This window comes from Equus caballus, chromosome 28 (assembly GCF_041296265.1).
Source record: "Equus caballus isolate H_3958 breed thoroughbred chromosome 28, TB-T2T, whole genome shotgun sequence".
NCBI lineage: Eukaryota > Metazoa > Chordata > Mammalia > Perissodactyla > Equidae > Equus > Equus caballus.
In genome coordinates, this window is record NC_091711.1 from 24,297,290 (window position 1) to 24,441,468 (window position 144,179).

General features: G+C 41.0%; 3 protein-coding genes and 1 long non-coding RNA gene across 10 annotated transcripts in view; 3 read left to right on the plus strand and 1 right to left on the minus strand.

Moving 5' to 3' along the window:
* Nucleotides 1-4,764: 4,764 nt before the first annotated feature.
* Nucleotides 4,765-39,993, minus strand: UBE2N (ubiquitin conjugating enzyme E2 N). The gene is given in 4 exon segments (NM_001309314.1): nucleotides 4,765-6,500; nucleotides 7,232-7,372; nucleotides 7,560-7,806; nucleotides 39,924-39,993. Coding segments are annotated over 4 exon segments (459 nt in total). The 5' UTR covers nucleotides 39,954-39,993; the 3' UTR covers nucleotides 4,765-6,459.
* Nucleotides 39,994-52,393: 12,400 nt separating this feature from the next.
* MRPL42 (mitochondrial ribosomal protein L42) lies at nucleotides 52,394-78,758 on the plus strand. Of its 2 annotated transcripts, none has more exons than XM_070254483.1 (6): nucleotides 52,394-52,505; nucleotides 54,437-54,528; nucleotides 57,431-57,494; nucleotides 59,423-59,507; nucleotides 65,628-65,791; nucleotides 78,581-78,758. In XM_070254483.1, the coding sequence occupies exons 2-6, from the start codon at nucleotides 54,459-54,461 to the stop codon at nucleotides 78,624-78,626; spliced, it is 429 nt and encodes a 142-aa protein (XP_070110584.1). In that variant the 5' UTR covers nucleotides 52,394-52,505; nucleotides 54,437-54,458; the 3' UTR covers nucleotides 78,627-78,758. The 2 variants fall into 2 exon arrangements, with proteins under 2 accessions (XP_070110584.1, XP_014592233.1); XM_014736747.3 differs by having other exon boundaries at nucleotides 52,417-52,505; nucleotides 54,365-54,528.
* A 24,799-nt stretch (nucleotides 78,759-103,557) lies between these two features.
* LOC138921286 (uncharacterized) lies at nucleotides 103,558-108,397 on the plus strand. The gene is made up of 2 exons (XR_011433745.1): nucleotides 103,558-106,009; nucleotides 106,097-108,397. It is a non-coding gene; the product is annotated as an uncharacterized lncRNA (long non-coding RNA).
* Nucleotides 108,398-138,829: 30,432 nt separating this feature from the next.
* Nucleotides 138,830-144,179, plus strand: part of SOCS2 (suppressor of cytokine signaling 2) — a 5,902-nt gene continuing 552 nt past the window's right edge. Inside the window, exons 1-3 of one of the 6 annotated variants that reach the window (XM_070254485.1) lie at nucleotides 138,830-139,191; nucleotides 141,205-141,559; nucleotides 143,247-144,179. The exon at nucleotides 143,247-144,179 is cut by the window's right edge and continues 552 nt beyond it. In XM_070254485.1, coding sequence (XP_070110586.1) covers nucleotides 141,421-141,559; nucleotides 143,247-143,704 — 597 coding nt within the window. In that variant the 5' untranslated portion in view covers nucleotides 138,830-139,191; nucleotides 141,205-141,420 and the 3' untranslated portion in view covers nucleotides 143,705-144,179. Of the gene's footprint in view, nucleotides 139,769-139,803; nucleotides 140,407-140,573; nucleotides 140,745-140,982; nucleotides 141,129-141,204; nucleotides 141,560-143,246 lie in introns of those variants that run through there. The other 5 variants (XM_023631167.2, XM_023631168.2, XM_023631171.2 and 2 more) reach the window with 5 other exon arrangements.

Consider the following 144,179-nt stretch of genomic DNA (forward strand, 5'->3'; position numbering starts at 1 on the left):
CTAGTGCCATTGGCTAAATTCCAGCAGCAGGCCCATCATAGCAAAGATCCAGATTTACTCAAAGGCTCCGTGTCTTTTTGCCAGAAACTAGCATTAAATTCCTTTACTTTGATATGATTTCAGCTAATTCTGATCCTAAAAGTTACTGTTCCCAATATGTGGAATATTGCCCTCTGGATATCACATTATCTGATTATTAAACACCAGTGCCAGACTTTTTAACTTTTACTCAAATTCACTCCTTAGTGAAATAAAAATATTTGGTCATTTGGGGTGAGCCTGGTGGCGTGGTGGTTGAGTTTGCGTGCTCCACTTTGGTGGCCTGGGAATTGCAGGTTCGGATCGCGGGTGTGGACCTGCACACCGCTCATCAAGCCATGCTGAGGTGGTATCCCAAATACAAAATAGAAGATGGGCACAGATGTCAGCTCAGGGACAATCCTCCTCACAAAAAACTCCCAAAGTTTGGCCATGAATGTATATCAAGAACCTTAAAAATAAACATCTTTTGATCAAGTAATTACGCTAGGAATCCAACTAACCTCCAGGAATGTGAACACGATTTATGTAGCAACATAAGGCAACTGAAATGGTGATACAAGGAAAATGCCAGGCCCACAAGGGTATATCCATATAATGGAGCATTATACAGACATAAAAAATAACAGTCAGGTAAGGATCTGTGCATGTAAACTGGCAAAGCCTTTTGGAGAGCAACTAGTAGTACCTACCAAAACTTACTGCAGGGGCCAGCCCCGTGGCCGAGTGGTTAAGTTCGTGCGCTCTGCTTCAGCAGCCCAGGGTTTCACCGGTTCAGATCCTGGGCTCGGACATGGCACCAGTCATTAGGCCACGTTGAGGTGGCGTCGCACATGCCACAACTAGAATGTGCAACCATGTACTGGGTGGATTTGGGGAGAAAAAGTAGAAAAAAGACTGGCAACAGTTGTTGGCTCAGGTGCCAATCTTTAAAACAACAAAACAAAACAGTGCATATAACCCTTTCACCCAACAATTCCACTGCTGGGAATCTAGTCAACAAATACTTTGACAAGCTGCACAATCGAAATATGGTCAGAGATGTGTACTGTAGAATTTATAAAACTGGCATCAATTTAAATGTACAAATAAGGGAGATATCATCTATTCAACATAATATATGGCTACTAAAGACAGGTGCTGCCACAGGTGGGGGTCCTTTCAATAATGCTGACTGGAAAAAGTAGCCGACTATGTAACATTATCTGTTACAAGTCACTTTTTAAAGAGCCTGTACAGATTTTAGATTTTTTAAAACGTATAATTTTAATTTTAAAATGAACATTCTGAGAAATTTTCAATGTGAAAATGTTCAGTAATCTTTTACATGAAAAAATTGGGCTTGATAAATGCTCGATCTGCACCTACCTCTTATTAGAATACGCATATAAACATCAAAGCAGAGAAAGGGAACCTGCACCACAAATCTTTGCTGTAATTATTACTGGGGTAACAGCAACGTATCAGTCCTTAAGTGGGGCAGGAGGAGAGGCATAGCATTTGGTTCTAACCTAAGAGCAGTGAGCGAGCAATCACTGCGGTGGGGAGGGTGGGGGGCACTCAGGCGACATGCCAAAGCTAGCCCCCAGCCTGTTTCTGCACAGCCCACAAGCTTAGGATGTTTTTCACATTTTTAGTGGTTGGAAAAAAACACTTTGTGACATGTGAAAATTAAAGTTTTATCAGAGCACAGCATGCTCATTCATTTAAAATTGTCTGGATGCTTTCTCATTACAATGGCAGAGTTGAGTGAGACAAATCCATGGCCTGCAAAGCCCCAAATATTTAATGTTTTAGAAGGAAAAAACAGATTGCAAGAATTTAGCCCTACTCCCTTCGATACTCAGTCCTAATGCTTCCTGCCAAAACAAAGGAAACAGCACCAAGGTCAAATCTAGTGGAACTGCCCTATCACGTCTAAGCTGCTTTTGACAGGTCTGAGTAAGTCTTGAGTAGTCTGCTCTTGAACTTAAGGCAGAATACTCTGTAAACTTGCTAGGTTATACTGAAACTGAAGGATTACTGGGATTTATTAATCTAGATCAGAGAACTATTTCAAAAGGCGTCACGTAGTGGGTGAGAACGGATCAGGAGTATGTAAAAAGGAAAGACACTAGTTACTGTACATGGTAGCACCATGAGATTATCAATCTTTTTCTAATTTCTAAAACACTTGTCACAGATACAAATGATTAGCAGAGGAGAAATGTTAAAGCTCCTTAAGAGCACTATAAAATGTATTTTTACAAGATAATGGGATTTCAGTTGTTGCTCTGCTACAAGAGACAATAAACAAAGTCTAAATATGCAGGCAACTACTATATGCTTCTATAATCAACCAGAATCTGAAACAATTACATCAAGTCAGAAGAGGCTCGGCTCGGAAGCAAGTCCACTTCACACACTTGAAACGCCACATGGACGCACGTATGGAATGAGGTTAGCTGAACGGTGGCAAAGATGAGCCTGGCTCGAAGACGGAGGACCCAAACTCTTCACGCTGAGTTTTACATCTACCGGGAAAAACTTTAGTGCAACTCCCAGTTTTGCAGCCAATGGAAACTAGCCCAATTTGTAACATAAAGCCGCAGCAAAGCCAACCCTTGGAACAAATCCTCCCAATTTTCAACCTCAATGATAAAATGGAAATAATTGCAGGGGATATAGTTAAGGAAAGAGACAAAGTATCACCAGTTTGGGTGGTGGATTATAGATTTTTATTCTTTATATTTCTTTCAAGTTATTACATTCAACAGGTTTTGCTTTTGTGATCAAGTCATTTAAAAAATAAACCCCTGATATAATTCCTTAAACTAAGCAGCATGCTAAATAGCTAAATGAAATGTTGCCCCGGCCCCAAAATACATTATTCCAATGAAATATTACATTTTTCTTAAATAAACTGATGAATTAGCTACCCTATAATCATGGCATTTTCTTTTTTTTTCTTTTGGCCCGTTTTTCTAGATAAGGCTATATTTTTAAACGTTTGCTACTGCAACTAACAAAAACTGAAGTGGCCAGAGTAGCCAGAAGATTCCTGAACCATCAAATAGAAAAATAAAGCCAATTCCTATCATTCCCATGACACCATTTAGTTCCATTTAACTGAAATTGTGTTTGTCTTGTAGGATCCCAGATTTCCTTCCCCACACTCAGAGTAACAGTGCTAAACCATAGCACCTGTGGCTTTTATATACTGATTTGTATTTAACTTTATTTTAAAATGCTTCTGAAATTTTGTATGAAAAGTATGTTCTTGGTCTAGAGCAGGGTTTAAGTTCTACATACTTCGGATCTAAGATTAAGATCTTATTAGGCAGCTTCTGAGAGGACCAAGAATAACCAATGCGGAAGCAAATCACAGCAAAGTCGACTACAACAAAATTAAAAAATCAAATTTAAAACATAAAGCTCCTATCAATGCGTCAGGATTTCAGAAAAGCTCCCAGAGGGGCAGAGTTTTCAGGAAGCCACTTATCAATATATTCAGATTCTTTTCCTCTGGCCCACGGCTTTGCACATGCTGTTCCCCCTGCCTGGAGGTGTTCCTCTGGCTTGAAACCAGAAGAGCAGCCTCTCCCAAGTACTTCCTTCCCTTCTCCAACACCAAGGTGCAACTGCTGTTTGTCCATGCCCCCTCCCCTCATTAGAGTAGAAGGTCCACAAGGGAAAGCCCCAAGGGTTTCATTTACCTAATCATCGCCAACTGGTAGGGTGTTGGGCACATATTAAACACTTTTATTTGTCAACTAAATTAACTGTTTCCTTAAGCATAGGAGTTACAAAGTCAAAGGCTTACAAGGGAACAGGATAGGACTACACAAAGGAGCTGGGACGGGACTCTAGGCACCTGGAGAGTCACTGGATAAGAGGAGAGCAACCAGCTCCAGTCTGAGTGGCTGCTCCTCAGCTCCTCCCAGCAGGGGCCATGCACTGAGGTGGGTCATATCCACTGTTGCTAGATCTTCAGATCATTCATGTGACCAGAATTCTGGATTTTCATGTGAATCTCCCAATTTTTAAAAACACTGGCATTGAATTCAAAATGTTTTGACCAACCACACTGTGTGGGCCAAGGAAAACAGGCCCAGAAGCTAGATGTAGCTGCCAGTTTTCAAACTCTACCTTGGCCTCTCCTAGAGCCCCTTAAATCCTAAGAGGCTCAGTCAACACACTGGCTCTTGATTCATCTCATTGGTTGAGAAAGCAAGTCTCATTAGAACAATGGGGACTCTTATCAAAGATACAAAGAAAAAAAAATGATGCCATGAAATTAGGAATCCATACATTTGAAATGAAAACAGTGAGTTATTCCAGTTCAGTACTCCATAACTCACAGACTTAGCGGACATCAGAGTCCTATTTTATACAGAGTTTTATAGTGCAACAGATATAAATCTGGAATTTTATAACTTATAAATCACTATGTGATACCAGCTAGCATCATGAGCAGTGCTGCCTGCAATAAATAAAGTTGATCTCTACTTAACTGCTTGAGTGTTCATTCATTCTGGCCCCAGAATGAAACTCAGTTTCCATATTTGCAAAATGCCCTCTAAACAGCCCAAGAATTGTTATAAATGACAACTGCTGTTAATAGTTTTAAAATTTACAATATTAGGGTTATGAACAATTTTATTCTGAATTAAACTAACATTTGTTTCCAAGCAATGCATTAATCTGTATATCAGGATACCAGTTACCAGTCATCAAAAACTTTTGTATGTTGAAAATGTAATTTTAATAGATAATTCTTCATCTTACATAGGAGCACAATAAAATACACCACATTCTGAAGAAACTCCAGAAGTTACGAGAGGAAGAGTGGGGATGATTCAGATGGGCTACAATATCCATTACCTTAAACTGCAAGAGACAAAGGTTCCAACCCACAGGTTAACATTTACATACTTATGACTGGCTACATTGATGACTTAAAAATAACAAGAATCAGGAATTAGATATGGCGAGGGTTGGGAAAGAACAGTTTTGTGGGGGGAGGAACTCTGTCAATGCAAAAAAATTACTGAATATCAAATTAAAGAATAAAAGGAGCTCCCACAGCAAACACTAGAGTGATGAAAGGAAGAGTCATTAACTGAGGACCTGATGCTCTCCAAGAAGAAACCTTTCTGATGACACTTATGCAAGCTGGTTGCCTGAGATTTGCTCATCAGGTCTGTAAGGAAGATTCATAAATGCCTCAGCAAACCCCAAATGATCATCAGATTGGTGTTTCCTAATAACACACGTCACGGTCACACATGAAGTTTTCAGACAAAAACTAAGGAGAAGGTCAAAACCCAAATGCCAGACAAAAATGTGGCACAACACGTGAAAGTCCTACACAAAGTCAGTCACAACTGCTGCTTTGCTGTGACTCTCCTGTACAGTAATTTTCAAATATTGTGGCAAGACATCAATGACAGTCTAATCAGACAACACAAACACATTTATTTCAAATTTCTAGGAGGTAAAAAAATGTGAGACACTGATGCTTTATGCATGCTCAGGGCCAGCTTATAAATACTCCATTCAGTGATATCTTCACACAAATTTGCATCAGTGAAAAGAAACTGGCAAAATCCACCTCTTGCCATTCAATTTGTCAGATGGTGAAGACCAAAACAGAATGTTCTATCAGTATTAATTTTTAAATACGATTGTCACATTGGGAAAATGAAATAAACACAGTAAAATAAACTGTACAAAGGCAAAGTAGAATAACAAAAAATATTTTACTAAAACATAAGATTTACAGAAGTTTCCAGACAAGCCATACAAAATGGTCACAAGCTTTTTCTTGAAGGGAGGATTCTACACTTGACAGCAAAGTCACAATATTATTAGTGAGGGCTGTGATGTTTGTTTAATGTTCCCATTTTGGTTCAAACAATCAAGCTTGTCCATCTACAGCGTCTAAATAAAGTTAGACTTGGCTAGAGAGCATACTCTAAAGAACTGGTTAGCTGCTTTTAACCAATGCAATTAGATCACCATAAAAAGGGGGAAAGGAGCCCATTAAATTAAAATAAAACTACCTCCCCCCCTCCAAAAAAATAATAATAAAATAAAGAAAACCACCCACACCCCTGCAGCTAACCCTGACAACTACGTCATTCACAGTGCTTTATACTTAAACCATGATGGGGAAAATGAATAAAAGCAGAGATGGGCCACTGCTTTTAAACGTTTCGCAACAATCCAGATGATACTTCTAGCCTCTGCTCATGCTTTGCAACAGTGAATCAGGACAAGACATAGATTTGCTAATGTGCATTTAATCACCAAAGGACTGAAGATGTCTGGGCTTTTATTCTGTAATGTTTCTAAGACTGTGTCCATTAAATGCAAACAAAAAAGGAAGAAGTCTTGGCAGAACAGGAGAAGTGATGCACACTTGATGATCAGATCGATTTAAATATTATTCATGGCATATAGCCTAGTCCATGCTCTAGCTGTAGACAAAAACAAACAGGAATCATTATTTTACTTAGTTCAATATGTTACTTTCCAAACTCCATAAAAAAGTAAACAAACACTATTAGTTAATTATTGAAATGTCATGCTGTAATCTCTTAATGCCATTTTCCATAATCTGTATCAGGGCAGAAAGACTGTCTGTCTATACCATGTCTAATTACCAAAACACTACAATGGAATTCAGAAGTTCTATAAAATCCAACAAGATGAAGAGCTGTCTTTTTTGTCTGCTTCATTTCTAGATATATAATGCTCCCTACTAATTGTGTTAAAATCTGTAGCAGGAAGAAGTTTACTGATTTCAAACTCCCTAGCCATACACTGATACACAGTTAAATTTAATCAAACTGCAAAAACAGCCTAAAAGAGTTCAAAAGTTTCCCATTATCATTACATACTGCTAGATGAATAACAGACACTCAGTATTTGTTAAATCAGATGTAGTTAAACAAGAGTTCAAGATCTCCCAATTACAGGAGCTCTATAATTGTCTTTAAATTTGGGGGTCAGGTAGCAAGCCGTAAGATGAAGCTTGAATATGTTTTGTTAAGAGGTATGTACATACTTTATAAGCAGGATCTGATTTATTCTTTTTAATATTTTTTAATTTTTCTTGTTAAGACCCTAAAAAATTTTTTAAAGGTAATACAAATGTTTTAAAAAGTGGGAGCGCTGTAAGGAAGAAGGAATATTAAATATTAAATACCTGTTTCTATGGCTTGGGCTTCGTTGGTCTTCCACTGCTCCGCTACATCATTTGCTAACGGGTCATCTGGATTGGGAGCACTTAACAAAGCCTGGATCGATAGCAGAACCGTGCGGATCTGCAGTGCTGGGGACCACTTATCTACGAAGGCAACAGGCCCAGAACGATCAAGCATGAAGAAACAGTGCCAGAACTGCTGCATCTCCCTCCCACAGACCTCTGTGGTCTTTATACAAGGCAAGATTACAATGTTCAGATTCTCAACATGGAATGCATAAGAGAAAAAGGAGAAATCTCAATAGCATATAATGATTAAGATAACACTTACCTTTCAAAATATCTAAACATATTCTTCCCAACTTGTCTACATTAGGATGATAAATTTTGGTCATGAAACGTACTTTAGGGGCTGCCATCGGGTATTCTTCTGGAAGGAATAGTTCAAGTTTAAAAGTCCCTCCCTCAAAGGGGGAATCCTGGGGGCCAGCAATGACCACATGAAAATAACGGGCGTTGCTCTCATCTGGTTCTGCTTTAATCCCGGGAACTGGTTCTGCCAGCAAACGCTGGGTTTCCTACAACAGAAAAACATAATGCATTTGTTAGACAAATGTCATTTTGCTAAACACTAAAATAAAAATTAGAAAGTTCATCTCGGAATTGGACATAAAAGAACCTTTCTAAGCCCCCAATGGGTTTTTATTTAATAGTTTATAAAATGCAAAGTTCAGAGAAAAGACCCCTTAAATAATCACAATCAACTGAATGAAACTGCAAGTAAATACTGATGACCCATCATAAACATTACAGTGACAAATGTCTACAAATATGTTGATAATAAAATTAGGTTCACGAAACTGATTTTATACTCAAGGAAACGAAAACGAAAGCACGAGGATTACTACGTAGGTAAGGCAACTTGCCCTGTTTAAACTCTACCAAAACTCAGCTGTTTAAAAAAGTAAAGTTAGTTTTCAAAGCCAGTAAAAATCTCCCCTCTGAAAAATATAACAGAAGGAAGGACGAATGCCTAGGCACCTAAACAGGGCTAGAGAAATACATACAGGCATGCTGTTTAATCTCTAAAATTGACAATAAACTTCAAAGAGACCCTTACTGCCCTTCAACAATCATATCATCAGTTATCTCTTCCATCTTTTTCCCTCTCTCCTAAATAACTGTAACATTCTTCCTCCTCTCTCTTCAAACCTCCAACATCTCCATTCTCATCCTCACTTTTGGCTGATGACTCTGCTTTCTATTTCATGAGAAAACAGAAACTTCCTTAAGTTCCCACTGTAGCATTTGTACACCTATCTGCATCTGTGCGCCCACATGTTCCATCACTATGAAGGAATGACTGTCACTCTAGGCTAATGCCGACCTCTCCTTTTGAGCGCTAGGCCTTATCTCCTCCTCACCTACTCAAGGACATTGCTCTAGCATCTCTCTCCTCTCCTGAATCATCAGTTTTCCCGTCTTTATTGGATCTTTCCCCAAACTGTATACACTTGCTATAATTTCTCCCAATAAGAGAAGAAAATGACCTTGACCCGACTCTTTCCTGCCAGCTACTGCCCCATTGCTTTGCTCCTCTATGAAAGTTATCTGTACATGCTTGTCTCCAATTTCTCTCCTCCCCTCCTATCTTGAACACAACTCTCCAATCAGGCTCTAGCTACTAACCTGCTTGTTGATGTCACCAGTGGTTCCTACACAGTTAAATCAAATGGCCAATGCTTAATCTTCATCTTACTTGATCTAAATGCAACATCCTACCCCGCTGGTCTGCCCTCCGCCTTGCAAGGCTTCATCCCTATCTCCCCAACACTGAAGTCTGCCAGGGCTCTGTCCTAGGACTTCTTTCTGTCTACATACTTGCAGAGTGATCTCATCTAGTCCACTGAATTTAAATACTAACTATACTCTGTATATGCTGAAGCCTCCCCAGATTCATATCTAGCACAGATCTCTCCCCTGTCTATAACTGCTTGTTCAACAGCTCCTCTTGAACGTCTAATAAGCACCCCAAACTTAGCAGGACCTTCCCTACCCTCAACCTGCTCTTCCCCCAAAGCCTTCCTCATGTGAGTTAACCATAAATCCATCCTTCCAGTTCACCATCTTTTCCTTCTTACCTGACACATTTAACCTGATGAGCAAATTTTGTTGGCTTGAACTCGAAATCTACCCACGACTGGACTGCGTCTGCTTCTCACCACCCCACTGCTACACTTCTCATCCAAGCCATCCTTAGCTCTCACTTGGCACACTGCAATAGCCCCCTAACTTGTTCTCCCGTCTTCTGACCTTGCTTTCCTCTCCCTCCTGGAGCTATTTTCCACTGACCTTTTAAAAGTCAAAGTCTTTATAACGTCTCCCCAGAAAGAGGCTTTATATGATCCCCTCACTCCGCCTACCTCTTCCTCATCTTCAGCTATGCTTGCTCCAGCCAGACTAGCTTCTTTGTAGTTCTTTAACCTGCCAGGCACGCTCCTCCCTCAGGGGCTCTGCACTTGCTCTTCTTCTCCCAAACTCCTTTATGGCTGGTCCCTCAGCTCCTAAGATCATCATTCAAATGTGTCTTCTCAGTGAAGCCTCCATAATTGAAACTGCAAACCCCATTCCACCCTCTCCCATGCCCTCCCTATCTGTGCTCCCCTACTGTACCTCCACAGCAGTACTAACATATTACAGGTTTCACTTATTTTGTTCAGAATGGAAGCCCATAAAAGGAGAGATTTGAGTATGTTTCATTTACTACTATATCCTCAGCACCTGGAACAGTGTCTGGCACGATAGATGGTCAATAAACACTTGAGGAATTATGACTCTATTTGATGTTACAAAGAATAAACTATGAGAATTTCGTCTTTACCATTAAAGCAGTGTTATTCAAAGCAGGATGTGCACATCAGAGGAAGAAAACAGAAGGATCCATTCAGGCGTGGGAAGAAATAATCTAACTTCTATTTATAAATAATTTCTTTTTAGCGAGAAAAATGTTAATATTCAATATACAAACTGACAATAGTATGTGTAATTTTATAATAATACATTTTCAACATTTTGAATAGACATGTATGGTCAAAAATGTTCAGAATACTGCTATATCTAAGATTTTATGTATGAAAAACAAAGAATGAGAGTATTATATTTATGCTGCCTTCACTTAAGAAAAAGTATACACCTCACACCATTTCATTCTACTAGAGCCTACAGTGCCTCTACTAAAAAAGGATTTCTCTGTCAGCACAGACACTGAAAGAGTCATAAGATGCAGACACTAAATCAAACCCTTCCCCCAAATGTGTTAAATCATTTTAAGCCATTTAAAGTAATGCCTATAAGACTTTAAATCAAGACTAGTTTTTTTGGTTTTGTTTTAATTGTGACAATGCAAGGGCAAATGAGAAACTGAAATGCTCTAAGGGACTTTCAGCAAAACGTTCTTCAGGTTCAAAGGAAACCATTTTCAGAGCATTAAACGTCTCGAGAGGCAACAATGAAGTCTCCCATCCTGAGAAGTCCTCCAACAGGCAACTAGAACGAAGAGGCTGCTCTTCATTTTTATGAAAAAAGTAAATATATTAAGACTGAAAAGTAGTTGTAAAGGAATGAGAAAAGAATTGGATGGCAAAATTCTTGAATTCTGACATTTCCTCACCTTTATCCCCCTTTTGTTTTGCCCTAGGTCTTCATATTTTCAGAAAGTCATCAAGAGGGAGACTGGAAAAAAGAGAAAGCTGGGGTCCAAGAGCCCCCCAAACACCTCTCCCTGGTTACACAAAATAGTAGCAGCTCTATTCAAAGCTATAAAAAGCGACCAGAAGGGCCTCCAAGATCATATCCCAAAATAGCTTCAAAATCACTCTCAGTACACACTGTGAGAGAGAGAGAGCATTCTCATCCTCATCTTCAGCTCACCCTCAGGACCAGACAGTCTTTCTAAAGAATGTACATATTAAACATATCACGTGGCCTGGTCAATTCTAAGATTTAATTGGAAGACATTCTAAAATAAGCGTTTAGGTGTGGAAACCTTCTTGAAAAAGTTTTTATGTGCTCTCAAGTTCTAACAAATTTTGTTCAGTTCTAATGATACAATGAACAGATGCCTAATTATCTGACTACATGGCACTGATTTCCCAAACAACCCACAGCATAAATTATGAGAGGAAAAAAATAAAATCCAAACCAAGTGGAACAAGTCTCATCCACAGAGTTTTGTGTCAATTTTTTTCCCTAAAAAGGCAAAAACTGGGTAGGAAATAAAATCCTTCCTGCTACTACTCACACATGGTTCACTGTTAAACACCTTCTAGTTTTATACTATTCTTTGGTAGAAGGACAGTATGATTTCTTCAAGCCTAAATAAGAGGTCCAAATTCTTACCGTACTGCTCACTTAACTATACTTTTGAGCTAGTAATTTACATTGCTCTGAGTCCCAGCTTCCTCATCTATATAGTTAACATTACCTCTCATGCAGAGTTGCTATGAAGATCACATGAGATAACATTCTAAAAGGACTTGACAAATGAGATCACACAAGAAAGCCACAGTCATATATAACCAACTCAGAAAAGAATGTAGGGTAACAACAAAGCACAATAACAAATCTCAAGATTGATTAAATAAGTATTTTTAAAGAAAACAGAATAAGCTTTAGTTGCATTTTGTGATCCTACTTGTTTAAAAGCGATCCTAGGACTGAATCGCAGGTAGAACTGAGCTTAGGCCATGCTGAACAGAAAGTACTGTAAACTACATTTAGGAAATTAGTTACTAAAAAGAAGTACTTAAAAGTAGAGTGTGGACTTAAGTGGCAATAAGACATTCTCAAGGAAATTATCTCACCTTACAGAATGTGTACAACAGTTCATGCTACAAATACTTTTTTAAAGGAACTAAATAACACATTAAATTAATCTGATTATCAAAAGACCTCTTGGGACTCAAAGAGCAAATCCCAGAATTATACCATAGTAAACTACAACACTTGACATTCTGTCAACTAAACTCCATTAATTAGGACTGTTCCAGTTTTTTTTCTTTTCTAAAGACTGGCACTTGCGCTAACAACTATTGCCAATCTTTCTGTTTTTTTTCCTGCTTTTTCTCCCCAAATCCCCCCAGTTCATAGTTGTATATTTTAGTTGTGAGTCCTAGTTGTGGCATGTGGGACGCCGCCTCAGGGTGGCCTGATGAGTGGTGCCATGTCTGCACCCAGGATCCGAACCAGCGAAACCCTGGGCCACCGCAGCGGAGCACACGAACTTAACCACTCGGCCATGGGGCCGGCCCCAAGACTTTTCCTATTTTTTTTTTTTTTTTTAAGATTTTATTTTTTCCTTTTTCTCCCCAAAGCCCCCCGGTACATAGTTGTGTATTCTTCGTTGTGGGTTCTTCTAGTTGTGGCATGTGGGACGCTGCCTCAGCATGGTTTGACGAGCAGTGCCATGTCCGCGCCCAGGATTCGAACCAATGAAACACTGGGCCGCCTGCAGCGGAGCGCGCGAACTTAACCACTCGGCCACGGGGCCAGCCCCAAGACTTTTCCTATTTTTAAGTTCAACAATAAGTTGTGCTCACTATGAAGCAATGTAAAGTCTTATTATACATTTTGTGAAGCAATGACTGAACTGTGTATAGTAAAATTTTAAAGAAATTAAACAGTATTCTTAGAAAAATACTGGCAATTTGCATGTGAGAAAAGTTGGTCAGTTAGTAACTATCTACATATACTCCCAACACATCATATCTACAGCAATTAGGTTTCTCCCCATTAAGAATATTCTCTGGGGGCCAGCCCGGTGGTGCAGCGGTTAAGTTCGCACATTCCGCTTTGTCGGCCCGCGGTTCCCCAGTTCAGATCTCGCGTGCGGACAAGGCACTGCTTGGCAAGCCCTGCTGTGGTAGGCGTCCCACATAGATAGTGGAGGAAGATGGGCACGGATGTTAGCTTAGAGCTAATCTTCCTCAAAAAAAAAAAAAAAAGAAAAAGAATATTCTCTGAAACACAAAAATGCAATCTATGACTAATAATGCCAACTGTAGATCTTTTAGCTCATTTCACCCAAGAGCTATCTGACTATACTCAATAACTCTATCAATTTTGTCATCACAAAAATAAGTCTTAAAAGAATAAGAGATGCCTCAATGATACCTACTCTGTCCTACTCCAACCCCTGTCATTACATCTTTAAGTGATTCTAAAATATTAACAAACAGGGGCTCCTTTTGGGGATTACTAATAAAGCAAAAGTCAATTTTTCATTATATACACAACTACTTGAGGGCATCTACAAGTTCACCCCTGTAAGTGGGCATTTTTTAAATGTTATCAATGATGTTTCTGAGCGTCAAATCCCTAACATTTTATCCATGAGCCCTGTGGTTTTCGCTGCACGATTTTGTTTGTTAACACAGAATAGGAATGCATACATCTCCTTACAGTAGAACAGCTTGTATGTATTCTAGCTGGGACTAGAAACAAAACCGAAGTTGTGCTCAATCTCTTCACTGTACTACCTCCTTACAAATCAAAGTCCAGCTAGAGGTCTGCCATGATAAAAATGGTTGAATGCTTTTCTCTGCAGCAGTACTGTCTAACAGAAATATAACGTAGGCCACATATGCAATTGTAAATTTTTTTGTAGTCACATTAAAAAGTAAGAACAGGTAAAATTAATTTTACTATTTTATTTAACCCAATATATTCAAAATAGTATTATTTCAACATGTAATCAACATAAAATCAATGATATATTTTAGAATCTTTTTTAATACTAAGTCTTCAAAATCCAATGTGTGACATATATATTTACAGCACATATCAACTCAAACTAGCCACATTTCAACCGCTCAATAGCCACATGGGGCTAGTAACTACCATAGAGGACAGTGAAACACAAGATAATCATGTTATAAGGATGTTACTTTCAGATGATTAGGAATAATTTAACTTATATTTCATATAGTGATTAAGACATCATAAAAACTTTAAAGCACCACTATTTTCCCCTCAAAAATTCTATACAAAACGTACTATGGGAACATCTGAATCACTACTAACAGGAATGTATATAAGTATTATTGTTTGTTACAGTCACAAGATTGTGTTTGAAAACGATTTGTAGCAATTTCAAAAAAATATTGCATAGACAAAAATTAATTCAAACAAGCCAACTGCATGAAGAAATAAGAATAATTTTAAATTTTACAGTCCACACTACCCCCTAGTGGACGGAAAACATCACCTACTTATCTCAATCCCTTTTCCTTTGCAAATAAAAAAACTGATACTCATAAAAGTTAACTATTTCACCCTCATTCGTGAAGTTTTTTAGATGGCTTATCCTAAAGTGAGATGAGAATAATGATTCTCAAAGCACATCCTCCTCCTTGCTCTTCTTCTCCCTCTACTCCCACACACTTAAACCTCATGGTTTCTTAGGTGGCAGATTCAGAGAAGGAAAAATGGAGGTAGCTCTTTCAAAGGCTCTGGGTACCAAGGACTAAATCTTAAAAGAGTTTAGACCAAGGTCTCCCTTTGCTGAAAAGCTTTATTTCCAGTCGATTGAGCAACAGTTAGGAAAGTACTCTCTATTCCCACTTGGAGTAATAGCCAAGAGATGGGGTGGGACGACTTGGGCTAGAAATCTCTACATTCTAATTTTTCCCCTCAACCCAAGATCAGATCAACACTTCTGTGAGGTTCAGTGAAAAGGAAAGACTTGGGAGACAGAAAGAAACTTCTAAAAGGCTAAGTATAAGTATATCCGACCACTTTGTTTCTCAGTTCTGAGTCAGCCTGGAAGTATCTCCCCTGTACTCCCCATTTCCTGTGCATTACCACCACTCCTCTTACTATAACGAGCACATGACTGTTGGTTGACTTGTCAGACCCTAAACTATTTGAAGATGGGAACTCCAGCTAGCAAATGGTGGTGGTGAAGTGCTAAATAAATGCTTGTTCAACGATGCGTGCATGCTTAGGTACCACACTGAGCTGATGACAATTACTATACCTGCTGTGTTAGCTGGTAACTTCTACCCCAGGAACAGCATTTAAGATCATTCCAATCAGGGACAACGGATGAAAACTACTAATAAGGGGCCAGCCCGGTGGCGCAGCGGTTAAGTGCGCACATTCCACTTTGGCAGCCCGGGGTTCACTGGTTCGGATCCCGGGTGTGGACACGGCACTGCCTAGCAAGTCATGCTGTGGCAGGTGTCTCACATATAAAGTAGAGGAAGATGGGCACGATGTTAGCTCAGGGCCAGTCTTCCTCAGCAAAAGGAGGAGGATTAGCAGCAGATGTTAGCTCAGGGCTAAGCATCCTCAAAAGAAAAAAAAAAAAGAAAAGAAAACTACTAACAAACTGTGCCTCCAAGAAGAAAAATCGTTAGACCGAATTCCTTGATTTCCTTGTGTACCATCTTCCAATTCTTCTGCCCCACTAAACACATCAGGTTATATTGTAGTCTGTGTTTCTTTTCCTCCCCTCACAACTACTCCATAAATTCTATACGGGACTCTATGCGATTATCAAGCATTGTTCCCAGATATGCAAAGAATCAACAAAGGTTGAAGTAATAATAAAAATTAACTGCCAAATACTGATTTGAGTGCTCTACATGCATTAACTCATTTAATCCACATACCCATTGTACAGATGAGAATCTAAGAGTGACCACTTACAATATAACCAAAGCTATCAAGTGGCAGAGCCAAGAGTAAAATCCCAACTTTTGGGCTCTACTCAGTCTGGCGTCAGAGCCTGTTTTCTTAATCTCAGTGGTATACAGAAAGACAATTAACAACATGAACAGTAAATGTCAAATGTTTGGCAGGACAGTAAATAGCAGAAAAGTTAAAGAAGGGCTATTTTCAGTCCTTCATAATCATGAAGAAGTGCTTCATGAAAGAGGTAAATTAATTTAAGCCATAAAGTCATTTTTCTTTTCTTTTTTCTTTCGGGACTGGCAACCGAAGAAGTATACAATCTTATTAAGATAAATGAAGTAGAAATGAAGTAAATGAAGATAAATTAAGATAAATGAATTATCTATTACATGGTAAGCCTTTTTGCCTATCTTTGATGTGGCAAGAAATCTATATGCTCTGAAATGTTCTTGTGACTTTGAAATATGAATTTACTAACAAATGTTTATTAACTGCTTATTTTGTACATGACATAGTGGTATCAACTCACTCAAAGGAAGAGTAAAACAGAGTCCCTTGCCCCTCAGGAATTTATTTCATTGTGAGTATACAGTAGTCAGTTTTTGAACGATGCATTTTAGAATGGGTATGTCAAGCTCTCGGAGAAGGTACAGGTGTGGGTTATGGATACTATATGAACAAGGGGACTAAGGGGGGCATATATGCTCCTCTTTATTTTTAAAAACATCTTAAGTTTTCTGGAAAGATAAGAACTTTCCACCTCTTTGTTTTTTGAAAGATTCCTTTGACTACCCAGCACTGTAATTAGTAGACTCATAGAAGCTAAGCTTCTCCATTTTCTCTTGGTTTCTGATTTGATGGATGATGTAACACTTCATTGCCTGGACTTTCTTTAGCACTAGCTCAAAAAATAAAAATAAGCCTTTAGTGATTTGAATAATGTAACTTTCTGCCTGTCTTAATGAATTCTGTGTCTTAGGAATAATATCTTAGAACTCTGAACGAAGAGAGGATCCAGCTTAGGAACACTTTATTGAGATTGCTGTTGTGCCAAGGTCCTTAAAGCACTGTTAACAAACCCATCAAAAAGCATTAAAAAAAAACCACTTGCAGATTTTAGATTCTCGGAGGGAGTCCGTAACTGAGTAGATGGGAGAGGAAAGGTCTTCCGTATTCATCCTGAACGAAAACTAGGGGAATTTTTAATGCCTGTTTCTGAACAGTGAACACTAAAATTATGAGTGATGAAATTAGCAAAAACCAATAAACGTGTACTTCTATAAAATTCAGATTTTAAATCAGAAATGATCTAGATCGTGTGTTTCTTTCTTTCTTAAAATTTTAACTGGTTATTTGAAGTTGATAACTCATTTTAAGGCCTTTATGTGTAATTTTAGCCATTTATCTATAAATTTATCTACTATTAAGACATGGTAAAAACTCCCCCATTTGTTCATATCTTCCTTCCCCTTCCTTAGTGTAATGTTGGGGTTGAGAGCTTAAGAAGAATGTGAAATTTTGAAATAACTGTTGTAGAAAAATAGAAAAACTTATCTATGGTCACACAAAATGACTACCTGGCAGTATATGGCAAAAAGAGGTTCATGGTAGACACCTGTCATTCCTTTTGCCCCACCCAACAGCTACAATACCCTTGTTTGGGAATAATACCCCCTCAACCTTTATGGGTCCTCAACTCCCTTAATAGAAGCTTTAATTGTACTTCCTCTCTTGCAACTAAGCATGTGAGACCTAGGCTCAGTCAAAACCTGTGCACGAGAAGTTAAGACATGAAAGGATTCATTCTGGAGGGAACAGCAGTAGTCACCTCTAGACAGCAATGGAAGAGGTTCTCGTGTAGCATCCTGCACTTGGCATCAGCAATCACACTGCACAGTGTGTTACACACAATCCTGGCAGTGAAGTTTCCACTGTGATGTGATTCTGAGCCTTGTTCCCAGCTGCCTTTTTCTTTAGCACTCCCGAAGATTGCATTAGGTACCTAATAACTCAACAAATACTATTTCTACTTAAACTAGCCAAAGTTGACTTCTGTTGCTTGCTAAAAATACAGAGTCTAAACTAGACAGAGAAAAAGTGAACAAAAGGTAAGAGTTAATAGACTGGAGGGAAAATGAACAGGTTAAGAAGCTAAATATCTCTTTGGGATCAAATAGGGTGGAACGAGGAGAGCACTGAAGTCAGTTAACCTCTTTATCAAGGAAATTCTAACTAGTTTAAGAGTCTCTAAAGAGGGAGTGAATTTCACATTAAAGAGCTGACTTCAACTAGGCAGCGTGGTATACCTAGTGGGGAAAAAACACAGCTAGGACATCGGAATTTAATCCCAGTTCTAATTGTACCACCTTGTTATGCAACTATACACAATGCATTTAACCTCCCTAGCCTTCTAAAATTTAGTCCCTTGAACATTTCAAAGGTTCTCCCTAACACTAACGTTGATTATTTTATTATTGGAATGGTTAAATCTTACTGCTACCTGCTTCCTTCTACTAGAAGGTCCCCTTTTGTAATACTCTTTAATCTTGTAATTTTGTTGTTAGAGCCATGGAGTCGATTCTGACTCCTAGCAACCCTGTACACAGCACAACTGAGCACAGCCCTGCCTAGGCTTTTTGCATCATCCTCTCACCTTCTGGCACTATATCAGACAATGCTCTGCTGCTATTCATAGGGTTTCCATGGCCCATTTTTTCGGAAGTGAGTGGCCAGGTCTTCCTAGTCTTAGCCTGGAAGGTCTGCTGAAACCTGTCCACCATGTGTGACTCTGCTGGTATTTGAAATACCCGTGGCATAGCTTTCAGCATTAAAGTAACATGCAGCTGCCACAGTATGACAACCTGATGGAGAAACAAACCCAGGTGGCGGCGGTGAGAGCGCTGAATCTTAACCACTAGACCTTTTCATCTTCCCTGCTGAGGGGAGGAATATTATGGACTGTATCCCCAGCATCTATGCCAATGCTCATTATCTAAATAATGAAGAAATTTGTTGCTAACAGTACCTGCTTTTTTCCCCATTTTTTTCACCTGCTGATTAATGAAAAATATGAAATCAACTTAAAATTAGCCATACACCTAATTACCAAAGTCTGGTTAACATTCTAGTATGTTTATATTTTGTTCTGATAAAGACAACAGCCCTTAAAAACACTTTAATCTGTTCTTTAATAAGTTTACATTTTTTTATTTACAGTGTCACTGCATCTTGCTTTTTTGGTTGCTTTATAGGCAAATCAATCAATACTCTTTGCAATAAACAGGCAATTCTCCTGGCCTACAAGCTAGTGGCTACACTTCTACAGCTACCATACACTACTCACTCAACCCTTTTCATCGGTTACCAGTTACTTCAGGATTTTCAAATGCAGTAATCACAACAAAATTTAAGTGCCAAACGCCTGAGGACTCCACTAATAGGAAAGGTCTAGGCTTATATTAACAGACAAGACAGATGGAAGCAGAGGGGTTCAAATGTTTGGTATTTGGCAAATAAAAACAAGTTACAGTTGGTTCAGATTTGCAGTCTCAATCCAACTGTGCCACTGACAGAATTTTGTCCAAAATCCAAACCACTAGGAAGGAAAAATTAGTTTTTTCACACTCTGCATACTAACTCTGAGATATATTAAAAGCGTCAGATATTAGGGTTTCTGTCTCCCCCAAAACAAGCATCCTTTAACAATTCTGCCACGCTGCACAGCTCCAGGAGAAGACCATTCACATCATATTCTGCACAAATGGCACCCCCGAAGGTGTGCAGTGCAAGATCCTAAATACTTTGAATTAAAGAATAAAGCTTCACTTTAGCAGCTGTAAAAACATTATTATTGTCTAACTCATGGAAAATTGATTATACGATAATTCTAATAAAATCAAAATATATTATGTACCCCAGATATCCCATTTTCCTACCTACTGTTGATAGTGTGCTTTAAAAATCCATACCACACTTCAGAGAGTTATGTTTAATGTTACCTATTTTGTGAGACTAATACATAAATGACAAACAGTTTTCCCACACTGGGAAGACGTCCATTCTTTTAGATTTATGGTGAAGCAGCATCTCTGCAAAATCAGAAAACAGTAATAACCAACATTAAATAAGGCTCACTACTATGTTAGGCTCTGTTCTCTGCACTCTAATCCTCCCAGCCTCCCTAGAGCTACAGTAGAACATTAAGCAGATAAAGCAGCAGAGAGGTCAAGTGAAGATGTCCAAGATAGTATTTGGCAGAGCTAGAAGTCAAGCCCAGAGAGCCTGGCTCCAGATGCTGTGCTCCGACCACACACAATGACACATCTCTGCATACCCCAAATCCTTTTGCATTTGAGAATTACTAAGTAGACCTAAGCCATTTAAGCCATAAGTCATTATTTTGTCCACAAAACAGTATTTCTACCATTGGGAAAGTCATCTGTCAGTTAAGAGGTAAGCAACTGACTAAATGCTCCTGAGTATTTTTGGAAAGTAGATGTGTGCCTTCTGTAGAAAGCCACCTTTCTGCCTGTCTCCCCCTCTACACCAGTTCCTATAGGTCAAGGCCAGGTCTGATGTTTGCAGTCCCAATGCTGAGAGCCAGAGTGTGTATCACATTCCACACCAGTTGAATGAACAGATCTAACTACTACTGAGATCAACCCCACAGAGGAAAGAAAAATAATGACTGGGTAAAAAAGGGGATTCAAGAACTCCCAAAAACTGTAGGCCTAAGGCTCTAAGGAGCCAGAGATGGCTGTAAATGGCAGGAGTATGCAGGAAAAAAGGACTTTTTAAAATTCCAAACCCAATATTCACAAACTATTTCATACTTCTGTTCAAAAGCCTTAGCCTTGATACCTTCCTACAAGTTGTACACTTCAAGGACCAAACACTAAGCCCCAGACATATCAGGCTTAAGTTTCTTCTGCCCCTTTAGCGGCTTTCCTGATCTAATAGTAATTTTCCTCAACTTTAATAACGATCATTTGCTCATTACTGACCAGCTGACATACTGAAGAGTCTCCTCTGCCTCAAGGTTTTTGGAAGAATTTGAAATGAAATTGAGCAAGAAACCAAATTAACATGAGGTTACAGACTTTAATATTTCAGAAATTATTAGTTTGGTTTGAAACTTCAATAATTTTAAGAGAGCCAGGTGGAGTATGTAACTCAGTAGTTTTTTTTTTTATTCTTCTGTGATTTCATATGATTAGCTTGTCCTGTGCTACTGAGCCAGAGGAGGAGATGACCCAGACAACTCAGATTTTAATGTAACTGAAATAAGCATAGATTCACATACTGAGGCAGACATAGTATATGATAGAACACCTGTGTACAATAATGGGTCAAACTCATCCACTTCATGTGGATACCCTGAGTCTCTGAAATATGCAACACATTCAAGGAATGTGATTTTTGGACTTAACGCTTGCTAACAATGTGGGCTCATATAATATTGTGTAAAAATGCATCTAAATGAAAATAACAGGCTACAAAATCATAAAATAACTGATTTAAATGGTCCAAGTAAGCAGTGGCTTCCTTGAGGAAAGGAATGAGCTGACTGGGAAACAGAGGTAGGAGACATTTTTCAATGAGTACCCTTTTGGTGAATTTTGTAACATGTGCAAGTATCACTTACCCAAAAAAACAAGAAAAAATGTTTTTAAATAAAATCACCTCGGGAAACTGAATAAGCATTTTGAGTAACCCTATTCTGAAAGTGACAATGTCCCACTATCAAGACAATCTTCAAAGCTCAGAACAGATAAAAGATTAAAAAAAACCAATGGTCTTTAGTGTGGAGAAAACTGGCTCTCACCAACGTGGCTGGTGGACTACAGCTGACCCAACAGTCAACAATTCCACCTCTTGGTATTTATCCCAAGGAAAAACTGTGAATGTGCCAAAAGTACACCTCCAGAAATAATGATCACACCAAAACCTATAGGAATAAGATGTCATAAAGGTAATCTGCAACATCATAGAAAAATATTCCTTCTAAAAAAGTGAAAACGGACTTCAAAACAGTATAACCTTTTAATTAAGTGCTGTGCTGGGGTGATGGAATGTTCCACATCTTAACTGAGCTGGTGGTTTCACAGCTGTACACGTTTGCCAAAACGTAAATTGTACACCTAAAATGGGTGCATTTAATTGTATGTAAATTACACCTTAATAAAGTTGATTTAAAAGGAAAAAAGTGTACTGTATGTTCATCTTGAGGTTATTGAGGGCAGAAACTAGGTCTTAATTTGGGGTGACAGGGCTCTTTATTCACCTGAATGCTTGCTGAGATTTGGGGGCAGCAGCTGCATTGTCTGACCAGGCATTTAAGAATCTGAGCAATGGAGTAATGCAGGAGGAAAGACAGAAGAAGAAAGAGGGAAAACACCAAGAGCAAATGAGGTGGCTTCTGGCCACTGACGCCTAACTCTTCAATAAAAATCACTAAACCTGCAAAATGCTTGCAATTAGTGGATTCTTCTGTGGAAACTGTTAAAAGGGGTGAGCTGCGTGTCAAGGTCAACAACATGCACAATCCCCGAACCACAGACAAAAGGAAACTTCAAGCCCTTAAACTACTTGATAAATGGCCAAACCGTGGGCAGGACATTGGACTTTCAGAGGCTAAAGAATTGGAAGCTAGAGAAATTTAGTTAGAATTCCAAAGTGTAGGGACTGACACCTGAATTCATCCTTAAAACTGACTTAGATGTTCACATACATTATTTCTTTTGAGCCTCAGAACCACCTCTGAAAACATTTTATACAAGTGTGCACAGAAACCTATCAAGCAGCAGAGCATGGAAGAGAAGCCCACTCTAGTGTCAAGGGCTCTTTTCACATTTCACAGCTAGAACTTGGAACCCTCAGCATCCAGCAGAGCTTTACACCTATGCATTGATGTTAGGTGAATGACGAAGAGTTATAACTAAAAGGTGTATCAGAGCTAAAAACAGAAAATACGTTTCTTAATTTGTTCTGATAGTATATGAAAAAGTGTCCTTAGAGCTGATTCAGAGAAAGTCACCAAGGATAGGGAAAGGGTAAACTCTTGAGGCACCATTTGCCTGTCTCCTTGGCATTTTCTCTCTCTAATCCTACTTTCTTTTCTAACAATCCTAGCTTGAAGGCATACAGTTAGTCTTTCCCGAGATTTGAGGGTTGACCCAATAAAGTGGAGGAAAGATTCAACTGATTTGGAACAAAGGCATTTCCCTATAGCATATAATGCTTACTTAAAAAAAGCCCAAAACTCTGACAGTCAAACAAGGCGGGGAGGGGGAACACTCCTACCTCTAAGCTTAATCAAAACAAAACCGAACTTATTTAAAAAGCCCTTATAAAATCCCTAATTCTGCAGGGCTGAAGTCAAGCCAAGTATTAGCACATCTCAAGGGCTTCTTGTCCTTCCCTATCTATCATGGGCTGGACCAGAAGGTCAGGTAGCTTTCCATCTTTAAAACCTCTACACTAGGAAATTTCTATCTGAGCCACATATAAAGTAATCGTCTCTCACTTGCCCTTCTACACTTTGTGATTCTGAAGGTGAGACTCTACAAACCACATTTCTGCTCTTCCAGGGATTCCCTGTTAAACCCTGCAGATGGCCATACTAGAGGGTACTTGCCTCTTCCTGGCTTCTTGTCTACGTGAGGTGCCCGTGAGCATCACCCAACATCTCTGCACCACATTCATCCAATTTGCCGTTTATCCCATACTAAGAACCAGCTTAATCATCACCCCTCCCTCGAGAGGAGCAGACTCTCTTCAGAGGTCTGGATCCCAGCTGGGCCTCTTTCTCCCAAATTTCTAAATTTTAATATTTTCTATCTTTTCGCTTTGTTTTTCCCCCAGACTGAGTAGTAACAGTTGCTTCCTATAGTTGCTACCTCCACTACACCTTAAAGTTCTCTTTTCACCCTTTCAGTCACCTAAGTAACGACTTCATACAGTCATGTGCAGCATTAATGACGTTTCCGTCAACAATGGCCCACACGTATGACGGTGGTGCCATAAGATTAGTACCATGTAGCCTAGGTGTGTAGTAGGTTATACCATCTAGGTTTGTCTAAGTACACTCTATGATGTTCACACAACGATGAAATCGCCTAATAACGCGTTTCTCAGTACATATTCCTGTCATTAAGTAATGCATGACTGTGTATGTGATGATTTCCACGTGTTCACAGAAATGCCAGAGTAAGGATTAGCCCATCTGCCTGCACACCACCTAGTATTACCCTACCCCTGTTGCCCTCCGCTCAGCAAAGGACACAAAGGCTAGCTGGGAAGTAGAAGGGCAGTGACGTCAGTTAAGGAAATGCCAACCCTAAAGGGTGCCCACACAAGCACCTCAGGTCCCCAGATGTCTGGGAGCCCTTAGACTTGACATGGGCAGAAGCCACAATGTCCATACCCAACAATTAGAAAATAATCAAATTCAGGATTTAAAAGATGGTTTACTGGTATCAATACGTGAGTTTCATAAAGTCAGAATCAACACTATACCAACAGCATGCACAATCCCCGAACCTTCCTCTCCCTTCAAAGCAGCAAACCTCAGCTACATGCTCTTCAAAGAACAATCTGATAATACGCTCAAACTAAGCCATACTCAAGTGTGAATGACCCAAACAGAATTTAACAATCTGGGAAACTTCCAACCACCATGCAACCAACTTCTCTCCAACCATGCTTCTCAAGTACACTTAAAAGAAGAGGTACGGTTCGGCAATTTTGCACACAACTTAGGTAACACTTTGAGGTAACACCTTCACATATACGGGAGTCAAATGAATCTAAAGGAAAAGGTAAGCTGTAAAAATTAAGATTAAGGAAGGAGACAATCTATGAGCTCTTCCTGTCAGAGGATATAAATATCTTTTCTTAATCTTTCTCATTTCCTTTATAAAGCTTTCTCAGTAGAGATGTGATAACAATAAGACTCTTGAGCAAAATGGGCAACATTTCTGTTGTTCGCTATTAATCACACTTTCAAGACACTTTGGTTTTCCAACAGTTATATGATTAACTCTATGATACAAAGAGAATAAACAGCATGATGATGTAAAACACCTAGGATTTTATAATTATAAAATGAATCTTTGGGTTTAGAATGCAACATTTGTTTGGGGCTTTAAAAAAACTACAATCTTCCTTTTTTTTTTTTTTTTTTTTTTTAGATTTTATTTTTTTCTTTTTCTCCCCAAAGCCCTCCGGTACATAGTTGTGTATTCTTCGTTGTGGGTTCTTCTAGTTGTGGCATGTGGGACGCTGCCTCAGCGTGGTCTGATGAGCAGTGCCATGTCCGCGCCCAGGATTCGAACCAACGAAACACTGGGCCGCCTGGAGCAGAGCGCGCGAACTTAACCACTCGGCCACGGGGCCAGCCCCAATCTTCTTTTTTCTTAAATGAATGTGTGTTTCTACACTATCCCACCCCTCCTGGTCCAGTCATACATTTGCTTTCATTTTACTAAAATCAAATGTTGGAATTAAATCATTCTCTGACTACATCTGTCAGCTAATAGCAAAATGAAGTGCCTGACATACATCAAGCAGGAAGAATTAACTTGAATATTGTTTTCAGTCTGCCATAAACAATAAAGGGAACTGTCTACAATAAGTATAAGGAACACAGCAGATATCCAACATACTCATTAATACTCATAATGTTTAAAAGATTAACACATAGGGGGAGGCTCGGGGTTCACCGGTTTGGATCCTGGGTGCGGACACGGCACTGCATGGCAAGCCATGCTGTGGTAGGCATCCCACATATAAAGTAGAGGAAGAGGGGCACGGATGTTAGCTCAGGGCCAGTCTTCCTCAGCAAAAAGAGGAGGATTGGCAGCAGATGTTAGCTCAGGGCTAATCTTCCGCAAAAAATAAATAAATAAATAAATAAATAAAAAGATTAACACACTGATCATAATTTACATCAGAAACACATAACCATGACTGGCCCTATGATCCAACTCAAGAAATAAAGTAGCACTTTGGAGTAAAGAAGTGTGTCTGTGCACGCTCAGAATATTAAAACTGCTCTAACTTCTTTACTCATAAGAACACTAGTTTTACTTTCTTTTCCACTGATAGACCTAAATAGCTGCATTTTTAAATACACACCTGTGGGGCATAAGGAGCACAGGCCAGCTCACTGATTAGGACTGGGTTCCTGGCCATCAGGGTCTCCTTGCATCCTAATACAGGAAAACCTGCTCAGGTAATCTCTACGATGAAGGGGGATGACACTGGAATTCTCCAATGCCTTTCTTTATGGCCCTGCTGTGATCAATCCACTATTATCAATTAAGCAGTTGAAAACAAAAGGCTAGTCTGCTTGTGTGTGAACCCTGAGGGCAAGGGTCTACAGGCTTTTAAAAGAGTATATACAGTGCTTAAAATCTTAACCCAGGGATCATCAAATATTCTATTTTTCCAATAGTTACAAAGAGCAAATTAAAATATTTTTTCATCAGCTTTAAAAAAGAAATCCTGCCAGTTGCAACAACATGGGTGAAGCTGGAAGAAATTATGCTAAGTGAAATAAGCCAGACACAGAAAGACAAATATGCATGATCTCACTTATGTGAAGAATCTAAAAAAAAAGTCAAATTCAAAGTAACAGAGAGTAGAATGGTGGTTACCAGACGCTGAGAGATGGGAGAAAAGGAAAGATACTGATCAAAGGGTACAAACTTTCAGTTATAAGATGAATAAGTTCTGGAGACCTAACGTACAGCATGGTGACTACAGTTAACAATAATGTAGGGTATAACTGAAATTTGCTAAATTTGCTAAGAGTAGATCTCAAGTGTTCTGACCACCACCACAACAAAAAGGGTAACTATGGAAAGTGAAAGATATGTTAGTTTGTGCCAATCACTTTACAGTGTAGATATACATCAAACCATGACCTTGTAGAGCTTAAATGTAGAAAACTTTTGTCAGAAATAAATTTTCTTAAAAAAAGATTTTTTTTCACTGTAATTAATGAGCCAATTAGCAATAGGACCAACATTTGTTTCCCAGAGTGGCTGAAGAGGAAGGCAGAAAATAAAGCCAGTGACTTAAATTTCATCCTTGATTTTTTCATGGCACCTATAGAAATAACAGAAAATAGTATTTTGAAAAAAATATAGCATTTCTAGTTAACCACAATCTACTCGATAGAAGGGATATAAACAAGATGACTACAGTCAAGTTCTCCCAGAAGAGCAGAGGAAACAAACCCAACCAACAGAGTGCTGGACAGCCTCATTTCATGAGGGATGTTCCCCTGCAAACATGGCATAATTCGAAAGTTGGAAAAAACATTATTTTAACTGGTAAACAGTACCAGTATCAGAGGTTGTAGAGGAGGGGAAACAAAGAAGAAGATGTCAATGAAATAACTAAGATGAAAAGACCAGGTTGTGAAAAAGCCTTTTATGGCAAGTGAAGGAGTTTGGATTTGATTCTATACACAGTGGAGAGGAACATGATCACATCTGTGTTTTGGAATAATGTGGCAGGAAAATGGAGAGGGAGGGAGGAAAGGAGGGAGAGAGACAGTGTCTGTGTGTCTAAGTGAAGACAGGAAGATGAGTTCTGAGATTATTGCAAAAAAATCTAGGCAAGGATAAGAGTCCACATACAAAGATAACTGGGAGGGGGAGAGACAGGAATGTGTTAGCAGAAGCAGAGGCATTTCCGAGGTTGAATCAATTGGGCTTAACAACAAACTGAATGGGGGGGGGGGGGCGGCGAGGAGAAGAGAGGGAGCAAATCTCAGGCAACCAGGTTGATGTTGAGATGATAAACAGAAGAAACACTAGAAGTGCTGATGCACACGAGGGGAGACAGCAAAATGAATACATTCCATTGTAAATAAAAGTTGATTTTAAAATGCCTGCAAGAGGTCTAAGTGGAGATAAAAAGTAGGCAATTGGAGAGACTCGAAACTCAGTGCTGGATTTTGGAATCATTGATCAATGTGGACTGAAGCCAAGGGAAGTGAATAAATGTGTTCAGGAGAATATATAATGCAAAAAGGTCGAAAGTCTGAATCCCAAGAGAATACAAACATTTAAAGGCTTTAAAACTATCACAGCAGATGGGCTACAGGCCTTCATATTAGTTAGGAAAGCTATACATTTATTTCAGAATACTAATACTCAGTATCTGTGCAATTTTTTGGAACTGCCTAAGAGCCCGTTTAAAAATCAAAAGGGAAAATCAGTTCCAGGATTATATGATCACAGCTTCTTGTCATTGTTTTAAATTCCGCCCAAAGGGATCACATAATCATCAAGTTTTAAAATAGAAATTGGAAATAACTGAGGTCCCGGGAAAGTGACTTGGTCAAGGTCAGAAAGTTTTTTAATGCTTGAGATAAGAATAAAAGACAATGCTGATTCCTAACCATTATTCACCAGAATTCGCTAAAATTTCTCAGTGTCCAGCAATCAAATCTAATCTTTAAAGACAGAGATTTACTACTGCTGACAATTTTTTTTAAATAATGGCTCACAAGGCTGAAGGATATTTCTTAAATGTTCTAAAGCAACGCAGGTTTCAAATGTGACTACTTTCACGGAACCAACAGATTCTCTGCCTGACAAAGCTTCTGCTTTGCCTCACTGCATCGCCATTTCTCAAAAACAGTTACAATCGTCCCTCTGTCATCGTCAGGGGATTGGCTCCAGGAACCCCCAAGATACCAAAATCTGTGGATGCTCAAGTCCCTTTTATAAAACTGTGTATGTAGTACAATGAACACAGTTGGTCCTCTGTATCCTTGGCTTTTGCTGTCCATGGATAGAGTAGGCCAATAGCACTTAGAAAACTTCGCCTAAAAAATTTAAAAGGAAATGAAGTAGTGATACATGCTACAATATGGATGAACATTGAAAACATGCTAGGTAAAAGAAGTCAGACACAAAAAGCCATACATTATGTGATTTCATTTATGTGAAATGTCCAGAATAGGCACACGCATAGAGACAGAAAGTAGGTAAGTGACTGCCAGGAGTAGGGGTGGAGAGTGGTTGAGGGAATAGGGGTGGAGAGCGACTGCTAATGGGTATAGGGTTTCTTTTTGGGATAATGAAATGTTCTGGAATTAGATAATGGTGATGGTTGCACAACTTTGTGAATATGTTAAAACACTGAACTATACATTTTAAAAGGGTGTATTTTATGATATGTGAATTTTATCTCAAAAAAAATAAATGAAGCATTTAGGTTTTCCTTTCACATTCAGTAAGATTTTAGCATTTTATCCTATGAACTGAAGATTGGAAAAGCAAAAGAAAGTGAAGGGGAAATAATTATCTGTATTGCTTATTTTTAGTATATAACATTTAGCCTATTAATTGAATTTTTAGTAATGAATATATATTCATGAACTACACTTCTGAAGAAAAAAAACTTTTTCAAATTACAAGACTGCATTTAAAGCGTCTGTGATCCAAGCAAAGAAGTGCTGACTCATGTTACAATTTTAGCACTGCTCAAATATCTTCCTAGAGTTTGATATGTCTGACCTGGAAGGACATTCTACTCCCCCACCCCACTTTTCTACTTATCTTTCAAAACTCAGCTCAAATGTCACTCCGCTAATAATCTCTTTCTCTAAACCAACCTTGAGGGTTTCCCCACCCAGACTGTCACCTCCTTGGTGTTCCCATTGATGCCTCTGTTTTCTATATACGAGAAGGTACTTGGCTGTATGATTTTACTTGCATCTCCCACATTCTACCCACTTTTGCATTGAAGCCAAGCACACACAAGGCCATTGTTTCTGCGGGTGCCCACTAAAATCATCTGGGGATCTTAAAACAAAACATGACCAAAAAACATGCTGGGGCTGGCAACTGTTAAATTTATAAACACCTCGGATAAGTCTAATGCACAACCGTGAACTAAGTACTCAGATTATTAAAAAAGTGTTCCCAGAAAATGTCTTCTAGTTCCCACCTCTCAATATATCAGCAGCCCACCCAATTAAACTGGGAGAAGATTCTGCTAAGAAATAGGCAAGGTTTGGCCAAGTATTCACTCATCTCTAATCACAGTCAGTGGCAGGAACCTGAGGGGAGCATGCAGCACTTTTAGTTTGACCCTTATCTGAACCACAACAATAAAGACAGGGTGGACAGAGTGCTTTACTTGGAAAAAAAAAAAGTTACTTAATGGGAATAGCTCTTTTATGGCTAAAGGCAAGAAGCTTCAAGCTTTACAGCTGTGAATCACTGTGCCTCCAACTGTGAAAAGAAATCACTTTTTTAAAAAGCCAAAGCAAGAATTATAATATGTGCAGGTATAGGGGGAGTTGTATCAGAAAAGCACTTTTCCTTATTCTCTCCAAATGGGAGCAAGGAAATCAAGTAGGTACAAATACCACCCTGAGTGGAAAACCCAAGATTCAACATAATATATAAACAAGTGTAAGGTAATTCCTTTTTTTTTTTTTTTTGATGAGGAAGATTGGCCCTGAGTTAACATCTGTAGCCAATCTTCCTTTTTTTTTAATCTCCCCAAAGCCCCAGTACATAGTTGTATATCCTGGTTGTAAGCCATTCCAGGTCTTCTACGTGGGATGCCGCTTCAGCATGACTTGACAAGCGGTACGTAGGTCCACGTCCAGGATCCAAATGGGCCACCAAAGCAGAGCGCATGACCTTAACCACTACACCACAGGGCCAGCCCCTCCTTTTTGTTTTCTTATCATCATGTTTGGCTTGACCAACCTGAGTCACCCACTGAGGCTAGGGATGGAGCCAGCCTTCTCTGAAGGACTGAAGCACCACATGGAGGAGCCATGCAGTCCTGTACTGTTCGAAGGAAAGAAGGAGGTAAGCCTCCGCAACCCTAACTGGATACTACAGTCACCTACTTGTAAAACACCAGTGGTATAAACAGTTCACACGCACACAGCATTGCCACGTAACATAGTTCTGAACTTGGGTACCACGGTTACTCACTGCCAGAGAAGAGGAGACTATTCCAGGATGACTAGGGGACACGAGAGAGTATTTGGTTCTGGGAGAAGCAGGAGAGAGAAAGTGATGAAATAAACAAAAGATTCTAAGAGAAAATGCAACAGGAAGCAAGGATAGAGAGAGGCATGACGTAAGAAACGAGTGTAAGATAATTCTAACCTATTTTTAGGGTTAGTGAACAAAAAAAATTTTGTTTAAAATTAACATTAGAGTGGTTATGGTCTGATGCAGTGATACCTCAAATGTATTTTGCTGGTAAGAAATAGTAGGAAAGAGAGGAACAGCTGCTCTTTAGCTCCTTCTCAGTAGGCTCCCAAACTTCCCGAAATCCAGGGATCCAGAAGGGCAGGAGAGGAATATGCCACCCCAGATCAGAGGCATTCCATCTTAAGGCAAACTATATTACAAACTATATGACTATGCAGGAACTCACTTGTGCAAAAGCCTCTAATTATGCTACAATAAGGAGACTTTTGATAAAAAACAAGAACTTAGACTCTGTACATGAACATGTCTCCAGTTCACTTGTCCAAATGATAAAATATAAAAATACACGCACTGCCAGTTATTATGTAGGGGCAGATATGTTCTGGCACATTCCATCTACAGTCCCCACAGTCTACAGAATCAGAGTGCCCGAGTTCATCCCACAGCTTCACCAACTACTTAACCCCTCTGTGCAGGTTTCCATTTCTGCAATATAGGGATAATACTAATATCCATATCACAGGATTGCTGTTAGAATTTAATAAATCAATGCAAGCAACATGCTTAGAACAGTGCCTAGTACACAGTAAATACTCAATAGAAGATGTCTATTATTTACATAATATAAACTGTATGACAATCTCACTTCAAGAACAGTTGACACACCACACTCTGGTGCATATGATTCACACGCTAAGTCTGAATTTAATAATTCAAAAACTAGCGGGGAGACGGTGTAGCCTAATGGATAAGGCATCTGACTTCAGATTAGAAGATTGAGGGTTCGAGTTCCTTCGTGGTTGAAACATTTGGGGTCAGCTGGTGGCTCAGCGGTTAAATGCGCACGTTCTGCTTCGGCGGCCAGGGGTTCGCCGGTTCGGATCCCGGGTGGGGACATGGCACCACTTGGCAAGCCATGCTGTGGTAGGCATCCCACATATAAAGCAGAGGAAGATGAGCACGGATGTTAGCTCAGGGCCGGTCTTCCTCAGCAAAAAGAGGAGGATTGGCAGCAGATGTTAGCTCAGGGCTAATCGCCCTCAAAAAAATAAATAAATAAAATATTCAAAAACTCAACAATGCTTTGTTTGCCCAACAGTTCTTGACGCCAACCCTCTGAACTTCGTAGTTAAACAGTAGTAGTTCTCGATGGGACCTCTAATAATTATGTAAGACACTATGTACCACACACACTGGATGTCTGGAATATGCTATGCATTCTCTCCTTCCAGCTTTGATACCTGCCATTCCATTTGCCCAAAACTCCCTCTCCCTCCTCTTTGGGTTTAAAAACACTTCCTCAACAGGTCCCTTCCCTCACGCTCAGACTCCGGTAAATCCCATGCGTTTCTTCTTTCATAACACACCTCATGGTAGTTTCTTATTTCGTGACTGTGCTTTACACTAGACAGGGATGCCTATCTTGTTCACCCGGCTTAGTGCACAACACATATTATGCATTCAATAAAAGTCCATTTAATTGAACTGAAACATGTCTGATGAATGGATAATAAAAAGGCAGACAAATCGCAATGTTATGGAAGACTGAAATTTGGCCTTGGGCTTTTACTAGCTTACTAAAGCCACTTCTGCCCCTGCACCATAGTAAGGGGGTGAAGGGGATCGTAATCCCAATTCTCCTTAAGGGTCACTAAAACACAGCAACCTGAAAGGAATAAGATTTCCCTTAGTATACACTATAAAGAAATCTTGGAAAGTTGTAAAGTAAAGGACCCATAGTCTCAAGACACAAAGATAACATTTGTTATACTTCTTTCCAGTATTTTCTCGACTACAATGCCTCCAATCACTAGACCGTAAAGACTTTGGAAATAAAGACTGATTTGCCCAAAACAGACCAAAACTCTGATAGCGACCTACTGTGATGGTATTGAAAACCAAAGGAGTTTGCAAATCTGAAGAGGAAACAGAGAATTAAAGAAAAAAAAAAAGCAAGAAGTCAACATTAGATTCTGAAATCAACGTCTAAAAGTCCTTGAAATTATAGCCAAATCCTAATTATTCAGAAACATTTGAGTTACAGGCCAATTCAAAATTACAAAAATTTCTATATCAAAATATCCTTAGTGGATTCTAGAAAAGCTACATGCTACACTCAGGATTTTAACAAATATACAAGGTCCTGAATGGTGTAGTATAGTTCTTGAAAGAATGAACAAATAAAGAATTCATTTCTTTAAATTTAAAGAATGAGGGATCTTCACCAGTTATCCAGCTCTTCCTACCATACATTAAATGGTTTCTGCCACCAGAGATGCTAGGGCCACAGTTCTCACTCTCTCACTCTCTTAGACTATGGTGATCCTACATCCTATGTAATCCACAAATTGAAGATGACTGTATTTAACATTAAAAAAAGAGAAAACTTCACCTGGGAAGCATTTTTACAAGTTGCTAAGACTTCAGCTGAAGTTAACTGATTCCCTATTATTCCATCTCCTAATTTGTATATCTATGCTGATGTCCTTCACACACTACATTTGCAAAGAAAATTTCAACTGTATAATGAAATACAGTCCAACTCATCTTTCATACAAAAAATTATTTCTTGATATAACATTAGTACATATACTATGCCTTTCAAATCTATTTTGTTTTTAGAAAGCAAAATTATATAACATAGTAATTAAGTAACAACATCAGAACTGATAACTACAATTGTAACGCCAAAGTCCCTGCTGGATGCTATCCTCACTTCCTTGTTTCTGGTACTTATTTCTATAGTACATATGTATCCATAAGTAATGATAACAGATTTAAATGTATATTCAGAATTCATACTACTTGAATCAGTAGCGTAGTTATTTTTTTCTTAAATCCACACACAGGTAAACCAAACTACTAGGTATAGGGAAAAAAGCAAAAGTACTGACTTGCAAGTCAGAATCCTAGTCATGCAACTTCTTGGGCCTACAGACTCCTCATCAGAGAAGGAAAAGGATGGTGTTCTCTACTGTGTATAACTGTAAGGGGACACAACTGAGGGAAAAAACTCAGAACTTCCACAAAACAATGCATAACATTTCTGATGTCATCATCATTTAGCATGGCAGATAATCAGGAAGTGCTTGATAATTTGACAAAATTCAATTTCTATTGTGCGAGAGCTGATCAATCTGGACTGAAGAAAGTGCCTGACACAGAGGAGCTTAAAAAATAACACTCAACTGACTGCTACTCTTAACTTGCTTTCAATTACGCTCAAATTTCATAATCAAAACATTGGGTAGTATATTAAACAATATCCTTATAGCCTGACAGTTTAATCACTACTAAAAATAGTACACATATACTAAAATATACTGCCCCCCTTGCACTCCCTCTGTCCACCCTCCCTACTGCCTCACCTTCCCTCAAGTCAGGAAATTAGGCTGGGAGGTTAGTGCATAATTGGTGGATAAATGCCCCCCTTCCAAGCTTTGTAAGTCTCCCCAGAAAGGGGGGAAAGCACTTCCCTTCAGGAGCACAGCTAAGGTCGATTAGTGTTGGTTCCACAAGTTAAGGGATTTCTAGCTGCTTTGGCGGCAGTGTGGATTTTTTTCCCTCTCTTAACCTGGAGCCTATAGAGACTGAGGGGATTCACAAATAAGCTTGTCAAGAACCTGAATCCCCAGAAGTCATATGCAAAAAATGTGGTTTATCGTCCCAGAAAGGAAGTCAGAAAATTCTTAAATTGGGACAACCACCAAAAGAGCTAAGAACTACACTGTTTCTAGTCAAATTCTTACTACATGAGTGTATCTGTTTCCTAAAGATGCTTTAATTATTATTTATAACAAGTCTATCTTCATTGTGGTAAATTTTTCATGCCTGTTTTGTTTTGTTTTGGTGAAGAAGATTGGCCCTGAGCTAACATCTGCCACCAATCTCCTCTTTTTGCTGAGGAAGACTGGCCCTGAGCTAATATCTGTGCCAGTCTTCCTCTACCTTGTATGTGGGACACCTCCACAGCATGGCTTGATTAGTGGTGTGTAGGTCTGCACCCAGGATCCGAACCAGCGAACCCCGGGCCACCAAAGGGGAGTGTGCAAACTTCACCACCACAGCACCAGGCCAGCCTCTCTGCCTGTTTTTAAAATGGGAAAAAAACATCACCAGGCAAAGGTTTACAACACTTAAAAAAGGGTCACTTTTCTTACTAAAAACTAGTAATGTACTAGTACTAGTTCATGTACTAGAATACATATCAAATAAGTGGCTTTGAAACAGTGACAGCAAAAAGTGATATCTACATTTTTAAAAATCAAAATCATTAAATTAAAAAAACAAACAGAACTCAAGTCTCAATGCAAAGTCAGATCACGTCAGGTTTCTAAGAATTTGAAACTAAACCTCACCAACCAGAAAAGTAAATTTTAGGAAAGACTGGTGAAATTCTAATCTCAGAGGTTTGGTTTCCTAGATTTTAATCAAGTCAGTCAACTTGTTGAGTAAATTAACTACTGTTTCCTACAGGTATATTTTATTGTTTTCAGGATTAATTTTGAGAAGACAAAAGAATTTCACTCTGTCAATGGAACATGTAAAACTGAAATAAATTTGTTTTTTACCAAGGCCACAACTATAAATCTCATTTATTTATTCTCAAAGTAACTCTGGCTCTTCTTTATGATGGATGGATTAGGGGGGACCTCTTACGTTAGGTACCTTTTAACCTATGGGACTTTAAGCTTTAATTGCTCAGTCACTTTTAGAGTCTAAAAGAGCTTTGGCCCAGGGGAGGAGAGAAAAGAAAATTGTAAAAATTCTTGCTAAACACAGAACTTCCAAGATTCAGTATAACTCACACAAGAACAAAATACCTCTCTAAATAAGACTATTCATTACAGCATTGTTTATATAGCAAAATTTGGGGGACAATCTAAAAGTTATCAATAAGCAATTAGTTAAATTAAGATCTTAACCACAAGGTTCCACAAGGCAGCCCTTTAAAAAATGAGTTACCCAGAAGATATGTTGGAGGAGGTGGAGGAGGACTCAAGATATTTGCACGAGGAGGAGGGCAATAGGCCTAACATATAAGCGCGGAAACTCTGGTCTTTCTGGCAGGATACACAATACAAATAAATAGCGGTTGTCTGGGAGGAGAACTGGAATGCTGAAGGATATTTCAGAGAGTCTTAATTTCCCTCTGTGTTTCCTTTAGAACCTTTCAAATGCTGTGCTCTATGTTTGTATTTCCTAGTCAACAAATAAAAGATTGTTTTGTTTTTTAATGAATTTATGGGTGGAATTAGAGAGTAACTTTTAGCTCAAATATCGGTTCAGATAGAATCCACTAAGCAGGAACAATGTCAAATTACGATATAGAATAACTCTCCTATAAGTTTCTTCCGAAGAGACTGAAGCAGATGAATATTTCAGTGCCTACTACGTGTTCTAGGCATTAGAGCAATGCCCAAGTCATCCAAGAGTGCCTCCCTGACTTCATGGAGCTTTAGTGGGAGTAGAGATAAATAGGAAATAATATAACTTCGAGTAGTGCTGAGTGCTATATAGAAGAGAGGGGAATGTGGGGATAAAGAGAAACTACAGGGGGCAGGGGGACTGTATTTTAGGACAGTTAACGTAAATCTCTGAGGATATGACATGTGAGCCAAGAACTGAACAATACGACAAAGCAAGCAATGCAATAAACAGGAGGAAAGCCCTGTGACTGGAACAAGCTTAGCCTCCTATTGTTCAGGGTACAGCAAAGCAACAGTGCGGCTGCAGTGCAGCAATCCAAGCAGGGAAGGGCAGGAGATGATCGCAGAGGTAGGCAGATCCCAGATATCTGTAAGGCCTTGTAGCTGGCGCGGGGGAAAAGGCAAGATTCCACTCAAAGCCTGGCGGAGAACCTGTGTAGAGTTCTGAGCAGGGGAGTGACAAGATCTATATTTAAAAAAAAATTACACTAGGTGCTGCTTAAAAGGAGTAGGCCAGGCAACAAATGATGGAATCGAACAATGGTTTCAGAGAGATGGGGAAATGTGTTCGATTCAGGACATATTTTTAAAGTAGAGCCCAGAGAATTTGCTACTGGATTGGAAATAAAAATTTGAGTGGGACAGCAACTGGGTGAATAGTAATTCAAAAAGTCATCTTACATTTCAATAGTCATTTACAGTCATCAAGGTACTTTTACATATATTACATCATTTCATAATAACAAGAGGCAGGGGAAGGTCACACGGACTCAAGATCCAAGTTCTGCCTCTTGCCAGCTTCAAGACCCTAGGAAAATCGTCTGAATGGGTTTTCAGACTATAAAATGCATTGTCTACTTCACAAGATTTCTCCAGTTATCAAGGGGCTGAAGAATTTTCCAAATGTAAGTAACCATTTTGAGGTAGCTAGCATTATATTAATAGTTGTCCAATGGAGGTATGGTATGTTCCTATCACTCTGGACAGTAGAGCTACCATCCCACCACCACCACTATATTCCACATAGGACCTTGTACTGTGGTTCACAGAGAAGAGGCAAACTTTTTTAAAAAAAAAAAAAACTCTGATACATGGGGCTGGCCCTGTGGCCTAGTGGTTAAGTTCCTGCGCTCCGCTGCAGGCGGCCCAGTGTTTCATTGGTTCGAATCCTGGGCGCGGATATGGCACTGCTCATCAAGCCACGCTGAGGCAGCGTCCCACATGCCACAACTAGAAGGACCCACAACGAAGAATATACAACTATGTACTGGGGGGCTTTGGGGAGAAAAAGGAAAAAAAAAACATACAAAAAATAAACATTTTCACTGATTATGGAAAAACTACATCATACAAGCATGGGCACTAGAAAAAACAGTATAATCTTTGAATCCTTTCTAGGGATTGGAGAAAACAGTTCTGTAAACGGTATTAAAGCAAAACCACCTAACTTTTACAAAATAAAGCCCAAATCAAAGCATCTTTCATTAGAGAGATGCTATCAACAAGAAACTGCAAAATTAAGATTATACACGAGTTACCACTGTCTCGCTTTAAATAGAAAGACGTAAATGCCTAGTGTAAAATAAATATTGTGTGCCAAAGAAACTGAATTATGAGGACTTCAACTTACTGCCTTAAATCATTTCTGTAAGTTTATAAATGAGATTCCACAGAACTTATTTTTCCATTCAAGGCTTTCATATTACCGCAGAATATCTCCAGAATCAAGCAAAAATGGAAAACTTTATGTTAAATGTCCAGTTCATTATGTATTTTGGAGAATTATCTTGACTGTCAATTTGTTACGTACTTAGTCGATAACCTGAATAGCAGTCAATAAAAATTCAGCTCTATCCTCCACCCTTCATTTTCACTGGGGCCTCAATAAAGATGATCACTGGGGCCACGTGACTGCATTATAACTAAAACCGCGTTTTAAGGACCTTCCAAAGCATACAGCAATTAAACTGCCTTGGACAGAGTCCGAGATAAATCCATTCATACAACAAATTTCGCACTATGAAGATTCACATTATTAGACTCCAGCGACCAACGACAATCTGTTCTACTTCTCTAAGAATATCTACCTTAGAAAACGTCTTCTTTCTCTAAATCAAGAACCTTAAGTCAGACACACACCCCCATCTCAGACATACTTAACTGCAACCGCACGAAACACTACACAATACTTCATCTTTCAACAGGTCTTTCACTTACTATCAGCTCCCCCCAAAACTTGAGAAGAACAGACTAGATTAAATACACGCTCACTAGCAAAACGATGCTGCAATTCAGTCACTTTAACTCGTATGTTGAGCAATGCAGAGTTCAACTAATTTCCTTCATCAAAACTCACAAAAAATTTCAAGTTTTGTTTTGGGGGATTGCAAGAAACATTTCACACGTGAAGACTTGACATCACGTAATTTACAATAATGACAATAATACAAGTATCACCAATATCAAGATGTCGAGTTCTTGATGGTTTCACACGTATGCGTCAAAATAGTGTTCAAGAGCCGAAGAACGGTTTAATAAAGTGCACAAAATCGAGGCGCAAAACATTTCACAAGGTTCCCCATACCTGTGACCCCCACCCCGCCCTGACTTGTGTTAAACTATTTCGTCTGAACAGAAGGAGCTCTGAAAGAGTTTGCCAACCAGAGTAAAATCACTTCGCCGAGATAACGAGCGGAAACGTATTTAAAGAAAACAGATCGCGGAAGCGAGGGCAGCGGGGCGCGAAGCTCCGCGTCCCCGGACCCCGGCAGCCCGGAGCCAACATGTGCCGACGGCGGCAGGACGCGCGGCCCTCCCGGAGCCGCCTCCCGGGGCACAGGGCCCCGCCCGGCCTCGCTCTCCCGGTTCATTCATTCTGAACCCGGGGCTGCCGCAGCCCCGCGCTCCCGCTCGGGCCGAGCAGCGGCTCCGGCGCCGAGGGGCCGTGTCGAGCCACAACCCCCGCCCAGAGTCCCGGCCCCGCCGCGATTCCCGCGCGCCCGCGGCCTCCGCCCGGGGGGTGGTCTAAGAGGCCGCTGAGGCCCGCGCCGGCCAGCGCCCGGGACCAGAGCCCCGCAACCCCGCGGCCCCACCCTCCGCCAGGGCGCGGGCCAGGCCTTCCCCGCTCGCGGGGCGGCCGCCTGGAAGCCCCGGGTCCCCGCCGCCGGGCTGCCCCACCGCGGCCGGAAGTCTCCCCGGCGCCCCCTCCCCAGCGCCCGACTTCCCTCGCCGCCGCGGCCAGACCCTCTCCGCGCTGCCTCGGGCCTCCCAGCGCGGGCCGCGGGCCGGAGGAAGCGAGGGGCCGCGTCGCCCGGTCCCCCGAGCGGGCACGAGCAAAGCGCGGAGCCGGAGGCCGGCCTGGGCGGTTACCTTGATAATCCTGCGGGGCAGCCCGGCCATCTTGTCAGATCCGGAGTTCGGCCTCTGGTCTCGTCTCCGGCTCCGCTCGCCTCACGCACGAGTGGAAGTCCTGGACTCCACTTCCGGGGGACGTTGCCGCGCCCGCCGCCGCCGCCGCCGAGGCCCCTCGGGAAATGTAGTCCCTGCTCGGGCGCGGGCGGTCTTCCCTCGGACCTGGCCCCCTCCCCCGCGCTCCCCGCCCCAGCCCCGGCCAGAGGGGGGCGGAAGTGACGCGCCGCAGAGGGGCAGGGACTTGGGAGAGGCGGCGCGGAGCTCCGGCGCTCCTGGCCCAGCGGGCCACGCGTTGGTGGGACTGGGGGGTGCGCGCCCCGTAGGCTTCTTATCCTCAGCCTCGCCCGCGCCGGTGGGCGACGTAACAGAGGCCCGGCCGCCGACGTCGCCCATTCATTCTTTCGTGCGATCGTTCATTCCTTCAACGTTCCTGCATTGCGCATGGCCGGAGCTGGTGCTTCAGAGAACGACTGCGGTCACGTTGGTTCGCCGGCTCCTTACTCAAAGAGAGGGCAAGACCGAAACTGGGTAGCAAAGTTCCTAACTGTGGGTATCGAAAGTTAGCCCGGAACACCCTAACCAGATTGTTGCGATGTTTAAATTTCGCAAAATCAGGCCTCTGACATACCCCTTGGGCCCGGGGAAGGCTAAAAGGGCTTGGAGAGTTGGGGGTGGGGAAGAATGGCTTCTGAACGCCTGGATTCAGTGGTTGAAACGGCAGACTCGCTAGCTGGAGGAATGACCAAGGAGAGGTTTAGAGAGCCCAGAGTAATCCTGGAAAGAGGGATTACCCGCAGAGTGCGGGGTCCTAAAGGAGGATTAGAGCGGGGATGCCCGAAAAGAGGATTTGGGGAAGCATTTCGTGACATCCTGGTCATTGACTGCTTGCCATGTGATGGGCTTGTTGCAGCTATTTGTTTTACTTCATCTTCACAGCAATCTTAAGAAGTTGTTGCCTCTACCTTCATAAATGAGGTTCAGAGACGCTAACTTTTTTCAAGGCTACGCAGGAGGTGGAACTGTTTTGTCCTCAGGCAGGTCTGCCAAAACATGGACCCGGTAACTACTTAACCACAGTGTTTCCTAGCACAGGAGCACAGACAGTAGGTGGTGAATGAAGATGTGCCAGGTGCTATGTTAGAGGATGAGAATACAAAGAGGCTGACCCTGCGTTCCGGGAACTTAAGAGTCCAGTGGAGAAGAGACAAGTAAACAATTACAATCCAATGGCTAAGGGCTATAATAGAGGTTCCTCCAAGGTGCTATTTGAGCACAGAGAGATGTTAACTGCTTGAGAAGGCTTTCCAAAGAAGTAGAGTCCTAAAAGATGGGTAAGAGTCTAAGTGACCTGGTAGAGATGAGCATGCCAGGCATAGAGAATAGCCTGTGAAATGGCATTAAGCTGTAAGGAAAAAAAATAGTGCATTAAAGAAATGGAGAATATGAATGCAACAAACTTAATAAGAATAATAAGAGAAAACGTGTGCTGGGCACCATGCTAAAAGATTACACGGATTATCTCCTTTAATTATAAAGCATTAAGGTAGGCCTCCTTATTACCAATGCTTTTTAGATGCAAAACCGAGCCTCAGAGGTAATAATGAGAACTTGAAATAACCAGAAGTCTGAAATGAGTGGTTCTGTGATTAGAAGAATCTGTGAAAGTAAATGACATTGGACAAGGATGCTTTCAGAATGTTTTAGAGAGGGCCCAGGAGAATTCACCTTGACGGGAAGAAATGCAGAGTGACTATTGAGTTAGAAGGGGACTATGCCAGTTGTCTATTGCATAACAAACCAGCTCAAACTTAGTGCTTAAAAGGATAACAATCATTTAATTCTTGCCTCTGCAGTTTGGGGGCTAGGGAAGGCACATCTCTGCCCCATGCTGCAGCAGCCTGGGCAGCTTGACTGGGACCAGATCCATTTCCAAGACGGCTCACATAGCTGGCAAGTCAGTACTGGCTGTTCATTCCTGGCTATGTGGGCCTCTCCCTGGGGCAGCTTGGGCTTCCTCACTGCATGGTGGCTGGGTTTCAAGAGTGAGTGTTCTAGCAAGCAAAAGTGGAAGCTGAATCAACTTTTTTGCCCCAGCCTTGGAAGTCACATAAGAGCACTCTCGCCATAATCTATTGGTCAGCTAGTCACCAATAGAAAAGCCCACCCAGGATATGGACTCCACCTCTTCAAAGAGGAGTGATGAGATTCTAGAAACTAACAGAGTATGTGTGATAGGGGCTGTGGTTGTGACCAACTTTGGAAAACACAGGTACGACATTTGTCACAATATGTGTAGGAGCCACCTGCCTTAGCATCACTGGCAGTGCTGGTTGAAATAAGCATTCCTGGAGCCCTTCCCCCAGAGATTCTAATTCTCTAGGTCAGTACTGAGGCCTGGGACTCTGCATTTAAACAGCATGGGTAATTTTAATAGATCCTAACATTTGAGAACTAAAGTGTTTTTGGTTTTTCTTTTTGCTGAGGAAGATTTGCCCTGAGCTAACATCTGCCGCCAGTCTTCCTCTTTTTGTAAGTGAGCCACCACCACAGCATGGCCACTGACAGATGAGAGGTGCAGGTCCACGCTCGGAACTGAACACGGGCCACCAAAGCAGAGCACACCAAACTTAACCACTAGGCCACTGGGGCTGGCCTGAGAACGAAAGATTTTGAGTAACAAGAACAAAAATATATAAACAAAAAATGTCACATGCTGTCTTTTGGCTATTCTCCATCATATTGGATAGTGAGTATCATGCAGATTAAGAGTGAGGGCCCTAGAGTCCTAGCCTTAATTTGAAAACTACATTTGCTTAACTATCTGTCCTTCATTTTTTTCACCTATAAAATGTACTTACTTCATGTGATTGTTATGAAGTTTCAATGATATATATATATAGGAAGTACTTAGAACACTACATAGCACTTAGCAAGGACTGTTATTTTTGTAATCTTGATGGAACCAGGTGTAGTTTTCCTTAGGAAAACAGATTTTTAAAACTTGACAGTATAACCTTGTTTGGTAGAGATTGGTTTGATGGCATGAAATTCTCTTAGAGTATTAACACCTTAAAATACATTTTTTTATGTCTCTGCTAGTTGTTTTTCCTGTTCTTTTTCCCCTTGAGGACAGCTCACACTATAGTCATCTGGAAAATAAAATCTGAACTTCTGATTCACGTAAATCCTGTAGAACAGGATATACTCTAGAAGGAGAGGTTGCCACAGGGCTGAGATGAGGTTTATTCTCAAGTTAGAAAGCTGGTTGAGAATCCTACTTACTATATCTGTAAAATATGGATAAAATTAGGATATCCACAAAACTAACTGAATCGATTCCTTCAGGGGAGGGATGCTGGGCAGCTGGAGAACAGAGGTAAAAGGAAGACTTTTTACTCTATACTCTTGTATTGTTTAGATTTTGAACTGTGTGAATGTGTTACCTCTTCAAAACATAAAATAAGAACCCAATTCACTAATTTCAACAGTCTAAGCTAGGTCTTCAAAGCTCTTTAAATGCTGATCAAGAATGATATTATACACTCAAAACTCAGCAAAAAGATGCTGGTCCATGGTATTGAATAAATGATTACAGTGACCAGATAGATTCACTAAGCTGAACAATGCTAGGCAGAACTCTTAGCTAATTACTCTTTTGCCGGCTTTTTCTCAGGCCTTGCTCTCTTCCAGGTTTTGTTCCAGTCTCTCCTCCTTCTGGGACTCAAACTGCAAGTGCCTTTGCATTATGATATAGGGAAAGAGCAAGCAAGAATGCTGTGTTGGAGGAATTAGAGGAATCCTGTTCTTTGCAAATCTGTTACTCCCCAGAATACCATTTTACTGCCTCCTGTTCCTTCCACACCCCCACCCCCAAACATTCCAGGTTTGCTAATTTGGTCCTATAACAGGAGATGTGTAAGTACTATTTACCTTGCAGAAAATATCCCAGCATATTTATACCTGAGCTCCTGAGAGTCAGGGATCTCCTCCATCTTGGTCAACACTGTATCCTTGTGGCCTAGGGCAGGGTCTGCTCCATGAGAGATCTCAAAAACAATATTTATTAAGGGAATGAATTGATGACCGCAGGCTGAAAATAAACACCTGTTTGGAAATAGTTGACATAGATTCACAGTCCAGAAGTGAGTGCTTACAGAAAGCACAGGATGCTTACGTTCATCCCTACACTCTTCAACTTGACTTCCTGGAGGGCAACAGAGCTTTTCTACAAACTGTCTCGTGCTTCACAGAGACAAAATAGCGTAGATCAGTTTGGAAAATATGTAGGTCAGTCACCTTTAATAGAGGCCCTATTTCAATTCATGAGCAATAGTCATTTGTCTGTAATACCTTATGGTTTCTTGCACATAGGAAAACTGTTTTGTGGGCAGTCAAGACAGAAGTCTCCCTGAGAAGAGGATTCATGAACACTGACTCAGGGAGGAAGTAGGTGGGGGAGGAAGAAAAGGCTGCACACTGATTTAAAAAAAGAAAGAAAAACGCCTGCTGCCTCATATTCATGACTTCAACGTAAATGGCTGAGCACTTACAAACTGTTAACCAACACAACGCCAGCCTGTAAGAAGGCTCTGAGCCAGGTCATCCAGGGTCATAGGAGCACTATCTCAAGGAGGAAGGCCTCAAGAAAGATGCAACCCAGGAGAATCAGAGTAATAGTCTTCCTTTTGTTTAGTGCTTTATGCTTTACAAAGCATTCTTGAATGTAATCTCAACCACGGAGAGCCTGTAAGTGTATGCACCACTGGAGTGATTCTATAGAGCCCATCATTGATTCCACAATGTTTCTATCAAGGTAGATGGAGGAGGTATTCCTTTCTCTGGGCCAGTTCTCAGTGGAAACAGGATTCCAGAGGATGGTGACTCAAGACATTTGGCTAGAAGCCTGGCTGGAACAGGAACTCTGAAAGCAAGGTCTCTTCCCTGCCTCTCTGTGCCATCCTTTCAGGTTCCCAAGAGAATGTCTGCATACCACATCCTTGGGTTTTCGTCACTGCATAACTCCGCCTGTGATTGTGTCCTCAGCCTACCCAGCCTAAACTGTTCCCCACTTCCTTCCCTGCCCAAGTTTCTCTTCAGTACACACCCAGCATGTTTCTTCCTCCCCCAGCATCACCTGTCTTTCTCAAGTCCTGTCGATTGCTAATATGCTTCTCAGTTGTGTCACTTGTGTTCTGCAGAAAACTGCCCACTTGGTTCCAGTATGATTAGAAATGTTTTGAAACTTTGTTTTGCTTCTGAGTGCAATGATTTGGGATCCGATATACTCTGGAGCAGAGGTTTTCAAACTTTGGAGTGCGAATCGCCTCAGAGGCTGGTTAAACATACAGGCGCAGGGGCCCCACTTGAGATCTGAATGCAAGTCAGAGGCCCCACACATCTGTGTTTTCAACAAGTGCCCCAGCCACCACTGAAGGGTCCAAAGCTTGAGAGTCACTGTCCCATATTATCTGATTTGCTCAAGAAAACAAAACGGTTGCAACAGCCACCTTGACTTATACTTTTCTTGTTCTTGGTTTTCTAGATCCTTTTAACTCGATACCCATATCTTTCCTACTGCTTGTTCTAATTCTCTTGGTCCGAGTGTTAGATATTCCACATTGTTGGGGTTTAAGTTGACCCAGGTGTTCAGTATTCTAGATTGTTGGGTTTTGAGAAGGCCAATAAATAACACCCTCCTTTCCCTTCCTGAAATTATAAACAACTGAAAGAGATGGAGATCAAAACATTGCCTTCCTTTCTAATAAAGCAGACTGAACACTACAGCTCTAAGTCTGCAGTCATTTGGGCATACTCATATTCCCCCCACCAGCTCCCCAATTGCAGGCACAGCCCCCTAGTCACTTAGCACAGCCAGACAACTATAGGCCCCTTAACCCAAGATAGAGCAGATGGGAATGCATGAGAGCAGAAGATAGGCCACTAAAAAAAAAAAAAGGAAGAAGAAGGAGAGAAAGAAAGGACGAAGAAGAAAGATATAGATAGAGAGGGAGAAAGGAAAAGAGAGGAGAAGCAGAGGGAGAGAAAGAAAGAGACAAGGCAGAGCAGACCCAGCTCATTGTTTTAAATTCACCAGTCAGAAAACTTACTCCTCTTACCTTCTAATCATAAAACCACTTGACATTTTCCTAACCTACTGCTTACTCTCTATCTCAACTCCCCAAAGGCTACCTCAGACCAGGGGACAATCTCATCATTGCTCTAAATAGCCTGTGATCCATCATCCCTACACTCTCTCTAACACCATCCTTTTCACTTCATGGTGCCTTCTTGTCCTATTCCATCTGCCCCTTGGTCTCTCCCCTCCTCTGAGAAGTCTTCTCCGTCCTCTTCAAAGCATTTTGCACATTATGTTCCGACAAATGTTCCCTGTAATAACCTGTTTGCCTATTTCCCTCACCACACTGTGCATCCAAGGCAGAAAGCACTCTATTCTTCTTTGCTGAGTGTCCAGCAGTAGCATAATGTCTGCCCCATATCCCCTCCTTCCTCCCTTCATGCCTTTCTTCATTCTCTCTCTCTTATGTACCAGCCCTCCCTAGGAACTGGTTTTTAAAAATGAGCAACGTAGGATCTCTGATCTTAACTTGTTTTCTAACAGGGGAAAGAGACATTTAAAGAAATTAATATATTTGATGTGCTAAGTTCTATAATTGAGATATATAAGATACAGTCAAGAGTATATGTATATAAGATGCAAGGAAGTCTTCATTCACTCAGTTATCCAATAAACATTTAGGGAGTGCTTACTAAGTGCCAGGCAGGATACTAGATTCTGCAGGTAAAATGATGAGCCAAATCTGACATGGAATTACCCTCATGGAGAATGGATGAATGAAATTAATGTAAGTGTGAAATGTTATTTTAGTCAGGGTTCCTGGTTGCAGGCATAGAAACTGACTCAGACTAACTTAAACAGAAAAGGAATTCATCGGGAGGAAATTGGGTGGTTCCTATGATCACAGGGGAGGCAGCAGACCAGGCTCAGAAAACAGAGGGTGCTGGCATTCTGGAGCTGGGCAAGCAAGGGAGCCAAGGAACTCACCTCACTAGCTCTCTGTTGGACATTTCCCCCCTGCCCGCCCCAGGTATTGTGTTCCTGAGTCCAGGCCTCTCGGATTCAGATTTCTAGTGCTGACTAGGATGAGCTAATAGGTAAAGGAGTCTGGGGTCTAACTTCACCTTATACTGACTTTCAAACATTCCATCGATTTTCAGCCTCCTCCTCACTCCCTCTTCCTAAATACTTGGTGCCAGCAATTATTTGAGCCTTGGTACAACTTGCAGGCTTAGCTTTGCTCTGTTCTGCTAAGTCAGGTGCCATTCCTGTGACTGCTGGCTTCCATCCTTGTTCTCATGTTATTTGGGTGTGATTTTTTTCTCTTTGGTTTGATTTTTTGAGAGAAGAGGGTAAAAGCATTTTTATGCTGACATGAGTATTTTCGTGTCTATGAGGCAGCTTTCCTGTACAAGATTATTCACAGATTAGTTTTTAATTAACATTCAATTTATTGAAGTAACAGTAAAGTCTAGCTTTTCCTTAAGCTTTCAAGTTCAATTTAAAAACCTTATTCTTCTACTTACAAGACTAGTAACTAAAATTCTTTCAAGGGAATCTTTCATAAAAGTAAATTAAATACATTTCAACATTGTAAATTGCACTTATAAATTTAACATATCCAATTTTCTTTTCCGGCCTTTCAATTTTCTGACAAATAAGCATTCCCAAGTACCTAAATAATTCTTATAAATTAAAAAAATAAATTTAAATTAGTCTTCTATTAAATATGCTAATACTATTTCCAAACCTAATACAATTCTTTTACACCCTTCAACATAGAATCACAAGCCTAAATAAGTTATTGAATGACAAGTTCAAATTGGACTCACAATTACAGAAAACACAAGGGGCTAGGGAACATGTGAAAGTTTGCTCCAAGGATGCACTCAGCAAAGTCCAGGTGGAGAGAATCTCTGCAGGACAATCAGGTTTCTTTAACAAATAAATGCAAGGAAAAAAAGAGAGACAAATGGAGGAGGAACTTAGAAATTAAAGAGCCTTAAAAGTGATATTAAGCAACTGAAAGGTGTGGATCCTGATTCAAATAAGCAAACTAAATAGAAAACAGGACATTTATGAGCCATTGGGAAAGTTGCATGTTGACTGCATATTTAACGATGTTAAAGAATCATTGTCATTTTTTTCCAGTTGTATAATGATATTGTGATTATGTTAGAAAAAAGGAGACTTTATCTTTTAGCATTTTTTACTGAGATATTTATAGATGAAATTATAGGCTACTTGAGATTTGCTTGAAAATAATAGAGGAAGAATGTACATAGTGGGAGTAAAGAGGAAACAAAATTGGCCACGAGCTGGTAATTGTTGAAGCTGAATGAGGGGTATGTGGTGGTTTATTATACTATTCTTTTTAATTTTGTATGTGTTTGAAATTTTCTGTAATAAAAGTTTTTAAAAATTTGAATCCCAAAGCAAAACAAATAGTCCAAATTCTCTTATATATTCTTAATACTTAAATATAAACATAGAATACACATGTTTATAAGTGTGTTATATTCTCAAACCTAACTGGAAAATAGTACTACTAAGTGAGTTTGACTTACTTCATCGTTTCTCCACTTAATTTAAATCTTTGAGAAGCTAAAAGTTACTTTCACTGAAGGAGACAATAAGTAACCTGGGGTTACCTACATGAACAATTTGGAGGTGCTTTCTAGGTTGGTTGTGAGGATGAGGTCTGGAAGTGTAGACTTCCAGAATCATCTTCTGCATGAACTCGAGGGAGAAGCAGAGCCCTCTTTTATGGTTGCCATGCCAATAGGAATTCCAAGCCCATGCCCTCCAAATGGGGTGGCCTCCCCACCCCTGTCACCTGAATCAGGTTACACGTATTATCTAATTCTTAAGTGTGATTTGAGTCTCTAACCCACCCATGTTGTTTCACTATTTGATTTATCGACATAGCAATAAAGCTTTTTAGTGCTTGAAGCTATTTAGAATTCTTTTCACATTCTATCAAGGTGAGAGGGTCACACTGCTTATATTTAAAGACATCCAATTGGATTCTGCACCAAACTCTGGCTTTACAGTCACAACACCAAAGGCGTGCTAATGACACTTAATCTGACAGGGTGCCAGTTGTCTCCCTTTTGCTCCTCTGGATCCACTCTTTGCCTTGTCCACCCTGCTCTCGGCCCAAGAAGTTGATTTGAATGGACTACACTACATGGAGGGGGTTCCTTGCCCTCTGGTTTCTGTTTGGTTTAGGCCAATGAGGAACCCCTGCAGGAGACTGGAGAGGGGACTGACAGGGAGTTCAGAGTAATAATTACCCTGGGTTGCTCCTGGCAAGGTCACCTCTGGCTGGCTATGCCCTTCAACAGAAGATTACTGCTCCCCGCAAGGTAGCCAACTACAGCATTCTCTCCTTCTGGAGTCCAGTAACTGCTCCCTCTCTTTGTCCCTTCTGGCCTGGAAAGAACAGCCAGGGCTACTAAACCTGGGTTATGCTATCACTACACCTGTGATTCCACTCCCACCTCTGTAAAGAATCCCTGTGTAAATAAACCGTCTTGGAATTATACCAATTTGAGTATGTTCATCTGTTTTCTGCTGAAGCCCTAAGTGACATACTGACTTAAAGCTAGAAATCATTGTTGTCCATTTTGGATTAAATTCATTTTTTCATTTTTAATTACACTCATTAGATTATTCCTGTCAGAGAATTTTGGAAATTATAGTTTTAAACTTGCTGGCACTGAACTCTAAAGTCATGAAACACTTCATGACATGCCCCTCTTAGCTGCTCTCACACCACTGTCTCTTGGTTTTCCTCCTGTCCATCTCCCTGCCACTTCTGAGAGGCCCTTGCTGTCTGTCTTCCTCCACCTGATCCTGACATGGCCCCGGGGCCAGGTTCTGGGTCCTTTTTCTTTTTTTCTACACTCTCTCCTATGTGTACTCAACATTCCTGTGGCTTTAAATCTATATCTAGCCCAGCCTGAATTCTCCAGACACATCCGTTCAGCCACCTGCCTCATTTTAGATCTCTGCTTGGATAGCTCAGAGGTATCTCAAACTCAACAACTCCCCAATGGAATTACTCATTTCCGCCATCATCAAGCCCCTCAAACCTGCCCCTCTTTTAGTCTTCCTGTCTCATGAACCACACCCCCTTCAAGCTAGTCCTCAAAGCGTCACCTGAAGTGTCTTTCCTCTCACTGCCACATTCAATCAATCCATCAGCAAGTTCAAAACTTTCAAAATATATCTGGACTGTCTTCCCTTCCCTCCATCTCCACTGTTGCCACCCTCCATCTCGTCATCACCATCATCTCTTTAATTTTTTGTTTGTTTGTTTGTTTGTTTTGTTTTGAGGAAGATTAGCTCTGAGCTAACATCTGCTGCCAATCCTCCTCTCTTTGCTGAGGAAGACTGGCCCTGAGCTAACATCCATGCCCATCTTCCTTTACTTTATATGTGGGACGCCTACCACAGCATGGCTTGCCAAGTGGTGCCATGACCACACCCGGGATCCGAACTGGCAAACCCCAGGCCCCCGAAGTGGAACGTGTGAATTTAACTGCTGCGCCACCGGACCGGCCCCAGTTACTGTCATCTCTTGACCTAACTGCAGTGCAGCATAACTTCATTAGATTTGCTTGTAATCTTGCCACCCTCCAAACTACTACTCACAGTGCAGCCAGACTAATTTTTTTAAAACAGAAATTATATCGTGTCATTCCTTTTGTATTAAAACCCTTCAGTGACTCTGTGCTGCATTTAGATTAATATCTACATGTATGGCCTGTGTCCTAATTCCATGTTATCACCACCAAGGCTTACAAAGTCAACATGACCTGGCTCTTACCTCATCTCCTTCCACTCTCCTCCTCACCATACTCCCAGCATATGGTAAGCTATTTCCATCCCCTTTAGACTTTTAGTTGTTCCTGCAGCCTGAAGCTGTCTCTACTCTCCCACACACATGCTTGGTTTCCTTTCTGATCTCAGCTTTGTGAACCTTTTCTGGCCCCACTAAGAGAGACTCCCTGTTGGTCAGTGGTCCCGACTTGCTCACAGCCATCAAGATGTGTCCTCTGGGATCATCTTTGATTCATCTCTCTTCTCTTTTGCACCGTGAATGTTTGACAACTCCAGTGGATTGTTGAATCAAATCTGTTTCTCCTCTCTGTCTCTTCCTACAGCATAGTCCAGAAAGACATTACAGGGTGGCTATCAAGGGTGGATAAGATTAGAAAGGACAGAGATGGGCCCTCAGTGTGGGCTTCCATAGGAGCCAAGATCAGCAGCAGAGCAAGCCTGATATTCTCTGAGAAATGAGGAGAGACTCCACAGCAGCCTACATGTATTTTTCTTTATTGCGAACTTATGTTCATTTATTTTCAATATTAATCACTTCAGGACTATGGGCCCTTATCTTTTTGAGAGGGTCATTGACCCTCTTGAATACATGATAAAAGCTGACTCTTTTTCAGAAAAATGAAAATAAATACAAAATTTTGCAAATCATGAGGGAAAGGAATTCCCAGGCTAAACTGATGGTTTACCAGTCGATCGTCTACTACCTTGGATACCCGTAGTGTTAATTGTTTCATTCATTCAGCAAATACTGGAGACCTACAATTAGGTCAAGCACAGTTCCAGATGTTGGGATTGTACACGGTATAGAACAAGACAGATGCTTGTCCCTGCCTTCACGGAGCTTGCATCTAGCATAAGAGACAGTCATTAAACAAGGAAACAAATGATAATTTAATGTCATATAATGGTAAATGTTATGAAAAAAATAAAGGAGGGCAATGGGATAAGGGTGAGTGAGGCTATTTAAATGGTGTGGTCCTCTCTGAGATATTTGAACAAGATCTGTATACAGTAAGGCAGTGGTCATGAGAAGAGATGAGAGAAGAGCATTGCTTGCAATGAGAATAGAAAATGCAAAGTGCAAAGGCTCCCCTCCACCCCGACCCCCGCCAATATAAGGCAAAGTCCAAGATTCTGCACATTTTCTTCCTCCCATGATGAATAGCCAACACAGTTCTCAGAACACAGTGCTGGGGTATCGGGTTGGAGGGCCTCTACATCTCCCGGTTTCAAACGTCAAATCCAGTCCCACTTCCCTTCAGTGCTTCTCTGAAATGTCTCTTCTAGAAAACCTTAATTCATTCACCAAAAAGTGATCCCGAATTCCTCTAATGATTAGTATAAACTTTAAAAAACAATAGTGTTGGCTACTTTCCAAAGACGTGTGCGTGGGGGAGTGATTTTGGTTTTTTTGGTAAAGTTGGAGGCAAGCTGCAGCAACTAAACGCGTGAGCACGTCGGACGGATCCCCCCTAGTCTCCAGCGGCGCCCGGGTTTCTTTCCCGAGGAGACTACATTTCCCAGAGTGCCCCGCGGGGCAGGAAGGCACGTGGAGCCGTGTCTCCCAGGACCCGGATTGAGGCAAGATGGCGGGCTCGCAGTGAGCAGCTGTCAAGGTAACCGCTGCCCTCTCCACGTACGGTCAAGGGGTCCCTAGAAGCTGGGCAGGCCCAGAAGGTTTGTCGGCAGGTGTAGAGGTCCCTTACCTGTTGTTCGCGGCAGGATAAAGCCTCTGGCATCATTAGACTCGGTCCGTTGTGCAGAAGTGCCGGCATGTGGCCGTGCGCTTCCTGTGAGGTCCCCTTGTGCCTCAGCCGATCGCTCGAGGACTCCTCCAGGTCCAAGTCTTGCGAATCTGTCCCTGGGTGCTAGGCCCCGTGCTCTTGGTGGCCGGTTCTTCCAACCTGGGGCCTTCCGAGACTCTCCGCAGCTTTTGCTTGGGGGTTGAATTCTGGGCCAAGGGGTTACCCTCTAGCTTTCCGTGGGGTGACGTCCCTGACCCCCAGCTGGATGTGCTTGCCTCTTGGCCTGGGACAGAGGGGACCTAATGTTCCCCCAAATGTTTTGTTGCTCGGTTTGGTTTGCGAAATCGTTTGACCTCTCTGAGCCTCGGTTCTTTTTTTTTTTTTTTGCTGTCCCCAAAACCCGCCCAGTAGCTAGTTGTGTATTCTAGTTGCAGGTCGTTCTAGTTGTGCCGAACCTCGGTTCTTAATGTATAAAATGGAAATGCTTCCTTCACAGACTTATGAAAGAGCACATAATGTTCGTATAGGAAAGCGGGGTGTAACCTGTAAAAAGCACACTCTGTGAACAGAGGAAAAGCAGTGCTAATGTACTGACTATTTAGCCTAGCAAATAAGACTTTGCAGTCTGTGTCCTAACTCCATTTTTTCACTCTAGGGGAAGGGAAAGAGTAGTCATCGAGGCCGGTTAAAACCAAGGGATGTAACAACTGTTATGTGTCTGGTTATATGTCATTTATTCACAACAGCATGGAGATTGTGGTTGTTTTCCCCCTTTACCATGGAAGAAACTGAAGGTTGTTCAGTTAATGACTTGCCCAAAGTTTCCCAGTTTGTAAGTGACTGACTCCAAAGTTCTTGGAAGCGAGTCGTTTAAATTTTGTACTTTAGTTTCTTCATGAATCAAAATAAAGATACCTCTCATGATTACTAAAAGAGTAAAATGAAATAGTAGTGAAAGCACTTTGGAAAGTTAAAACCCTTATACGTAGACAAGAGGGTGAGATTTTATTTTGGACTTTAGGGTGTTATCTGTGTTCCTCTAAATCAGTATTTAATAGGCCAAGGATAGCCCTTCATTCAATGAGAAACAGAATACTACTTTAAGAGATGTGATAAGATCTTGTGTGTGGTACCTGGGAGTTTGCACACAGACACACTAGCAGTATGAAAGAGGCCGCTGCGTGTAGCATGTGTCCTGTTTCTAAGGGTAATTACAGATTTGTTGAGCATAGATTCAAAGGAAGGAACTCCATGAGGTGCCGAGAAGTTTACATTTGAGAGAAACAGTAATGGATATAGTTTTGGGGTTTCTGATCTATTTTGATGATGTTGCTCTTCTGTATCGCATAGAAATGGAAAGTTGCCTAAAAGTTTTGCTTTAGGTGACTAGTTCTAGTGATTCCTGTCTTGTTCTTGTAGTGTTGAGTATATTGCGTCACTTTTTTGGGTTTTTTTTTAAAGATTTTATTTTTCCTTTTTCTCCCCAAAGCCCCCCCGGTACATAGTTGTGTATTTTAGTTGTGCGTCCTTCTAGTTGTGGCATGTGGGACGCTGCCTCAGCGTGGCTTGATGAGTGGTGCCAAGTCCGCGCTCAGGATCCAACCCCGAGAACCCCTGGGCCACTGAAGCAGAGCGCGCGAACTTAACCACTCGGCCATGGGGCCGTCCCCTATCTTGTGTCACTTTAATTTACCATAGGTAGAACTCATTTTTCTTTTTCTCTTACTCAGGGATGAAAATAGGTATGCCTAGAAGCAGATTTTAAAAAAAGTTTCTCTTCAAATCATCTTCTTTCGTAACAGCTGATGAGCATCTTGATTCACCATGGCATTAGCAGCAGTAAAATGGGCAATATCAAGCAGAACCGTCTTGAAACATTTATTTCCAATTCAAAGTAAGTGAGTTTTTTAATGTTTAAAACCAGTTTTAGACTTTTTCAAATAATGTAGAAATACGTGTTCATTGTAGAAGATTTAAAGCGTTTGGTTATTGTATATGCCTGTTAATAGCAGGAGAGGTTGCAATAACGGAAAAGGGGAGAAAGCCTAAATGTATGTTAAAAGTGGGGTGGATAAGTTATGGTACATCTTTATTATGAATATCGTGCAACTGTTACCAACATGGAAAGATCTCTAAATAGAAGGGGAAAAAAAGTATGTCATGGAACAATATCTATTATATGATCTCGTTTGTGCATTTAAAAGATAATTTACCATATACATGTGTATGTGTATATGTATAAATGTAGAGTAAAAGGTGGGGACCAAATAGATTATCTGTGTAGACCACAAGTGGCATTTAGCTGAGGGTGAGTGAGGGATTGATAAAGAGGAACTTTGTCTGGTTTGAATCACTTGTATTTACTGTTTTCACATATTACTTTTTTAGTAGTTCTTTTTTTTTTTTTTTGTGGAAGATTAGCCCTGAGCTACCATCCATGCCCATCTTCCTCTACTTTATATGTGGGACGCCTACCACAGCGTGGCTTGCCAAGCTGTGCCATATCCGCACCTGGGATCCGAACCGGCGAACCCCAGGGTGCTGAAGCAGAACGTGCGAACTTAACTGCTAAAGGGCATATTTACAATTCCATCTTACGAAGATAATTGTTGTTAATATTTTGGTGTATTCGCTTTGTGTTTTATCTATGTACATAGCCATTTAAAAAATGGAGAGCTGAGTCTCTTGACATTCTTTTTGGCCCATTGAGTTGCCTTGGGTTGATTGATGTTAACTTTGGCATCGGTCTTAATTATACATTTAGAACCTCTGATAATTATTGTATCTAGAATCTTTCTCTTGATAAAATGTCAGGTGAGTTTTTCAAGTATTAATTATCCAGAAATTAACATTTTAGAGGCAGTTTGGCATTCACTTTATTAGTAGCCACTATAGGGGACACAGTAATGAACAAGGTGTGGTTCCTGGCCTTAACGGTCTTATTTAGACTTGTCGGTGAAGCAGACATCTATGGAAACAAGAAATAACTGGAGTATGAGGTAGAATGTGATATATGTCATGAGGCTATGAACAAATGGATATGTAAGTGCAGACTAGAAATTTTACAGTTTCTTGTGGAACTGAAATACTGTTGTCTTGAGTTTTCCCTGCTACCTATCTAAGAACACTTAATTCTATTTGTCCTGCCTCTGCCACCCAACCCTGTTTCTTTCAGCACATGTGTACATCACCTAGCTGGTTTGTATTCAGAGAATACAAACTTCTTTTGATATCAATCCATGCATAATTAGGAAGATCCCCAATAGTGTCAAACAAGAAAATAAAATATGTGTAAATGATTTTTACATTATCTGCTGATTTATCTTACTGAATCTTCCTGTATATTAGCACAGATAATTGAAAATTAATAAATCTTTTTGAGAGATGAGGTTAAATTTCTGATTCTTTATATTTTGTTACCTTAGATCAATAGAATTTGGGGGTTGATGTTTTGCTGAACAATCTTTTAAAATAGTGAATTTTGTTAAGGTACGTTTTATGCTTTGGGATGAGAATTTATATTTAGACCTCTAAGTATATGCAGTCCTTGGGGAAGGGAGATGTATGCAAAGACGGAAAACACATCTTTGATAACATAAATAACTTGCAGAAAAAAAATAAAGTCTGCAAAGAAGGAATGGCAGTGTCATATGAGGCACTGGTTGTGGGACATGTAAAACAGACAACTCTTCCCTCTGTGATGGGGCTTGTGGGGCAGGGAGGGGAAAAAGGATTTTGTGGGAGAGAAGCCTTTGACTTTGAAGGGTGAGTGGTATTTGAGCAAAGTGACGATGGTGTTCCATACTGAGGAGCAAGAGGCTCATCTGAGAGAAGCTGATCCTTGGCTTCAACCAGGATATATTCAGAACTGGTTTTTAACTATACTGAGGGATATTTACATTTTTTTCTATATATTTAAAAGAACACCCTTTCTTTGAACATAGAAGAACCTTTCACAACTTTTTAAAAAGTAATTATTGCTCTTGAATTTGTAGGTATTCTAAAAAAGAAAAATATGCTTTAAAATGAGAGAATTTTGATTAAGGAAAGTTAAATTTGAACAATTTACTTTGTATTTCATCAGTTAATACGTCCCATTTATGAACTAGGTGCTCCAGTCGCACCAGAGTTTTTAGAATACCCAACTACTTCCTGTTCTTTCTTACCTCTGGTCCTTGGCACTTGTTACTCCCTCTGCGAGGATTGTACTCATCCCCTACCAACTCTTACTTATTCCCTCATCCTTCAGAGCACCTTAGATCCACAAGAAGGGTCTTCCTGAATCTGCACAGTTGTGTTTGTAATTTGTCCGGGTGCCCTTCCCTCTCCCATGCTTGGCTGTCCTAACAGAGCTCATCTTTTTTTTTTTTTTTTTGGTGAGGAAGATTTACCTGGAGCTAACATCCATGCCAGTCTTCCTCTATTTTTTAGTATGTGGGCCATCAGCAGAGAATGGGTGCTAACAGAGCGGTGTAGGTCCGCGCCGGGGAAGCAAACCTCGGCCGCTAAAGCGGAACACAGTGAACTTAACCACTAGGCCACTGGGGCTGGCCCCAGAGCTTATCTTTTGTATTGGAGTTATTTGTTTACTCACCTGTCTCTCATCAGACTTGTACCCTTTCTGAGGGTAGGGATTGGAGCTCACTTGTTGTTGAATCCCTAGCTCCTAGTACAGCCCTGTTTCATAGTAAAAGCACAGTAAATATTGGTTGAATGAGTGAAACTTGTTTTACATTTATGTGAGAACATACGCTCAAATTAACTAAATCCATTTTACTGTTTTGGGGTTTTTGCAGACGGAGCTTTATATTGTGTTTTCCATAAATCTACGTATTCTTCTCTTCCAGATGACTATAATTGGTATGTATTAAAATTCAGTTGAAAAAAATAATGTTAGCTGTATCTGAAATGATTTAATTTTGTTTCTTGTTTTGGTGTTTTCTTCTTTCTTTTCTGATTATCCTTTTTTTAATTTTGTTTTTAAAAATGATTCTAGTGATCTTATTTACCCAGTATCTGGGCTTATCAACATTTTAAATAAAAATCATTATCATTGTTGTTTCAGTGAATACTTAATTTGTTGTAGGACAGACATGCTGTTAGAAATGCTATCTTTTCTTCCTAAAGCATTCTTTAGATTTCTGGAAAAGTTAATTAGTTTTTCTAGTTTTCTCGTAGGATTCATGTCTATTAGCTTAAGCAGTTATTTGTCTTTTGTTTGACGTTGAATAATCCTAAATTACAAATATTTAATTCAACCGCAATTTATTTGGTATTCAGTTCTAGTCACTATGCTGAGCACTGAGAATAACATGTGAATAAGATGTCTTTTTTCTCTATAGCAGAGTCTGATGTGCAGAAACTGCAACATATTTTTTAAGCTACATTGTTTTTATTGCAAATTTTAGTAAAAATATATTTTCTTCCCTCTTGACACTAATTTTCATTTGAGTTTTAATTGTACATTTAGTAAGTACTAAGAGACTGATGAAATTAGACTAGGTAATAGGTAACACTTTTTGAACTTGACTGAGTTTTCTAAGTGTTTTGCATTATGTAAAACTCCGTCCTTCATCAGAAATCATTTGATAGATTATGTTCATTATAGTCATGCTATGGTATACTCAATCTTAAAATCATGGTGAAACAACCTAATACCTTATCCTGTGTTAGCTAAACCACGCCTTATGGTTTAATTGCTGATCTGGCTCAGATCTGGTTGGTGTTGAAATCCTAGAAACTTAAATTTATAGACACCTAGAGAACACAAGTTTAATAAAAGCTGAAAGTCGTGCTCCTTAGAGTGTATATGGATCTAAGTGCAATAGTAGTTGCCAGGGTCTTTGAAAACCAGGCTTGGTTAGTTGGTACCCGAAGGAATCAGATCCAGCCAGAGCATTCTGGGAAGAAGTGTTTAGAGGAGTATTGCCCAAAAACTGTTCTTCTGAGGGATATTAATGGAGAGAAGGGGTAATATTCAGTAATTCCCAAGTTTGTTTGACCACAGAACCCTTCTTATAGTTGTACTGTTCTGCCAAAGGCACTTGGAGGAATTCTTTTTTTTTTTTTTAAAGGTGATATTTTATTTTTTTTTTATTTTTATTTTTTTTCTTTTTCTCCCCAAAGCCCTCCGGTACATAGTTGTGTATTCTTCGTTGTGGGTTCTTCTAGTTGTGGCATGTGGGACGCTGCCTCAGCGTGGTCTGATGAGCAGTGCCATGTCCGCGCCCAGGATTCGAACCAACAAAACACTGGGCCGCCTGCAGCGGAGCGCGCGAACTTAACCACTCGGCCACGGGGCCAGCCCCTGGAGGAATTCTCATCTAGAAAAATTGCTCAGCCACAATCTTTATGATTGGAAATTCAGGTGATCCTTTACCTGGAAGATTATGTCCTTTGCTGGTCTTCAACTTCAATAATTTAACCAAGTAATGTCCTTCTTAGAACTGTTTGAATGTAGTTTTTAGATAAGGAAAAGAAGTTCTAATGATAGTGATGAATAAACATAAAGATTTCTTCCAAAGATTTGGATAGTCTAAAAACAAGTATGTAATTTGAAGAATAATTTATGTAAAATAGTGGGTTATGCAATAAGGGTTTGTTGTGGTACTTAAGCTGACTTATTTGGGGGACAGTTTGAGTTGTCTCCTGTGATATGAGTGCCAGGTTTGCCAGTCCAATGCCGTTGCGTTGATCCTTCAGGGACTCATGATTAATTAATTTAGCTCTAAGAATAGTTGTTCTGCCTTGAATACAGTATAATCTGTTTCTGAAACATTCTTTTTTAGCAAAGTGGAGCTTGCTTTGACCTCTGATGGCAGGACGATAGTCTGCTACCACCCTTCTGTGGACATTCCATATGAACACACAAAAGTATGTATGAGAAAATCTCTTACAATTTTTAATTTGCTGTTAGAAATATTCACACTTTCTTACAGTACCCAAAGAGAAGGGAGTTGTTTGATTTCCTTTATTGGTTTAGATCTTCTTTTGGCTTTTTTATTATACTCTTTTGATTTTTGTCTTATTTCTTTTTCATCTTTCTTTAGAGGCTATTTTTAGTACACGGAGTGAACCATTTAAACGCAATTATGGCATCAGTTTTCTGGTCTAAAATTTGGTAGATTTCTGTAGGGATAAAACACCTGGTTTAAACTTACAAAACAAAATTGTTCCATGCTACCTTATATTATAATCTAATAAATTTTGAAAAACTTGTGTTTTAGAGTGTTGTTTCATAATTTTATATTGTATTGCTTCTGATAATCCTTTTAATATTTGGTAAATTTCTTTTACTTTAGTTAGTTTTTTCTAATGGACCAACATGGGCATATATTTTAAGTGGCCTAGTTTTATTTTTTCCATATTTCTTCAAAAGTCAGGCACTTGATAGAGGAAATTTTGTTTTGACTTTAGTACAATTTATTTCAGCTTGGCCCAGGTCTTTTTTTTTTTTAACAATTGGCATCTGAGCTAACAACTGTTGCCAATCTTCTTTTTTTTTTTCTGCTTTTTCTCCCCAAATCCCCCCAGTACATAGTTGTGTATTTTAGTTGTGGGTCCTTCTAGTTGTGGCATGTGGGATACCCCCTCAGCGTGGCCTGATGAGTGGTGCCATGTCCGTGCCCAGGATCTGAACCAGCGAAACCCTGGGCCGCTGAAGCAGAGCGCATGAACTTAACCACTCGGCCACGGGGCTGGCCCCTTTATTCCCTTTTTAACCTCACCATTTTGTCTGCCTGCTTTGTACACTAGCCAGATATAGGCAATAATTCAGTACCTCTTTTGTTTCATTTCTTTGAGCCATGTGTAGGAAATAGGCCTAAGTCACTGACTTTTCACCTGTAAACCCTCCAGCTCACACTAATTGTGCCTTCTTCCATTGTTATTTCATGGTATATTATTGGTTACATGCTTTATCCTGTTGTGGCAGTTGTACCAAGAAGCCCAAGACTGTGAGGTTAGGTCTCAGCATCCAGACTCTCATCCACATGCATCCTGAATCTGACCCTTTTTCTATCCCTCCCAACTCTCAAAACCTTTCTACTATACTTTTGGAACTTACTACATCAGTAAAATAATCTTATAACCTTGACCTCTTCCAGAATCTTGCCTTCACCTTCTGGCTCTGACAGAAACCTAGCTGTACCCTCGGGCCATTGCTTCCCCAGTAGTCTTTTAAGTAGTTGCCCTTTTCTCTCCTGTACCCTTTTACTACTGGGCCTGGGGGTGGAGTAGATGTCCCTGTAGCTCCTCATTGTCACATCCAGACCATTTTTCCTTCTCCCTAACAGTTTCTAGCTTTGTAGTTTGTATCATGAAACTATGCCTTCTACTATCTTTTTTTGTTGCTATCATCTGCCAACGTGCAGTTTATTTCTTCTCCCTCCCCCACCCCTCCACTCTTCCTTGAAGATGTACGTGTACTGTCACACTCTCCAACACTGTTTCTATCCTAATTCTTTGTTATTTCAGTATCCATGTAGAAGATCTGTCTAATACTCTGGGCTCTCACTTCTTGATCTTTTCTCCCTACTTCAGCCCCGACTCACCTGGTTGTACCCCAGGGATGTTCTAATCACAAATAACTGGTCCTCCTTCCTCCCACTCTAGATTTCAAGAATTCTACTGGCTTACTGTCAACTCCCCCTAATCTCCCAGCTCCAAGGATTGTTCATCCCTCATTGAGAACTACATTCATTGATGAACCACTTTTTCACAGTCCCTCCTGTATCTCACACATTCTCACTTCTCTCCTACCCAGCGTAGATTCCATGGTCCGTCATTGTACACACCCCCTTGCATACATGCCCAACTTCCTGCCTCCCCTTTTTTGTTGCACTCCTCTTGTTGCAGCAGTTGTGTCCTGTCTCAAATCATCAGTATTCCTTTCTCTAGTCTAGAAGACTGTTCCTATCAGTTTACACGTCATACTCCACTGCTGCCACACTGGCCTCCTGCTGCTCTTCACATACATTAGACAAGCTCCTGCCTCAGGGCCTTTGCAGTTCCTGCTTCCTCAGCCTGGAATGTTTTTTCCCCCAGAAATCCTAAGTTTATTCCCTTTCCTTTAGATCTTTCCTTATTCATTACCTAGCGAGGCCTTCCTTGGCCACTGCATTTAGAGTAGTACCCCAGCCGCTGGATTCCCTATTGTCCTTTGCTTTACTTTTCTCCATAGCATTTATCATTTCTGGCACACTGGATATTTTCTTGTTTTTCTGTCTATCTCCCACCACTAAAACGTAAGCTCATGAGGGCAGGGCCTTCTCTCTTGTTCCTTTCTGTGTCCTCAGCACCTGGAATCAGTGTCTTTTACTTGGTAGGAGCACAATAAATATTTGTTGATTAAATGAATAAATTTGTTCCTCCCTCTTCATGCTTGAGAGTTTTCTGTTTTAGGGCTAAGAGACATTCACCTAGGGAAGCATGAAATTTTTTTGTTTCTCAAGTAATAAATTATAGATTGGGCTGCGCAATAAGAAACATTCTTGAAAACATGTTACTGTTAGAATAAAGTATGCTGTTTTTGAAACCAGATTTACAAATCTCATGAAGACAGTACATAACACTGAATAAACATCCTCAAACAGGGCTTAAAATATAGACTTGGGGCTGGCCTGGTGGCATAGTGGTTAAGCTCGTGCGCTCCATTTCAGTGGCCTGGGGTTCACTGGTTTGGATCCCTGGTGTAAACCTACGCACCACTCATCAAGTCATGCTGTGGTGCCATCCCACATGCAAAATAGAGGAAAATTGACACAGATGTTAGCTCAGCAAGTCTTCCTCAAGCAAAAAGAGAAGGATTGGCAGGGTCTGGCCCAGTGGCGCAGTGTTAAGTGTGCATGTTCCACTTTGGCAGCCCGGGATTCGCCAGTTCAGATCCTAGGTGTGGACATGGCACCACTTGACAAGCCATGCTGTGGCAGGCATCCCACATATAAAGTAGAGGAAGAGGGGCACGGATGTTAGCTCAGGGCCACTCTTTCTCAGCAAAAAGAGGAGGATTGGGAGCAGACGTTAGCTCAAGGCTAATCTTCCTCAAAGAAAAAGAGGAAGATTGGCAGTAGATGTTAGCTCGGGGTCAATCTTCCTTACCAAAAAAACACACAAAAATATAGACTTGATTTTCCTCTTTTCTCAAGCAAGTAGGGCTGCAACTCTAGTGGGCCCTGTGCTTCTCCGAGCCCTGGGAAACATGTTGTGTACAAAGATCCTGGTCATAGGTACAAATACCAACTGAGGCTGGCTTTAAGAAAGTGGAGATGATTTGCATCTTTGGTTTTCTGGTAATTCGCATTTGAATCTAAAACGTGTTGATTATCTTCCCTAGATCCAGGTAAAAAGATTGTTCTTTCTGCTTCTGCCACGTATATGTTTTATTAAAAGTAGTAATCTGAAAATGTTTTTCTCAAATTTAGGATTTCTAATTTAGAAAAATAAAGATGTTATACCAGGGGCAAAAAAATAATGACTTGGAAAAATAAAGTAAAAATTTAAGTACTAATCAGTTCTTTTTAGTGGCTGATTTACTGGAAAATTTCATAAGTCAAATTTTAAAAATTCTTAAGAAAAGGGAAATTCAGGATGACAGTTCTGAATGTTTTATGAAGTTGGTATTCAGTTTTATTTTAGTTTTCCTTTTTACTGAAACATTCATGTACCCTTTCTTTGAAGTTTGATCAAGGAGATCAGATACTACCAAAAAATCAATTCTGAGTCTGCTGGAGGTTCTTGGTGTAGACTTTGAAGAATCTGTTAATTCCGATGTCTTTTATCTATGTCCCTGGAAAAAAAAAGTTTTTAATCATACAAAGCAGAGACAATTTGTGATATATTGGAATTGAGCCCACTTGGGACTAGGAAGAGAGACAATGCACATTTATGAACACTTGAAAATCACTTTTTGATCATAGTTAAAACATTTGATCTTTAGCAACAGGTGTAATAACTTAGAGAGGAAACTGTTTATAGGGTCTAATCCCATGTTTGCTAGTACCCCTCAGGGTCTAATAGTAATTTACAAATACACTTACTGATATTTCACTTTACTTACAAGAAGTGATCTTTTAAAATTACTTAAGTGTCTAAGGAGCACTTTTTCTTTAAAATAAATTTACATCACTTTTTTCCCGTTTGAGGCTTTAATAGAAATGTTAATAGCTACCTACCATTATTGAACTCTTAAAGTGTGAGAGACGGCTAAGTATATTTTATTATTTCACTTAATCCTCATCAAACTCTTATTAGGTAGATAGTACTTCGCTGATATTACAGAAAGGGAAATTAAGAGCTTAAATAACTTGCCCAAGGGCCCCGAGCCAGAGCTAGTAAGTGGCAGAATCAGAGTCTAAAGCCCAAGTTCTTAACCTCTTCATAATACTTTCTCCTTATTCCCTCCCACGCTAGGTAAGTGGTCCCTTTTTCTACTTATGTCAAGTTGTTACTTCTAAGTCTGACTTTGAGGGTCTTTCATAATCTGGTTTCTTGAGATCCCTTTTTTTTTTTTGAAGAAGAAGATTAGCCCTGAGCTAACTGCTGCCAATCCCCCTCTCTGTTTTTTTGCTGAGGAAGACTGGCCCTGAGCTAACATCCATGCCCATCTTCCTCTACTTTATATGTGGAACGCCTACCACAGCATGGCTTGCCAAGCGATGCCATGTCTGCACCCAGGATCCGAACCAGTGAACCCCGGGCCGCTGAAGTGGAACGTGCAAGCTTAACCGCTGTGCCACCAGGCCGGCCCCTTGAAATCCATTTTTTAAGATTACGTCTTTGTTGTGTGTTCTTCCCTGTGTTTCTTTACTCATAATGTTCATTATCCCTTGTAGAATGTGTTCTGCACTATCTGATGAGGCTCTGACTTGGCTCCCATTCTACTTCTCACTGATATCTTTGTTACTTTGCATTTCTGATGTACTTAGTCAATTGTGTCACCTTTTGCACTTATATCGCCTTTTAAAGAGGTCTTATTGTTTCATGTACATAAATTAAATAAATATATGTTGTAACATTTATTACAGTTGGTAGAATATAGTAGTTGTCATTAGTAGTGTATGGATGTAAAGAGGACATCCATGTTTGAATTGTTCCTTATCTGGTTGTAAATTTAGATTTTCATTGTAGTGTAATATATATGTATGGTATTTGTGAACCATTCTTCTCACATCAAATTTTGGGTTTTTCCCCCAATAATAAAAGCCTTACTTACAGTTCTTTTTTTCCCCTCAATAATAAAGTACTTATCATTTTTCCCCAATAATAAAAGCCTTACTTACAGTTCTTTTTTTCCCCTCAATAATAAAGTACTTATCTTACATCTATGCTGCAATCTTGTGTTACATACATTATCACTTAATATTTAAAATATAGGTAACCTGACCCTCCAAGACAGTGATTCTTAAAGGCTTTAGTGAGCCACTGTTACTGATGGGAATATGTTATATCACTCGTGTGTTGGGGAGGAGATGAGATTTTAAGTAAGTAGTGTCTTTGGGGGAAAAAACCACTCAGATTACCCTAAAGCATTGGCATTTCAGTTACCTAAAATAAACACATTGAAATTTTTCCTCCTTCTGTTAGATGTAAGAAATGTCACCTTCAGTGAAAGATTTTTCATTGTCTCTCACTTTAATGATGTACGAGGTAGAGACTGTAAACTTCTAAGTTAAAAAATAATAATGAGCACAACTTACAGTTTTGAGAAATAGAAACTAAAATGATAAGTACTTTATTATTGAGGGGAAAAAAAGAACTGTAAGTAAGGCTTTTATTATTGGGGGAAAAAACCCAAAATTTGATGTGAGAAGAAAAACATTTTTGATTCTTTAATGAATAATGCGACTAAGTGAAACCGTTCTGTTAACTTATATTTACCCACCTTGAGGTACTGTAATAAATTATTGAGAATGGTAATTGTTTCATTGTGAACTCACTCAGATGCCGGCTAACATTCTTGCGTATTTATGCTGTTCATTACTGATTATTTTGTAGCCTATCCCTCGGCCAGATCCTGTGCATAATCATGAAGAAACACATGATCAAGTGCTGAAAACCAGATTAGAAGAAAAGAGTGAACACTTAGAGCAAGGACCTATGATAGAACAACTTAGCAAAATGTTCTTTACTACTAAGCACCGTTGGTATCCTCGTGGACAGTAAGTTCTATTTTCTTCAACTCCTATTAGACACACTAAAGGAACACATAACTTACCTTGCATTAACAAACTTCTAAGTTTGTATTCTGCCTAGAGAAATTCACACCCAATATGATCACCCAGTCTATTTTATTGAGGTATAGTTGACATATATTAGTTTCAGGTGTACAACATAATGATTTGATATTTGTGAATATTGAGAAATGATCACCACACTAAGTCTAGTTAACATCTGTCACCACGCACAGTTACAAAGTTTTTTTTCTTGTGATGAGAACCTTTAAGATTTACTCTCTTCACAACTTTCACATATGCAATACAGTATTATTAACTATAGTCATGATGTTGTACATTACATCCCCATGACTTATTTATTTTATAACTGGAAATTTGTACCTTTTGACCCCCTCCACCCATTCCCCCCATCCCTGACTCCCTGCATCTGGCAACCACCAGTCCGTTCTCTAGTAGCCTTGTTTGTTTGTGTTTTAGATTCCACATGTAAGTGAGATCTATGGTACTTGTCTTTCTCTGTCTGACTTATTTCACTTAGCATAATGCCCTCAAGATCCATCCATGTTGTCACAAATGGCAAGATTTCATTCTCTTTTATGGTTGAATGATATTCCATTTTATTTATATACTAGGTTTTCTTTATCCATTCATTGGTCGTTGGACACTTAGGCTCTTTCCTTGTCTTGGCTTTTGTAAACAGTGCTGCAGTGAACTTTCAAGTGCGTTTATCTTTTCAAGTTAGTGTTTTCACTTTCTTTTTTCTTTTAAAGATTGGCACCTGAGCTAACAACTGTTGCCAATCTTCTTTTTTTTTCCCCTGCTTTTTCTCCCTTAATCCCCTCAGTACATAGTTGTATATTTTTTTTAGTTGTGGGTCCTTCTAGTTGTGGCACGTGGGACGCCGCCTCAGTGTGTCCTGATGAGCAGTGCCATGTCCACACCCGGGATCCAAACTGGTGAAACCCTGGGCTGCTGAAGGTGGAGCGCATGAACCCAACCGCTCAGCCATGGGGCCGGCCCCTTCACTTTCTTGTGATAAATACCCAGAAGTGGAATTGCTAGATCATATAGTAGTTCTATTTTTAGTTTGGTTTTTTTTTGAGGAAGATTAACGCTGAGCTAATATCCACCACCAATCCTCCTCTTTTTGCTGAGGAAGATTGGCCCTGAGCTAACATCTGTGCCCATCTTCCTCTACTTTATATGTGGGACGCCTGCCACAGCATGGCTTGGTAAGTGGTGATAAGTAGGTCTGCACCCTGGATCTGAACTGGTAAACCCCAGACCGCCTAAGTGGCGTGCATGAACTTAACCACTATGCCACTGGGCCAGACCCTGTTTTTCGTTTTTTGAGGAACCTCGATACTGTTTTCCATAGTAGTTGCACCAGTTTACATTCCTGGCAGATCACATATTATATTGTATTTTTAAATCTATATATACTTTAGCTAAAATGACATGGTACTTTTTTCCTTTATTTTAATGAGAGCATTTCACCAAAGCTTCCAGTGAATTTTGCAAGAGTTCTTGAAAATTTTTTCATTTGGTGATACACAGTCATGCATCACTTAATGATAGGGGTACCTTCTGAGAAATGTGTCATCAGCGGATTTCATCATTGTGTGAAGATCATAAAGTGTACTTACACAAACTTAGATGGTATAGCCTCTACACATCTAGGCTATTTGGTACTAATCTTATGGGACCACCATCTTATATGCAGTCTGTTGTTGACCAAACTATCATTATATGGCACATGACTAGTCATTTAGCATATTGTTTTTATTCATCTTCCTGATAAATCATTGATCTTGTCCTGACCCCTTTATCCATTTCTTTAACAGATTTTGAGTTATTGCAAAAAAAAAATTGGGGTGCGGCAAATGATTGGGCAGTATTTGTTATTCTCAGTTCCTTTGGAAACTACAATTGCCCTTCTGTTTGCAAGTACTTATATTTTATGACATTGATTCTTACTTCCTATCTGACTGACTCTGATTAGTTTTCTTCTTTTGATTCTTCTTTCTTTTGTATCTATCTTCTTCCCTACCAAAACTATGAAGTGGCTGTTTTTATTGTTTATGTTTGGGCGAACTTTGTTCTTATTCACTTGTGTCAGCCAGCAACTAGCCCTGGGCTGGCACATTTATGGTGGGACATGCTTATGGAATTAATGAATATACATTCATCAAGCTGATTTACTAAGTCCTGGGTGATCAAAAACACAGTCCTTGTTTGCAAGTTGTTTATAGTCAAGGAGGGAAGATAGTACAGTAAGTAAAATCAAGTGATTGAGCCTTGAAGTATGGTTAGGAGTTACCCAGGGGGATGGGGAAAAGACTCCACAGGCAGAGAGAACAGTACGTCACAGAGTATGCTGGGGAAATGGCAAGTGGTTCAGCTTGGATGGGACCCAGAATATGAGGAGAGAATGAAGGAAGAGTCTTATGAAGGATTTTATGTTGTGCTGAGGAGCTGAGATTTTTATTTTCATTGCCAAATTTTAAGAAGCAAAGTGAGATGCCCAGTTTTTATGCATTAGAAAAACACTTAAGTAGGCTCTGTATTTGGGATAAGGTGATATATGGAAAGATTGGAGTCAGGAAAGGGGGAAATTAAAACAGAGGACTGTGTTTAAGAACTTTAATTAACAGCAGTAGGTGACCTGGCTGGGTGTGAGTGAGGAGAGAGGGAAGAGATAGGAGGCCTGTCAAGTTTCTGGGTGGATGGAGCTGCCATTCATACAAGTGGGGAAACAGGTTTGGCAAGTGAGGCAGATGAACCCGTTGTTGGTTCTGTTGAGTCTGAAGGGTCTGTGGATCAACTGGTGGGAAGCAGTTCTGAAAGCAGGTGGATATATGGATCTAGAGCTAGGTTTACTTCTTTAAATTTCTCTTTAGAAGGTACTTCCTCCCTTATCCTTAGTTCTAATAGATGTTCCTCAGGGCTCTTCCTCATACTCCACGTCTTGCTGAAATTCATTCTGAGAGTTTCAGTTACGTTCATTGTATAGATAATGTGCACCCTGCTCTGTTACTTGTATTTTTTATTTCCTTGGTCTTATTCCCAATATCATTGTCCTTCGAATATGTCAAACTAGATTATCTGTCTGAAGTTTTAACTTTATCATGACAAAACACGGCTTTTCTTTTCCTGTCTTAAAAAACCTGCTCCCTTAATAATCTTTCTAATAAAAGTGATATTTCTGTGTCAATTTCCCAAGGAAAAAATCTTGAGATTTCTTGGCCTCTGGTGTCTTTCAATTCCTGCTTCTATTTTATATCCCCTTCCTTAATTTTTCTTTCTTATTTAGTAATTTGTTTATGTTTATTTTGTTTATGCACGCTATCTGGGTTTCCCCCTATTTTTGAATTTCAAGTTAGGGTGTGTGAAAACAAACTAGCGTGCCATTTCATAGCCAAATGTCTAAGTCATTACTGTGTTGTAAGATTTCTATCCATGATTCATAACATCTCTCATGTTTGTCTTTTATTTCTGTCCCATTATCCAGATATTTTAGTTCAAGCCTCATCTTGAAATTCTTCTGTAATGGCTTTCAGTACCTCTTTTCTTCCTGCATGTTCCATATTGCTGCAGTCTTTTGTCATCTTTTGTTCATAACCAAATCACTGAAGTTATGAAAATCCTCTAAAGGTGCATAACTTGAATCAGGCAAGATTGAAGGCAAGAAGACCATTAGGAAGCCTTAAAACCAAGCATGTTATCTTCAGACTTTTGTGTTTAGTACCCCGCCTATGTTTAATCTTATTTACTTATTTAATCTTGTTACTGCTAATTAACTTTTGACTGCTAATTAATTTAATCTCCTGGTATGTCTTGTCCCATCAGGATTACTAAGCATTTTCAATTGTAAGCAGACTTTAATTAGATGCAATTAATTGTCCCAATATTTATCCTAATAAAGAGCTCAACAGAAAAACTCCAGATACTAGCTTATGGATATAAAGAAAATTTTTACCTGTAGGTGTTGTCCTTGAGATGCATCATCTTTCAGAATTTTAAATAAGGCAATGTGTGATCATTGATCATTCAATACGTATTTATTTTGCATCTACATATATATTTTGGATTAATGTAAGCCATTTTCAAGTGTTGGTTTCTAGATGTCAGAGACCACTTCTCCTAAAACATCAGGCAATATATAGAAGGATGTTCTACCAAATATTTCACAATTTTTAAGTTATAGCAGTCAAAAAAAGGGATTATCATTTTAATAATTGGGGATATATAACATTTTTTTAATAAGTATTTATTAAAAAGTATAAAATGCTTGTTTAAGAAAAAGATATTTTTAAACAATGCTGAAGTATTTAAAGTATAAAATAGAACTCCTCTTTATACCTACTCATACCCTGTTCCCCATAGGTAAACATTGTTAAATTCTACATATATGAGTAGCCTTACCTCATGTTTGTGCTTTTTAAACTCCAGTAAAGTAAAACTCTTTTCTGAGAGTGCAATTGTGTGTTAGAGAGTCCTGGGCTGACTTAAATCATCTTGCACCTGCTACATACTACCAAGTTACTCAATCTTGTTATCTAGTAAAGAAAGTAGAAATAATAATGCCTAATTTGCATTGTGGTTTTGAGATAAAATATAATCATATGGGTCAGACACCTGGCGTATGGTATATACTCAATCATAATATAGTAGTGATATTGTTAATATTGTCTCCTACTCATAGTTTTCCTCTTAACTCACTCTTTTTGGAGAATCTTTTCTTAAATAGGCTCTTTTGAGGTATAATTTATATACAGAAAAATTCACCAGTTTGAACTATACGATTCCATGAGTTTTGACAGTTGATGATCAATATCACAATCATAATACAGACCATTTCATCACTCCAAGAAGTTCTCTCATGCCCTTTTGCAGTCAATTCCGTCCCTTTAACCTCTACCCCTGATAATCACTGATCTTCTTCCTATAACTTTTTCGGATTTCATGAATTTCTAGAATTTTATGTTTTGCCTTTTTTAGAATTTCATGTAAATGGAATTATACAGTATGTAACCTTTTGTGTCTGGCTTGTTTCATTTAGTATAATGCTTGTGGGATTCACCCATGTTGTTGTGTGTACCAGTAGTTTGTCCCTTTTTATTTCTGAGTAGTGTTCCCTTATATGGATAGACCACAATTTGTTTACTTATCAATTAGTGGACATTTTGGATTCTTTACAGTTTTCGGCTGTTATGAATAAAGCTGCATAAACGTTGAAGTACAAGACATTGCCTTGATGTGTTTTCCTGTCTCTTGGGTGAATACCTAGGAGTATGGTTATTCAGTTGTATGATAAGGGCATGTTTAATTTATAAGAAACTTGTTTGTGATATATTATTCTTTTTATGGATTGTTGGATTCAATTTGCTAAAATTTTGTGTAGAATTTTTATATCTTTGCTTATTAGAGATATTGGTCTGTTGTTTTATAATACCTTTATCTGGTTTAGGTATCAGAGTAATGCTTCCATCATAGAATGGGTTTGGAAGTATTCTCTCTTCAGTTTTTTGGAAGAGTATATGTAGAATGGGTATTATTTCTTTCTTAAATGTTGGAATTCACCAGTGAAGCCATCTGGGTCTGGAGTTTTCTTTGTGGGAAGGTTTTTAACTGCACATTCAATTCCCATAGTCAATATGTGGAGCTACTCAGTGTATTTCTTCTTGAGGAAGCTTTTGTAATTCGTATCTTTCAAGGGATTTGTCCATTTCATCTAAGTTGTTTAATTTATTTGCCCACATTTTTTCATAATATTCCATTATTATCCTTGTAATATTTTTATGTTCTGTAGTGATGTCACCTCTCATTCATTCCTGGTATTGTTATTTTGTTGATCTTTTTAAGAACCAGCTTTTGGTTTCATTGATTCTCTCTATTGTTTTCTATTTCATTGATTTTTGCTCTTTCTTATTTCCTTCCTTCTGTTTACTCTGGATGTAATTTGTTTTTTTCTAATTTCTTAAGGTAGATTGTTTGGAAACCTGTCTTTTTTAATTGAAACATTTAGTGCTATAAATTCCCCCTTCAGCACTGCTTTAGCTGCATCCCACAAATTTTGGCATGTTTTGTTTTCATTTTCATTCAGTTCAAAATGTTTTCTAATTTCCTGTGATTTCTTCTTTGATCCATTAGCAGTGTGTTAATTTCCAGATGTTTTGAAATTTTCCAGATATCTTTCTGTTACTGATTTCTAGTTTAATTCTGTTGTGATCACAAAGCATACTTTGTTTGCTTTCAGTCTTTAACTGATTGAGGTTTGTTTTATGGCCCAGATTATGGTCTGTCTTTGTGCATGTTTTATGTACATTTGAAAAGAAAGTGTATATTCTGCCATTGTTGGCAGTGGTTTTCTAAAAATATTGATTAGGTCTAGTTAGTTGGCTGTTAGTGTTGTTCAAGTTTTCTATACTGTTATTAATTTCCTATTTAATTAGTTATTTTGAGAGGAATGTTGGAATCTACCACTGTAATTGTGGATTTTTCTATTTCTGCTCTCAATTCTGTTTGTCTTCACATATGTTGAAGCTCTGTTATCAGTGTATATACATTTATTATTGTTGTACCCTCTTGATAAATTGACACCTTTATGTTTATAAAGTGTTCTTTTCCATTGTTGCTAATATTTCTTATTCTGAAATCTAATTTATCTGTCTTTATATTTAAAGTGGATTTCTTATAAGTGGTATATAATTGGGTTTTGCTTTCCAGTCTGATTTCATTGCAGTATCAAGCCATCTTAAATGCTTTTTTCTTTGATTTTCTGTACATTCACTCTTCCTCTGCCATTGCTGTTAGCTCAATTCCTTCATGAAACTTCATTTGAGTATAGTCACTTTGAATATTTACTACCCCATTAGCACAACTATATATAACTATAGTTTATTAGGTATCTGTTAATGTTATATCTGTAGGTAATTTTTTGGTTACTTGTGCTCTGCCTTGTTTTCTCTTCATCAAGAATGCATCTTCTGTTTTGTAATTTTCCACAAGACCTCTAATACAACACCCTTAATAAAATGTATGGGTGCTAAGTTACTGTCTGATGGAATATTGTCTTAACTAATTATCTTCACAGCTTCTTGAAGGTGTTCACCTTCTCTTTGAAATGGTACTTTACTTTGGGTTGGTCCACTGGTAAATTTCCCAGTGATTTTTGGAAGTTTTATTTCCAGTGTTCAGCTATGAAATTATGTGGGTTTGTCTAATTTCCATTTTATCTAGGTAGTCACAGGTGGATTAAGATGTTTCTCGTTATCATATTCTGTTTTTTTTTTTTTAAAACAATTGGCATCTGAGCTAACAACTGTTGCCAATCTTTATTTTTGCTTTTTCTCCCCAAACTCCTCCAGTACCTAGTTGTATATTTTAGTTGTGAGTCCTTCTAGTTGTGGCATGTGGGATGCCGCCTCCACGTGGCCTGACGAGTGGTGCCATGTCCGCGCCCAGGATCCGAACCAGCAAAACCCTGGGCCACCGAAGGAGAGCGCAGGAACTTAACCACTCGGCCACGGGCCAGCCCCTAGATTCTTAATTAAGGTCCCCAGGGGTTTATGAGCCTAAGATATTGCCCCATCTCATTCAGTCCTGAGCTACCTGCATCTAATTGTTGGCCTCACCCAAGGTGGGTGGACTGGGATTGTAGGCAGTATGACTATATAGAATTGGTGCTGAAATAGTCTTGTGGCCAATAAACATTGGTCATTAGATTATCTGAAGTCTGAAAATCTGAAGTTAAAATTGTTACTACCAAATCTGTGAGTTGGATTTTGCCTTTTCCTAATCCTGAAGATTAGGCCTTTCCTAATCCTCTTTACTTTACTTTACTTTACTTTAGGATGGCAATTCAAAGATTCTTAGATTTGGGCTTTATACCAAGACTGACTGCTAGAACTATTTGAATTCTTAAGCATGGGAGATGGGTGACAAGGAAACCCAAGACATTGTGTTTGGGGATAAATAGACTTTTAGTTCCCTACCCTCTGCTTTTGCCTGAATGCTGTTTTTATATTCAATATGCAAAGGTTGATTTAAAAAAATAGCATATATAACCATGAGGCTCCTGCTACTTCCTGTTTGATAATACTACAGGTGATGAGAACATATTAAACTAGCTTAGCTATTACATTATATTTACCTAAGTCATGTGGCTTCGAACATATTCTTTGAAAGGTACCCCTTCTGGAAATCCATTTGTTTTGTACTCTCTACAGCAATTTACATTTGATAGCCCCTCTGTAAATAGTTGTTGAGAACCGATTCTGAGTTGCTGTGCCCTCCACAGCTGCCCCTGAGGTATCTCCTGTTGGCCTTTAGTGTTGCCCGTAGTCAAGAATCAGGGGTGTCAGTCCCCTCAGTTGCCAGCATCTGTGTACAAGCTCTTCTTCCTTTCTTCAGTTTTCCTCAGTTGGCATGAAAAAAATCAAAAGTGATGGAGCATTCCTTCCAATATAATTCTTTCCAGAACACATCATTTTAGCAATATTGCAGAATTCCTGATGATTGTGTTTGAGTTTTCTGTTATTTTTCTTGTTAATTGAACCTTAGTAACTTTCTTGAAACTCTTTTTTACATAGCTAAAGTTCATATACTGCTTGGTTTCTCTTGCTGATTCCTTCTCTTCTCCCCTATCTCTAAATTTTGGAGTGCCAGGAGGAGCAGTCCTTGAATCTCTCCTCTGTCCTGTCCCATTCTCTAAGACAGTGATCCCTTCTGGTCTCATGGCTTTAAATACCATCTGCATGCTGATGGCTCCCAAATCTATTTCTGGTCGAGACCTCTCCTCTGACCTCCAGACTTGTATATCCAGCTGCCTACTCAATACATCTGATAGGCATCCCTAACTTAATGTATCTCCGACTGGGCTTCTGATGGTCCCCCTCAAACCGACTTCTCCTGCAGCCTTCCCAGTCTCAGTTAATGCCAGCTCCATTCTTCTAGTGCTTGGGCCACAAACCTTGGTGCCATTCTTAACTCTTCTCTATCTCACACTCAACATCATGTCTATCAGCAAATCCTATTAGCTCTGTCTTCAAAATGTATCCAGATTTGACCATTTATCACCATTTCCTCTGCACCATGCTGGTCCATGCAACATCCTTTGCCTGGTTTATTGAAGTAGCTTCTTTACTGGTCTCCCTGCTTCTGTCTTTACTTCCCTGCAGCCTTTTCTTAGCACACAGAGTAACCCTGTTAAAACTTCCATTAGTTCTTGTAATTTTTCTGTTGAAAACCCTCCAGCAGCTTCCCCTCTCACTCAAAGAAAAGCTGTAGGCCTTGACTGTTACCTACAAGAACCTACGTGATCTGACCTCATTATCCTTCCACCCTCTTTCCCTACTGTTCTCTTCCTTGGTCACTCTCTTCCCACCACATGGCCTCTTTGTTGTTCTTTGAGCTTGCCCTTCCTTCCGCCTCACAGCCTTTGTACTTGCTGTTCACTCTGCATAGAATGCTCTTCCTGCTGATCTTAGCAACACTCTCTGACTTCCTTCAGGTTTTTACTCATTGAAGCCTTCTCTGCCCAAGTTATTTATCTTGTTTTTCTATCTCCTGTACTGGAGTGTAAGCTTCATGAGGGTGGGGATTTTGACTTTTTTTGTGTACTACAGAATCTTGAGCACATAGAAATAGTGCCTAGCACATGGTAGATGCACATTTTAAAATGAGTGAATAAAATGAACGAGTGATCCTAATTCTCATACCTCTTAAGTAAGAAAATAGTAAGCAGACATAGCTCCACTGAATGTAAAATTATGTTGAAAGAAAGGAGACTTGAAAGAGGCTAGATGGAAAGTAAGAAGGATCTGAAAAGTAATTCTAAATTTCTAAAATATAGAGCAATCCTATAAATGTAAAAATAGCAGTACCACTTTATTTGAAGAACTACTTTAATATTTTCCCATGGAGGCAACAAAAATTAGATACTACTATCAGTAGGAAACAGATTTGAAGACCTACTGCAGTGAGAGCCAGGAGGTAACGTTCTGCTCTGGATTAAGAACTGTGGACAGGGGCCACCCGGTAGCCGAGTGGTTAAGTTCACGCACTCCACTTTGGCAGCCCAGGGTTTTGCTGGTTCGGATCCTGGCCGCAGACATGGCACTGCTCGTTGGGCCACGCTGAGGCGGTGTCCCACATGCCACAGCTAGAAGGACCCACAACTAAAATATGCAACTATGTATGGGGCGAGTTGGAGAGAAAAAGCAGAAAGAAAAAAAAAAAGAACTGTGGACAGATATTCCAGATGTCACTGAGTCATTGTGCAGTTTAAGAAGGGTAGCAGTATACGTCTTGGTTTGCCAAGAATAGTCTCACTTTAACTCTTTTGTTAATTATTAATAGGATGGATTTTTATTCTCTAATGGGTACCAGTCTGGGTGATAAGTTATAAGGGCACCGTAAAATTAAGGTGCTTGCTTCTAGCTAGTGATTGTAGCATATATTGAAATTCATGCATGAGAAGAAATCTGTAAATGCTATTTGACATTCCTTGAGCATGTAATGACTTACTATTAAGTTTAGGGCTATCAGGGTCACAAGTATTTTTCAATTGGTCTTGATTGGTGAAAATAGTTGAACAGTGTAAGCTGAATCACATTTTTATAGGATAGTTCTTAGCATTTTTAGGGCCACAGACTTTATTGAGAATCCAGTCAAATCCACTTTGCAGAAAAATGCACATTCAAAATTTTTATAAATAATTTCAGCAAGTTTGTGACTTCCCAAACCCCTGTTCTGGTGCCTAGCTGCTTTGAAAGAACACTTTTCAGGGATACTACCACACTAGTAAAACCTTGATGATCTGGCACATAACTGGACCCTTAAGGAAATGTGTTTTGGGGCCAGCCCGTAGCCGAGTGGTTAAGTTCACGCACTCTGCTTCCGCGACCCGAGGTTTTCCCGGTGCGGATCCTGGGCCTGGACCTGGCACCGCTCATCAGGCCATGCTGAGGCAGGATCCCACGTGCCACAACTAGAAGGACCCACAACTAAAATATACAACTATGTACTGGGGGGCTTCGGGGAGAAGAAGAAGGAAAAAAGAAAAAAAGAAGATTGGCAACATGTTAGCTCAGGTGCCGATCTTTAAAAAAAAAAGAAAACTATGCTTTTTCTCTGTGCCGTTAAAAGTACCTGTAGAAATGTTTACGTAAACGGTATTATGCTATATGTATTATTCTACAACTTAGTGTTCCATGTTAGTATATATAGATATTGCTTATTTTACCACACCTGTGCTTGGAATGAGATTATGATTTTAAAAATATTTGCAATCAGAAAACAAGTAAAAGCTTCCTCACTGTTTTAATTTGTATTTCTTCCATTTTTTGTGACAGTGCACATTTTCTCATAAACATATCACTAATTGTATCCTATTGTATATTAAAACATGATTTTGCAGCTTGAGTCCCCCATTTAGAGGGAAATATCTCCTTTTAAATAAAACTTTGATAGAGTATGTTCAGCGTGTTCACAATGTGCTGCTTCTTTCCTATAAAGAGAATCATTAGAAAAGATATCTGCACCCTCATTCACAGCAGCATTATTTACAATAGCAAAGACATGGAAACAATCTAAGTGTCCATCAATGGATGACTGGATAAAGAAGATATGGTATAGGGGCTGGCCATGTGGCATAGTGGTTAAGTTTGGTGCACTCTGCTTTGCTAGCCCAGGTTTGCAGGTTTGGATCCCAAGCACGGACCTTCACCACTTGTCGGCCATACTCTGGCGGTGACCCACATACAAAATAGAGGAAGACTGGCACAGATGTTAGCTCAGGGCTAATCTTCCTCAAGCGAAAAAAGAGGAGAGTAGCAACAGATGTTTGCTTTGGGCCAATCTTCCTCAGCAAAAAAAAAAGAAGAAGAAGATGTGGTGTGTAGATATACAATGGAATATTAATCAGCTATTAAAAATGAGGAAATCCTGCCATTTGCAACAATATGGATGGACCTTAAAGGCATTGTGCTAAGTGAAATGAGTCAGACAGAGAAAGACAGATGCTGTATGATCTCACTTAGATGTGGAATCTTAAAAAAAAAAAAAAAACAAAAAAAAACCCAAACTCATAGGAAAAGAGTTCAGACTTCTAGTTCCCAGAGGCAGGGGGGTCAGGGGAGGAGGAACTGGAAGAAGGTAGTCAAAAGGTACAAACTTCCAGTACTAGGGATGTGATGTACAACATGATGACTATAGCTAACACTGCTGTATGATATATAGGAAAGTTGTTAAGAGAGTAAATCCTGAGAGGTCTCATCACAAGGAGAAAATTGTTTTCCTCTTATTATTCTTTCTTTTCTTTTTATTGTCTCTGTATGAGAAGATGAATGTTAGCGAAACCTATTTTGGTAATGATTTTACAATATATGTAAATCAAACCATTGTGCTGTATGCCCTAAACTGATACATTGATGTATGTCAGTTTTTTCTCAATAAAACTAAAAAAAAAGGGCAATCATTAGTTTTTAATTAAAGATCAATCCTTCAGATTGCCATATTGAAATTATCTCAAGATCTGAAAAATTTTCCAAAATGCTTAATTAATAGAAAACAGTTTTCACAGTAGGGAAATACGGCTTATTGTTAAAAAGTATCTATCTATAGAGATGTATGTAACAGTATATATATAAGTTTTCATTTGATTTCATTGAGTACTAATAAACAGCAAACTAATCATAGATATTTGATATTTCTATGAAGAACAGTTAACTTTTATTAAAATAATCTTATCTTAAATATTTTCTTTTCAAGGTATCATAGACGTCGTAAGAAACTGGATCCTCCAAAAGACAGATGATACTGAGGTTTTCAGTAATCAAAGAGAAATGTTATCCTGGGTCTCATTTGCCATTTGAGGAAATGCAGTTGGGTATATTCACTAAAATGTTATATAGTAAAATAATAATAAAATTTCTTTTTTGTATTAGAATGTATTTTTTTTATTGCGATTTAATTGACATACAACATTGTATTGGTTTAAATGTACAGCATAATGATTTAGTATTTAGGCATATTGTGAAATGATCACCACAATAAGTCTAGTTAACATCCATCACCATACGTAGTTGCAGATTTTTTTTCTTGTGATGGTAACTTTTAAGATTTGCTCTCTTCACAACTTTCAAGTGTGCAATACAGTATTATTGACTGTAGTTCCCGTGCTCTACATTACGTCCTCCTGACTTAGTTGTCTTATAACTGGAAGTTTGCACCTTTTGACCCTCTTCATCTGTTTCACCCGCCCTCACCCCTGGCAACCACCAATCCCTGTGCCTAAGAGATCGTGTGGTATTTGTCGTTCTCTGTCTGGCTTATTTCACTTAGCATAATGCCCTCAGGGTCCACTCATGTGGTCACATATGGCAAGATCTCATGTTTTTTTATGGTTGAATAATATTCCCTTGTGTGTGTGTGTGTGTGTGTGTGTGTGTGTGTGTGTATACACACCACATTTTCTTTATCCATTCATCTGTCAGTAGACATTTAGGTTGTTTCTATATCTTGGCTGTTGTAAGTAATGCTGCAACGAACATGGGGTGCATGTATCTTTTTGAATTAGTATTTTTATTTTCTTCGGATAAATCCCCGGAAGTAGAATTGCTGGATCATGTGGTAGTTCTATTTTTAATTTTTTGAGGAATTTCCATACTGTTTTCTGTAGTGGCTGCACCACTTTACATTCCCACCAACAGTGCACAGGGATTCCCATTTGACCACACCCTCACCACCACTTGTTATTTCTCATCTTCTTATTATAGCCTACAGATGTGAGGGGATATCTCATTGTGCTTTTTTTTTCCCCCAAGTTTGGCACCTGAGCTAACATCTGTTGCCAGTATTCTTTTTTTTTTTTTAATTATTCTTCTCCCTAAAGCCTCGCAATACATAGTTGTGTATTCTAGTTGTAGGTCCTTCTGGTTGTGCTGTGTGGAACACCGCCTCAACATGGCCTGATGAGTCATGCCGTGTCTGCGCCCAGGATCCAAACTGGCGAAACCCTGGGCCAGTGAAGCAGAGTGCACGAATTTAACCACTTGGTCACAGGGCCAGCCTCCTCATTGTGCTTTTTCCATTTCTCTGATGATTAGTAATGTTGAACATCTTTTCATGTGTCTGTTGGCCATCTGTATATCTTCTCTGGAAAAATGTCCATCCAGATCCTCTGCCCATTTTTGTAATTGGATTTTTTTTTTTTTTTGCTATTGAGTTGTATGAGTTTATGTATTTTGGATATTAACTCCTTATTAGATATAGGAATTGCAAATATTTTCTCATTCAGTAGGTTGCCTTTTCATTTTGTTGATGGTTTCCTTTGCCGTACAGAGGCTTTTTAGTTTGATATAGTCCTACTTAGTAATTTTTGCTTTTATTTTCTTTGCTTTTAGTGTCAAATACAAAAAGTTATCACCAAGACCAATGTCAGTGGGCTTACTGCCTATGTTTTCTTCTAAGAGTTTATGGCTTCAGGTCTTACATTCAAACCTTCAGTCCGTTCTGAGTTAATTTTTGTGTATGATGGAAGATGGTGATCCAGTTTCATTCTTTTGCGTATTGCTGTCCATTTTCCCCAACACCATTTATTACAGAGACTATCCTTTCCCCCGTTATATATTCTTGGCTCCTTTGTCAAGAATTAATTGACCATATATACATGGGTTTATTTCTGAGCTATCTATTCTCTTCTTTTGATCTATGTGTCTGTTTTTATGCCACTACCAACTGTTGGATTACTAAAGCTTTGTAATAATATTTTGAAATCAGGGCACGTGATGCCTCCAGCTTTATTCTTTCTCAAGATTGCTTTGGCTAGTAGAGGTCTTTTGTGGTTCCATATAAATTTTAGAATTCTTTCTTCTGGTTTTGTGAAAAATGCCTTTGGAATTTTGAAAGGGATTGCATTGAAATCTGTAGATTCCTTTGGATAGTATGAATATTTTACCAATATTAATTCTTCCAATCCATGAGCATGGAATATCTTTCCATTTATTTATGTCCTCTTCAATTTCTTTCATCAGTGTCTTACAGTTTTCAGTGTACAGGTCTTTCACTTCCTTGCTTAAATTTATTCCTAGGTATTTTATGCTTTCCGATGGAATTGTAAATGGGATCATTTTCTTAATTTCTCTTTCTGATAGTTTGTTATTAGTGTATGGAAATGCAACAGACTTTTGTATATTGGTTTTGTATCCTCCATCTTTACTGAATTCGTTTTTTTGGGGGAGTCTATAGGGTTTTCTGTATATATAGAATCATATCATTTGCAATTAGTGACAGTTTTACTTCTTCCTTTCCAATTTGGATGACTTTTATTTCTTTTTATTGCCCAGTTGCTCTGGTAGGACTTCCAATACTAAGTTGAGTAAAAGTGGTGAGAGCAGGCATTCTTGTCGTGTTCCCGATCTTAGAGGAAAAGCTTTCAGCTTTTCATTGGAGAGTATGATGTTAGCTGTGTGCTTGTCATCTATGGCCTTTACCATGCTGAGGTATGTTCCCTCTATACCCACTTTGTTGAGATTTTTTTTCATAAATGGATGTTGAATTTTGTCAAATGCTTTTTCTGCATCTATTGAGATGATCATATGATTGTTATCCTTCGTTTTGTTAATGTGGTATTTTATGTTGATTTATTTGTCGATGTCGAACCATCCTTTCATCCCTAAAATAAATCCCACTTGATCATGGTGTATGATCCTTTTAATGTATTGTTGAATTCAGTTTGCTACTACTTTGTTGAGGATTTTTGCATGTATGTTCAGGAGAGTTCTTGGCCTAAATTTTCCTTTCTTGTGCTGTGTTTTTCTGGTTTTGGTGTCAGTTAATGACACCAAATGGTAATCGTGGTCTCATAAAATGAGTTTGGAAGTGTTCCTTTTTCTTCTCTTTTTTGGAAGAGTTTGGGAAGGATTGGTGTTAATTCTTCTTTGAATGTTTGGTAGAATTCACCAGCAAAGTCATCTGGTCCTGAACTTTTGTTTATAGGAAGTTTTTGAATTACTGATTCAATCTCCTTACTAGTAATTAGTCTGTTCAGATTTTCTATTTCTTCATATATTTCTTTATATATATTAAGTAATTCTGGGCTTGGCATTCTTTAGAAAAACCTATTTTATCTTATTTTCCTTTCAAGATGTTAAAGTCTACCATTTATTTTTATGTAACTAGTATGATTAAGTATTTTTACATTATCAGCCAAATTTTCTTAGTAGTATAAATATGATTAATAAAAACGTGCATGGTTCTCATACTTCCAAAGGAAATTTTAAAATTGACTGGAAAAAAACTCATGAGGTCCACCCAGAAAATAAATGTTACAATGTTTCCTTTTTTGTGGCTTCTAGGAAATAATTAAATTAGTTACATTCCAATCAGTTTCTACTATCTGCTAGGCTCTTTACATACATTATTATTAAATTCTCATAGCGATCCTTTGAAGAAAGAGCATCATGCCTATTTTATAGATGAGGCTAAGTGACTTGAACTCTACCTACCTAGCAAGTCAGAGAGCCAGGACCCAAACTGTTAGGCTCCAAAGCTTTTTTTACAGTGCATCACAATGACAAAGGTGTTTTCCTCCACCGAAGAATGTAACTTTCCTAGAAGGAATATTATGTAGTTCATTTTGAGATTTTCTTTCTGGCTGTCTTAAAGTTATGCTAGCTTCAAAATGCATGTAACTCTGTGATTACAATGTTAATATCACTAAACTAGTGTTAAAGAATGTTAATAGATTATTCTGCTGTTGATTGTCACTGTCAGCTTATATATGAACCTTAATACCATTGCTGCTCCTGTGATTTCCATTTAGGAGGTAAGGAATCTTTTAAGAAGGTGGAAAGTGCTTTATTCAAACTAGTGAAATATTTGTGATGTTTTAAAAATTGATGTGAAAAATGATTTCACATTCAAAGTCTACTGTTTAATTATTTTAATAAAGTAACTCTAGCTAAAGGTTCAAGTATTCAGGAAAGAATAGTAACTAGGAAAGGAAAGAAAATAATAATAGCCACCCTCTGTTACTGAAAGGAAATGTTTTTTAAGTGGTTTACTTTATTCCTTAATATTAATTTTTTTGGAAAGAGCAAAGAAAAAACTAGTTGATAGAACTTGATAATCAGAAATATTTAGCAGCTATATTTGATGACATATCTCTGAAAAATGGTTAGTTTTTTTTTCAGGTTGACTTAGATCCAAATTTTTACGAAGATTGAGATGTACCACATTATAAAAATAGGAAGAATAAAAAATAATTAAATGAAAAATTTTCTTCTTTTTCTTTTCTTTTTTTTTTTTGCTGAGGAAGATTCTCCCTGAGCTAACATCTGTTGCCAATCTTCCTCTTTTTTCTTTTTTTGTATGTGGACTACTGCCACAGCATGACTGCTAACAGATAAATGGTGTAGGTCCACACCTGGGAACCGAACCCAGGCCACTGAAGTGTAGCACGTTGAACTTAATCATTAGGCCACCGGGGCTGGCCTGAAATTTTCCTTTTTTTCATTACCAAGATCTCCTGAACAGAGAGTGTTCAACTGTAAAATGCCCAAACCACACGTTCACATGTCAATGCTTTGGAGAATTAACTTTGATTTTATCGTGCTGGAACTGTAGATTAGTACTGTAGTTCTTGGAATTTGGGTTCTCATGGGTTGCTGATTTTTTTTTTTTTTTTGAGGAAGATTTAGCCCTGGGCTAACTGCTGCCAATCCTCCTCTTTTTTTGCTGAGGAAGACTGGCACTGAGCTAACATCATGCCCATCTTCCTCTACTTTATATGTGGGATGCCTGCCACAGCATGGCTTGCCAAGTGGTGCAGTGTCTGTACCCAGGACCTGAACCGGCGAACCCCGGGCCGCTGAAGCGGAATGTGCACACTTAACTGCTGCAGCACCAGGCCGGTCCTGATTGCTGATTTTTAATTTTGCTAAATAAGTACATATTCCATCACCACCATCACTGTCCCTCTGCTCCTCCCATTCCCCACTCCAGGGGTAGGAACTTAGCCACCCTCACTAACAATTTACGAAAGGTCCACTTATTTGTCTGTTTTTTCAGAAATTAAAAAATTACATAAGGTGGAATGGTCCTTTAAATGGATTAAGTTTAGCTTCAAGAAAAACTCACTACCCACTCCTTGTTCTCATATTTCCCCTGGTGAGGTGGATTTAACACACTTCAAATTGATGAAAATCACTGTTGGTGAGACCACCAGAGGGCACTCTCACATAGGTTCCCTTCCAACGTCGGCACCTGAAGGTAGTGACCTTTAACATGCTTGATTAGCAGAGAATATTTGAATGTTCTTTAGGCAAGAGTGACCAGCGGAGTAAATGGCAGTAGTGAAATTAAATGTTGAAATATTCTGAGGCCATTGTTCATTCTGTTCATCTAGCTATCAAGCATTTATTGTACGCCTACTACATATGAGGAGGCATTATGCTTTTTGCAGGCCAATAGCAAAAAGTAGTTCCTTCTTAAGGACTTTTGTATCTAACTAGTATCTACAGAGCTACTTAAATTTTCTTTTTTCATGTTACATAGTAAATTTTCATATACAGGCACTACCAACCTGTGCTCTCAGGTTACTTCATTGTGGAGCTTCTCTTGCTCCACAAATTAATATATTTGAACTTGTAAGTGTGTTTTATTTATTTATTTATTTTTTATTGAGGCCATAATAGTTTACAACATTGTGAAGTTTCAGTTGTACATTATTATTTGTCAGTTATCATATAAGTGTGCCCCTTCACCCTTTGTGCCCACCTGCAGCCCTCTTCCCCCTGGTAACCACTAAACTGTTCTTGTTGTCTGTGTGTCTGTGTATCTTCCACATACGAGTGAAATCATATGGTGTTTGTCTGGCTTATTTCGCTTAGCATAATACCCTCAAGGTTGATCCATGTTGTTGCAAATGGAAGGATTTTGTCTTTTTTTATGGCTGAGTAGTATTCCATTGAATATATATACCACCTCTTTATCCAGTCGTCAGTCAGTGGGCACTTGGGTGGCTTCCACATCTTGACTATTGTGAATAATGCTGCAGTGAACATAGGGGAGCATAAGTCTTTCTGAGTTGTTGATTTCAAGTTCTTTGGATAATTACCCAGTAGTGTATTTCTATTTTTAATTTTTTGAAAAGTCTCCATACTATTTTCAATAGTGGCTGCACCAGTTTGCATTCCCACCAGCAGTGTTTGAGGGTTCCCTTTTCTCCACAACCTCTCCAACATTTGTTATTTTTTGTCTTGGTGATTATAGCCATTCTAATGGGTATAAGGTGATATCTTAGTATAGTTTTAATTTGTGGTTCCCTTAAGATTAGTGATGTTGAACATGTTTTCCTGTGCCTGTTAGCCATCTGTATATCTTCTTTGGAGAAATGTCTGTTCATATCCTCTGCCCACTGTTTCATTGGGTGGTTTTTTTTGTTGTTGAGTTGTGTGAGTTCTTTGTATATTATGGAGATTAACCCTTGTTGGATATATGATTTGCAAATATTTTCTCCCAATTGGTAGGTTATCTTTTTGTTTTGATCCTGGTTTCCTTTGCCTTGGAGAAGCTCTTTAGTCTGATCAAGTCCCACTTGTTTATTTTTTCTCTTGTTTCCCTTGTCTGAGGAAACAGGGTATTCAAAAGATCCTTTTAAGACCGATGTCAAAGAGTGTACCACCTATATTTTCTTCTAGAAGTTTTATGATTTCAAGTCTTACTTTCAAGTCTTTGATCCATTTTGAGTTCATTTTTGTGAATAGTGAAAGATAATGGTGTACTTTCATTCTTTTGCATGTGGCTGTCCAGTTTTCCCAACACCATTTATTGAAGAGACTTTCTTTTCTCCATTGTATGTTTTTAGCACCTTTGTTGATGATTAGCTGTCCATAGATGTGTGGTTTTATTTCTGGGCTTTCAATTCTGTTCCATTGATCTATGTGCCTGGTTTTTTGGGAGTTTTTTTGAGGAATATTAGCCCTGAACTAACATCTGCTGCCAATCCTCTTTTTGCTGAGGAAAACTGGCCCTGAGCTAACATCTGTGCCCAACTTCCTCTACTTTATATGTGGGACGCCTGCCACAGCATGGCTTGCCAAGTGGTGCATAGGTCTGCACCTGGGATCCAAGCCAGCAAACCCCAGGCTGCCAGAACGGAATGTGTGAACTTAACCACTGTGCCACCGGGCTGGCCCAGTGTGTGCCTGCTTTTGTATCAGTACCATGCTATTTTGATTACTGTAGCTTTGTAGTACATTTTGAAGTCAGGGATTGTGATGTCTCCAGCTTTGTTCATTTTTCTCAGGATTGCTTTAGCTATCAGGGTCTTTTGTTGCCCCATATGAATTTTAGGATTCTTTGTTTTATTGCCGTGAAGAATGTCATTGGGATTCTGATTGGGATGACATTGAATCTGAGATTGCTTTGGTTAATATGGACATTTTAACTAGGTTTATTCTTCCAATCCATGTGCATGGAATATCTTTCCATTTCTTTATGTCATCATCCATTTCTTTCAGTAATGTCTTATAGTTTTCATTGTATAGGTCTTTTACCTCCTTGGTTAAATTTATTCCTAGATATTTTATTCTTTTTGTTGTGATTGTAACTGGATTTTATTCTTGAGTTCTCTTTCTATTAATTAATTCTTAGAGTATATAAATGCAACTGGTTTTTGTAAGTTGATTTTGTACCCTGCAACATTGCTGTAGTTCTTGATTATTTCTAATAGTTTTCCAATGGATTGTTTAGGGTTTTCTATATATAAAATCACATCATCTGCAAACAGCCAGAGATTCACTTCTTCATTTCCTATTTGGATTCCTTTATTTCTTTTTCTTGCCTAATTGCTCTGGCCAAAACTTCTAGTAGTATGTTGAATAAGAGTGGTGAGAGTGGGCATCCTTGTCTTGTTTCTGTTCTCAGAGGGATGGCATTCAGTTTTTCCCCATTGAGTATGATGTTGGCTGTGGGTTTGTCATGTATGGCCTTTATTATGTTGAGGTACTTTCCTTCTATCCATATTTTGTTGAGTTTTTATCATAAATGGATGTTGGATCTTGGGAAATGCTTTCTCTGCATCTATTGAGAAGATCATGTGGTTTTTATTCCTCATTTTGTTAATGTGGTGTATCACATTGATTAATTTGTGGATGTTAAACCATCCCTGTGTCCCTGGTATAAATCCCACTTGATCATGGTATTGATCTTTCTGATGTATTGCCATATTTGGGTTGCCAATAGTTTGTTGAGGATGTTTGCATCTGTGTTCATCAGTGATATTAGCCTGTAGTTTTCCTTTTTTGTCTTGTCCTTGCCAGGGTTTGGTATCAGGGCGTTTTTGGCCTTGTAAAATATTTTAGGACCTGTTCCATCTCCCCCAATTTTTTGGAATAGTTTGAGAAGGATAGGTATTAAATCTTTGAATGTTTGATAGAATTCTCCGTGGAAGCCGTCTTGTGCTGGACTTTTATTTTTTGGGAGGTTTTTGATTACTGTTTCAATCTCTTTACTTGTGATTGGTCTATTCAGATTATTTGCTCTTGATTGAGCTTTGGGAGGTTGTGAGAGTCTAAGAATTTATCCGTTTCTTCTAGATTGTCCAATTTGTGGGCATATAGTTTTTCATAGTATTCTCTTTTAATCTTTTGTGCTTGTGTGGTATGTGTTGTAATTTATCCTCTTTCATTTCTAATCTTATTTATTTAAGCTTTCTCTGTTTTTCTTTGTGAGTCTGGCTAAGGGTTTGTCAATTTTATCTTCTCAAAGAACCAGCTCTTTGTTTTGTTGATTCTTTCTACTGTCTTTTTTTGTTTCATTTCATTTTTTTCTGCTCTGATTTTTATTATTTCCCTCCTTCTGCTGACTTTGGGCTTTGTTTGTTCTTTTTCTCATTCAGTTAGCTATAGTTTGAGATTGCTTATTTGAGATTTTTCTTGTTTGTTAAGGTGAGACTCTATTGAAATTAATTTCCCTCTTACAACTGCTTTTGCTGCATCCCAAATGAGTTGGTATGATATGTTTTCATTTTCATTTGTCTCCAGATGCTTTCTTTTTCGGGGTTTGGGGGAAGATTAGCCCTGAGCTAACGTCTGCCGCCAATCCTCCTCTTTTTGCTGTGGAAGACTGGCCCTGAGCTAACATCCATGCCCATCTTCCTCTACTTTATATGTGGGATGCCTGTGACAGCATGGCTTGACAAGCGGTGACATGTCCACACCTAGGATCTGAACTAGCAGACCCCAGGCTACAGAAGTGGAACGTGCGAACTTCACCGCTGTGCCACTGGGCTGGCCCCTCCAGATATTTTTTGATTTCTCCTTTAATTTCGGTGATCCATTGGTTGTTCAGTAGCATGTTGTTTAGTCTCCACATCTTTGTCCCTTTCTCAGCTTTTTTCTTATAATTTCTAGTTTCATGGCATTATGGTCCGAAAGGATGCTTATTATTTCGATTTTCTTACATTTATTGAGGCTTGCCCTGTTTCCCAACATACGGTCTATTCTTGAGAACGTTCCATGTGCACTTGAGAGGAATCTGTATTCTGCTGTTTTTGCATGGAGTGTTCTATAGATATCTATAAAGTCCATCTGGTCTAGTTTTTCATTGAATTCCACTGTTTCCTTGTTGACTTTCTGTCTCAATGATCTCTCCGTTAATGTGAGTGTAGTATTGAGGTCCCCCACTGTTGTTGTGTTGTTGTTAATATCTCCTTTTAGCTTTGTTAATAGTTGCTCTATGTACTTTGGTGCTCCTTTGTTGGGTGCATAGATATTTATAAGTGTTATGTCTTCTTGGTGGAATGTCCCTTTTATCATTATGTACTGTCCCTCTTTGTCTCTCATTACCTGTTTTATCTTGAAGTCTACTTTGTCTGATATAAGTATGGCAACACCTGAATTCTTTTGTTTGCCATTAACTTAGAGTATTGTCTTCCATCCCTTCACTGTGAGCCTGTTTGTCATTGGAGCTAAGATGTGTTTCCTGGAGGCAGCATATTGTTGGATCTTGTTTTTTAATCCATCCAGCCATTCTTTGTCTTTTGATTGGAGAATTCAATTTACATTTAAAGTGATTATTGATATATGAGTGCTTAATCCTGCCTTTTTATCACTCATTTTCAAGTTCTCCTGCATTTCCTTTGTTTCTTGTCTCATGTATTTCAGACTACCAATTTGGTTAGGTAGTTTTCTATGCTGGTTTTCTTAGTTGTTTAGTGGTTACCATGAGGTTCATATGAAAAATCTCGTATGAGATAATCCATTTTCTGATAACCTCTTATTTCCTTAGACTAAGCCAATTCCATCCCTTTACTCTTCCCCTCCTAACTTGTTTTTGTCACATCTTATTCCATCTTGTATTGTGAGTTTGTGGTTAAAATGAAAAGATTATGTTTATTTTTGGTGTTTTCCTTACTGTTATCTTTAATGTTATATTTGAGTGTTTGCTAACCTGTTCTGATGGATAGCTACAATTTTCTAACTTTGTCCACCTATTTATCTCCTTGTTCAGGGTTTTGTAACCCCTTTCTTCTTTTTTTCAGATATGAGGGCCTTCTTGAGGATTTCTTGTGGGGTGGGGTGGTCTTGTGGCAATGAACTCCTCTAGCTTTTGTTTTTCTGGGAAAGTTTTTATTTCTCTATCATATCTGAAGGATATTTTCACTGGATAGAGTATTCTTGGATGAACCTTTTTGTCTTTCAGAGATTCAAATATATCATTCCACTCTCTCCTAGCCTGTACAGTTTCTGCTGCGAAATCTACTAAAAGCCTGATGGAGTTCCTTTGTAGGTTATTTTCTTCTGCCTTACTGCCCTTAATATTTTCTCTTTGTTGTTGACTTTTGCCAGCTTCACTACTCTATGCCTTGCAGTTGGTCTTTTTATGTTGATATGGTTAGGAGATCTATTGGCTACTTTCACTTGCATATTGAGCTCTTTCCCCAGGTTTGGTAAGTTCTCTGCTATTATTTTTTTGAACAAGCTTTTTACTCCATTCCCCTTCTCTTCTCCCTCTGGAACTTCTATAATCCTTTTTTTTTTTTTTTTTTGAGAAAGATTAGCCCTGAGCTAACTACTGTCAATCCTCCTCTTTTTGCTGAGGACGACTGGCCCTGAACTAATATCCATGCCCATCTTCCTCTACCTTATATGTCGTACGCCTACCATAGCATGGCTTTTGCCAAGTGGTGCCATGTCCACACTCAGAATCTGAACTGGTGAACCCTGGGCCGCCAAGAAGCAGAATGTGTGAACTTAACCACTGCACCACCGGGCCGGCCCAGGAATTTCTATAATCCTTATGTTGCATTTCCTAATTGAATCAGATGTTTCTCAGAGATTTTCTTCATTTCTTTTTAGTCTTAGTTCTTTTTTCTCCTCGATCTAAAGCATTTCTATATTTCTGTTCTGAATATTACTGATTCGTTCCTCCATAATATCAGCTCTATTGTTCAGGGAATCCATATTCTTCTTTATCTCATCCATTGTGTTTTTCATCTCCAATATTTCTGATTGGTTCTTCTTTATAGTTTCAATCTCTTTTGTGAAGTCTCTCCTGAATTCATTGAACTATTTGCATTTTCTTGTAACCCATTGAGTTTTTTTATGATAGCTAGTTTGAATTCTCTGTCAATTAGATTATAGATTTCTATGCCTTCTGGATTGATTTCTGTGTACTTGTTCTTTTCCTTCTGGTCTTGAGATTTAATTTTTTTTTTTTTTAAAGATTTTATTTTTCTCCTTTTTCTCCCCAAAGCCCCCCGGTACATAGTTGTATATTTCATTGTGGGTCCTTCTAGTTGTGGCATGCAGGACGCTGCCTCAGCGTGGTCTGATGAGCAGTGCCATGTCCGCGCCCAGGATTCGAACCAACGAAACACTGGGCCGCCTGCAGCGGAGCGCGCGGACTTAACCACTCGGCCATGGGGCCAGCCCCTTAATATATTTTTTCATACTGCTAGAGGGCCTGGATTTGTGCTTGCGCGTTGTGGTAGTATTTGATCACCACTTCCGTCTGCCACCACTGGGTGGGAGTCAAGAACTGCATATTCTGAGCCTGCTGTGATCTGCAGCTTGCTTGCTCTCAGCCGTCTCTTTTCTGGTTCTGCTGAACTAGGGCGCCGGGTGAGGGGAAGATCACTTTCTTTCTCCTGCATGATCTCGGTGGCTTCCCACTCTGCTCTCACTATTTGCTCTCCTGGGGTGTTAGCTTGATGAAGACTCACCCGTGATAGCTAGTCACCTCTGTGTGGGGCTTTCCCTCAGGCTGTGAGAGACCTCGGAGAGCAATGGTGTTCCTGTGGAGGGCTGCCCCCCCCCCCTTCCTCTCAGAGCCATGTGCAGTCCCTGGGTTGCTGCCCTTTGGGAGGAAGGGAAGATTTCTCTTACCTTGTTCCACTTCCTTGGCAGGGAACTCTAGCTCCTCCACCTTCAGACATGTGGCTGTGTGGGTCTCTCAGATGTCTTTTGTGTTGTGTGGATGTCCTCTGTTGGAATGTGAATGTCCTTTTTGTTGTATTTTACAAGGAGAGCTCACTCCACCATGATGCTGATGTCACTCTCTGAGCTACTTATTTTTTTTAAAGACATTGTTTTTTAACCATAAACATAATGCATCATTATTTTTTAAAAATTGGAGACTAACTAAATAGAAAATAAAAATTACCCATAATTGTCTTATCCAAACATAACACTAACATTTTTGCTTACCTTTTTCCCTTTTATTTAGCTGCATAAATGTATTTTAAAAAATAAAAGTAGTATTTCTTATGCATGCTGTTTTGTGACTTGCTTTCTTCATTTAATATCATGAATTTTTTTGCCATATCATAAATACTGTTATTTAGTGGATGCAAATGATTCTATAAACTGGATTGTTATAATTAACTCCCTACTGTTAGACATAATCATTGTTTCTGTTTGTTCCCTATTATAAATAATGCTGTTATTAACATCCTGATGGATACTTTTTCTTTTTTAAAAATACTGATTTTTTTTAGAGCAGTTTTATGGTCACAGCAAAATTGAGTGCAAGGTACAGAGACTTCCCATGTCCCCACACATGTGTAGCCTCTCCCATTATCAGCATCTCCCACTGGAGTGATACATTCATTATAAATGCTATATCTGCATTGACACATCATCACCCAGAGTTCATAGTTTACATTAGGGTTCACTCTTAGTGTTGTGTATTCTATGAATTTTGACGAACATAGAAGGGCATGTAGCTACCATTATAGTATCATCAGAGTAGTTTCACTGCCCTAAAAATCCTGTGTGCTCTGCCTATTCATCCGCCTTTTCCTCCCTAACCCTTGGTAACTACTGACCTTTCTTTGTCTCCATAGTCTTGCCTTTTCCATAATGTTATATGTTGGAATTGTACTGTATGTAGCCTTTTCAAATTGGCTTCTTTCACTTAGTAATATGCATTTAAATTTCCTTCATGTCTTTTCATGGCTTGATAGCTTATTTCTTTTTAGTGCTGAATAATATTCTATTGTATGGTTATACCACAGTTTATTTATCCATTCGCCCACTGAAGGACATCTTGGTTGCTTCCAAATTTGGCAATTATGAATAAAGCTGCTATAAACATCCATGGTCAGGTTTTTCTGTGGATGTAAGTTTCTAGCTCCTTTGAATAAATACCCAGAAGCATGATTGCTGGATCATATGATAAGAGTATGTTTACTTTTGTAAAAACCTGCCAAATTGTCTTCCAAAGTGGGTAGACCTTTTTGCCTTTCCACAAAGAGTGAATGAGAATTCCTCTTGCTCCTCATCTTCACCAGTATTTGGCATTGTCAGTGTTTTGGATTTTGGTTATTTTAATAGGTGTGTAGTGGTATCTCGTTTTAATTTGCATTTCTCTGATGACATGATATTGAAGATCTTTCCATATGCTTACTTGCCATCTGTATATCTTCTTTGGTGAGATGTCTGTTAAGGTCTTTGGCCCATTTTTTAATTGAGTTATTTTCTTATTGTTGAGCTTTAAGTTCTTTGTATATTTTGGATATCGTTTATCAGATATGTCTTTTGCAAATATTTTCTCTCAGTCTGTTACTTGTCTTTTCATTCTCTTGACATTGTCTTTTCACAGAGCAGAAAGTTTTAATTTTAATGAAGTATAGCTTATCGATTATTTTTTTCATGGATCATGCCTTCAGTGTTGCATCTAAAAAGTTATCACCATTGGGGCTGGCCCTGTGGCCGAGTGGTTAAAGTTCCCCGTGCTCTGCTTTGGCAGCCTAGGTTCACAGGTTTGGATCCTGAGTGTGGACCTACTCCACTCATCAGCCACACTGTGGAGGCATCCCTCATACAAAGTAGAGGATGATTGGCACAGATGTTAGCTCAGGGCTAATTTTCCTCAAGCAAAAAAATTTTAAAAAAGAGGAGGATTGGCAACGGATGTTAGCTCAGGGTGAATCTTGCTCACAAAAAAATAAATTAATTAAAGTCATCAGCAAACCCAAGATCATCTACATTTTCTCCTATGTTATCTTTAAAGTTTTATAGCTTTGCATTTTACATTTAGGTCTATGATCTGTTTTGAGTTAATTTTTGTGAAAAGTTTAAAGTCTATGTCTAGATTCATTTTTTTGCAAGCGGATATCCAGTTGTTCCAGCACCATTTGTTCAAAAGACTGTCTTTGCTTCACTGTATTGCCTTTACTCCTTTGTTAAAGATCAGTTGACTATATTTATATGGGACTATTTCTGAGCTCTCTGTTCTGTTCCCCTTGATCTGTTTGTCTGTTCATTCACCAATAGCACACTATCTTGATGAGTGTAGCTTCATAGTAAGTCTTGAAATTGGTTAGTGTCAGTCTTCTGACTTTGTTCTTTTCGTTCAGTACTGATGGATTACATTAATTGATTTTCAAATGTTGAACCAGCCGTACGTACCTAGGATAAATCCCACTTGGTCATGGTGTATAATTCTTTTAAGATTTTTTTAGATTTGACTTGCTAATGCTTTGTTGAGAACTTTTGCATCTATGTTCATTTTAGATTCTGCCCTGTAGGGTTTTTTTTCTTGTCGTATCTTTATCTGGTTTTGATATTAGGATAATGCTGGCCTCAGAGAATAAGTTAGGAAGTATTCCCTCTGCTTCTGTCCTCTGATAGAGATTATATAAAATTGTTGTCATTTCTTGCTTAAATATTCTTTAGAATTCACCAGTGAACCCATCTGGGTCTGGTGCTTTATGTTTTAGAAGGTTATTAATTACTGATGCAATTTCTTTAATAAATACAGGCCTGTTAAAAAAAAGTCTATTTCTTCTTGTGTGAGTCTTGCTGGATTGTGTCTTTCAAAGAATTGGTCCATTTCATCTAAGTTATCAAATTTGTGGATATAGAGTTCTTCATATATTCTTTTATTATCCTTTCAGTGTCCATGGGATCTGTAGTGATGTCCTCTCATTCATTTCTGATATTAGCAATTTGTGTCTTTTCTCTTTTTTTCTTAGTTAGCCTAGCCTAGTCACTTACTAATTTTTATTGATCTTTACAATGCACTGGCTTTTGGCTTTGTTGATTTTTTCTATTGATTTCCTGTTTTCAATTTCATTGATTTCTACTCTGATTGCTATTATTTCTTTTCTTTTGCTCACTTTGGATTTAATTTGCTCTTTTTTTCCCTAGTTCCTAAGGTGGAAGCTTAAGATGGTTGATGTTACATCTTTCTTTTTTCTAATGTATGCATTCAATGCTAAAATTTCCCTTTAAGCACTGCTTTCATTGCATCCCACAAATTATGATAAGTTGTATTTTCATTTTCATTTAGTTCAAAATATTAATTTCGCTTGATATTTCTTCTTTGACTCATGTTATTTAGCAGTGTGTTGTTTAATGTCCAAGTATTTTGGGATTTTCCAGCTTTTATTGATTTCTAGTTTAATTCCATTGTGGCCTGAGAGCAGACATTGTATGATTTCTATTCTTTTAAATTTGTTAAGGGATGTTTTATGGCCAAGGATGTCATCTATCTTGGTGAATGTTCCACATGAGCTTGGGAAGAATGTGTACTCTGCTGTTGTTGGATGAAGTAGTCTTTACATGTCCATTATATTTAGTCAACTGATCATGTTGTTGAGTTCAAATATGTTCTTACTGATTTCCTGCTTGCTGGATCTGTCCATTTCTGATAAAGGTGCGTTAAAATCTCCAATTATAATAGTGGACTCATCTTTTTCTCCTTGCAATTCTATCAGTTTTTGCCTGACATATTTTGACATTCTGTTGTTAGATGTATACCTGTTAAGGATTGTTATGTCTTCTTGGAGAATTGACCCTTTTATCATTATGTAATGCCCCTCTTTTCCCTGATAACTTTCCTTGTTCTGAGGACCACTCTGTCTGAAATTAACATAGCTACTGCTTTCTTTTGAATGGTGTTAGTATGGTATATCTTTCTGTATCCCTTTAGTTTTAATCTATATGTGCCTTTATATTTAAAGTGAGTTTCCTGTAGACATAGAGGTGGGTCTTGTTTTTTGATCCACTCCCATAACCTCTCTGTCTTTTAATTGTGCATTTAGACCATTGACATTCAAAGTGATTATTGATATAGTTGGGTTGCTATCTACTTATTTGTTAGTTTTCTATTTGTTGCCTTTGTTCTTTTTTCCTATTTTTGTCTTCTACTCTTTTTCTGCCTTTTGTGATTTTAATTAACCATTTTATACGATTCTGTTTTCTCTCCTTTCTTGGCGTATGTTATACTTCTTTTTTTAAATATCGTTTTCAGTGGTTGCCCTAGAGTTGGCAATATCCATTTGCAACTAAGTCAAGTCTACTTTCAAATAACATGATATTGCTTCTTGGATGGTGCAAGTACCTAATAATAACAAAATATTTCTAATTCCTTCCATTAGTCCCTTGTATCATTGCTGTCATCCGTTTCTCTTATACATAGGCATATAAACATATATACATAAACATATATATAATTGAATATAGTGTTGCTATTATTTTCTGAACAAATTGTTATATGTTAGATCAATGAAGAATAAGGAAAATAAAAGTTTTTATTTTTTTATTTTTTTAAAGATTTTATTTTTCCTTTTTTCTCCCCAAAGTCCCCCGGTACATAGTTGTGTATTTTTAGTTGTGGGTCCTTCTACTTGTGGCATGTGGGATGCCACATCAGCGTGGCCTCATGAGTGGTGCCATGTCCACACCCAGGATCCGAACCGGCGAAACCCTGGGCCACCGAAGCGGAGTGCGAGAACTTAACCACTCGGCCACGGGGCCGCCCCATGAAAGTTTTCATTTTACCTTCACTTATTCCTTCTCCACTGCTCTTCCTTTTTTTATGTAGTTCTGGTTTTCTGACCTATATAATTTTCCTTCTCTCTGAAGAACTTCTTTTCACATTTCTTGCAAGGCAGGTCTGCTGGCAACAAATTCCCTCAATTTTTCTTTGTTTTAGAAAGTCTTTATTTCTCCTTCACTTTTGAAGGATAATATTTCAGGGTACAGAATTCTAGGTTGATGGTGTTTTTGCTCTCAACACTTTAAATATTTCATCCCTTTCTCTTCTTGCTTGCATGATATCTGAAGAGAGGTTGGATGTAATTCTTATCTCCATAGCACTTGATCACAGTTTATAATAGGAATTTTTTCATGTGATTATTTGATAAATGTCTGTCTCCTCTACTAGACTGTAAACTCTGTGGCTTGCAAGGACCCTGATTGGCTATATGTATCCCTGTGTCCCTAGCACCTAATATGGTCTGGTACATCCATTGTAACACAAGCACCTAAATATGATTTTATAAAAGAAATTGGTGCAGAGGATTCTATGAATTGGATTTGGGATTGGGGGGAATCTGTGAAACTCCCGAAATTGTGTAGAATTTTGAGAATATTTGTTGTGTATTTTCCTGGGTATAGGGTGTGTAGGTTTTCAGCAGTTCATTAAAGGCTGTGTCACATCGTGCCCTAGTTCTCACCTGCCTGCAGCTAAGCACATAATAACATTAGTACTGGGATGATATTGATGTGCAAGATAGAAAGTGTGGTTTCCACATATTCTATGAAGCAACCTTAATTAGATTTCAAGCATTTTTTAAGACACAAGACATCACATGCCTTCATTTTGGATGGCTCTACCATTTTAGGCAAAAGCCTTGCTCAAGGAGTATTTTTCCAGTTTCAGATTTGTATATTTTGATTTCCAGAAATAAGTCGATTTGAGTATTAGTGCATAAAGACAAGCAGTTAGCAAAGTATTTTATTTGCTGAAGGTATAAATAATTGTCTTCATTGTTCATAGGCAAAGGGAATGATTTATTAAGATTTTTTTCTCAGAAATTCAAAATGAATTGCTGATATTCTTACCAAAATTTGCAAATATTCTAATGCTAAAGAAATATTTCCCCAATTACAGATCAGCCGTTAGCCCCCCTACTATTTTCTAATGTGTGGTTTAACTTCCTGAAAGTGAGACTATTTTCAATGCACTGGGCAGAAATCCTTGGGAGGAATATGTAATGTGCTTTCTAGTTTTGCACAAAGGCAACCACTGTGATTCAGTAACATCACCTGATTTATGTAGCACCTTCCCGCAAGAAGCGGAAAATGCTTCACAGTCATGATTGCTTGAATTCTTGTAACGCAGCTTATAAGTTAATGCCTGTTTTTAGATAGAGAAACTGAGGCAGAGTCTCACAATTACATCCGGAAATCACAAGTAAAATCCTTCTCAGTCAGTCTTCAATTCAGCAGGATTGTATCATCTTTCTAGTGTTCTCTTGTCTAATCTAATCATTTCAGCAAATTTTGTTAAGCACCTATAGGCTTCAAGTCGCTGTGGATTCAAAGATGAGACCTCATTCCTGATTGACTAAATATCTCGCCCAGACCTTCCCTTCTTCCCCTCCAGTCAGAATTCACCTCTTACTCCTCCATAATCCAAAGCACATTGAATTACTATTATACCACTTCCTTCAATCTTGAATTAGAGCAAAGTTTGTCTTAGTAACATCGTCAGTGTGACAATTTGAATTGATCTCATTGGCCTTTCCATCATTGCCATCCAGGTGTAACTACTGCCAGTAGGATCGTAGAAGATAGAATAGTAGGCCTGAAAGACACCTTAATGATGATTTATATGCACAGGCTTTGATTTAACAGATTTGGGAACTGAGATTCAGCAAGACTAATTGACTTGCCTAAGATCACATATCATGACCGAACCAACCAGTGTCTTCTTTAAATATTAAGGATATTTTTATATGCATATTTATGCATACATATACTGATGAAATTTGCCTCTAATAACAGATGTGCCCAGTGGTATACTAGTAAAGGTTTAACAACTGGCTCTGATTGATAATGTTTCCCAGTTTCCAAGTGTAAATATTCATGGCTGATTTAATCTACCAATGGTTTAACAACTGGCTCACAAAATTTCTGAAAATTTAATAATTGGATTTCACAGACTGGTATGAGCTAGCTCTAACGTTGCACTGAATGTGCCCCTGAAATCGTACGTTTACTATTCAAGCATTAGATCATTTCCCCACTCATTCCAATTATCCATTCAGAGACACTTCACCTTATTTTCTGATTACTATTTCCAGGGAAAAATAAATTATTCCTTACATGTCAGCTTCAACCTTCACTTTCAGTTTCTTTTAAGAATTTAATGACTTGTTAATATGTGTTTCAAACTACTTGGAGGGTCTACATTTTAAGAGAACTTCGGATGGATCCTTGAGTATCAGTCATCTATTGCTAAGTTACAAATCGCCCCCAAACTTATTGGCTTAAATCAACAACCTTTATTTAGTTCACAGTTCTTCTGGTCTAGGTTGGGCTCAGCTGATCCTGACTGGGTTTGCCCATGCGTCTGAGGTCATTAATTGGGTTGATGAGGCTGGCTGGTCTTGGATGGTGTCACCCCTATGTCTGGTGATTGATGACTGTCAGCTGGGGCAATAAGGGGAACCGTGTGTTTCTCATTATCCAGCAAGTCAGGCCTGACTTGTTTACATGGCTTCAGGCTTTCAAGGATACAGGACTGGTATCTGCAAGGTCTCTTAAGGCCGAGTCTCAGAACTGACACATCCTCACTTCCACAAGGCCATCCCAGGTTCGGGGAGTAGGGAAATAGACTACCTTTTGAAGGGAAAAGCAGCAGATACTGTGGCCATTCCATCACAATGGGAATCACTAAGCTTAACTGATTTGTTTTTGTGTTAGACTGTCATGTCTCTGTAGGACAGAGCTGAATGTACATAGTATGGTTGGCTCTTAGAAATTGATTGGAGTTTTCTTTCCCAATGTCCAAAAGAGATTCATAACTTTTACTTATAATCCATCTCTACTTGAATGATCAGTCATTGATATACACAATAACTGATAATTTCCTTATCAATTTAAACCGTATATTTTAACACTGTCTCTTTTCCACACACACAAATTATCTAAGGGTGGTGTAGGGGTTGGGAAGAGCTAAACAATAAGGCAGTATGGTCTGCTTAACAAGCGGAGACCAAAATAAGACGTTAAGTAATCACTTGATAAATTGTGTACCGTCATTCAAATTCAGGAAAGAAGCAGTCACTCGGGATTAGATTAGTTGGAGCAGTTTGCTTCATGGAGAAATGCTTTTTAAATCCACCTTATTGAGGTTCAATTTACATACAATAAAATGCACACATTTTGAATGTTTGGTTTGATGACCTTTGGCAAATGTACACCCTCATGTAACCGCCACCACAATCAAGACAAAGAACATTTTTATCATCCCCCAAAATGATCTTTTGCCCCTTTGGCTGTCAGTCCTCTCCAGTTCCTGGCCCTAGACAATCGTAGAGAGAAGTCAAAACCAAAGGAACTCTGTGAAAGAAAGGCGAATGAATTTAAAAAGCAAAAAACAGGGGGCAGCCCAGTGGCATAGTGGTTAAGTTCCCGTGCTCCACTTCTGGGACTGGGGTTCGCAAGTTCAGATCCTGGGCATGGACTTACATACCACTCATCAAGCCATGCTGTGGCGGCATCCCACATAGAAAAACTGGAAGGACTTAGAACTGGGATATACAACTATGTACTGGGGCTTTGGGGAGGGGAAAAAAAAGAGGGAACTGGCAAAAGATGTTAGCTCAGGGTCAGTCTTCCTCACCAAAAAAGCATAAAAAAAAAAAAGACTTGCTGACAAATGTTAAAAAAAAAAGCTGAAAAAAGCAAATGTTCAATATGAATATTAATGCTTTATAGGCATCTTATAAAGTGAGCAACTTAGGTTGCTAAAACTAAAATATGTAAATATAACTGTCAGAACATTAGTGAAAAACATCAAAAATTCTGTCTTAGAAATGTTGGGAGAATCTGCGGCAAAGAAGGTAGCTCGGTTATCACTTACCAACGGCACAACTTGAAATATTCAAGTAGATTAACTCATAGAACAAATAAAGCTAATAAATCATTTTTCTCTGCAACCTTATAGACCTGAATATATAGATATTGCTAATATGGCAATTCTTTTAGTTTATGTGCTATTCGAATATGTTAGTAATGTGAAAGAAGAATTCTCTTGTTCTCACCTTCATTGCTGACAAACATAACTAGCTCTAAACAACAGAAAGCTATGAAAAATTACACTGTCAGTGAATATGGTTTGAAGTTTTATCTAGGAATACAATTGGATGCGTAGGTGCAATGACAGGAAAACATTCTGGAGTACTTGCTTAAATCAAGGTCCTTGACCCAGAATGTAAGTCACATACCACTTCTTTCTTTGAGAAACTGTTGGTATAGAAAGCTTAGTAACTGAACTAAACGGTGTGCTTAGTGACATAGTAATGATTATAAATTATGTAAAGGCTAATGCAGTAAATTCGAGATTATTCTTTTTACTATGTGATAATATGGAAGACAATCATAGACAACTGTGATTACATGCTGAGATAGGATGGTTATCTAGGGGGAAAGTTCTATTGAGTATATTTGAACATTTAGCATCATGGCAAGAAACCAGTTTGGGCCTAACTTTTTAAAGATATTTATTGCCCAGGTAGAGTTAGTCATTTATTTGATATCTTCAGAATTTTAATCTTCAGAATTTTTTCATAAAAGGCAGGAACACAACATGTTTTTCAATGGCAGATAGAATTGAAGGGCCAAAGCAAAAAGGTGGAAGCTTGGAAGAACAAGCTTTCTCCAGATCGTTATCACATGCTTCATAATTTAACGACGGTTGTCAGTGAAGTAGGTGATTATCTTGACGGTGCACAGCTACAAAAAGTTATCATCGAACCCTTATGAATTTAATAGAATACTCTGAATTTTATTTCTGTTAAAGAATGTCCAGCTACAGCAAATTCATAGATCTGGAATCCATTTATTTCAACAAAAGATGAGTTAAATTTAATTACAGGATACATTGTTCTAACTGGCAACTAATGAGAAGTTAAAAACAAATTTTGAAAATACAGCATTATTTGCTTCATTTTGGACAAAAATTAAGATGAATATCCTGGGCGTACTGAAAGTATTTTAAATCCCTTTGTAAACGTGGTTTTCTTATGAATGGTATTAAAACAACACACAGAAGCATTTAGATATACACCATTCCCTGAAAGTGGCATTGTCGTCAATCTGACCTGCATTGGATGTTTTAACAAGAAACAAACTCATTTGTCACATTAAAACTTTAAAATATTAAGATGCATGGTGTTTATTCAAAGTATGTCTATAATGGTTTAATCAAGAGAATTACTAAGTCACTCAATTTTCTTCAGTGACAAGTGAAGAACAATAAAATGTTAAGGGTTATAGAAATTTTGTATATTAATCTTAAATGCACATTTTCAACAAACAGTTTTTTAAATCATTCTTTTCTCTTTCCCTTTTACGTTTGTTCTAATTCTATTTATTGAAATTTAATTTTATGTTTATTGAATCAGATCATGAAAAATTTGAGCTTGTACTTTTTATGGTTTTTTTCTCTTTTCATTTGTACTAATTTAGTTTTATTGTAATTTATGAAGGTGTTGGACCACAATGGCTCAAACAACGGTCCTATCATCACAGATGGTTTGACACTCCTATTTTACAGTTCATATACTTTCCAGACAATTATTCAGCTTTAGCTTGAAACCTGCTAGTCACTAGGAGCTCATTGCCCTTCCAGGAAGCCAGCTCCATTATTTGACAGCTCTGATTGTTAGCAAGTGTTTCCTTACATTGAGCAGAAATCAATCTTCCTAGGATTTGTAATTCTCAGATTTGGTCCTGCCCCTGGAACTGTATAAAATAAAGTTACTCCCTCTTATATATGACAGCTCTTTAGATATTTGAAAGCATTTGTCATATCCCTTCTTATTTTTCTTTAAACTCTACCTTTTTGATTATCCAGATGACTTGATTTCCAGAACTTCCCTGTCCTGGTTGCCTTCTTCTGCACATATACTTTCAATAATTTCTTTCTTAAAATATATTACCCAGAACTGAACTGAATATAATTTTCTTGTTCTGGACAATATACTTCTGCTAATGGTGCCAATAACGCATTAAGTTTGTTAGCAGTTGTGTCACTCTCTTGATTCATATTGAGTCATAATTTCTTAAGAGGGAATCAGAATATCAAAACAGTCTCCAAAGTCAGCTCTTCCTTGTGTAAATACACTCTTCCACCCTTCTTGATTCCTTTTAGGGAGAAAATAAAAAGTTTATTTTCATTGTTAACCTCACTGATTTTTAATTTTATCACTTAAATGTTAGCAACATGGCTGGTTATGTAGCCGAAGAAAATTTTAAGCAGGGATGATATATTTAGAAACTTCATTCTGGCTAAAGGGTGGAGGGCAGAGGATGGACTGGAACAGGCGCAAGCTGAAATGTTGGGTGAACTGTTAAATGACTGATGTAGTAATTCAAATGACAAATAATAATGGCCTGGATTTGAGACGCAGAAAAGAAGATGGGGAGAAGGAGACAGATTCCACCGAAAGGTAGGAAGTAAAATTAATAGGATTTGGTAACTAATTTATATGGGAATGACAGAGCAATGAATGAGAGAGGGGGGAAAAAAGAGCTCTTGACATCAGAAGCTGACCTGGTATTCAGAGCTGGGCCGTGTTATTTCCTGTTGGGCATATGAATCTCACAGATTACCAACATCAGACAGATTATTCTGAGACCATATAACATGAGAAAAAAACAAGTCTGCTTCATAATTTTGTCTAAGCGCAGACGAAAACAGGGTCACTGTGCCATCCACAAAATACCAAATCCCCCCCTCTCTTGACTAAAATGAGTGACAGCTACTTCTTTACCAGTTATGGTATTATCCTTGTTCTGGATGGTTCTTCCTGTAGATAAGATGTATTGAGATTCCAATCATAAAATGCCTCTTCTTTCTGACAGCATCCAATGTAGAGCAGAGCCCTGCTTCCTTAGACCCTCTCTCAAATCACTCATCCAAATCCCAAATCCTGGATAGGTTCTTTCTCACTCTCTTCCTGAGTCCCACGGTTCGCCTTTACTGCAATGAGTAATAAACTCAACTTGTTCAACTAGAGGTGTGTTCCTGGTTGTCTCTGGCTGAAGGGCATTGACATTAAGAATAATCCCAGGATTTCTTGCTTGGACGATCAGGTGCTGGTAGTAGCAGTAATAGAAATAAAGAATACTAGATGAGAGGGAGGAAATGTCTTTAATTTCTAACAGGTGATCTTTGAGATATGCGTGGGTTAAACTAAGTAGAGATACCCAGGAAGTAACTGGATGGATATATGGTTCTGGAGCTTAAGAGAGATGTCTTTGCTCAATCTCTCTCTCTCTCTCATCTCCATCCACACATAAACATACTAAAAAATATATTTTTGAAGCCATTGTTTATATAATAATTGAAACTGTGGGATGAGCTAAAATCACCATAGAGGGAATAGAATGAGGAGGGAAAAAGGTTGAAGACAGAACCCCCAGGAACACCTATATTTATGAGGTGGGCAGAAAATGAGATACTCAGAAAAGACTCTTAGAAGGAGCTGTCATTGAGGAAAGGAGAGAACCAGAAGTAGAAAAAGACCAGAAGTTAGAGAAGGAGAGCGTTTCAAGAAGGAGGATGAGATTAGCAGTTTTATATGCTGCTAAGAACTCAAGTAAGATAAGGAGCCCGCCGAGCAGTGTGACATCTCCCCATCATTTTTTGAGCACCTCTTTACACTCTGGGACAATAAGGTGTTTCAGGCTCCTCTTATACTTCCCTGCTAGAGCCCTGGAATCAGCCATGTCTCTAAGGACTCCTGTTTCCTTTGAGTGGGAAATGGTACTTAGAGACCAAGATCTGCTGTCCTGCTTACTCCTTTTAAGAAGCGTGTCTGTGAAGGGCTCTTGCTGTGTGGGGCTCACACAGGTGAGTGGAAGGATGGAGAGAGGGGGAGACTTGGCTTAGGTAAAGATGAGCAAAGCAGAGGTCTGGCGATCAGACCTGAAGCTTAAGGTCAAAAGCAGGATAAAGAGGATTTGACCTTGAGTCCCTGAGTGGCACATAGAACATCAAAGGTCTCCCTAAGGTTAGCATTCATTTTGGGAATCTGGGTGGAGTTCTGCCTTGCAATAGGCATTAGGTGGTCTGAGCAGGAGAGAGAGGCTGTGTGCCAAGGCTGGGCACCAAGCAAAGCCTGAAACCACCTGGGAAATGTATGGGTTATCTACCTGTGCCAAGCATTTTACCCTGACGTGTGGGCTTTAGTGTTGCTGTTGTAACTCTCTACTTATTAAAGTAATAAGTATGTTTGTTGACTTTAATATTCTTTATTATTAAGAAAAGAATTGGATGTTTGGTGTGAACATCTGTGGTTTTGTTGACCCAGCATTCCAACCTTCTTTCTTCTGGAAAATGCCCATTTTCCTACCACAAACATCTTGCAGGGAGTCCCAGCTCCTGGCTAGAGTTAACTGGATTAGAGATGAGTAACCACATCTAGTAGGGCTGATGGAAATACAGAGTTTTGTTCCTGAGTGAGCAGATGACCTAAGCCAGGCCAATGAAAGGCCTTCCTCAGGACTGGAAAAACTGAGCTGGGCAAAGAGGCTTACTCCCTCTCTAGGACAAACGGAAAGGTGGAACATTTGTTTTGTTTGTGGCATAATCCCTAGGAAGAAAACCAGCACAAAAGAAACAGAAATAAGAGACGAAAGGAGAAGACTCTAGATGGTGTTTGAATCTCTGATTCCTTGTCGGTGAGGCCCAGGTGTGCCCTTGCCAGCTCAGAACTATATGAGCCTACCAACAAAGATCCCTTTTTGCCTAAGCTAGTTCGACTTGGTTGCAAACCAAGTCACTTTCACCAAAAGAGAGAGACCTCACTCATACCATGACTTCAAATAAGTCTGGTTTTAATTTACATCGTCAAAAGCTGACTTCATTTGTGTTGTCAAAAGTTAACTTCATTTTGATAAGCATCCCAAACATCCCACCCAAAACAGTAAGAAATAAAGTGACCATAAATGGCTGTTGCACTTTTCCTAATAAAAACAGCAGTTGTTCAAAATAATTTTTTTTTCTATTTATGCCTAACATTGGGATATCTATCCAGGCAGTCTCCCAAGGAGCTCTTTCTTATTAACAATCTTCGTTTAAATTGTATTTCCATTCCTCCCCTTCCCCATCACACTATTGCACTGAATGTATATTATCTTGTCATTTTATTAATACTTCCTTTTCTAAAGCAACAGGAAATAAATCATTTTTAAGAGAAAGTATGTATACTTTCTTATTTTTTCCCTTTAATTACAACTTCCCAAGTGCCTACTCAAGCTTATACTTTCTCTCACCAAGAGTTATTTTAACAGGTTTTACTGTGTCTATTAACTCTTTTAGCTTTTCTAGTCCTTAAGGCTAGGTAGAAATCATAATCCTTGTGTTTACCCAGACTTTTGCTAATTTCAAGGACAGCTATCCAAGCTCCTTAACGGCTTTGTTTTTTGAAAAGAATCTGGGTTTGATTCAATGAGTAGAGTCATTCAATGCATTCAATGCAGTGTTAATCATTGCATTTGATAGTTTTCCTTTGCCTACCCCTCTTTACAGAATCAGCCTCAGATTTTCTTCTGGGGATTTACCCTTTCCCCACCCTCAGTCTATGAGGTCTCAATGGCATTCTGATTCCTACCTCAAGATGGTCCATGACCCAAGCCCAAGACAACCTGCACTTGTCTTCCTGAGGTGGGTACATGACCTAAACCAGCACCATCGGATGACATGTCAAGAAGTTTATGAATGCCACTAGAGATATATTTTTCCTCTCCACAGGATATGAATTTAAGGGGCTGTGAGGCTGGCATTCCTGCAGCCATCTTATGACCGTGAGGGGATTGTCTGTCTGAGAATGGAGCCAACCCAAAAGACATGGAGCTGAGAGATGGAGAAAGAGAAACCAAGTCTTAATTACTTGAACCAAAAATTAACTTTTGTTTAAGCCCATTTGAATGGATCTTTCATTACTTACAACTAAAAGAGTCTTAACTGATGTAGTAATGATCATGTGAAATTCACTTGCATAAGAGGAAAAATTGCATAAATGTATATATATATGTATACATGTACATACATATATATCTTATTTTTTTAGAGTGAGATCTGCAAACAAGTGAAAACTCAGAATCTATTGGCCATGTCAGCTTGTCCTATATGCTTGCCAAAATTAATTGTCTAGAAAAGAGAGTAAACCATAAGAAACTAGCCTCTGAGTATTCTAAAAAATCCACCCAATTGCTTAGGATATCCCAAGTGTAAGAGATTTAACCCAGTCCCTTAATAGTGCATTACAATGAGAACAGTCATTCTGTGTAGTGACTATGAGACACCAGAAAACACAGTTATCAGAGAGAAAGATCCATAGGCTCGTAGAATTTTTGATCTGGAGAAGTGAAGACCCCCAGTAATGCAGGGAAATGGACTCATGTCACTTTCAACAATATAAATTGAAATTCATGTTTTAGTTTAATCCTTAAATAACTGAAAATTTAAATATATGAAAACAATGGTTTTCCAATCCCTTCTACTGACTAAGGCTCTACAATACAGCGACTTTTACCAGGGCTGGGCCTTCTTAGGTCTTGAGGAACATAGAAGATTAACAAACAACCCCTACCTCGTTTTCTCCATCCTGTAACTCACATGGTAGGACAAATCTTCTATTTTTCAAGGTGATCTTTGAGGAATGTCATACATTTTGATTCAGATTATTTGGGAGGAAGTATGCAAAGTAGAAAAACGGAAGACATTTAGAGTTAGCAGATTTTCATTTGGATCCTAGCCCTGTCCATACTGTGTGAGCTCACCAGATATAAACCCCAGGAGGGCACAGCCCAGAGCTGTCTTAATTCATTGATGTACACCCAGTGCCAAGCACAGTATCTGAGACATATAATAGGTGCTCAATAGATTTTTGTTAAACAAATTAATATATGGATTTTGCCTGAGTCCCTTAACCTTTCTATGTTAGTTAAGCTAACTGGTACAACCACCATCAAGACCTCAGTGCCGGGACACAATACAGGTTTGTTTCTCACTCCCGTCACAGTCTAACTCAGGTCAGTGAATGGGAGAAAACATCTCTGCTCCACAGAGTCATTCAGGGACCCAGGCTCCAGCCAAGTGGTGGCTTCACCATCCCTTGGGGCCTCGTACTGCTCTACTGGATCTTATGCATCTAGATGGCAGGTAGAGGAGTACTGAGTATGACTATACTGCAATTTATTTATCCATTCTCTTGTTGATGGACACTTGTATTGTTTCCAGTTTTAGGCTATTTTAAAGCTGTGAAAACAAAGGATTGTATGCTAGGTCTTAGTGGCCAGCCCTGGAGCGGGCTTCTGCCACATTCCATTGGCTGGAACTCTGTTGGCCCACCCCTCCAAATGCAGGAGAGCTGGGAACTGTGATCTGGTGGCATGCCCTGGAAGCAGAGGAGAAGCTCAAACATTGGAGGGAATTTGCTTTTCTGCTTTACTCTCTGAGCCCCAGTTTCTTCTTCTGAATAGAAGAATTAATAATTGCTATTTGCCAGCACTTTATGAGGATTTAATGAGGCAATAAATGTGGAAGTACTTGGTAAAGTGCTAATCAAATCCTGGGTAATTTGGTCCTTTTACCTCTGCATTTCATCTGTGAAACGTGTAGGCTGAAATGCCCTCTAAGAATCCTTTCCAGCTCTAAAATGCTTTGATTCTGTGTTTCTTTTCAACATTCAGCAAGTGCCTTTCTGACTTGTACTGGGGTCTAGGATAAATCCTTACGATCCTACACATCATTCCACAATCCAGTCCTCCTGTCTCACACCCTCTTTCATTGCATAATACTGCCCGCTTGGTTTTTTGTTTTGTTTTTTTTTTGAGACATAAGCTGGTTCTATGTTATCTAATTTAAATTCTGTTCATTCCAACTATGGGTAAAAGGTAATTTTTGCCTTCCTATTGCATCGACCAGTTCCAGCCTGCTAGACTTCTCATTTCAGAAGAAAACTGTAGATGTAGGGATGAGAACGTAAGAAAGCATTCAACAGATTCCTGCCTTGAAAGAGTCTACGTAATAAAAGTTTGGTTTAATTTCTCTCCTTTGTCTGTGGTTTCTTTAGTCTCTTGCCCCAGTTTCCCAGCTAAATTCCCTTTGCGGTCCATTGACAACTGTTTTGCACAATTCCTAGAGGAGGTCAGCAAGGGGAGGTCTGAATTCTGTGTTAAAGGCAGGTGACGGGCTGATACGCATTGGTGCTCAGGGGTATGCTGGCTTCTAGGTAATTCACATAAAGCAGAGGAACCGGTCTACCCACTTCCCTTCTGGCCTCTTCTTATCCTTCTCCAGACCACAGCCAGGGGCTCTTTTCACAATGCAAATCTGATGTCAGTCCTGTGCTTAAAACACTTTAATGTGTGTATTGTACTTAAAAAAATTTTTTTGATATATATTGTAAAAAATCTAAAACAAGATCTTCAGTCCAGTTTGAGGAGTTTTGATAATTGGATGTGCCTCTGAAATCACCCCCCCAAAGAAGACACAAAACATCGGTATCACCTCGGAAAGCTCCCTTGCTCCCCTTTTCCAGTCATGTCACCCCCTGCCTGGCCCCCACACCCAGAACCAGCCACTTTCTGATTTTTATCGCCATAGATTAGTTTTGCCTGGTTTTGGATTTCATACAAATATACAGTATAGAGGTTTTTATGTCTGGCTATTTTACTCAGCATAATCTTTTTGAGAGTATTCTGTGTTGTTGTGTGTTCATTCCTTTCAATTGAGTATGAATATACTGCAATTTATTTATCCATTCTCTTGTTGATGGACATTTGTATTATTTCCAGTTTTAGGCTATTTTAAGGCTGCTATGAATATTCGTGTTAAGTCTTTTGGGGACATAAGTTTTCATTTCTCTTGGGTAAATGCCTAAGAGTGGAATTGTCAAGTAATAGGGGCTTTAACAGCCTAAAGACCCATTTAGGATGAAGACCCAAACCCTGCATGGCCTGATCATTTTTCTGGAGTCGTCTTGCACACTCCCCTCTTCTCTGACTGCAGCCCCTGTGTTTATGCTCCTCCCTCTGCCAGGAACACACTTCCTTCCCTCTTGCCCAGCGTATCCTTCAGATCTAAACTCCAGCAACAGCTGCCTACCTTCCCCATTAAGGTAAATCCCTTATAGGTGGTCCAGCTCTGCGTTCTTGCTGCCGCATCTCTTACCGAGACTGCAGTTTTACACTTATGGGCGTGATTGATTGTTTCATGTTTGCTTCTCACTCGGCAGCATGCTCTGGGAGGGCCGCTTATCTCTCTATTTTACCCACCAGTGCCTGGTTAGCTTAGTTCCTGCCATACTAAGCCTTCAATACATCATTGTCGGGTGAATGAATGACGGCCGTTCCATACGCCACCACAGATTCTGTTCTCCACTTCGGTAACCCCCTTTGGTCATCCAAAGAAGCAGCTCTCTGCCTTCATCTTGGATTTCTCCATGGCCTGGACTCAGCTGCAGGGTAAAGACCAGGCAATGAGTTATGTTCAGGCCGCCTGTCTTTCAGGAAAGAGAAAAAGTTGAATTTCAATCTTAATAGCTTTTGTCCTAAGTAGACCATCACATAAGCAAAATTCCTGCTAAAGCAGCTTCTGATCCAAATAAGACAACAAGGCAATGCAGTGAGCAAATATTCCACCTTGAACGAGACCAAAGGGGACCTGCTCCTGGTTTTGTTGGTTTCCCTTAGTTTTTTTTCTTGAGCACCACCTACTGGGGACATTCTCAAGATGGCACTAATTTTCTTGAAAAGCAGATTTTTTTCTTAGTAAAGAGAGAGAATGGAGTTGTTCCAGAAAAAAATTAAAGGATACAGTGCTATGCAATGAAATTGCTTCCGTATTGAAAAGCCCCTCCGTCAGGCGTTTTTACCGTTTCACTGGCCAGGACTGAGGGCTGATGGGCTCGGAAGGCTCAGTGAGTCAGGTGCTCTTACTGTGAGCAAGGCTATTCAGGGATGCGTTGAGTTACACATCCTCCCTCCCCCCGAACAAGCCCAAAATGTACAGTAGTGAAGATGACTAATATAATCTGACATCCCTCTCCATGACTCCGTATCACTCACAAGGATTTCCTTCTCAGGTTGACTTCTTGTCTGCCTGGAGTGAGGGCAATGAGCAGAGGAGTGCGTGGATACTCTTTCCTCTTTAAGTGTTTTGCTTTTGCAAAAAAATGCAAAATGTGGTCTTAAGAAGATGGGTGTCGTAAGGAAAGAATACAGGCGTTCAAGAAGACAACATTAATTTTACCACCATCAGATTACTTTTGTTGCCACCAGGAAATGAAATCATTTTAGGAATCTACAAATCTCCATAGAAGGAATAGAATATGCTCTCCTGTCTTTCACTTGAAGAGGATTTGAGGCAGTCAAAGGTGACAATATGCATTAGCAAATCTGCCGGAATATTTATCAAGAAACTTAAAAGTGTTCATAGCCTTTGATCTAGTAATTTCTCTCCTAGATATCTGTCCTGAAGAAGTAATCATAGATATAGACAAGGGTCTGTGTACAAAGAAGGGCATTGCTGCATTATTTGCAACAGGGAGAAATTGGAAACAGTCTAAATGTTTAACAAAAAGAGGGCCAGCCTGGTGGCGCAGCGGTTAAGTTCAGATGTTCTGCTTTGGCGGCCCGGGGTTCACTGGTTCGGATCCCAGGTGCAGACGTGGCACCACTTGGCAAGCCATGCTGTGGTAGGTGTCCCACATATAAAGTAGAGGAAGATGGGCATGGATGTTAGCTCAGGGCCAGTCTTCCTCAGTGAAAAGAGGAGGATTGGCAGCAGTTAGCTCAGGGCTAATCTTCCTCAAAAAAAAAACAAAAAACAAAAAAAACAAAAAGAGAATGTCTAAATAAATTCTGGGACTTGCTTCTCGTAAAATATTATGATATTAAATAACATCACAAAGACTATTTAATAACTTAGGAACACTCTCCTAGTGAAAGAATTACCTAGAGCAGGGCCTGAAATATTGTAGGCATTCAGTAAATATTTGTTCAATCAGTACATGAATGGATTACTTTTATAACCAGAAAAAATGATTTAAAAGTCTTCCAGAAAAATTAAGGTTAACATTTTTAAAAACTAACATAGGTAGGGTTAACACTCCTGGAAAGGCCTTTTACAGGGGGAAAGAAAATGAAAACAATTTTCCCCTACTCCCCAAAAACCAGCAAAAAACTTGATCTTACTTTAGGCCAGTGGAAAGACCTCTCTTCCAGGACACTTGAGATGGAAACAGAGTTCATTTGCAAATTTAGTGCTTTCCTCTAAAATGAGATTCTGTTAACTTAATAGTTCTTGGGCACTGTCTTTGTGTGCTAAAAATTTTGCTGAGATGTTGGTTTGAGGGACTTTTCTCACTGTTGTGTTAGGCGAAGAGTTGGAAATATTTCTACCTCATTAAACAACTTCAATTCCAGAGACCTAGACGGGGCACCTGCCACGTGAGCCTGTTCCTCCTCTTGACCTCTAGAGTTAAGACTGGCAGCTGTGGGCAGTCTTGAAAGTGTTTGCCTTGTACATTTGAGCTCATTTTTTAAAACTGGATCATTGCCAATCTGCTCTCTAGCTTCTGATATTTAAATAGGAGATTCGACTGAACCAGATATAGAAGAGAGAGAGAGGGTGCATGTGTAGGTGGACAGTGGGGAGAAGCACAGAATGAAAACCAACAAAGAGATACAGATTGGAAGCCACACTCTGAGCCAAGCGCTGCCCTTGTTAAGTGGAAATTAGGGGTCCACCTACAGCAGGAATGTTTCAAAACTAAGATCAGGACAGAGCCGTCAAGATCCAAGTTCACCCCTGGGGATACATGGGCTCTGAAGCAAATTACAATGTGCTTCACTGTGTGGGCAGACCCAGCTTTGGGAGGTGGAGGGAAGCGTTATAATATCGGAAATGCTTTTTAAGAAAAGAGTACAATTTTAGGATGCAAATACTAAAGCAAGAGGAGACAATAGTGCCTAAGAAACATGTAAATATATCCACCAAACCCCACTATGTGTATCCCCAAGCCAGCTTTCCTTTAGCCAGATCCCATGATGTCCAAGGCTTCTCCAAAACTCTCTGACACGAGTGAGATTGTGATGGAAGGAAAGTCAGAGAGCAAAAACAGAGGTCTTAACTGATTGTGGTTAAAGTGTCTTAATTTTGCAAATTTAAGAAAAACATGTCCGCTTGTGAACATATTGTAAGGACTCCTACGGCCTTTACAAGTTAGAGGCCTTGAAGCTCAAGCTTCATTAACTTTGAGATAAACCTCGCCCTCACCGTACCCCACCCCTAGCATTTTTCTGCAGATTAAATCAGACTAAAGTTAAAAGCAGCCAATGGGATGAGTAGAAAGCAGAAATTATAGAAAGGTCACAGTGGGGCCGGCCCCGTGGCCAAGTGGTTAAGTCCGCGCGCTCCACTTTGGCGGCCCAGGGTTTCACTGATTTGGATCCTGGGCGCGGGCATGGCACCACTCATCAGGCCATGCTGAGGCAGCATCTCACATAACATGACCAGAAGGACTTACAACTAGAATATACAACTATGGACTGGGGGGCTTTGGAGAAAAGAAGAAGGAAAAAAAGAAGATTGGCAACAGATGTGAGCTCAGGTGCCAATCTTTAAAAAAAAAAAACAACCAGAAAGGTCACAGTGGGATTTAATCACACACATTCCTATTCCTCTAGTGAATATTGAGCTGGGAGATGACGAAGAACATATTAGATCTTTGGGAAGACACATAAAGGAGTCTTGGGGCTGAAGATCAGGCCTCCAGATGTCAGCATTGGCACAAGGTGCCACACAACCTTGGGACCACTGAGAGTCTGAAATAAGCTTATCGATGCATGTTTTATAAGAACACACAGAAACAAAAGGATGCAAATTAAATACATTAGTAAAGCTGCCTATGGGAGAGGGTTCGGAGTAAGAATGAGGACTGAAAGGGAACGCGTTACTCACTCACTAAGTCCATAATAAACAAGAGAGGGGCCACGAAAACAAGCAAACAAAACACTCCAATAGCAATGGGAGAATGTCCATTTTTTGTGAAGTGGGGAGATTGCCAGTAATAATATTGGGTGGGATCTGCATAGAGCAGTTTCAGGCTCTCCGTGGTCCCAAGGTTGTGGGGCTTTAGGAAACAAGTGCTGCCCACGTATGAGAACAGAAGGGATATATTTAAAACTGCTTCTTAGTTTTGGGGGAAAAAAATGATACATGCTTTTGTTTTTTTAAACAAATGCAAATATACATTATTAAATGAATGTAATCCATGTAAAGTACCTAGAAGAATGCCTGAGACATATTAAGCCCTCAATAAATGTTATAAAAATAACCTGAAATTCCACCACCCAGAGATAACCACAGTTAAGATTTTGGTAAATGTCCTTTCTAGGAAATATATCAATCTACTTATTCAATTGTACATAAATGAGATCGAACTCTATGTGATCTTCTGAAACCTGCTTTTTTCACACATCATACCGTAAAGATCATTTCATGGCTAGGAATAAAGACCATCTTCACTCTTTCTAAAGTCTGTGGTGTATTCCATTGTACAGATGTACTGTAATTTACTTAACCTGCTCCCAACTGATGGACAGTGAAGCTGCTTCCAGTTTTTCATTATCATGTATAACATTGCAGGAGCATCCACATTTACTCACCGTTCTGCACTTGTTTGAATGTCCCTTTAGGGTAAGCTCCTAGAAGTGGAATTGTGGGGTCATAGGTAGGCACATTTGACATTTTGATACTGCCAAACTGCCCTACAGAAAAGGTTTTGGTGTCTGTGCCCTCACCGATGGTATATGAGTATTCTGTTCTCTCTCTACAAAGTGAGGTGTAATTCTTTTCCATCTCTGCAAACCCGTTGGGTGAAAAATAGCTTATTGTCAATTATATTTGCTTTTTTGTTATTAGTGTAATGGCTAATTTTATGTGTCAACTTGGCTAGGCTATGGTGGCCAGTTTTTGGTCAAACACCAGTCTAGATGCTGCTGCAAAGGTATTTTTTAGATGAGATTAACATTTAAATCAGTAGATTTTGAGTAAAGCAGGTTACCTTCCATAGTGTGGGCGGGCCTCATCCAATCAGTTGAAGACCTTAAGAGAAAAGACTGAGATCAGCTTTTGCCTCAGTTTCCAGCCTGCTGGCCTGCCCTGCATGTTTTGGACTTGCTTGACCCCACAATGGCATGAGCCAGTTCCTTAAAATAAAGCTCAATTTCTCTATATACACACATCTTACTCATTTTGTTTCTTGGGAGAACCCTGACTAATACAATTGGTGAGGTTCCCCAGCTTAAATGTTTATTGGCCATTTGTATTTCTTTTCTTTTCTTCTCTTTTTTCTTTCTTTATTTCTGAAAATTATCTCCTTGCCCTGTGCCTGGGTCTTTTTTAGCCCCTCTGCTCATTCCTGACATGAGGCATTGTGACCTGGGGACTCCCAAAGTGAGGGGCTGTGGCCTATACTCCCTGATTTTCCGACTAGGGACTTGTACTACATGTGAGATTATACAGATAAATAGATTGAATAAATATAGCCAAGTCACTGAGAATGCTGCTTAGTTAAGGAAACTTACTTTAAAAGCCAGTTCCTCCTTCATTTATCAGTTAATAGCTGAACGCAGAATTTCCTGTTGTTTCTTTTTCTTCCCCTTGTAGTGGTTGATGTCATCACAGCCACCTAGAAGAACAATTTCCTACAGTGATGGAGGTTCTGTGATGTCATCGGGATTACAAAAGCTGGCAAGGAAATTTGCTATCAGCACTTATTATCACAAATTACAAAGGAAATTAATTTAAGCTTTCCGGGAAAGGAGCTGTTCAGTGAAACTAAAACAATTTTTTAATTTATTATACAAAGCAAGTCTGTCCTCTGTCTACCAGGGAGAGAATGACCTACAACTTCAAGGTACCAAATAAACAGGGATGGTGTAAGAAATAGATTATCCTACTTGGGTGTGCTCAGTGTCTGTGCCAACACGGTAACTATCTCCATGCTGAATAGGCTGGTGGCTGGACTGTTTTCAAGCAACCAGTCCTGCCCTGAGAAGGCTTTTAAATATCCTGCTTTCTGTATCTTAGGTCAGATCTCCTAAGCAGGGTTTACCGCCTCCTCTCATTAGAATGGAAGCAGGGTGTATTAGTTTTCTGTGGCTGCTGTAACAAGTTACCCGAAGCTGGGTGGCTTAAAACAGAAATTTATTCTCTCACAGTCCTGGAGGCCAGAAGTCCAAAATCAAGGCATCAGAAAGGTTGGGTTGGAAATCACATCTGAGCCACGCTGAATAGGGAGGGGCAGTTTCTGCAATAAGAGCAATGCTGTTACCAGGAGGAAGGAACACATGTGGCTGGGCAGCTCAGATACCGGACAAAGAGCACAGGGGGAAAGATATGGGCTGCGTTAGACATGCTAAGTTAGGATGTAGCCCGTGACATACCCCAGTGGTGACGGCCCCTGTCCATTAAGTTCGGCAGCAGGCTTGTTTCGCCACACACGCAGTTGGGTAAGCAGTGCAGGACAGGTTGCAGAGAGACTGACGAAAAGGCCCAGAGATGGCAAATGAGTTGGGTTTATTGGGAGTTACTTACAGGGAAGGTCCAGTGGCAGCTGGCTGGATGAAAGTGTGCACTGCCCCTGAGAGAAGCTTGCTTAAGTAGGCAGAGGAACAAAGGCTGCATGCTTGCCAAGGGGGACTATCCCTGTATGACCTACATTCCAAGGGCCAGAGCCCTCTCCAGAGGGCCTCCGTGTTCCCTCAGACCAGGATGGTCTTTGTACTAACTATCCCATGAGAAATAGCTGGGTTAGCCAAGCCCCAGACTGTTATCATCGTGAATGCTGGCATGTGGCCCAGACAAGGGGTTTCAAGGATACATGGCTCTTAAAGGGCACACAGGCTAGTGCCCCTAAAAGGTTTAACTTCATTTTTAACTTCAGCAAGAACGCTCAGTGGAGTCGGACAGGAAGACTATTGAAGGGACTTAGAAAATGAATGGGAGCTGAGGAAAGTTGAGATGAGGGTGGTCAGACGCCAAAGAGAATGAGGGTCTGTTTGGGCGCATTCCCTGCACTTAGGACAGTGATGCTCATGCAGCATTTCAGGGCCCAAGACAACGGCCTAAAGCTGTAGTCCTCAAAGGCCAGTACCTGGACCAGCAGCGTCAGGCACCTGCTGCCTGATGCATCAGGAACTTATGAGAACAGCAAATTTTGGGAACCCATCTAAGACGCACTGAATCAAGAACTCTAGGTTGAAGCCCTGACATCTGTGTTTAACAAGCCTTTCAGGTGATTCTGATGAAAGCTGAAGTCTGAGAACTCCCACCCTGGGAGACTGGAGGGACAAGCTTTGAGAGAGCTGGTGGTGCCTTCTGTCTCAGGGAGGCACCAGTGTGTGTTGTTAATGTGTTTCCTGCAGCTGGGCTTGCTGAAAGCAGAGTCTGGTTTTGGGTGGGGGTGGGGGTGTGAGTATTGGGCCTAAGGGCTGAATTCCTGTAAATTAAGCAAATGAGAAAAGGCACTGGTTCCTTCCCAGGGCAGGATCCCTGCTTCTCGAGTGTGAAATAATCCTGTTTTGATCTTTCAAGCAGATCAGCTATTTGACATCTTTCCACTCCTCTGAGCAAGACTGGAGTAAGTGGCTCTCCGGAAGGACGGGGCTGGTGTTCGGCTGAAGCTGTCACAAAGTGGCATTTCTCACAGTATTTGCGGAGCCCCTGGGAAATGTTAACCAGGAACTTGCTTTGCTCTTTGACTTCAGTCTTTATGGCTGAAAACCTTTCTCAAATGGATCTGTCTTTTTCCCACTCGAGAGACTAGAATAATATCCAAAGTAGCAAAGTTGTGAAAGATTTATTATCTTTACAACACAGAGTGGGTTTAAGCTGAGCTGTCTAATAGGATCACTCTTACTCGCATTCTGATTTGCTTCCTTGAGGAGAAGAGATCGGGATCGACAGAGTTCCGCTGACTCCTGGGGTTGCCTGTGGCCCCAACATCTGTCATCACTGGCACACTCTGCTATGCGTCTCTGCATCTGATTTCCCCTTAGTAGCTGTAAATGAAAGTCATCTGTCCAGTGGGTGGACCACAGGAAGTATGGCACGATGTAAACTCCATGAGTGCTGGGCTGGTTAGTTCATGGTTTTACCTCTAAAACCTAGAATTATAACAGCACCCAATAAACATGTTGAACAAATGAAAGAACATGGTAATTGTAATTGAATTTTGGGTCATTCTGGAATCTGTAGGTCTCAGGGTTGCCATTCTGAGCATTAATTCTCATCTCTGGGACAATAAATATAGCATGTGTAGGCAGGACTGGCTACATAATTTGTGGGGGCCAGTGCAAAATGAAAACTCTGGGCCCCTTGTGCAAAAATTATTAAGAACGTCACAACGGCGACAGCAGAGTGTTAAACCATGCACAGGGTCTTTCTGAGGGTGGGGCCCTGTGCTCCTGCACAAGTCCCATGAAACTGGACCTACAGGGAGGAGATGGGATGAAATCTTACCAATTCTGGTAACTTCTGGAAATAGCTTTTAGAAAATTTGTGCAGAAATCTTTGAAATGGCCTTTTTATATAGCTATTTTCTCCTTTTTGTGAAAGAGAAGGGCAGTATCAAAATGGAGGGAGTTTGTGGTGGGAATGGATGATCCCGATTCTTCTCTACCACCTTGGAATGCATCCAGTCTTTGCCAGGTTGCTCTACAGTGCCTCCCACTGGAGGGATCAGAGTATATTTCCCCATCCACTGCTGCTGGACTTGGCATATGACTTATTTTGGCCAATAAAATGTCAGTGGACAGGACACGAGCAGAGACTGTATACGTGCTTCTGTAGTTTGCCTTGGCCTCTTGTGCTTCTGTTCTCTACCTCAAGAAGAACTGTCCTGGGTAGCTGCTGATCCAAGGAAAATGGGAGAGATGTAGAGTAGACCCGAACTCAATCTGTGGCCCAGAGCAGAGCTGCCCCAGCTGCCCCACAGACCTGTGAGGAAGAAGAGGAAATGCTTTTTTTGATAAGTCACTGAGATTTTAGAGTCATTTGTTACACAGCATTCACACAGCAGAAAACTGACTGATAAAGCGTCCTTCAGATTGATCCTAGCAAACAGATGTGTCTCTGCATTTCTTTAAACTTCCAGGATGCTAAGAATGACAAAGGAGAGGCTAGAAAAGGAATCAAAATGATTGTTGAACATTGATGTACAATCCTGATGCTCAAATCAAGCCAGCAAGTAGTAAACAAACTCAGCAAGTACTAAGCAAAGTACTAACCAGTGCTAAGCTGGATATCATGAAAGGGATCTTATTCTAGTTGTCTTTGCTTTTTAGAGATTGCAAGTACCGCATAGTAGTTCCCAGAAGAAGCAGCACGAGGGAGAGGCCTCATTTATGGGAACGCTCATCCCAGCAGTACTGGCTCATCAACCCTGGCAGCAGGAAGAACGTCACAATATTTAACAGCCAGTGTGGACAGGGCTCCGACCTCCCAGTGAGAGGCCCCATCTTCAGAGCAGATGAGCTGTGATCAGCCCTTCAGGGAGGGAGGAGGCACCTCTTTGCCAAAGATTCCAGTAAAAGTCCCAAGCCCATCCTTTGAGTCAGTGTTGTTGAGTTAGACTAACCCAGAATATATGATCCAAGGGTGAAGAAGAGAGGTTCCCCATGGCAGGCAGAATAAGGCTCCCAACCCCACTCCAAAGGGGTCTGTATCCTAATCCTGGGACGCTATATGAATGGGTTACATGGCAAAGAGGAATTAAGATTGCCAATCAGCTGATCTTAAACTAGGAAAATAATCCAGGTAAACCCAATATAATTACCAGGGTCTTTAAGTGGAAGAAGGAGACAGAAGAGGGGCAACCAGAGAGATGGTAGCATGAGAAGGACGTGACCTGGACACGTTGCTGGCTTTGAAGACGCAGGAATGAGGCTACAAGCCAAGGAATGGGCAGTCTCTAGAAACTGGACAAACCAAAGAAACAGATTCTCTGCTAGGGCCTCTTGGAGGAACAGCACTACCAACACCTTGATTTTACCCAGTGAAAACTATTCTGGACTCCTGACCTCCAGAACTGTAAGATAACAAATGTGTGTTGTCTTAAGCCACTAAGTTTTTGGTAATTTGTTACAGTAATGATAGACAACTAATACAGTCTCCAACAGGAAACTAGTGTGCTCTTACCAAAACGAGGGGGAAAATGCTGGGGAGGCAAACAAGCAGACCAGAACTGAAGGCTGCATCTCTGGTTCTATGGCTCCCTGGGTATTTTCCCAGGGGAGACAGAATACACTTTACAAAGGGTCATCAATAGTACTGTGCACCTGTTACACAAAGCCCAAGCTCAGAGCACTTGCGAGCAAGAGCAGAAAGGCCTAAGAGCGTTGCCTCTGAAGGCACTCCACGTAGACTTGAAACCCAGTTCCTTCACTCACCGGCTGGAGAACCCTAGGCAAGTTACTTGACCTCTCTGTGTCTCAGTAAGAATAGGATGATAAATATCTATCGGATGGAGTTTTTATGAGGATTAACGGCATTAATACATATACCTAAAACTCATAGCTGGTGTATAGTTGAGGTGCAATAAATGTCAACGGTTGCTATCATGGCTACTAGTACTAGGCAGTGTGTGTAGTGGTTGGTAAACCTGAGTGTGGGGCCAGACTATGTAGGGTCAAAGCCGGCTCTGTCACTTAGAACTTCTACGCTTGGGCAAGTTATTTCACATCCATGAGGCCCAGCTCTTTCTGTGTAAAATGGGGATCTTAAATGTACCTACCTCACAGAGTTGTGTTGGAGGATTAATCAATTAATAAAGGTAAAGTCCTAGAACAATGCCTGACACGTCCAATAAGCGTCATCTGTCATCATCGTCATTAGTAGTAGTGTGGGGTCCCCATCACCTGGGATGATTAATCACTAAACAGCCACCCGCGTGAGTTCAGTGGCGTCTTATGAGGTCATGAGGGCGTTTTAGGTTAGGAAGAGCCATGCTTCTCAGATGAGGGACTCCTGGGGAGCAACACGTCTTTCCCTCTTCTCAGGAAATCAAATCATGGCAACGCCTGGATGAGATGAATATATAACATATGAAAAGAAAGGAAAGTGGAAAAATTAGTTATCAGAAGCACACTGTGAGGAAAAACTTCTAAAAGGCAGACAGAGCCCACCTGCTTCTCCTTTTTCTCTGCTCCCCAGTTATGCACCCGTGTCCTTGCCTCTTGCTTTGGATTTGGTGTTTTTACACTTTGTAACATAGTAAGAACATGAGGTTAAGGAACTTTGTCATCTTCCTGTTCAGAACAGTCCTCTCAACAGTACCAAGAATTCCCACTTTGGTAGGTAACGACAAGAAATAGGACAGCCCATTAGTAAACAAGCAAATCATTTCATGGCAACATCTGATTGAATCAAAACATTCTGATTCTCCCTCATCTGAACCCACACAAGGAATGAACCAATCCAATCGGAAAAAATATTTGTTTTATCTTTGCCACATTTATTTGCTTTTAGGGACTGTTTAACTTGATGGGGCAGAGAAGTTGGAAAGAACGAAAATACTCAAGGCAATGGACAGGTTTCTCTATCTCTGGCATCAGGTGGAAATGGCCTGGACGTATTTCCACTGGGGCCTGTTCTTGAGCAGTTTCTTGAAATCCTTGGCCCTCATCTTCAGTGGGGAGAATTAAACTGTTCATGTGCCAGATTTGGGGGGCAAGGGGTGCAGAATGGAAATTCGAGAAAATGTCAGTCATTTAGCAAGCCTGCCCAGCCATTTAAAGGATTTCAAAATGTGAAATATTCATCCCACAAAATTCGCAAGAATTTTATATCTGCAAGTCATTGTGTAGGTGTTACGGGAAGACAAATACCAATTAGAGATGGATTAAATCTCAAGGAACACCTCGTCAAAGAAGTCACATGAGAGACACTCAAACGCCCATGGGGAGTAGAAAGCTACGGTGTGTTTTGGGTTGGCGTCCCAGAAGCAGAGCTAGCGCAGGGCTTGTGGGCAAGTACATTATTGAGAGAGGGCCCAGGGTGAAACCTTTGAAGGTGTGAGCAAAGCAGGGGAGAAGCTAGGCAAAGAGGTGGGTGTGCCTCAGCCTGATCCCGCGAGGAGCTCTGAAGGATGATTGGTACCTATGGTATAACAAAAGATATATGTCTGATCTTTGTCCCTGGTTCCTGGCACAGAGCTCCTAAAGCCCTTAGAAATTATTATGCTGATGAGGTGAGTCCTGTGGGGCCCTATACAGCTTCAGGATGGGAGCTGGTCACCAGAAAAACCAGCTGCATGATTGGAGGGTTACAACTTCCAGCCACACTCCCCAACTCGGGAGGGCAGAGGGGCTGAAGTGATGTCAATCACCGATGGATGATGATTTAATCAGTCATGCCTACGGGATGAAACTGCCGGAAAACCCCTAAAGGACAGGGTTCTGGGGGCCTCTAGGTTGGTGAACACGTCCACGTGCTAGGAGGGTGGCGCACCCAAGTTCCATGGGGTCGGAAGCTGCGGTGCTTGGGAGCCTTCCAAGTCTCGCCCTGTGCACCTCATCGTCTGGCTGTTTATTTGCATCTTTTATAAGAAACTGTAATAGTAAGTGAAGCACTTTCTGGAGTTCTGTAGGTTGTTCCAGTGAATTATTGAACCTGAGAGGGTGCATCCTGGGACCTCTGAATTTGTGGTTAGTTGAGCAGAAATGTGGGTCCCCTGGAGACCCCACTTGCAGCTGGCATCTGAAGCAGGAGCAGTTTTATGGGACTGAGCCCTTTAACTTGTGGCTCTGACAATAACACACTCCAGGTAGAGAGTGATAGGATTGAAGTGAATTGTTGGACACCCAATTGGTCTTGGAGAGTTGGTTGGTGTCAGGAAAAACCACACGTTTGATGTCAGGAATGGTGTCAGAAAACACACAGTACCACAAACTCATTCCAACTTGAGGCAAGGGGAATGGGCTTTTGTACCCCATTCCAGCTAGCCATTGGCTGCGGGCTGCCCCCATGGGTAGAATAACCTCCCAAACATTTCTGGGCAAGGTGGACCCCCTGGGTCAAGGGCAGCTCTCCAGAGAAGGATGCAGCTGTAAGCGTGTGGCAGCCAGCACTCACAGAGCCATGGATGCCCATACCTGCCTGGTAAAGGGGATCTGGACAGGAGTCAACAGCATGGATTACAAGGTAGCGTTCAGAGGAGGGTAGGATAGTGTTGGTGGAAGTTCCCCTGGTGTGAACTGATCCATCAAAATCAGCAGGAGGCTGAGAGGTCATTCAAATGGTAATTCTTCCCAAGAGTAAAGGCTATCCCCTCGAACAGGCATCCAGGAAGCTCCTGCCTGAAGATTCCGATAAGACATAAGGTGATTGTATTAGCCAAGGTTCTCCGGAGAAACAGTACCAATAGGAGATATATATATATAAAACAAGAGTTGGCTCCTATAGTTATGGAGGCTGAGAAGTCCCCCTCTCTGCAGTCTGTAAGCTGGAGTACCGGGAAAGCCAGTGGTGTACTTCAGTCCAAGTCCAAAGTCCTGAAGGAGGGGGAGGGGGTGCGATGGTGTAAGTCCCAGTCTGAGTCTGAAGGTCCTGGAACCAGGAGTGCTGATGTCCAAGGGCAGGAGAAGACGGATGTCCCAGCTCAGGCAGAGAGCAAATTCTCCCTTCCTCTGCTTTTTTGTTCTAGTTGGACCCTCAACGGATTGGATGATGCCCACCCACATTGGTGTGGACAATCTTTATTCAGTCAACCTATACTAATTTCTTCCAGAAACACCCTCACAGACCTGCCCAGAAATAATGTTTTACCAGCTATCTGGGCATCCCTCAGCCCAGTCAAGTTGACACATAAAATTAACCATCACAGTAATCCAGTGGAAATGTGTTTAGGGCAGAATCAGAGTGGTGGAGTATTTAAACATCACACCTAGGACTATCTGAGGAGGAACAGCTGGAGGGTGTTTAGAATTAGAAACAAATCCAGGGGCCGGCTGGGTGGCACAGCGGTTAAGTGCGCATGTTCCGCTTTGGCGGCCTGGGGTTGGCCGGTTCGGATCCCGGGTGTGGACATGGCACCACTTGGCAAGCTATGCTGTGGCAGGGGTCCCACATATAAAGTAGAGTAAGATGGGCACGGATGTTAGCTCAGGGCCAGTCTTCCCCAGCAAAAAGAGGAGGATTGGCAGCAGCAGTTAGCTCAGGGCTAATCTTCCTCAAAAAAAAAAAAAAAAAAACACAACAAAAAACAAATCCAAAAGTTGTGCTTTTGCAGGAGAAGACCCTGCCATCTGCCTGCTTTTCAGAAAACTAAGACAAAAACCAAAACATAAAAACCATCTATTGAGCGCCTAGTATTTGTCAGGTGCTGTGGCTCCTTTGCGCAAGCTGGACTTTATAAAGAAAGAACCTTCACAGATACAATCTTTTTTACCTCCCACGACACTCTCGCAGGGCAGAATCATCCCTGTTTTAGAAATGAGGAAACTGAGATTTGGAGAGTTAAGCAACTTGCTTGCGGTCACTCCGCAGAGTGGGATTTGAGCCCAGTCTGTCTGACGCCCAAGCGGCTGCTGCTCTCCCCGCCCATGCCGTATCGCCTCCTCCTTCAAGCCTTCTCCTTAGCATCCCTGTAACTCGGTGGTTCTGGAACTTCAGTGTGCACCAGAATCCCCTGGAGTGCTTCTTCAGAGGGATTGCCGGGCTCGGCCATGAGAGTTTTGACGCAATTGGTCTGAGCACCAGAGATAGAGACGGCTACAGAATTCACCAGGTGCAGTGCAAGAGGAAAAGGCAGGGCCCCGTCATGGGTGAAGTTAGTGTCCCCTTCCCACAGGCCCTAAGCCCCAATCCACCACTAACACGCAACCCACCCCTCTTGAGGAAATGCAGTCTCCACACCAGAACACTTCAGCTCCTGAATCAGGGATGGCAAGAGGCTCCTGAAAAGTCACCGCCTAATTGCACTGTGGCACTGCCAGCCTAGGGTGGGGACAGCTGCCACTTTGCCTGGGCCTGAGCACCAAGGGGTGTGCATCCAACCCCTGCCCTTCCTGTGTTTGTCCCCAGGCACCCCAGGGGCAGCGGGCAATGGCAAACGCAAGTCTTCCCTCATCCATGCAACCTGGATGCCGCCTCGGGTGGAGGGTGGCAGGGCTCTTGGGGCAGGGTGGGAAGCAGATGGCTTAGAACCCGGCCTGGGGAAACGATGCGAGGCGGGGCTGTGCGAGAGCCCAGGCTCCAAGCCCCCTGAACTCGCTCCATTGTCCAGTCAGACTTCATGTGGGAAACACTAACTTAAAGACAAAATTAAACTTCAACCGTGGGGCTGTGGCTCTGTGCAACTACACTGGTTGCATGCCCGTGAATTCTTCTCCGGCTGGAGAATATCTGCCTTTCTAGCAAGTTCCTAGGTGACTCTGAGAACAAGGTAGTCTTTCCTTTCTTTTAAAGGAGGCAAAGCATTGCTCCACTGTGTGACTTTCCTTCCCTTCTCTATAAAGTGGTGATATTTCCTGCCTCATGGGATTGGGAGAGAGAAACATGGGAGAATGCCTGTGGCATGCTTAGCATGATGCTGAGAACACTGGCCTCACTCAGTGAACGTCAGCCGCAATGCCAACGGAAATGCTAAGCATTGTCCTCGTTATCACTACTTCTGCTTTTGTGCAGGCTGTTGTGTCGGATGCCTTTGTCTATTGTTCCCTGCCTATCGCCATCTGCTCTCACTTCAGTTTGGAGAAGGAGCAGAGAAGTGCAGGGGGAGGGCGGGGGTGGGGACGAAGACCTCAGGTCGCAGCCAGCTGTTGCCAAAAGTCAGACCCAGAGGAAACACGTAAGGACACTGCCATGTATTTGCCTTAACAAATGTGAAACTCGGACCCTCTGAAATTAGCACCGAGGGAGAACCTGAGTGTAAGAAGGGGGTGGGTGGTCGATTGCACCCCGTATTCCCCTGGGGTTTGAGCTTCTAGTCTGTAAAAGACATATGAATATCCCTAGGGAGTAGAAAGCTCCAGGTGTTAATCAGAGAAGAATAGATGCCATCCTGGGGGTGGAGATCCAGTCCTCACTGTCGCTCCCTCCTGTCCGTGCAGGACTGAGTGGAGAGGTGCCACTTTCCCTTCAACATCTAGACAGGTTATGATGTCCAGAAGTCTTATGCCCACAAGGGCTGACTCTTTTCCATGGGGCTTTATTAAAGTCAGGCTTATGGGGCCTTGCTTGTTCTCGAGGGCTCAAGCATCCTGCCCCGTGTGGAAAGGGTGGTCCAGTGTTCTCAAACTCTAGTGCAGGGAGACAAAGACCGAGAGACAGAGAAAGAAGGAGAGATAGAGAGAGAGCCAGAGAGAGAGAGAGTGTGAGGTTGAGCACCTCTGCAGTGGGTCTCAACTTTGGAATCTCCCTGGGAGATTAGAAAACATCAACGCCTTGGTCCCACACTCAGGGATTCTAATTTAATTAATTTGGGGTGCATTCTAGGTTACTACTGTGCAGCCAAGGCTGAGAACCACTGCTGGACAGCTCTCTCAGGTCCGAGTGGCTCTTTGAGGACCCTTCCGTGCAGAATGAACAACCCCATTGGGGGCTCCTCTGTTATTCACAGTGGTGTGCCCTCACCTTAGTAACTCTCCAGGAAAGTTATCAGGATACATGATATGCGCAAGAGGGAGCTACTATAAGGTGAGATGAGGATGGAGTGTGGAATCATTTTAGGGGGAAGTGGGAGGGTTACCAGTCACAAGTCAGCACAGGGTGAGATAAAGAAATCAGTAAGAGGGATTCTAAGCTTGTGTCTAGGGTATGTCCCCTGGAAATAAAATGAATGATAATTAAAACCTTCCTGGAACTATTTTGAGAGGCAGGAACCTCTTCTTGGCCCTAAAGCAGCTGTCCTGGATTGTCGTGTCCTGGGCCAGAAGCCTGGTGTAGGTGCCCGCTGTTTACGAGAGTTTTGCCTGGTCTGCCCTCCCTTCTCTGCCAGATGTGAGCTGCCAGCTCAGCTACAACCTCCTCACCTCAGATCGATTCTGCAAACATTTCTGGAACATCTTTTCTCTGATGGGCACCATGTTAGGAACTAGGGAGCACACAATAAATAGATCTTTTTGTTGTTTATTAATACCCTTTCTAGGATGTTGACCTTGAGCAAGTTGCTTGCCTCTCGATCGATATTTTAGTTTCCTAACCTGTAAAATCTGATAATAATAGGGCCTACCTTGAAGGATTGTTGTGAAGTCTAAATGAGTTAATACATCAAAATACTCGGAAGGATGGTTGGCATGTATTAAGTACCTAATAAACATTAGTCAATATTTATTATTAATTATTATTATATTATTACCACTATAGCTACCATAGGGTCTTATGGAACTTATAGGTTAATGGGGAAAACAAGCAGTTGTAATAGAGCGGTGGGTGTTAATATACCCAGAAGTAGAGGCGCTATGGGAACATCCAGGCCCTGTACAGGCTTTGGGGGATTATTGAAGGTTTCCTAAGGGATACAAGGGTTTAGCTGAGGCCTGAAGAATGACTAAGAGATTTCCAGGTATGGGAAGGATTGTGCGGAGGGAGGGCAGAAGGACATTCCAGGCAGAAGGACTAGCAATGTGCCATCGGCAGGTGAGAGAGGAATGGCTCCGTGGAGAAGAGAGGACCGGGAGCAAGGTCAGGCAGGTGTGGTGGGCCGTGATACGGAGTTTGGACTTGATCAAAAATGGAGAAGACACAAGTCCTGCCCTTGAGGAGCTCCCAATTAAGTGGGAGAGATGGACATAAATTAGATATTTTCTTATTTTTATTAATTATTTAATATAATGTGAGAATAGAGAGGAGGGGCCTGTGGCAGAGAAGGAAGGGCTTATGGAAAAAGTCAAGAAGAAATGCCCAGATCAACATGGATGACGTCACACAGGAACACTTCCTCTTCCCAAGCACACCCTCTTGCCTTTTTTCCCCAGGTTCTTTCTATGTGACAACATCCCTCACCAAGTCAGAAACAGCGTGATCCCCAACGCCACCTTCTCTCTCACCCTTTATATTCAGCCACTGGCCAAGTCCCACTGAACTGCCACCTCTAATTCTGTTACCTCTTTCACCCTAAGTGAGGTCTTCATCGTCTGTCAAGGAGTAATTTCAACAGCTATGTCTATCCATCTTGCTTTGCCCTGATCAAATTCAGTTTTCACACCAGGACTGCCTGAGTGATCACGGCAACACGTAAACCCAGCCATGTCTCTCCTTGGGGCGAAACTACTCAGTTGCCACAGCATCTTGCTCTCCCTCATTTCTGCCGACCCACAGAGCTCTCCTGAGCTAGGAATGAATGTGTGTCAAATACCTTCAGCCCCTCTGGGGAAATGTAAGAGTGCTATTTTTATTATTTTTTTAATTGAGATATAATTGACATATAACATTGTGTAAGTTTAAGGTGTCCAACGAGTTGATTTGATCCATTTATATATTGCAACATGATTATCACCCCGTCACATAATTACCATTTCTTTTTTGTGGTGAGAACATTTAAGATCTGGTAAGAGTGCTATTTTTAAGCCTGTTTTTAGTACTAAAGATAAGTCAATATCTTTTCCTATGTAATTTCACAGGACCTGAACTATTCACTTTCTTGAATAACCTGAATTAAAGTGGGGAGGTGTGTTTAGACCTTTTAGTGGCAGGGATAAGAAAAAAATCACCCTTGCTCCCCTTATTTGTCCTCCCAGGGTGAACACCACACAAATGCCAAACTGTGAGTTGGAGGGAAGGATGGTTAGTCAGTGATGGAGTCTTCCGTGTACACTGGCGTCTTATCCTGAATAATGTGAGACTTCAGCTTTCCCCCGTTTGTCCTTCTCCAAGGTAATTCTTATGTAGTTTTACCCTTTTAAGAGTCAGGTTTATTGGGGAATAATTTACATAAAATAAAATTTACCCCTTTAAAGTGTGCCCTTCAGGGAGATTTGTCAATTGTATACAGTCATAAAACTGCTGCCTTAATCAAGATAGACGACATTTCTGTTGACTCCAGAAGTCCTGTCACGCTCCTTTGCAGTCTATCTCCTTCCCCTCCCCTATTTCCTGGCAACATCTGACCCGCTTTTCAGAATGTCACATAAACAGAATCCTATAATATGGAGCCTTTTGTCTGGCTTCTTGAACTTAGCCTTATTGCTTTGTGAGACTAATTCATATAATTGCATGTGTCAGTAGTTTGTTCTTTTTTTGTTACTGAGTATTATTCTATCCTCTGGATGTAGCACAATTTATCTATTCACTTGTTGGTGAACATTTAGGCTGTTTCCGGTCTTTAGCTATTATGAATAAAATTGTTATAAACATTCATGTACAGGTCTCTGCATGGATGTATGAGTTCATTTCTCTTGCATAAATACCGGGGGTTGGTATTGATGGATCATATAATAAGTGTATGTTTAACTTTATAAGAAGCTGCCAAGCTGTTTAAGGAGGTTTTTACCATTTTCCCTTCTCACCAGCAGTCTGAGAGCTTCAGTCGCTTCATATGTTTGCCAGTGTTTGGTCACGTCAGTCTTTTAAATTTTAGACATTCTACTGGGTGTGCAATGGTATCTGCTCATGTTTCAATTTTAATTTCCCTAAATTCAAATTAGCATCTTTGAATGAGCTAATTTGCCATATATATATATATTCTTTGGTGAAAGTGTCTGTTTAAGTATTTTGACCATTTCTTAGTTGGAGTTTTTTTTAATATTCTTCTTATTGAGCTGTAAAAGTTCTTTATAACTTTGTATAAAACTTTATAGTTTATAGAACTTTATATAACAGTTCTATATAAAAGTTCTTTATAAGTATTCTGAATATAAGTCCCTTACCCGATATAGAATTTTCTAATAATTTTCCAAGTGTGTGGCTTTTTTTTCATTTTCTTAACATTAGCTTTATTGACATATATTCACATAACATTACTTCTTGAAGAGCAGAAGTTTTTAATTTTGGTAGAGTCCAGTGTATCAATCTTTTCTTTTATGGTTTGTGATGTTTGTGTTCTAAGAGACCTTTGCCTCACCCAAGGTAACAAGCTTTTCTCCTATGTTTTCTCAGAAGTTTATAGTTTTGTCTCTTAAGTTTAGGTCTATGATTCATTTCAAGTTAGTTTTTGTATGTGGTATGAAGTAAGGGTCAACGTCTTTTTTTTTTTTTTTTTTTTTTGCTGTATGGATGTCCAATTGTTCCGGTACTATTTGTTGAAAAACCATCCTGTGTCCATTGAAATACCTGGGAACTTTTGTTGAAAATCAGTCGACTGTATCTTGGTGAACCTATTTCTGGACTTTTTAGTCCGTTCTTTTGATCTATATGTGTATCTTTAGACCAGTACTGCACTGTTGTGATTATTGTAGCTTTAGAATAAATTTTGAACTCAGACAGGGTGAATCCTCCAACTTGGTTATTCTTTTTCAAAAATCATTTCTAAGTCTTTTGCATTTCCAAATAAATTTTAGAATCAGTTTTTCAATTTCTATGACAACAACAACAAAAAGGCTGCTGAGGTTTTGTTTAGAATTGTGTTGAATCTGTAGATCCATTTGGGGAGATGACATCTTAACAGTGTTGACTTCTTGCATCCATGATTATGGTCTGTCTCTTCATTTGTTTAGTTCTTCCTTAATTTCTTTCAGCACTTAAAATTTTTTTTCAATGTGCAGGTGTTGCACATATTTGACTAAATTGATCTCTAAATATTTTATGTTTTTTAATCTATTGTAAATGGCATTTTTAATGTTTTTTCAATTCCCAGTAGTTTGTTGCTAATAAATAGAAAAAGAATTTATTTTTTATATTGACCTGTATCCTGAAACCTGGCTAAACTACATATTTGTTGTAGTAACTATTTGTATTTTTGATTCCTTAGAATTTTCTATGTATGATTATACTGTTTGCAATTAAAGACATTCTTACTTCTTTCTTTACAATCTATACACTTTTACTTATTTTCTTGTCTTATTACACTGGCTAGGACCTCCAATACAATGGTGAAAAGAAGTTGTAAAAGTGGACATTCTTGCTGTGTTCCCAGCCTTAGCGAGAAAGCATTCAATCTTTTACCATTAAAAATGATGTTAGCTGTTGGTTTTTTGTAGATAAGATTTGTCAGATCAAGGAAGTCTCCTTCTATTCCTAGTTTGCTGAAATGGTTTTTTGAAGAAGATTAGCCCTGAGCTAACATCCATGCCCATCTTCCTCTACTTTATATGTGGGACACCTGCCACAGCATGGCTTGACAAGCGGTACGTAGGTCCACACCCAGGATCTGAACTGATGAACCCCAGGCCACTGAAGCAGAATGTGAAACTTAATCGCTATGCCACCGGGCTGGCCCCTGCTGAAATTTTTTTATGATGGATGTTGAATTTTATAAATGCTCTTTTTTACATGTATTGAGATAATTATATGATTTTACTATTTTAGTCTGTTGAGATTGTGAATTTTACCGATTGCTTTTGAATGTTGAACCAAGCTTGCCTTCCTGGGTGTTTCGTGACTGTGCTCATGAGAGGTGTCAGTCTATAGTGAGTGGGCTTTGGTAGCTGCTGTTTTATTCTTTATGTGAGATGTTGGCATATTATAACGGTCTTCTGATTTCCCAGTTGCTATCAGAGATATTTGTTTATTCATACCGTCTTTATTTATTGTGCCATCTTTATTATGCCGTCTTTATTTCTATCCATTTAATGGCTAGAATGAACAGATTCCAACACATTTAATCTGGTTGACAATGGACATGTGGCAGGGAAACTTGGTTGTGGCAGAGTGGAAGGGCATTATAGGCCTTGGGCTAAAAATATTATGTTGTGAGAGACAAGGATTTGCCTGATGACTTTGTCAGAAAAATTCGCCTCTTTTAAGTATTGGTTTTAAAAATGGGCAGGAAAAAAAAAGGAATTTGCAATAAAAATCTCCTTCCCAGTAAGCTTTGGAAAATCCAAAGGAAAAATGGCAGGACTTACCAGCATGATGTTCACAGAGTTATTTCTAAATAGTTTTTTTTTTTTTGTATTTTATAAGAAACAAGACTTTAGTGTTTATTTTAGAATTGTTGGCACATACTGAAATGTAGCTATTTCTTATTGGGAGTATTTTAAAACAAAACAGAAAGAAGCCAACTTTCTCCCTCAATTCTTTATCCCTGGTCTATGTTTAAATATGGTAAATAACCTTTGAAAATGTTATAGCCACATTTGTTTGAATAGCACTTTCAGTTATTTGAATGACCTATTTTAAAAGCAACTTACCCTCCAAGATACTTTTCCACTTAAATTTTTTTTTTGTTCGTACTAAACCTTAGACTGTTTTCCTAAGGTCAGTTTGTTACAAGTACAAACGTCACCTAATCTACTTTGGCTTAATTTACTTACATGTAAAGCAGGTATTTTTTTCTACTATCATCAAAGGGTCGTTATAAGAATAAAACCAGGTATACACTTTAGTATATTGGTGAAGACAGATTAAAACCATGATATAGAGGCCGGCCCGGTGCGCAGCAAAGTGCGCATGTTCTGTTTCGTTGGCCTGGGCTTCACTGGTTCAGATCCCGGGTGGGGACATGGCACCACTTGGCAAGCCATGCTGTGGTAGGCATGTATAAAGTAGAGGAAGATGGGCACAGATGTTAGCTCAGAGCCAGTCTTCCTCAGCAAAAAAGAGGAGGATTGCCGGCAGATGTTAGCTCAGGGCTAATCTTCCTCAAAGAAAACACAAACCATCTTATAGAGGAAACTGAGGATATTATCTTGCTTTCCTTTATGGTAGGGCATGACCACTATAATTTTAACATGCTAGGAGAGCAGGAAAGGCCTGTGCATGCGATCAGCTGATTTCCAGGTGGATGTATATGAAGGTTATCCTTTGGCTTGAGGAGGTGGCTACTGTTTGTACTGTTTACAGCTTGCCTCTTGTAGCTCTGCCACATGCCTTTGGTTAAAGTTAGTTTCACCCATGCTTGCCAATCTCCAGGTTGGTTCACTGGGTGCAGCTGCTTCTCAGAATTCCATGGACTAAGCCAGGAGTGGTGTTTGTTATTTACTAATAGGAATTTCTTCTCCCTGTTCTGCTTACCACATCATCACACCAGGCCTTGACCTTTGTGAACTTCTCTGGAAAATCAAATATACCTAGAAGCTGCCCAGGCTTAGGTCTAATAACAGCATCAGCTGCTCTTTGGGAGGTCGTGGAATAGAGCTTGGAAGGTGATTTGAATGAGAAAACATAGCAGCTTATCAAGTCCAAATTTTCCACCAGAAAACAAGGATCCAGAGAAGTTAAGGGGATCGATCAAGGTCCCCTCTTCTGTGAAGCCTTTCTGGACTCTCCAAGGTACTTCCCAGCTGCTTGCAAAACCACTCTGAGCATTCCCCCACGACTTTTTACCCTTTGTTAGAAGGATTTGCTGATGGGATCTCTCTCACTAGACCCAGACCTCCTTAAGAGTGGGCTGAATTACATTTGTCCCCAAGGCCTGGAACATTTTAAGTACTCATGAACGTTTGGTGAGTGGGTGAATCTCTCACATGCTGTGTACTAGTACCATAGTCGTGAGGTCAGGGCTCTTGGAGATAAAGGAGAAACTCCAAGAGAGCCAAGCTCCTCTTGGTAGCAGACAAGAGCCTGAAGGCTAAGCCAGAGATTACACTGAGAAGCACATCTAAGCAAGGGAGGAAGAAAGAGGTGAAGGGATCCAGGCCAGAAGAAAGGTAATAAAAGTGTTTTGGTTTCCTCACTTGTAAATGCACTTGACTGATTGATTCATTCATTCAATAACTTTACAGTGGGTATCTACTATGGGCCAGGAGCTGCTTGTAGTGCTGGGGACACAGTAGTGAATACAGCAAAGCCCCTCCTTATATTCCAGTGGGAGAGAGACATTAAACAAATGACAAATGAAAAACCATTATAATGTCAGGTAGTGGTAAGTACTGGGATGAAAAATAAAGCTGGGGAAAGAAATAGTCACTGACAAGAAAGGGAAGACCTCTCTGAGCAAAGACCTGAACAAAGTGAGGGAGTGATGCCATGAGAATATTGGGGAAAGAGCATTTCAGAGAGATCAACACGTTCAAAGGCCCTGGGGCAGGTTGGTGTGTTTGAGAAACAAGGAGTCCAGAAGGTTAGAGTATTGTGAGGGAGGAGAAAGGAGATAAAGAAAATTATTTTGCATGAGTGAAATGGTGTCCTTTCCAGCACTAAAGTCTTATGGTTGACGGTCCTCTGACTAGATAGACGGATTCCAATAAACAGAGTCCCCTACAATGCTGAGGGCAGACCTTTCGCTGTCAGGAGTGCTTAAATAGAGACCATCCACTCTCTAGGACAAGGGTTCTCACCTGAGGTCAACAGGCCCCTGGGAATTCATGGTCAGGCTTCTGGTTGTCAGTTAATCCTGTGCCTCCAGAACTTTCTTCTGCAGAGAAAGTCTTCGATGGAGCCTACATGCAAATGCCTGCCTGGCCAGGTAGGAATGCAGAAGAATGGAGTAGGTCAGGTGTGAGAGCCCAGCCACACTTTGTGTGCCTATTAAACACAGAGCAATAGGCTTCCCTTCCACAGAGAAATAAGTTCTTTCCCCTTTGTCTTGAAATATTCAGTCTCTTGAGTCTATCCTCCATTATCCTGCTGCAGGTAGAGACTTGGGGCTTGAGAAATACTTCTCCACCATAAGAAAAATCAGCAATGCAAGGATGATGACAAATGGCAAGCGATGTTCCATGCTGGGCAGACCACAGGCTATGGCGAGGACTTTAGTGAATGGGAGGGCATGTGCCTTGCAAAGGGGGCAGCCGCCACGCTGCTTCAGCCCATCATTGCCTTGAGGGGATGGCATCCGGTGTGGACGGATCTTATGGTTGGTTAAGAGAAAGCAGAACTCTGGATCTCTTTGGTCTGAAATCTCTGGATTTTAAATTTGGCTCACTCTTTTTTTTTTTTTTTTTTCTTAGAATCCTGGCACATCAACCATAACACTCTGAAGGGCAAATATGGCCCATAGGCAGGTGGTTTGGGAACTCTGGTCTATAGATTTTACTAGAATTTCTGAGAGACCTGTGACTTAACATTGACAACCACTGTCCTAGAACATGATTCCCCTTCACTTCTGTGAGTGGAAAGACCAAGGGCATAGCCATCTACCATGTTTCTGGGTCCCAGGAGACTAGGGGGAAGCCATCTGCCTAGCTTCTCCCTCCCCCCATCCCTGACCCGGAGCACTGAAGCCAGCAGCATCCGCTCCTCTTCCTCTGTCCACTAGTGAGTGTCCTCCATTATGAGGATGGAGCAAGACCATTGTAAAAAGGAATTGGTACTGAGAAGCACCAGATGAAAAGTAAGAGATGCTCGTTAAAATAGAAGTAACTTTATTCCTCATCTTCTCAATTCCCCATTCCACTCCCTCCATAGATCCTTCCATTTCCAACCCACTACACCCCAAGAGAGTGTCTCTGATTGCAAGTTACAGAAATCCAAATCAAACAAGTTGGGAAAAAATTAACTCGTTCACCCCTATATCTGAGAAGCCCAAGGGTAGTGCAGCTTCAGGCAGGTTGGATTCAAGTGCTCAAGAATCTCTCCGTCACACTCCAACCTGCGTTCTGCTTTCTTCTCCGTTGCCTTTGTTCTTTGACAGTCTCTTTCCAAGTGGTGGAAAAGTTGGCTTACGTGGTCATGCCTGCTCATCATCTCAAAAAGGGAGGGATCATTTCTCTTGCAGCATTTACATCAAATCCTAAAAAAACACATCTGCTTGGGTTGTGATACTGGACAAAGCTCTGTGTCCCGGGGCATGGGGTACTCCTATTTGCTATCCTGGGTCAGATGCTCTCCAGAAAAGTGGGTCTCAGAATCACAGGGACTCGTGAGGGTGGTGTGTGTGTGTGTGTGTGTGTGTGTGTGATGCTGGTGGTGGTGGTGAGATGACAAATTCTAAAAGGAAGGGATGGTGGCCACTCACAAGGGTACCTTCTGCCCACAGGTGCTTCAGAGACAACAGCCAAGGATCATCCTATAGCTCCCCAAACAAAAAGTAAAAACCTCTCTCTGCCACTCAGCAGAAGCTCGGTGCAGAGCACTCAGCAATTCCAGCCTAAGAACATCTGCATTGCAAGACCAAGAATGCCTGTTTGGCCTTGGCACATGGAGGGTATTTGCAAACCTTTGCAATTCCTCAATGCAGGGAGCAGAAGAAGCCCTCCAGCTCTGTGAAAATCACTCTCGCTTCCCCCCTCCAGTAGAATGACAGTTCATGACTGCAGCCCTGCACCTGCCCCACTGAACAGGACCGGCATAGTCCTGAAAATCTAGGGACAAGGGAATCACTTGTTTACCCTATAAGTGCAAAGCTAAAGGGGAACTCCAGAGAATCAAGTACAAGTTCTCAGGTAGTCCCGAGAGGGTGACCGCTGAGTTTCATATAGGCAAATATAAGGTAATCTTACCCAGAGGGGCAAAAGTCCGAACTCACTGAGAGTAAAACGATGACAGCAGAAATAACAGCTAATCTTATTTGCTGAGTGCCAAAGCACTTTTTATAGATTATCTCATTTAATTCTCACAACCGCCCTATAAGGTAAGTTCTATCATCATATCCATAATTTGCCAGTGATCGCATATGCGGTAGGCAGTGGCTGAGTGAGGATTCACGCCTGGGCAGTTTAACTTGGAAACCATGCTGCTGAAGCATCCATCCATCCATGCGTCCATCCACCCAACGATTATGTGGAATCCCTACTACCTTCCAGATGCTAAGATACAGCTGTGAACAATGCAAATACAAATACACGTCTTCATGAAGCTCACCTTCTAGTTGGGGAGAGAGACGGGAAGCCAGATCAAGAAATAAAACAAACTAGGTTAGAGAGTGGTCAGTGTTAAGGAGAAAACTAGAGTAGGGAAGAGAGATAAGTGTGTGCCTTGGGGGTCAATTCTGATTAGGGTGATCAGGCAAAGTCTCATTAAGAAGGTGACACCGAATAAAGATCTGAGGAAGTGAGGGAGCAAACCATGCAGATATCTGAAGCAAGAGCATGGTAGGTAGAGGAGACAGCATAGACAAAGGCCCTGAGGAAGGAGCATGGGTGGCACGTTCTAGAAATAGCAAGGAGTCCAACATGACTTGAGCAGATGGATCAAGGAACAGAGCAGGAGGAGATGAGATCGGAGTGGTAAGTGGGACCGGATCTTGTAGGGGCTTTGAGGGTGGCTTTTAGGATTTTGTCTTTTACTCTGGTGCGGTGCAGCCATTTGGGTTGGAGCGGGGAGGGACATGAAATGACTTACTGTCACAGGATCACTCTCGCTGCTCTGTGAAGGGTCTGTAAGGGGATGCCAAGAAGCGGGCTGCAGCAGAAGGCAGCAGAGATGGGGAGGCTCGGACTGGGGGGTGGAGATGTGGCAAGTGCTTCAGTTCTGGGTTTACTGTGAAACCAAAGGACTGGCTGACAGGTGGGGCGTGTGAGAAAGAGCAGTCAGGGACGACTCTAAGGCTTTTGGCCCAGCAACCGAAGACAGGAATTGACATTTTCAGAGATGGGGAAGAATGAGGGAGGAATGACTTTTGCTTTTGTGTTTGTTTTAAAGGGGGGTTGTTTGAAGGGACTGTCAGGTCTCAGTTTGGCACATATTAAACTGCAGATGCCTATCAGACATCTGAAAGGTGATGGTGAGTGGCAGGTCTGGAGTTCACGGGAGACGTCCATCAGGACAGGAGTTATAAGCTCTACAAACTACACTCTACTCACTTAGAGTCAGTGAAGACACTGACCCACATGTGATTTTTGGAAAATGATGACTGTACCAAAAATACTGAAACAGTATTAAGGAAAATCAAATTTAAAAATTCACCCATATCCTGCCACCCTAAAAATAGCACCTTTCATTTCTTCACCTTCACTTGTTTTTGCCCACGTGCATTTGTCATTTTATAATGTAATCATAGCATAGCTACAACTTCATATTCTACTGTTTTCACTTAACATGATCCCATAAACATTTCCCTAAGAAGTTCCTATATGTGTTTCTTGGGATTAAAAGGCCAACAAAATGCTGGGCATTGCTGAGAAACATTTTAGAAACAAACGATGAAAATCCTACTTTGGTACAAACTTGGTGCCCCTACAGCTGGCACTGTGCTTATTGTAAGCTTTGTGGACAATGGCTCTCTCTGGAGGTAACTTTGAGCTGGGACCTGAATGATGAGAACTGGCCACGCACCCAATCTGTGGAACGGCATTCTGGGAAGAGAGAATAGCATGTGCAAAGGCCCTTAGGAGGCAACAGGAAAGCACATTAAGAAAGGTTGCCGGCAGATTCATTTCAACTGACAAGTCAATAGAAATTGTTTATTTTATCTTTGTAAAAATTTTAAAGTATCTTTTAAACTACTGAAAAGTGGGTACACCTTTCCTCTAGGATTCTCTACCGATGAAGGAGAAGCCGTATGAAATACTCTTAAAGGTTTGGGACCTCAGACTACGCGCAAGCTCTACATGGAATTTGACTCTTCGTTCACCCCAGTCCCTCACCCAGAACCAGAGTCCAGTCACTTAACTGTAGAGAAAAGGCTGAGGGTCCAAAGACGGTAAACGACTCGTGCAAAATTATTCAGCTTCTTTATAAAGGGTTTTAACTAGGGTTCAATTAGTTTTGCCCTCCACATCAAAGACTGTCTAAAATATAAAAGTAATTCTGTGCACACGACTTCATCGTTGACAAAGCCCTTTGTTAGCTGGGAAATGCGCCCCCACCCCCGGCTCACCTGCCTATTAATTGCATAGTTTCTTGCTCAAAGGCATGAAAATTGAGAAAACCATTCATCCCTGACTCCCTCAGTCTGAGCCTGAAGGCTGGGAGCTGGTTTACGCTTCCTGCTAGAGCCGGTAGGGGGGGCACCCGGCAAGGTTTGTGAGCCGCGCCTCCCCGACGCCCCCTCCTTCCTCGCCCAACCTCCCCATAGACGCCGCTTCAGCTAAAAGTGGCCATTGACCTTTCAAGCTTATGAGCAGTGATGCAATCGAATAGTATTTCAAAGAAAAATGGTTATCGAAATTTTGGATCCGGTTTTTCCATGAGTGTTGATGGTTTTTAAAAAGTAGGTCACATTTCAAGGAGGTCACATTTCGGGGGGCGGGCATGCAGGCAAGTTCCAGCGGTGGCCAGGTGGCCTCCAACCGGGTGGGAGGAGGTGAGGGTCCCGGGCAGGGAAGAAGTGACCGGATCTTTCCGAATTCCCAGTCCCTGGGCGCCAGGCCTGCGGGAATGCGCAGAGACCAGCGCTCTCCCGACTCAGGCACCGAGGCCCGCCGCTCAGCACTTCAGCGCGCCCCTCTGCAGGCGGCGCAGGTGAATGGGGCGGGCCTCCGGGCGGCGGGAGAGAGACGGTGCAGCGGAGAGGAGGACGAGGAGGGGAGGAGTCCGGCTGGGCCGGTGCGGGAGACAGCCAGCAGGACCGCCCGGGGGAGGGGACTGAGAGAGGCCAGCGCCGCTTAAGGAGGCGCCGCTCTCCACCCGCTGGCTGCCTCCTAGGACCTGGGCCGAGGGCACAGCCTCCGGCCTGCTCTCTGCGGCTCTCGGGCGTGGGCACGGGGGCGGAAAAGGGGCCTCCCCCACCCCAGTAATGTGCCTTAAGACAGGAGGGGCCGTTTCCGAAAACCTCTGGTCTCTCCTGTACCCGGCTCACAAAAAGGGCGGCCTGGAGGGTCGCCGAGAGGCGCAGAGGGGATGGGAAAGACAAACCCCCGGGGCGGGCCGAGGGACGAGGATGTCTGTTACTCGCTCGACGCCGGCTAGCACGGGTAGGGGGCAGGCTTCGGCCGCCGAAACCGGATGGTGGTGGCCGGTGGCTTCTCCGGCGTCTCCCAGCACTCCGGGCTGTGGGGTCAGAGGACAGCGGATTCCAGAGCAGTCGCATCGCCCTAACCCGCACCGGAGCGCTCCGAGCCCGCCTCCCCCGAAGCCTGCGCATTAGCGCCCGAGCCTCTTTAAAGCAGTAGCGGGGGCCGCGGTCACGTGAGGCGGATTCCTGGAAAGTTCCTGGAAAGCGGCCTCCCCAGCAGCCGGGCGGGGCGCAGGGCGAGCGCAGACGGGGGAGGGAGGAGGGGAGCGAGGGAGGCGCGTCGGGCTGGGTAGTCGCGCGCGCACGCCGCTCCAGGGACAGACGTTTAACTCTTGCCAAGTCTCGCTGCCGCCGCCGCCCCGCCGCCGCGGCTCGCGGGCCTTGGACTTCCCTTGAAGCATGAGCCTCCTCGCCCGCCGCCACCGGCGCTGCGCGGGCCGCGGACAGTGCGCGCCGGGGCCCCGGGCGCACAGCCTCAGGATCCCCTGCGCCCGCAGCCCGGGCGCCGGAGGAGCTCGGGCCGAGGCTGGCGGCAGGTACCGATCTGGGGAGCCCGAAGGCTCCGCCCGGAGGAGGGTCGTTGGGGAGGGCACCGGGGCGCGGCCGCGAGCGCCCGGCAGCCTGGCTTCCGCAGTTTGGAGCCGCCGGGGCGGGGGGGAGAGTCCGAGCCGCGGCTCTGTCCCGCGGCCGGGCGCTACTGCCTGCTTTTTCCGCTTTCTTCTCGGCGTCGGGGAGTCTCCGGAGTGGCTGTTTTTCCCCCCTAAACTGCCATCCAAATTAATAATCCTAATAACCTGATCTCCCGCTCCTCCCCACCCGCCTGCCTCCCGCCCTAGCGCCTTCCTCCTCCCTCTCTGCTTCCCACCTCCTTGGTCGCAGCCAGAGGGAAACCTAGCAGCTGCCCGGAGCGGGGGTTGTCCGAGCCCGGAGGGGTTGTCGGAGCCCCGGGGTTCTAGGCGATGATCCCCGGGGCTTTTGTTTGCCCTCTGCTCAGAGAACTCCGGCCGCCACCGCAGAGCGCAGGGCTCGTCGCATCCCCAGGCATTTCGTTCCAAATTAAAACTCAGTAGGGGAAACTCGGGTAGACTTGGGCCTCTCCCGGGCCCCTCCCGGCTCCCCCGCCCCATGTCCACTGGGGAGGCTGCCTGGTGTGGAGGCGGCGGCCGAGGCCGAGGTAAGGGCTCGGCGTTCGTCGTCTTGCACGTCCCGAGGCGCTCGCCGCCGCCTGCTCGGCCCTGGCTGCGTCTCCGAGCCCCCGCGAGGGCTGCGCGCTCCGGCCGATTCCTCGACAGCGCCCGCGGCGGCAACAGCAGCGGCAGCCGCCCGGCCCCGGCAGCGACCGCCGCGGCGCGGGACGGCGCCTCCCACCCCTCCCGGAGCGGGCACCGGGCGGCGGGGGGAGGGGAGCGAGGCAGCCTCCGGGTCGGGGATGGGGCTGCTGGCGCACCTCGGCGCCGCAGGCTGGCGGCTGTAGCCCCCGGAGCCCCGCGGCGCTACAGGGCGGGGAACCGGGTGTGTGCTGGGTGGTTCTCCCGGGCCCCCGGGGCTGTGCGGGGTGTGAGATAGCATCGCCCATTTGGGGATCTTTTCTTGAAAATTTTTTCTACTCTTAGTTGACTAGGGCCTATTTACCACCCTACCCGCAGGTGACTCTTTGCCCTTCTAGTCTGCGATTTCAGCAAGCAGCCCTGGGCGGGAAGACACCCTGTTCCCCACCCTCATCCTGTCCCCTCCCTCCCTCCCTCCCCCCGCAACCCCCCGCGCCAACTCTTGCGTCTTGGATCCATGCTCTCTCTTTATCCTCCTTTCTCTAGAGCTGGGCCAGGGCGGTAACTGGATGCTTGGGGTTAAATGGTGCGGGAGCATCGATGCGGAGGAGTCCCCGGGATTTTCCACGTCTGTGTCTTCCCACCCACGCCCCAGCCGTAGGGGTCCAGTTCGAACTGACTCAACCTACACTTTCTCTTTGCAGGCAAACTGTGGGTGACCGCGCCTGCGGGGGACTTTGCCATCCGTCGTTCAGGACCTGGGGAGGAAGAGCCAGCAGCTCCCCATCCCCTCCCCCACCATTCCGGATACCCCCCAGGGACGCGTTTTTGGGTTCCCACTGACTTCCAGGAAGGACGCGTGCCCCTCTTTGACTCCAGCTCGGGCGGCCACCTGTCTTTGCCGCGGTGACCTTTCTCCCATGACCCTGCGGTGCCTCGAGCCCTCCGGGAATGGCGCGGAAGGGACACGGAGCCAGTGGGGGACCGCAGGGTCGGCGGAGGAGCCGTCCCCGGAGGCGGCGCGTCTGGCGAAGGCCCTCCGGGAGCTCAGTCAAACAGGTAGGGAGCGGACCGGCCACGAGGCGTGCGGGAGGGGGCGCCTCCCCACAGACGCGGCTGGGGGCTGTGCTGGCGGGGAGCACAGCTGGGAAGTGGGGCCGAGGAGGGAAGCAAAGAATGGGATAGAAAGACGTCCTCTCGCTTCCCTTCCCCGCCTCAGGGCGGGGGACCGCGGAGAGGATGCCCGCGCGGCCCTGGATCCTTGGAGTGCAAAAGGAAAGTGGTTCTCGAGGGACTCAGGGGCCTGGGGGAGGGCAAAGCCGAGAAGGGCTCCTTGGAAACAACCTCTTAGGGCACTGGAGCGTTTTCTATTTTCCGCGGCTGCTCGAGAATCGGCGCTCGGGCTCGAACGCGAGTCGGAGAAAGTGCCCGGAGCCTCCCTTTCCGCGGGGTGCGCGGGCGGCTAGTGGGCGCTGCGCTGCTCGCAGCTTCAGCTGCATCCGGCTGCCGGGCGGAGCAGCCGCTGCAGCCCGGGATCTTGGCGGCCAAGTCCAGGGACCGCCAGATTGCCGCGCGGGCGGCCGCCGCAGCCGGGAGGCGCGCGGCCTGCAGGGGCGGCGCGCCCGGGAGGGTAGTGCTGGTTTCAAGCGCGGTCCTGCGCTTTGCGCAGCTCGCTGTCGTCTCTCCGCATCTGAAAGAAGAAAAGATTGGGGGAAAAAAAAATTCTGGCCGACCATGCAAGCTTTCAAAACCTGCCCCAAAAGCTTTCGTTTGGGGCAAAGTTGAAGTTTTGGTAGGACTAGGAAGAGGGGAAAGTCCCTCACTTGCGGTTCCGGCCTTTCCGTGCCGGCCACGGGCTTTCCTTCGGCGGGAGGAACCCGCAGGTTGCAGGTATCCCACCAGTTTGGGGGCCGCAGCGGGGAGAGGTGTGGGCACATTGTTCAAACTTCTTAAATGCAGAATGTCTTTAAGTAGTTTTTGGAAACGGGATGGGTCCAGGAGATGGTGCAGGCAGATCGAATCTGGGGACCGACGGTTGTCATGGGGTTTGGATTCCAGCAGAGTCCGAAAGAGTTTAGGGGAAGACTGCAACCTTGAAGTAGTAATTATCAACTGGGGTTTCCCTCCTTTCTCGGTGACTGATAAGGCAGTTGTAATCACAGCAGCAAACGGAAGCTATTGTTCTAGAACTTTTAAACAAGCAAATAGCCGTGCTTTGAACAGTGAGATGCGGCCATTAGCAGATTTGGGGAGAGTGGGGGTGAGGACCGAGCACCCAAAACGTTGCTTCTGTGTTTACCCTATTGGAATTACTAGAGTTGGGTTATCCAGTTTTTTAAGGGCATGGCTTTTATTTCTAACTTCTGATTAGTTGTTTCTAATTTGTTTTAAATCTTTGATTTCACTCAAATAGTGCTAGAAGCATCCCTGCGTTGTCAGCCCGTTTGTCATATTGCAAATATCCCTTTGTTTGGTTGGGAGGAAATCTTAAGAAGGTTTAAAGAAGAGCTACAGAAAGTTAGTTTGTAAAAAAGAAAACTGGCTCACAGTTTGTGTTCCTAAAATAAAACGGACCCACATTTTCATTAAATTTCTACCGAAAGAATTTTGGTAGCCTCTGGTAAACTTTGATTCACACACTTCTTAGAGCTAGAAAAATTGTTGCCAAGTACTTGCCCTATTTTAAGAATTCTTTATAATAACTATTTTATCCTCTTTTCTTTTTCTTTTTGAACAAAAACCCCAGGTTGGTACTGGGGAAGTATGACTGTTAATGAAGCCAAAGAGAAATTAAAAGAGGCACCAGAAGGAACTTTCTTGATTAGAGATAGTTCGCATTCAGACTACCTACTAACAATCTCTGTTAAAACGTCCGCTGGACCGACTAACCTGCGAATCGAATACCAAGATGGGAAGTTCAGATTGGACTCTATCATATGTGTCAAGTCCAAGCTTAAACAGTTTGACAGTGTGGTTCATCTGATCGACTACTACGTTCAGATGTGCAAGGATAAGCGAACGGGCCCAGAAGCCCCCCGGAACGGCACTGTTCACCTTTATCTGACCAAACCGCTCTACACGTCCGCGCCGCCTCTGCAGCATCTCTGCAGACTCACCATTAACAAATGCACCGGTACCATCTGGGGACTGCCTTTACCAACAAGACTAAAAGATTACTTGGAAGAATATAAATTCCAGGTATAAGCGTTTCTCTTTCTCTAAACATGCCTCATATAGAGTATCTCCGAATGCAGCTATTGTAAAAGAGAACCAAAACTTGAGCGACTGCTCTGGATACCTCCACGGAATCCTGAGAACAGCTGAAGTCAATCTAATTTAAACATGTGTGTCCAGGTAGCCAGGTATTTAAAGTTCCCCCGAATATTTTCACCCGAGTGAGGCTTCCCTTCCTAAGGCAGGCCAAGACCCGTTGATCCTTTTGAGTTAAACATAAAATGTCCCCAGGAGAGGCTGAAGGAACATTCGATCGGGATGCCTTGTCTTTCGGAAGTTCCTTTCTTTGAGGGCGAAGGTCCGAGTGCTGGTAATAGAGAAAGAACTGCCACCTAGGAGTCCTGAAGAAGTGAAGGACCCACACTGACACGGGCTTGACGTCAATGTCATATGCCTAGTGATCAGAGTCTGTTTTAGGACATTTTGTATTTTGCATTCTGATATA

What these genes read in the sequence shown, in the direction of transcription:
- MRPL42 (XM_070254483.1), top strand. Translation starts at nt 54,459, where the DNA reads ATGGCATTAGCAGCAGTAAAATGGGCAATATCAAGCAGAACCGTCTTG. An exon ending in ACATTTATTTCCAATTCAAA is followed by an intron (nt 54,529 to 57,430) that starts GTAAGTGAGTTT and finishes GGGTTTTTGCAG; the next exon opens with ACGGAGCTTTATATTGTGTT. An exon ending in CGTTGGTATCCTCGTGGACA is followed by an intron (nt 65,792 to 78,580) that starts GTAAGTTCTATT and finishes TTTCTTTTCAAG; the next exon opens with GTATCATAGACGTCGTAAGA.